General features: G+C 35.1%; 5 protein-coding genes and 1 long non-coding RNA gene across 8 annotated transcripts; 1 reads left to right on the top strand and 5 right to left on the bottom strand.

The window, feature by feature from the left end:
• Positions 1 to 49,673: 49,673 nt before the first annotated feature.
• LOC132268629 (histone-lysine N-methyltransferase ATXR6) lies at positions 49,674 to 52,445 on the bottom strand. Its single transcript, XM_059769453.1, has 6 exons — positions 52,087 to 52,445; positions 51,539 to 51,619; positions 51,207 to 51,436; positions 50,428 to 50,528; positions 50,110 to 50,322; positions 49,674 to 49,937 (listed from the first exon to the last, which is right to left on the bottom strand). The coding sequence occupies exons 1-6, from the start codon at positions 52,358 to 52,360 to the stop codon at positions 49,778 to 49,780; spliced, it is 1,059 nt and encodes a 352-aa protein (XP_059625436.1). The 5' UTR covers positions 52,361 to 52,445; the 3' UTR covers positions 49,674 to 49,777.
• Positions 52,446 to 53,527: 1,082 nt separating this feature from the next.
• LOC132271583 (uncharacterized) lies at positions 53,528 to 60,122 on the top strand. The gene is made up of 8 exons (XM_059773016.1): positions 53,528 to 53,956; positions 56,053 to 56,184; positions 56,353 to 56,476; positions 57,039 to 57,484; positions 57,698 to 57,774; positions 57,911 to 58,046; positions 58,423 to 58,626; positions 59,753 to 60,122. Exons 1-8 carry the CDS (start codon positions 53,561 to 53,563, stop codon positions 59,810 to 59,812), a joined length of 1,575 nt encoding a protein of 524 aa, XP_059628999.1. The 5' UTR covers positions 53,528 to 53,560; the 3' UTR covers positions 59,813 to 60,122.
• A 774-nt stretch (positions 60,123 to 60,896) lies between these two features.
• LOC132271581 (protein yippee-like At4g27745) lies at positions 60,897 to 63,879 on the bottom strand. Of its 3 annotated transcripts, XM_059773014.1 has the most exons (4): positions 63,745 to 63,879; positions 63,339 to 63,369; positions 63,061 to 63,186; positions 60,897 to 61,336 (listed from the first exon to the last, which is right to left on the bottom strand). In XM_059773014.1, exons 3-4 carry the CDS (start codon positions 63,151 to 63,153, stop codon positions 61,109 to 61,111), a joined length of 321 nt encoding a protein of 106 aa, XP_059628997.1. In that variant the 5' UTR covers positions 63,154 to 63,186; positions 63,339 to 63,369; positions 63,745 to 63,879; the 3' UTR covers positions 60,897 to 61,108. The 3 variants fall into 3 exon arrangements, with proteins under 3 accessions (XP_059628997.1, XP_059628996.1, XP_059628998.1); XM_059773013.1 differs by having other exon boundaries at positions 63,339 to 63,877; XM_059773015.1 differs by lacking the exons at positions 63,339 to 63,369; positions 63,745 to 63,879 and adding an exon at positions 63,300 to 63,324.
• Positions 63,880 to 90,809: 26,930 nt separating this feature from the next.
• Positions 90,810 to 93,372, bottom strand: LOC132270174 (protein yippee-like At4g27745). The gene is made up of 4 exons (XM_059771373.1): positions 92,949 to 93,372; positions 92,737 to 92,838; positions 91,299 to 91,499; positions 90,810 to 90,929 (listed from the first exon to the last, which is right to left on the bottom strand). The coding sequence occupies exons 1-4, from the start codon at positions 92,970 to 92,972 to the stop codon at positions 90,810 to 90,812; spliced, it is 447 nt and encodes a 148-aa protein (XP_059627356.1). The 5' UTR covers positions 92,973 to 93,372.
• A 12,854-nt stretch (positions 93,373 to 106,226) lies between these two features.
• LOC132271580 (uncharacterized) lies at positions 106,227 to 108,565 on the bottom strand. The gene is made up of 2 exons (XR_009469740.1): positions 107,628 to 108,565; positions 106,227 to 107,517 (listed from the first exon to the last, which is right to left on the bottom strand). It is a non-coding gene; the product is annotated as an uncharacterized LOC132271580 (long non-coding RNA).
• Positions 108,566 to 123,344: 14,779 nt separating this feature from the next.
• On the bottom strand, positions 123,345 to 132,338 carry LOC132271579 (protein yippee-like At4g27745). Its single transcript, XM_059773012.1, has 3 exons — positions 132,197 to 132,338; positions 131,950 to 132,045; positions 123,345 to 123,706 (listed from the first exon to the last, which is right to left on the bottom strand). The coding sequence occupies exons 2-3, from the start codon at positions 132,040 to 132,042 to the stop codon at positions 123,482 to 123,484; spliced, it is 318 nt and encodes a 105-aa protein (XP_059628995.1). The 5' UTR covers positions 132,043 to 132,045; positions 132,197 to 132,338; the 3' UTR covers positions 123,345 to 123,481.
• Positions 132,339 to 144,179: the final 11,841 nt, after the last annotated feature.

Here is a 144,179-nt window from a genome sequence, read left to right as displayed (position 1 = left end):
TGCGGTTAAATATAAGAGACTACCAATCATACTTCTATATTTTTTTAATATCTACATTGGTGCCCTTTTCATCTTTGTCAAGTTTCAAAGATGAGCTCATTGGAGTATTGGCATGTTTGACTTCCTCCAAGCCAAATTTCTTTAGCAAATCTTTAACATACTTAGATTGGCAAACAAAAATGTCATTAAGTGTTTGTTTGATTTGCAACCCTAGGAAGAAGGTTAGTTCACCCATCATGCTCATTTCAAATTCATTTTGCATACTAGAGGCAAACTTTTCACATAGTACACTATTGGTTGATCCAAAGATAATATCATCAACGTAAATTTGAATAACCAACAAGTTGCAATCAATGGTTTTAGTGAAAAGAGTATTGTCATTTTTTCCTCGACTGAACCCTTTAGCAAGCAGAAAACCACTAAGTCTTTCATACCAAGCTCTTGGAGCTTGTTTCAAACCATACAATGCTTTTGTCAATTTTAAAACATGGTTTGGACAATTATAGCTTTCAAAGCCAGGTGGTTGTTCAACATACACTTCTTCTTTAATGAAGCCATTTAAGAAAGCACTTTTTACATCCATTTGATATAACTTAAAGTTTTTATGAGATGCAAATGCAAGGAGCATTCTTATAGCTTCAAGTCGAGCTACGAGGGCAAAGGTTTCCTCATAATCAATTCCTTCTTCTTGATTATAACCTCTAGCAACAAGTCTTGCCTTATTTCTCACAATTGTTCCCGATTCATCCTTTTTATTTCTAAACATCCACTTTGTGCCAATGACAGTTTTATCTTTAGGTCTTGGAACCAAATGCCAAACTTCATTTCTTTCAAATTGATTAAGTTCTTCTTGCATGGCCAAGAGCCAAGATTCATCATTTTCGGCTTCAAGAATATTTTTTGGTTCAAGTTGGGAAACAAAAGCTACATAGTTGCAAACATTACTTATTTGAGATCTAGTGCTTACTCCTTTAGATGGACCGCCAATAATTTGATTTATTGGATGATTAGACACTTGCTTCCAAGCCTTAGAAAGAGTATCTTCATGAGAGTGACTATCTTTTGGAACAACTTTGTAGTGATCTTCAATAGACGAACCATTTAAATCAAGATTTTTAATGTTCTTTTCAATCTCAATCACATCTTCATTATCATCCAATGAGCACCTAAGAGGGGGTAATGATGATTCATCAAATACAACGTGTATGGATTCCACAACCACTAGTGTTCTTTTGTTGAACACTCTAAATGCTTTACTACGAGATGAATATCCTAGAAAAATACCTTCATCCGATTTAGGTTCAAATTTTCCTAGACTATCTTTGTCATTCAACACGAAGCATTTACACCGAAAAACTTTAAAGTATCCAATATTTGGCTTCCTTTTGTTCCAAATTTCATAAGGAGTTTTATTAAGAAGTTTTCTAATGATGACTCTATTTATGACATAGCATGAGGTACTAACGGCTTCGGCCCATAAAGTTCTAGGAAATTTATGTTCATTTAACATAGTCCTAGCTATTTCTTGGAGAGACCTATTTTTCCTTTCAACAACTCCATTTTGTTGAGGAGTTCTAGGAGCCGAAAGATTTTGATTGCATCAATTTTCATCACAAAATCTTTCTACATCTTGGTTATCAAACTCTCTTCCTCTATCACTTCTAATGGACTTAATCTTACACTCTTTCTCGTTCTCGACTCTCTTACAAAATTTAGTAAAAATACCCAAGAGAATCTAGAGTAATCATCAACAATGACAAATGCATAGAGTTTTCCACCAAGACTAGCAATTCTCTCCGGATCGAATAAGTCCATATGAATTAATTCAAGAGGTCTTGTAGTTGTTATGTCCTTTTTCCTTTTAAATGATGTCTTGATTTGCTTGCCTATTTGGCATGCGCTACAAGTTTTATCTTTAGAAAAATTAGTCTTTGGGAGGCCTTTGACTTATTCATTTCTAGATAGTTTTGAAATCAAATCCATACTAGCATGACCTAGCCTTCTATGCCACAACTAACAATTTTCATTTGAGGATACAAGGCACTTGACATCTTGATCATGTAATTCACACAAAAGCAAAGTGTACACATTACCATTTCTTAGAGCATGAAAAACTTCATTATTATCCTTTTTGACAATGTATTTATCCGATTTAAACAAAACATCATATCCTTTATCACATAGTTGGCTAATACTAAATAAGTTGTGTTTCAAGCCTTTAACAAGTAAAACGTCATCAATAGATAAGGAAGAGGAGATACCAATAGTTCCAATGCCAATAACCTTGCCTTTTGAATTGTCGCCGAATGTAACATTTCCTCCTTTGTGAGGATTGATGGAGAGAAATTTTGATTGATCTCCCGTCATATGTCTTGAGCATCCACTATCAAGGAACCATTTGTCCTTGGATGAATATGAAGACTTCACGTAAACCTACAAAATGAATTTGAGTAATCTTCTTTTGGTACCCACATTCTTTTGGGTCTATGAGAGTTAGGAAGAAGCACATAAGTCCCTTTAACAACCCAAACTTCTTTTATCCTACATGGCCTAATAGGACAGTGATTGATCTTGTGTCCTACCTTTTTACAATAATTACATGTTGGACTAAAGGAGGAATTTTTAACAAAGTAATTGTTCAAGGGTTTTCTCTTTTTCAATAAACAAGAGTCTTTGTTATGAGGATCAAATCCAAGCCCATCCTTAGCATAAGCATTTCGTTACTTTCCAAGAATGATGCCTAAATTCTCTCTACCTTTTGTAAATTTGGCTAAGGTTTCAACTTGATCCTCAATAATGACTTTCAATGATTCATTTTCAGAAATTAACTCAATTGAGGCCGCTTCTTTAGCTAATTCTTTTTCCTTTTTCAAAGTTTCATTTTCAAGTTGAGATTTTTCAAGGTTTTGAGAGATGATAAGCTTTTCTCTTCTAAGGGTAGCACATTTTTGAACCATTTCTTTTGAAGTTGTTACTCTTTTGGAACTTTTTCATTTGAAGGACTCTTCTCACGGTCTTGGTAATGAGAGCAACTTCTTCTTCTTCATCATCATTGGAAGCTTTATCAATTGTAACTTCTTTGGTAGTAGGTTGAAGAGCTATATTCTTCTTTTGAGCTTCTTTGTCTTTATCTCTATCATTCATCTCTAATTCATAGGCCATTAATGAACCAATGAGTTCATCTATGGGGAGTGTATTGAGATCTTTGGCCTCTTGGATGGCATTTTTCTTAGCTTCCCAATTTTTAGGCAAAGACCTAAGAATTTTTCTCACATTGTCGGATGATGTATATGATCTTCCAAGAGCCTTTAAAGGATTCACAATGTTAGTAAAACGAGAATACATTTCACTAATAGTTTCTCTATTGCTCATGGTGAAAAGTTCATATTTATGGACAAGCATATTCATTTTGGATTCCTTAATATGACTAGTCCCTACATAGGTAACTTCAAGTTTATCCCAAATTTCTTTGGCTGTCTCACAATCCGAAATTCTATTGAATTCGTCTTTGTTTAAGGCACAATAGAGATTAGTGATAGCCTTGACATTACATTGTACAAGCCTACGGTCATTGAGGGTCTATTCAATATCAGGTGTTGGAACAGTTTCACCATTTACTATTTTGGTTAGAACATTGTCTCCTTTTTCTGTGGCTTTCCAGACATCTATATCAACAACTCTTAGGAATGCTCTCATTTTGATCTTCCAATAGTTATAGTCATTTCCATCAAACCAAGGAGGTCTATTATTAGATTGACCTTCTTGATGAAAATTTGTATTGGCCATGGTCGTTCTCTAAGATGGTTAAATCTTTTTCTAGATATTAGGCTCTGATACCAATTGTTAGTCACTAATTGACTCTAGAGGGGGGGTGAATAGAGTCAATGGCCAATTTTTTCAATTTATAAAATATTAAATCTAACAAACTGTTAAGCACAGAAGAATTGAAACATTCAAGCAGTATATGGCACAAGTATAAGAGAGATAGAGATGAGAGATTACAAACAATGACTCGGCGATTTAGCGAGGTTCGGAAAGTCCTACTCCTCGGCTCAAGGTCCCCCTTGAGACTTCCCAAATTCACTAGAGCTTCTCCTTAATGGTGGAGAACAAACCTTCAATTTGAAGCAAAACCTTGCTTCTTCTTCCTTGCTAGGAGAACACCTTTCTCCTAGGCTTCTTTTGGGTCACACCAACCCTTACAAGATTGTAGCAAAGTTTGTCAATGAAATACAAGATTGAATCTCTCTCAATAGATGTACAAATGTAAGCTCACAATTAGAGTTAATAAGAATATTAATGAAGCTCAAGTTCTAGGATGAGAGAATGTAGAGATAGATGAATGAAAGCTCAGAGAAAGAATTTATGGCTATTGAATGCTCTTGTTGAATGTTCTTTCAAGTGGTGTATATCAAGTTCAGCAGAGAAGCCCTCTGTATTTAAAGAAATCCGTAACTCAATATATCTGTTAGAAGTGGTTGGAGGAATTAAATGCAGAAATTGCCGTTAGAATTTCAGATCTCTCAAAGGAGCTGGCTCTTTGTAAAAGTGGAGGAGGCTCCAATATTGAGTAGAGGAGGCTCCAATATTGAGTAGAGGAGGCTCCAATATTTGTAGAGCAGGCTCCAATATTTGGGAGGCGGTTCTTTCCAAGAAAAAAATTGTTCTACGAGCCAATTTAAGCTACTAAAGTGAAGAGAGCAGACTCTACCTTGAGTGGAGCCGGCTCCAATACTGTGCAAGACTAAAAATAAAATTAACCGAGTCCTGTGCACTTCCTATTGATATGTAGCTTGCATATATAAGGTTCAGGAATAGATTTTAGGTATTTTAAAAACTGAATTTAGAATGAGTATGCATGAACCTAAAATCTTAAGCTTCAAAATATATTCAAATAAACTTTAACATTAAGTCTAAAGCTCTCACCATCCTATCTCCCCTTTTATTAATTTCTTGAACATGATTGATTAGGCTTGATGAAGACTTGCTGTCTTCCTTTGAAATGCTTGAGTGATATTTGAAGCCCAAGATTTTCTTTGATTTCTTGCAACTTTGAAGCTTCTTTGAATCCATAGCTTGAGTACTTGAAATGCTTGAATTGATCTTTTAGCTTATCAGTGAGGATTGGATATTAATCATCTATACATCACTCAATGAAAATATTAGTTCTTAAACATCATTAATGGTTTGTAATCAACAAAACATAAGATTAACCTTTAGATAAAATCCTTAGGCCAACAGTTACAAGATGAATCTCTCAAAGCCGTACTTGGAAACACCAAGTTAAATCAAAATTCCTTAATTTTTGATCCACAACCAATCATCGGAACTACGATTCCTCAAAACCATGCCTAGTCATAACTAGGACGACAAACTCCATAACAAGCCATATCCAACAGCAATCTTCTAAAACTTTTCCTAAAAGTTAACCACATCCAGGTCTCCAAAACGAAAACAAGTCTCCAAAAGACATTCTCAAAAGAGCATCGAGCTCACCTCACAATTAAACAAATCCTCAATGATATGGATACAAGTCCCCACAAAATGATCTCACACCAATCAACTCATTCTGAGCACTACAACTCTGTCAACAACTATGGCAGAAACTCCCCAAGGGAAGACACAAAAGAAATGGAACCACCAGTCCTAAAAAAGACAACACCTCGACTCTGTCTCTGAAATGAAAGACAACAAGGTCAAAGACTTCACCCCCTACATGGAAGTAAGCCAACCAAAATACATCAAATCCTCACCAAGGACTCAAGACAACAACGATAATTCTCATGGACCAACCAACCCCAAAATAGTGCACAACATAACGGAAAGAAGAGACTCACTCCTTGTGAAGTCCCTAACACAAACCAACACAGAACCCTTGTGGAAACCCGCATATACACTACGTGCGACCGAGGGAAACGAATGGGAAAACCAAACCTGGAAGTCATGCATATGACAAGGAATGCAACTACCAGAAAGAAAATCTACTCACATTACATGTAACACGTCTCCACGTAAGCACAAAAGCATCTCACAAAAGTACAGTAACAACATGGCATCTCTAAGCATATAAAGAAGGCATGCTAATGCCACACAACAAGAAGGCAAATGTGGATACACCTCCACCTACTTATGCATCACAACATCATAAATAAAACTACTAGCATGGTAGTAAACGAAACTGCATAAGACAAAATGATACAATAATGAACCTTATAGACATCGTGTCCTAGAGTGTCTAGGTAAAAAGAAGGACAATTCCTAGCCATAAGTTGTCTCCAAAACCAATGCGACAACAACCTGTCTCCAAACAAACGTGAGCCCTTACCACAATGGTAAGACTCAAACAATCCATCTCCGAATCTAAAGGTGACACTACAAGTGACACTAAAAGTGCAGTGCTCTCACTATCCGTAACATCAATCAATCGACTTGATTCCAAAAGTGTCATCACGCATGAACTCCTCAAGGAAAATAACAACTATAGCCATACTAATAACAACCAAATCAATCACTATGACTGATCTCTAAAACAACCATCATCATCATCAATCAAAAGGACAACACCTATCAAAACAAAACCAATATTGATTCCATCCGAACTGTACTTGTAGCTCACCAGCACGGTAGCATGATAATGCCATGCACCCGCCCACAAACGTACCCGCCCACTAAAAAACGCAAGTTCCAGAGGAATCATCTTGAATAATCAAGGATCCTAAGAGGTCCATAACCTTATCATGGCCCAAAACCAACAAATCCACCACTACGGTAACGCCAAATGACTCATCTCACTAGAGCCTAAACAAAAGGTGACCATCCACCTACCTCAAAACCAATGCTAGGTCGACAATAACCTATACCACAACGAGACTGTAACTACAATCACCATCAACCTCAACTCGTGCCTCAATGACCAACCCCGTGTCATGCCAAATATGCAACACAATTATGCAAATATAATTCTAATCTAGCATACGTCACATGTCATGCTCTTTATATTAGAATAAAATAATGCTAAACAAAAGGCATACAACATGTAGCACGTAAACACATAAACATGTTATCATAAAGTATATAAATAGATAGATCATGGCAACAAACGCATGATATGCACCCAAAACCCGTCGTCTTAAGGTTTTTGAACCTAGGAGCTCTGATACCACTTGTGACGGCCCAAGTTTTCCAACCCGGTGCGTCAGTGATGAACTGAAAGATGACCCGATAACGGATCCAAAATGCGAAAGCAAAAGACAAAACAAAGGTCTCTAGAGATACAACATGGCTCTAAGACACCATTATGACCCTCAACGAGGTCACAGAACCCAAAGGAATCAAATGCGGAAGCAACGTTTCAAAAACGAACAAGAATGAACCTAGGGGCAAAATCATCATTTCCAGCTTAAAAGTGGGTACCACCATGCACACCATTAGAAAGATAACAAAAAATTAATAAATTTAGACTCAAGAATCACTTGATTCGGAATCCGGATGAAAAAGATATGGCTAACGGAAGAAGAAGGGGTAAAACAGTCCAAAAGAGGCAACCTATGAACATCTAACCAGTTAGATGGCCTATCTAACCTGTTAGAAGGCCAAAAACAGTAACAAAAATGCTGCCCACACTCATCTAACCGGTTACGAAACCCCTCGTAACCGTTTAGATGTGAAGGGGCAGTAAGAGTGCGACCCAAAAACCTGGCAGCAGGGGTTTTTTTGGGAAAAAAATGGAAATTTGAGGGCCTAGATGACATTTTCAGGAAAAACACAAAGGAGAAACCCCCCTCAAAATTGAGTTTTCTAATTAACCATATGGAGAACGGAATTTATTTCCCAAATAAAATTCCCAAAATACCCTTAGGTCAGAATATGCAACAAAAGTGTAAAATGAGTCCGTAAGAGGCTCATTTCACCAAAGAAGAAGTATTGCTCGGAAACGACCATGCACACAAACGTAACTTACCTAATAAGATGTGCTACAATGGTCCATGGCCCAAAAATATGGCCGAAGCAAAATATGATCCCCCAACGGCCAAAATGCCAAAAATGAAGTTTGGAACGAAAACTTGGAATTTAAAATCATGAGATGGTTTCAAAATGCCGTTTGGCCCTTGGCCATACTTCATACATGATTAATGAATGCTAATGGAAGAATCAAAATGGAATTCCCACACCCAATGCGAACATGGTGAAGCAAAAACTCAATATTTTTCAATACTTTCATAATACTCCATGAAGTCAAAAATTACATAGGATACAAATTGCATGTCATTGGCCTCCGGCCTCATCTCATACATGTCAAATACATCGTAAAGAGTGTACTCATGTACATATGACATATATGGAATCAAATGTACACATGTTGACATATAAGACTACAATTGGCATTCCAAGCCAACCTTCACCAAAAATGGAAGTCTCCAAGTCCACAAACCATCCAAGCATAATGAAGACCTCAACTTTGATTTTTGTACCTGAAATATGCCCCAGTATCGTAGGGGTGAGTAACATAAAGCTACTCGTAGGAAATGAGCATGCATCGACCTACATTTTACAAGTTTGCATGATTTAATTATTGTGGTTCATTCCACCTAACGTCTATGTCAAAGGTGAGACTCAAGGAGCATCCTAGCTACCTAAGATCATTTCTAGTATCAATCACATCATTCATGCAATTTTAGCAACATAGGTTCATGCTTACACAAAGCAACAATATAGGAGCACGCTTACACAAAGCAACAACATAGGAGCATGCTTACACAAAGTAACAACATATAGATTCTTAAGGTTATCAACTTGGAGTCTAAAATGCAACATCAACTAAATATAAAAATTTAGCATAATTAGAATATCTAATACCACACATCAAGACATAGATTCTCTAGGTTATCAACTAGAAATCTAAAAGTGTGAAATCAACTAAATATATCAATTTAGTATGGATGTACTTAACAACATCAAAATCACCAATAGCCAAAACCACAAGTCAACAAGGTAAACATGATTGTCAACTTGGAATTGAATGCGAAAACAAATAGTGGAAGACTTGGACATCATGTCTCAGATTTCCGCCAAGAACAAAATGGTTGTTCCGGGCACTAACCCGCAAGGAAAACCACCCTAAGTGCGCATTATCTCAATTGGGGAGAACTCATACCTCCCGCACTAAAGCCGAACTTTAGCCATATCACATGTAACAACAATGTTCCAAGACTCCAAAATAAACCAAATAAGTTCATAACTTATACACATTACAACTATATAGAACAAGTTAGCAATATAACTCTCAATTGTGCATAATAAGCATTTCATATCCATAATGCTACGAAATCACAAGCCAACAATATATTCATATGAAAACATACTCTCATGAATATAAATTTAACAACAATGCTCTTCAATGCATATAACACAATCAAGTGAATACTTCACAAGTCTAAATCCATGCTCTTAAAATAGAAACAACTTCTAAAACATGATTAGATCCATGGATACACAAGATAGAATTTAATTACGTCAAAATAATTAAACTTTCTAGATTTCAAATCATTTCCAATTGGCCCCAATTTAATATATGTTAATAGACATATCATGGTCATTACATATATTCACACACACGAGCTTAATTAGGCCCATGAACTACCAAAATAGATTCTAATTAATTCTATTAATTAAAGTCTCTAGATTTCCAAACTCAACCAAATGCTCTCAAATTAAAGTATGTTAACAAACATGCCAAAACTTAATTTAGAAGCATAATACAACTCAATTCCATGCAAGGTATGGCCATGAACTTTAATCTTTCACAAAAGATAAATATTAATTAAAAAGAGAAATTCTTATTTAATTAATCCAAATTTAATATATGTTAACCAACATATTAAAACAAGATTTTCTACCATGCCACAATTCAAATCCAAGTTATATATCATCATGAATTTTAAATCTTATACAAAGAATTAAAAATTTCTAACTTTTTAGATTTGGTACAAGGCACATATATAAGTTATATAATCATGCTAAACACTCAATACAACACACACAAAAGTCTAAAACATTCCCTACCTCCATTTGAGATAAAATCTCAAATCCCCACCAAAATAAATCGGCTCCGAATCCGATGAAACTCCTAGGTTTTGTCGGGGACAACACCATGAACATGAATCCCAAGGAAGCCCCATCAAAAACACAACTTGACTTCAAACCCGAACTCAAGAAATGGCCAAAACGAGATTCCAATTGGTTGGAATCGAAGGCCTCGCCGAGGGGAACAATAAACACAAAGGCATCATCACTTTTTAATGAAGGGAAGAAGTCCAAAAGAGGAGAGAGAAGATGGCAGCCATGGATGTAGCTTGGACTGGCCATGAGAGAGGAGAGAGAGAGAAAAATCTAATTTTTCTTTCTAAGACCTCCTATTTATAGAAAAACTCAAAAAGTGCCTCGAACGGGCCTCGCCGGGTCCGGAAAAGTGGAATTCGCGCAGATGCGCTCAAATGGCAAAAATCCGTGAACAAAAAAGATTCAAAATGAGAAAATATGAACAACAGAAGAAACGGTGTCAAAAATCGAGTCCCGAGCAGAAAGTTATGTCCAAAACAAGTTTGGCACAAACTAGGGCCAGAAACCCTGAAACTGGAAAACATCGTCCAGGAGGAAATTCTAAGAGTCCACAACTCGACGAAATGTGAAAATGAATCCCATACGAGGTTCCAGGCTCAAAACAAAGCATTGTGCAATAACTTTCATTAATTGCACAATAGCCCCTCCAAAAAGTGAAAATTGCGAAACTGCCTCAGAATGAAAATATCTTCCAAAAGATATTTTCTTAGATACCTCTGAAATAAAATATCTTCAAAAGATATTTATGAAAAACACCCCAATAAAAGAAAAAGTTTCCAAAGAACTTTGCATTTATGCCCCTATGGACACCGGGAGCAACCAGAGTACTTTCTCAAGTAAAGATACATATCTCATAGAAATCATTGGGAACGAAGATACGTTAAGTCAGAAACCAACTCCGAACACAAGAAGTGTGGTTACACAAACAGAGTGACAAATAAGGAAAAGACGAAATAGGGAAAAAGACAAAAAGTGAATAGTGCCGAAAAATGAAAAATGTGGGAATGACTCGGTTCTCAAAGGAAGTTGTTAATCCACAGAAAAGAGTCTCGGAAATCACTCCAGAGCACTCGAGACGACACTAATCGACAAGAAACCAAACTTAGAAGGGAAAAGACAACGGAAAAAATTTATCCGAAAAATCTGGGTCATTACAATTCTCTTGTCGTGTTGTATGGATTTTTCTAAACTTTGCTTAATTGTATTGATAATGCAATTCATGTTGATCTATTTTCAAGCATCCTTCTTATCGTGTTCTTTGGATTATCCCAGCCTTGATTTGTTTCATATATGTGTATGTATCATAATTCTTGTTGATATTGCTCTATGGTAACTTAGGATGATCCCTGAGTCTCACCTTTGACATAGACGTTAGGTGGCATGACCCTTTTGAACCGTTTCGTGATAGTCTAAAAATCTATAAAGAAATCAAGTCGATGCATGCTCATTCTCTACGAGTAAACTTGTTTACTCACCCTGAAGTTACTGGAGGATTTATTCAAGTATGAAAACTTGATTCGTGATGCTTATCGTTCATTGGGATGGCTTGTAGCTTCAAGTTTCCATTTCATGCAAGTGTTAGCATGAAGTGCCATTGTTGTAGCCTTTTGTATCAAACTTGTGTTCTTTGATTCCATGTATGTAATATGTACATAAGTACACTCATTTTATTGTATTTAACATGTATAATATAAGGCCAAGGGCCAAGCATGTTTATATTTGTACTTGCACTTATTTGGTGCCACATTTTGTTTTGAAATGTATTTTTATCAACCATGGAGGTTTGGCATGTCAAATCTTGTAAATGGAATGTAATGAGGCCGTAAGCCATTGTAACATATTTAAAATGTCATATTATACTTGTGTGTATGTTCACATCATCACACATTAGCTTATAATGCAAATTAATTATGCCATGGGGGATTCCAATGAAACTTAGGAATTTTTTTCCTCATTTGGTGCATAGCAGGCCTGATTCTTAGTTTTTCGACCTGTTTCGGTCGATCGGTTCTCTGTTTCGGTCGACCGAAACTCATCTTTTTATCTCGAGCCTCAAACTGGTTGACCGGTTTGTCACTTCGGTTGACCGAACTGGGAGCTCTTTCTTCTCTTTTCTCCTGGCTCCTTTCGGCAGACCGATGCTCTATTTCGGTTGACCGAAATGGAGCTGCCTTGTGAGTTTGTTTGGTTTGTTGCCTAGACAGGTTAACCTTATTTCATTTGCTCCCACTTGACCTTGTTCATTTTGTTTAAGCCATTTAATGGCGTACGTGATCGAGTTTGAACTAGATCTTGTCCTCTTGGGTGTCATTGGCGCCATATGGTATCATTTAACCTTTTTATCCTTGTTTCCGCTTCCAGTTATTTCTTTGGGTTCCGTGACTTCATGGAAGGTCACATTTGTGTCTGAGAGATGATCTATATCTCGTGAGACTTGGTTTATCTTTTGCTTCCGCACCTACTTTCTTTGAGTTCCTTGACCTCATGGAAGGTCATCAAAGTGTCTTAAAGGCATGTAGTGCCTTGGGAGACCGTTGTCTTGTTTCTTGCTTCCACATCTGGATCCGTTATCGAGTCAATCTTCGGTTCATCACTGACCCATCGGGTTGAATCAACACTCGGGTCGTTACAGTATATGAACAAGTGGCAATCTTTTTACTCACTTTATCTCATAATCATAAGAATCATGTTGTAGCAGAGAGATTTCAACACTCCACTGAAACCATTTTCAGAAACTTCTATGTTGTGTTGCATGCAGTATGTCAGTTGGGCACCCATATTATTTCCCCTCCTGATTTTTTCATGTAATATATTTGTTGCTATTGTGGGCTTGTAATATATATATATGTAATATATATCATTTTTGTTGTTGCTATTACTGGCTATTATTTTGCTGTTATTATTACTGGCTGCTATTATTGTTAATATATTTTAACTTAAATGCTACCATTGCAGATATGAAGTGTGTTAATGCCCTCTTGAAGGTGACGTGTGCTGTTATGAAGATGGTGTATCGTTGCCATTGTCATCTACTTTATAAACATATTATCAATTTTTAGTGACAACTATGTATTGTTAATGTTTTGTTCCAAACATTTTATGTAGAACTTAAACTTGTTTAATTTGTTGGTTGAATATTTAAGTATTTGTAAATGGTATCCCCTCTATTCCACTTATGCTTGTAGTTGGGTTTGTTTTTATTTTTAACGTTATGTTGGACTATACAGGTGTGGAGGGAAAAATCCCCCTCCAATAAGAGTCGTCCACGTTATTGCAATACAAATTTATACTTTCGATCCTTTAATAGATTGCAGAAGCCCAATCCGGGTCGAGCCCAAATTAAGTCTCTATTTAGCCCAAGATCGCTGGTACTAAGCTTCCAGCCCATCAATTAAGCTCGGCTGGCCTAAGATGTATTTGGCCTAGACTATATGGGAGTAAATGAATCCTACTAAGCGAAGGATCCTACATGAAAGGAAGGTTCTTCAAAAGGATAAATCTGATATGGAGATAATTATAAAAGGCAATAACTTAATTAGTAAAGAATTGTATATGGAATAAATTGGAGGACAAGTAAGGCGAGTCATACCATAAGTCCACCACCTTTTTGTATATAAATAGAAACTTAGTCCTCCAATAAAGATCATTCAGCAATATATACTTTTCTTTGAGTAATTCTTGTTGCTTATTATTTTATCTTGATTGAGTTGTATTATTTCTTTTATAGAGAGAAATTTTGCACCTACACTTTGGCGCCGTCTGTGGGAAACATATAGAAATATACTCCCACAAGTGATTCAAATCTTTTATGTTACTACGATCTGGAATGTTAATCGAAGGATCCGCAGCAGCAGCTGATCAACAGGTGGAATTAATGCCAAAGATGCGAAAATAGTTTTTGCACCAATTCGAAACGTTTTGTCATGCAAATGAGGCTAGTACGGCCCAAATTGCGATGCTTTATCAGAGGAACGATGCCCTCCAAGCAGCTATGGCCCAAATAGCACCACAGCCACCACCATGTGATGCAGCAGCACCTCCCCTCAACCAAAACATTCCTCTGGTTAACGAACCTCAAGCCAATGAGGTTCAGCCTAACGAGGTTCGGCCTAACGAACTTTAGTAAGAGCAGAGGACAAGGACCGAAGTGGTCGCTTTGGACAACCATCCTCGTCGCATGTAGGACGAAGGGGCCGAGTCCAACCGTAAGCTTACGGTGTGGCCGTCTAATGGCATTCCGGATGGTGTTGGCGTCCAAGAGGCCTTTGATGAGAAGAGGCTCCTGAGGATTCAAAAGCCCGCCGAGATGGCCAGAGAGCACAAGAACTCTCTAGTAAAGACTTCATTCACCGATAATATATACTTTGTTAATAGACCTAAGAAGTTCCCCATACCTTCTTTCATTCAGTTTGATGGCACAGGAGATCCTTCTTGTCACATCGATCACTATTCACAGAAGATGGCTCTAGACAATCACAATGATGCATTCATGTGTAAGGTTTTTCCGACTAGTCTCACTGGAGCAGCATTAGAATGGTTCAAGAATAGGCTACACAAGTTCATTCCGAACTACGAAACTTTGTGCGCCATGTTCCTAGCACAGTACTACGGAAACAAGAAGTAGAAGAAGACCATCGCTAGCCTCTTCACTATAAGGCAAAATATAGGAGAAACGCTGTAGGATTTCCTGTCCAGATTTAATAAGGAGGCCTCAAAGATAGAAGATTGTCATCCAAAGACTGCTATAGAGACATTCAAGATCGGTATAATTCAAGGAACTAGTTCCATACCTCCCTAGTCAAATATTCTCCTCCAGACATGCAAACTCTCAATGGTAGGGCACAAGTTTACATTCGACTGGAAGAGAATGTGTCCTACCAAGCACAACATGCCACCCTCATCATAGTGGAAAATAAGCCTCAGGAAAAAGCTTCAAGTTCAAAAAGTCAAAGCCAGCTTGCCTCAGCGTTGGTCGCTCAGGTACCTGAGAAGAGGCAAAGGACAGAGGAGAGGTTCACACCTCTCCGTACAACCCTGGCTCGGCTATTCTAAGAAAATAAGATGAGATTCATAGCGCCTCAGCCAATGAGGCAACCCTTGAAGCAAAGGGACAAAAACAAACACTGTGCATACCATAGGGATTACGGGCATACAACCAATGATTATAGATCCCTTAGGCAACAAGTGGAAAACATGATAACCAGAGGTAAGTTGGCAGACTACCTCACACCAAAAGAGCATGTGAAGCCTCGGGAGGTCAATCCTGGAAAGTAAAAGGAAGTCAAGTGAAGGTTATTCATGCGATACATGGGAGGTCAGAAGACGACCAAGAGTCGGAAGAGGTGTACTGATCCAAGCTGAGGGCAGTCTACAAGCTAAGGAAGTTATCCTTAGTGAACACTATTGTTTCGGGCAATATTAGTATCGGGTTCGGCGATGGAAATTTATCCAGAATTCAACTTCCCTATGAGGATCCACTAGTCATCAGTCTTCTAGTGGCAAATTGCATGATCAAATGAGTTTTGGTAGACCCGGGTAGCAGCATCAATATTATAACGAAGGTGGTCTTTGAGTAACTGGAGATCCCATCATCATCAATTCGGCCCATCTCTAATCCTTTGATGGGGTTTGATGGCATTAAGGTGGACCCCATTAGGGTAATTGATTTATCTGTCACTGCGGCGAAAAGGACATTGAAGGAAAACTTTGCTCTGACAGAAATCCATCCTTCTTATAATCTCATTATGGGAAGGGGTTGGATCCACCGAAAGAATGGGGTCCTGTCTACCCTTCATCAGGTGATGCGATGCTTGTCTCCGGATGGTAAAGAGGTTATTAATCTTTGGGGAGATCAGGTCACTGTCATAGAATGCTACATGCTGACATTAAATAAGGCAAAGAAGAGAATCAAGCAGTCCTAGCCAGATGCAATCCCCGAAAGTACTTCCAAATAGCAATTACAGAGCCCTCTACCCAAGTATTTGAAAACAGAGGAGGAAGTCGAAGCTACAAAGCCTACCGAGGAGTCTCTCGAAACTGTTGAAGTTGTCCTCGGCAATCCTCAGAAAATCATTAATATAGGTTCTTCCCCCACAGCTGAAGAGAAGCAAGTGTTAATTGATGTCATCCGACGGAATACAGATGTGTTTGCCTGGGATCATTCAGACATGCTTGGGATTAACCCTTCGATCTCATGCCATAGCCTAAAGGTGGATCCGGCATTTAAGCTGGTTAAGTAAAGACAAAGAAGGTTCACTCCTGCGCGCAATCGAATCATTGCTGAAGAGGTAAGCAAGTTGCTTCAAGCAAGTTTCATCCGAGAAGTGCATTACCCACAATGGCTCTCGAACATGGTGGTAGTTCAAAAGAAGAATGAAAAATGGAGAGTTTGCATAGATTTTACCAATCTCAACAAGGTTTGCCCTAAGGATAGCTTTCCACTACCCAAGATAGATCAGATGGTTGATGCTACCACTGGTTATGAGAGATTCACGTTCCTCGATGCATATTCTGAATATAATCAGATCCCTATGAATCCAGAGGATGAAGAAAAAATCGCCTTCATTACAGAGAAGGGCATTTATTGTTATAGAGTTATGCCCTTCGGGCTTAAGAATGCTGGGGCAACTTACCAACGTCTCATTAACAAGATCTTCGATGAGATGCTGGGAAAAATGGTTGAAGCCTACATTGATGACATGGTGGTTAAAAGTGTGAAAAAGGAAGATCATCCCAAGCACCTTCAGGAAGTCTTTGACACTTTGAGAAAGTATAATATGAAGCTGAATCATTCCAAGTGTTCTTCTGTGGTCTCTTCAGGGCAATTCCTCGGCCATATTGTCAACAACAACAGGAAGCACTCAATCGGTTAAAGTATTACATGGCTAAACCACCAATTTTCTCTGTTCCGAAGCCTGGTGAAGTCCTCATCATGTACTTAGCAATCTCCAGTATAGCTATTAGTGCCGTACTAATCCGAGAAGAAGGAAAGAATCAGTATCCGATCTTTTACACAAGTAAGACAATGACAGATACTGAAACAAGATATAGCAAAGCAGAAAAGATCATACTAGCCTTGGTGTATGCAAAGAGAAAGCTTTGACACTATTTCGAGTCTCATCGTATCGTGGTCCTGACCAACTACCCCATGCGAGCTATTTTTTCCAAGCCAGACGTATCAGGAAGAATTACTAAGTGGGCAATTGAACTCAGTTGCTTCGATATAGCTTATGAGCCAAAGGTGTCGCATAAAGGACAGGCGTTAGCCGATTTTCTCTTAGAATATGAAGATAAACCAAACGAGCCTGAGCCTCCTGAACCACAATGGAAGCTTCGGGTAGATGGCTCCTCAAATCTAACTAGTGTAGGGGTTGGAATTGTTATTACAACCCCTGAAGGCACTATATTACAACAATTAATCCGTTTGACTTTTCCAACCACTAACAACGAAGCTGAGTATGAGGCCTTGCTTGCTGGGCTTTGGTTGGTAAACCAACTCCAGGTAAAGTGTCTAAAGGTTTTTATTGGCTCTCAACTTGTTGTGAATCAGGTGACAGACAAGTATCAACCCAAAGAAAGAAGAATGAAAGCATACAAGGAGGTTGTAGAGAGTGTTACATGTGGATTCGACCAAATCAAATTCCACCAAGTATCTCGAGAAGACAACTCTGAAACTGATCAATTGGCCATAGTGGTGTCTTCCTCAGACGAAGATTTAGTCCGGATAGTGCTAATCGACATCCTGTACGAACCTAGTATGAGTCCTCGGCAAGAGATAATGGTGATCCTGAACATTCCACGAGAACCATGCTGGATGGACCCGTTGGAAGCTTACCTCAAGCACGAAACTCTTCCTAACCAGAAAGCTGAGGCAAGGAAAGTAAGGTTCGCCGCAGCCAAATACTCTGTTATTAATAATCAACTGTACAGGAAATGATTCTCAGGTCTTTACCTGAAGCACTTAAGCCCCACTGAGGCCCTCATAGTATTAAATCAAATTCATGACGGAGATTATGGCAACCACTCCGGCAGCAGATCCCTCGCACATAAGGTTCTAACTTAAGGCTACTTCTGGCCATACCTGGCTCGGAACGCTGAAGAATATGCCAAGAGATGTGACAAGTGCCAGCGACATGGCTTAATGAAGCATCAGTCTGCTGAAGATTTGCATGTAATGGCAAATCCATGGCCATTTGTATAATGGGGGATCGATATGGTCAGACCCTTACCCAAAGCTATGGAGCAAAAGGAATACGTGTTACTAGCCACGGATTACTTCACAAAGTGGGTAGATGCAGAGGCTTACTCAAGTGTAACCCACGAGCAAGTAAAGAGTTTTTTATGGAACAATGTAATATGTCGATTTGGAGTACCGAAAGTTTTCATGATGGACAACGGTAAGAACTTGGATAACAAGAGTACAAGAAAATTCTTTGCCGAGCATGGAATTAGGCAGAAGTTTGCCATGGTTAGTTATCCACAAGGGAATGGGCAGGCTGAAATAAATAACCAAACCATCTTCAACTGTCTGAAGAAAAATTTGGAACAGCTCAAATCAAAATGATATGAGAATCTACCTAAGGTACTTTGGGCATACCGAACCACCCCACGACGGCCAATGAAGGAAAGTCACTTTGCAATGGCCTATGGGTCCGAAGCTGTCATCCCTATGGAATCGGCAATTCTAACTCTTTGGACATATTTGCTGCTCGAAGGAAACAATGATAAACAACTAGAGCATAGCTTTGACCTCTTGGAGGAAAAGAGGGAAGCCACAGTAATTCGGCTCGCTTCATACCAACAGCAGTTGCGTAACAGTTATAACAAGCGAGTCAGGTTCAGAAGCTTTATAGTAGGTGATTGGGTGCTAAAGCAATAAATGGCACATGTGAAGAAATTGCAACCCAAATAGATCGGACCCTACAGAATCACTGAAGTGGTAGGGAAAAGAGCTTACTGGTTAGCCGAAGCGGATGGGCGAATAATTGCACGCCCATAGAATGCAATACACCTTAAAAGGTATTATCATTAAGAAATTTGGTTTTTCTTTCTATCTTTCATGATGCAAATAAGGCTGCCAATGGCCCATTTAATATAATTACTTTTTACATCTTATATTGAAAGTATGTGGTAACCCAAGTGATAGAGGGCATAAAATTTTTTATCTTTACATCATAAGATTTCTAATTGACTGTAATACTCCTAATTTTAAAATGATAGTCTCGGCATTTTAATTATTGTTTATTGCATTTTCGTTGATTTTTTTTTTGCTTATTTGCCTAGTTGTATTGTTTATTTTTCTTTAATTGAATTAATTATTTTATTTATTTTATTTAATTGAAATTGTATGTAATTGAATTAATTGTGTTAATTGTTTAAATGGGTTATTTGTATTATGTATTGTATTTAAATGAATTAATTGGTTCATTTGATTAAATTAGTTTTATTAATTATTAATGCATAGTTAGGGTTTTATATGTTTAGGTAATCACGTATTGGGTTTAGCCGACTTAGTTATAGATTTAATTGTTTTTCTTTTCCTTCTCTGAACGTAATTAGAATTAGGGTTTGTGGTTTTCTTAAGCCTATAAATATATATGTATGTCTGTCTAGGGTTGGGAATACACTAGTCATGTACAAAGAGACTTGAAAGGAAAAACAGAGGGAAGCTTGAGAGAAAAACAGAGAGAGACTTGAGAGATAAATAGAGAGGCTAAAGGAGGAAGGAAGAGATTGCTTCTGGATTAAACCAAGAGCAACAAAGGTGTTGAATGGCAGTCGAGAATCAGTCAGAAAACTCAGAGACGATGGTTTAAGGTTTCAAAACTGAAATTGAAGGTAAGTTCCTATTTTAACTCCTTCCCTTAAACCTGTGTTTTGTGCATGCCTAGGCAGACTCCAGGGTTTAAATTAATTTTAAAATATATCTTTTAAGCATGTTTAAACTGTATTTAATCTCGTTGAATTAAACTGGTTTATGGTTAATTGAAGTTTCTAATTAAAGTCTTGCTGTCGTTGGTTTTAAGCTTGTGTTTAATTCATGTCGCTGATGCATAATAATGTCTTATAAATAACTGGGACTGGGATTGAACCCTAAGAATATAAATATAAGCAGTATAGAGGGTTTGCACATCGCCGGAGCGAAAAAGATGAATAGAATGGGTAAAACGGCTCTTAAGGAGAGAGAGACGGCTCTCTGAATGAGGGAGCCAGCTCCCTCAATGACAGAGCCAGCTCCTAGGAGTATGGAGCTGGCTCCCAGGCCTTTAGAGCTGACTCTCACATGTGGAGAGCCGGCTCCCATGTGTATAGAGCTGTCTCTCAACTTTTGAGAGCCTACTCTCGCCTTGGAACACGCAGAAATTGATTTTTAGGGCTCTGTTTGGCCGTCTGGGGTATTCTTAAGTTGTTTAAATTGCAATAAATGATTTAAATAACTGTTATGGACCTATAAAAAAATTTACAAGCAATCCTAGATTAATGTATTAAGGAATGGAGCAACATGAAGTTAAAGAAAAGCCTACATGTTGAGTATCGATTTATTGATTTATTTGCTTACTGAAATTTAGCAAATCTTCTGTATATGATTTAATAGTGTTTAATCATATTTCAATAGTGTTATAAGTATAGTGGATTATCTGAAAATAACTAATTGATATTTTAATTTATTGTAAATTGCATCAATTATTAGACTGTTTAGAGGATTTAAATGCTTAGTCTTATTCTAGCAATTTAAAGGACTGGAATATGATTTTTAAATCTGTATTGAATGCATAATAGGGGCATATACTTATTGGATTTTATTATGCTTATTCTAGACTTTAATTGATGAACCATTAAATATTGTTCTATTAATTACATGGATGTGATTCTGGACTTTAATTGATGAACCATTAAATACTGTTCTATCAATTACATGGATGTTATTCTGGATTTTGGTTGATGAACTATTAAATTATGTTTCTATCAACTATATGGATTATGTGGATTTTATTCGATGTATTGTTTTAAGTGTTGCATTATTTATGGATCATATGCATTATATGCACCGGTATGGGACGATGGCATATTAGGGATGGATTAGATCAAAACGCTAATTCCTACCTATTCATACATACGGAATGGATTAACTAAAACAGTTAAATCCTACATGGATTCATGTCTTGTCAACTAAAACAGTTGAACGACATATTGGATGTTTGTTTTATATTTTGTATTAGGAATGATTTATATATATACTTATGATACCGTGATATGAGCTTGAGTCTCAGGATCATGGTTAGGGTGCGTATATCGCCTAGGATGGATAACTGGACCTAATTGTTATTCCCTGGTAGGTCTAGGTATACATGCCCACCGTGATGTGCGATTTGTATGTTACCTTCTACTTAGGCTGAGACAGACCTGTGGGTTAGTGAGCATCCTATAGTGTGTATTTATACCTATATGGACTACTTTAGTTATTGCTAAGTTATCTAGGATGTATCTGTGTATCGGGTTTCTGTATGGATTGTAGTAGGATAGAACTTGCATGTAGGCCTGACCTACTCTTATTTTTCAGCTGTTCGTCAGTTCTAGGCTTAGAGCTTGATCGTACTAAGCAGATACAGTCACTCACTCCTCCGACTATGTAGGATTTTCTTCCATGTTTTAGTTTTGGATTTCATTTCTATACTTTACTTTTTGTTGGGATTTTTAGGGGTCCACTAGATGGATTCCCGAGTTGTACATTTATTGGAGGTTTTGGAAAGTTTGGATTATAAGTTTTATAACTTTTAAGTATTTAATATTTAGAATTCTTTCAACCTTAATTATTTATTTATTAATTCATTTTGTATTCCGTATTCATTTAAATATTAATTGTTTAGTATTCCCTCGGATTTGCGCTTGGGCTTGATCAACCCCTATCTCGGAGTCGAGGGGTATCACAGTTGGTATCAGAGCACTTCGGGTTCAAGTGTCTCTAGGGTATTTCATAGTAAGACTTTCGCGTAGCGTATTTTCTTGGTTAGAGCTTAAGTTTAGGATTCGTTGTATTCCTTTACGATTCGCTTAGAACGTACTGATGTCAATCTTATTCTGTAATTTCAGAATGTTTGGCACTAGGAAAAGGATGTGGTCCGCGCGATGAAAGCAAATAAGGACTCAAGGAAGAACAAGATTACTCCAACGATTCCCCTACGAAGGCAGTAATGGAGACCAAGGACTTATTTTCAATTAATGTTGTCTCGGAGTATAAGTCAAGGAAGGTTTCTTGTGTGCGGGATTGGCCACCATACTATGGACCCAACACAACTTCGGTGGTGCTCGAAACTGAGCCAAGTGGAGACCCAAAGAAGATCCGGATGGAGGAGATACCGGAGCATCCAGGATGGAGGGTACTGGAGTTCAAGAATGAATGCTCTTTTAAGAGTAATATAATTTTCATTACTTGTAGGAGTGGAAGTATTATTAAAGAATAGTACTGTTTAAATTCCATACACTGGACGATTATTCTTGTGGAAGTATATGATTTAAAAAAGTTCTTAATGAAGTGAACTAGTGGTTTTAGTTTTTCTCTTGTGTTTCATGAGAGCATTTTAGTGATAGTTACACAGATGGTTTTATTAAACTGTTTTGGAATGTGTGTTGTGGTGATAAAGGAATAACACAATGGAATGGTTGGTATTTGGTCAAGCAAACAAAATTTTGCTTATAACTATGCTATGTGGGTACGAGACAATTACCAAGGAGTTTATAAAAAAACTTGTGTAAATCAATATGGTAAGCTTGGTTTCGAAGGAAGAATTCTCAGGATAGAGCGATAATCTAAAAGTGAGTAGATTTCAGAGTATTCTGTATTAAGAAATTTTGAGTTTTTATAGTTTAGTTGGTGACACAAGTATGTGATAGATCTCAGGGTATATCTACACATTTAGGTGATACTGCCATTTTATATGAGAGTGATGGGCTTGTGACACTAGATATTGGTAAACTCAGATTTTTAATCAATCTAGTGGTCCTGGACATGCACACTTATGCTGTGTTACTTGGGATGGATTGGTTATCTCACTGTCATGCCCAAGTTAATTGTGTTGATAGATCTATTGTGTTCACCATACCTGGTTAGGATATGTACGTTGTTACTATCCCACGTTCTAATGGGGTTACTAGCATTTATTTGTTTTATGTAGAGGAGGAAAAGGAGGAGGAGATTACTGTGGCATTGGATAGCATACCAATTGTACTAGAATTTCCGGAATGTTTTTCAGGAGATTCCAAGGTTACCACCTAGTCGAGAAATAGACTTTGTGATTGACTTAGCTCCAGGCACTACGCCTATTGCTAAAACACCATATAGGATGGCACCAGTGGAGATGCGAGAGCTGAGGGATCAGATTCAACAACTACTCAGCCAGGGTTTTGTTCGTAGGAGTAATTCACACCTTAGGAGCACTAGTTCTGTTTATGAAGAAAAATGATGGTTCATTTCGCCTGTGTATAGATTACAGGGAGTTGAATAAGGTTACTATACGTAATAAGTATCATTTGCCCAGAATTGATGATCTTTTTGGATCAATTGAAGGAAGCTACGTATTTCTCTAAGATTGGTCTGCATTATGGATATCATCAATTTCAGGTTAGGGAGTAGGATGTTCCAAGGATAGCGTTTCTCACTAGATATGGTTCTTATAAGTTTCGTGTGATGCCTTTTGGACTGACTAACGCACCAGCAGTCTTTATGGATTTAATGAACAGAGTCTTCAAGGCTTATTTAGATCAGTTTGTCATTGTCTTCATTGGTGATATTTTGATTTATTCTAAGTCAGAGGATGATCATGCTAGACAACTTCGCATAGCGTTGCAAATGCTTCGTGAACACCAGTTATATGCCAAGTTCGAGAGGTGTGAATTTTGGCAGCAGGGAGTGAAGTTTCTGGGTCACGTGGTGACAGAAAGGGGAATAACGATAGATCCAGCTAAGGTTTCAACAGTGGTAGAGTGGGGACTACTTACTTCACCCACAGAGATTTGGATTTTTCTCTGCTTGGCAATATATTATCGTAGGTTTATCCAGGGGTTCTCGAAGATAGCGGGACCACTTACTCATTTGACTAAGAAGGGTGTAAGATAGCGGGACCACTTACTCATTTGACTAAAAAGGGTGTACGTTTCGTATGGGATGAACATTGTCAGGAAGCTTTTGATAAGCTCAAAAGTAAGTTGACTTCTGCACCGGTTCTGTCTACTCCACAAAGCGGGATAGAGTATCCTGTCTACATAGATGCTTCTTTGTAAGGTCTTAGATGTGCTCTGATGTAGGAGGAGCGATCGATTTCATATGGATCTCATAAGCTTAAGCCTCATGAGTTTAATTATCCAACACATGATTTGGAGTTGTCAGCTGTGGTCTTTGCTTTACGTATTTGGAGGCATTATCTGTTGGGAGAGTCCTTCAGATTATTTAGTGATCACAAGAGTCTGCAGTATTTGTTCACTCAGCGGGAGCCGAATATGAGACAGCGCAGATGATTAGAGTTTGTAAAAGACTATCATTTCTCAATATAGTACCATCCAGGGAAAACGAATGTAGTGGCAGATGCACTCAATCGTTGACCCTATACGAGTCTTTCTGCTCTATTCACTACTGAGTAAAATGCTTTGAAGACAGTTGATGAGTTGTCTAATTCTTTTATGGCTTGCATGGTAGTTACACCTTCTATCATTCACAAAGTTTTGAAGGCGCAACTTACAGATCAGTAGTGCATTGACAAAGTTACAGAGATAGCTTCTGAGGAGGTTCCATTTTACTATATTGGGACTGATGGAGGTTTGAGGTACAAAGGGTGGTTAGTAGTACCATCTGCTAATAATTTGAGGAAGGATATGATGACTGAGACTCATCATTCGGAGTTTTCTATTTATCCAGGAGGAGACAAATTGTATCAGGATATGAGCGGCAGTTTTGGTGGGCAGGTATGAAGAAAGACATTGCTATTTTTGTGTCTCGGTGTAATACTTGTCAGATGGTCAAGATTGATCATCAGAGGCCGCTAGGATCTCTACAACCACTACCTATACCAGAGTGGAAATGGGAGAGCATTTTTATAGATTTCGTGGAGAGATTGCCTAATTATTTTAAGGATTATAATTCTATTTGGGTCATCGTTGATAGATTGACTATATCAACTCATTTCTTGCCTATTCGCACTGACTTCACATCAGAGCAGTTGGCGAGACTTTACATTTCAGAGGTTGTGAAATTACTTGGCATTTCGTTATCTACTATATCGGACATGGATTCGAGCTTTGTGTCAGGATTTTGGAAGAGTTTTCAGCAGGCTTTGGGTACAGAGTTGCATCTTAGCACTGCTTATCACCTTCAGACTGATGGACAGACTTAGAGGGTTAATTAGATCATGGAGGATATGCTTCGTTTATGTGTTCTTGATTTCAAAGGCCACTGGGAGAATTATTTGTCACTTATGGAGTTTGCATATAACAATAGTTTCCAAAAAACTATTAGTATGGCACAATTTGAGGCATTATACTGTCGACTGTGTCGATTTCCTATTTGTTGGATGAAGGTTAGCAAAAGCAGATTTTTGGGTCCTGAGTTCATTAAGGATACTTCTGAGAAGATTGCTTTTATTAGAGATCGCATGCGCACTACCCAGAGTAGGCAGAAGAGTTATGCAGATCGTCGTACTCGTGCATTGGAGTTTCAGGTTGGGGATTAGGTTCTACTTAAGGTGTCTCCTATGAAGGGTGTAATGCGCTTTGGGAAGAAAGGGAAATTGTCGCCACGGTTTGACGGTCCATTCATGATTACAAATCGGGTTGGAGCGGTAGCTTATTGGTTGGCACTTCTGGATAATTTGGACCGCGTGCACAATGTGTTTCATGTTTCCATGTTACTGAAATTTCTGCGAGATGAGGATCAGTATCAACATATCGATGTTGGGGAGATTGAGTTATAGCTGGATGTAACATATTTGGAGCCATCGTGTCGTATTGTCAACCGTCGAGATCAAATGCTTCGTAATAAGGTTATCCCTTTAGTGCTTGTTTAGTGGAGTCACCACAATGAGGCTGAGTCTACTTGGGAATGGGAGGATGTTATTCACTCGCAGTTTCCTGAAATTTTGGAAGAATGTAAGAGTGAATTCCGAGGACCGAATTTCTTTTGTTAGAGGGGAAGAATGTAATACCCCTAATTTTAAAAGGATAGTTTTGACATTTTAATTATTGTTTATTGCATTTTCGTTAATTTTTTTGCTTATTTGCCTAGTTGTATTATTTATTTTTCTTTAATTGAATTAATTATTTTATTTTATTAAAATTGTATGTAATTGAATTAATTGTGTTAATTGTTTAAATGGGTTATTCGTATTATGTATTGTATTTAAATGAATTAATTGGTTCATTTGATTAAATTAGTTTTATTAATTATTAAAGCATAGTTAGGGTTTTATATGTTTAAGTAATCACGTATTGGGTTTAGCCGACTTAGTTATAGATTTAATTGTTTTTCTTTTCCTCCTCTGAGCGTAATTAGAATTAGGGTTTGTGGTTTTCTTAAGCCTATAAATATATATGTACGTCTGTCTAGGGTTGGGAATACACTAGTCACATACAAAGAGACTTGAGAGGAAAAACAGAGGGAAGCTTGAGAGAAAAACAGAGAGAGACTTGAGAGCTGAATAGAGAGGCTAAAGGAGGAAGGAAAGGATTGTTTCTGGATTGAACCAAGAGCAACGAAGGTGTTGAACGGCAGTCTAGAATCTGTCGAAAAACTCAGAGACGGTGGTTTAAGGTTTCAAAACTGAAATTAAAGGCAAGTTCATATTCTAACTCCTTCCCTTAAACCTGTGTTCTGTGCATGCCTAGGTAGACTCCAGGGTTTAAATTAATGTTAAAATATATCTTTTAAGCATGTTTGAACTGTATTTAATCGCGTTGAATTAAACTGGTTTGTGGTTGATTGAAGTTTCTAATTAAAGTCTTGCTGTCATTGGTTTTAAGCTTATGTTTAATTCATGTCGCTGATGCATAATAATGTCTTATAATTAATCTAGGACTGTGATTGAACCCTAAGAATATAAATATAAGCAGTACAGAGGGTTTGTACATCACCGAATGCGAAGAAGATGAACATAATAGGTAAGACGGCTCTTAGGGAGAGAGAGACTGCTCCCTGAGAGCTGGCTCTCACATGTGGGGAGCCGGCTCACATGTGTATAGAGCTGGCTCTCAACTTTTGAGAGCCTGCTCTCGCCCTGGAACGCGTAGAAATTGATTTTTAGGGCTTTGTTTGGCCGTCTGGGGTATTCTTAAGTTGTTTAAATTGCAATAAATGATTTAAATAACTGTTATGGACCTATAAAATTTTTTGGAAGCAATCCTAGATTAATGTAATACCCCTAGTTTTAAAAGGATATAATTGGTATTCTTTTTGTTATTTTATTTTATTAATTTTTGTTGTTTATGTGGCTACATGGTTAGATGCTTTTATGACCTATGTGTAATTGAATTAATTGTTTAATTTTGTGTGTGCTTAACTGTTGTGTTTACATTAGGTGTTGCACGAGATTATTTGTTATTTGATTGTGATCGATGTGATTTTTATTTTATTTCATTTTGTTTTATATTTTTGTAGTTTAACTTGATGGATTTGGGATCGTACTAATGGACCAACAGTGGGTCTCATGGACTACTTGAATAGAGGTTACAGATGGGTACGAGTAATTCCCATTTATGGTTGGTGGTGTATATATATATATATATATATATATATATATATATATATATATATATATTAATGTGAAATTATATGTATATAACTGGTTAAAACGTATAGGGCAGTCTATATAGATATAATTGTATTTTTATTTTATTTTTCTTTTCTTTTATTATTTAGCCGACTTAGTTAATTGGATTGGAGTTAGGGTTTTATTTAACTTATATAAATATATACGATGGTCTGCAATAGGGTTTTGAAAACCCTTATAGCAATAGTAAAGGACGGGAGAATACAGAGAGGTTTTTGAGAGAAACTGAAAGAGAAGAAGCTAGGGTTTTGGCCAACGAATTAGGCCGGACCAAGGAGGAAGGTTGAGGGATGATTGAGGGTTAGAACCGGAGCAGAGGAGTCCTTGATGATAATCAGAGGTCACCGGAAAATCTAGACAGAGGATGGTTAAGGTTTCAATTCGAAACTTAGAGGCAAGTCTATGTTCTACTCTTTCCCCTTAACCTGTGTTCTGTGCATACCTAGGTAGACTCCAGGTGTTTAATTAAGGTTAAAACAAGTCATTGATGCATGTTTTAACTATATGTAATTTTGTTGAATTAAATTGGATTACAAGTTCTTACCATTCTGTTAACTGATGTATGCTTTGTTTGAGTTTAAACTTACTTTAATTGCTGTTGTTGATGCATGTTAATGCTTTATACTTATTCTGGGACATTTATTGAACATTAAAACATGCATTAAAAGATTTACAGAGGCCTGGGTAAACTGAAATTGCTCTGTTGAATTAAACAGTTTTGAAAAATCTTAAACCATTTAATTGAGTTTGTTGATGCTTGTTGATGTCTTTAAGATGAACTGGGACACTGAATGAACATTAGAACAAGTTTTTTTAAAAAATACTGAGGGCTTGGGAATCATCGGAAGCAAGGAAAACGAAGCAGATAGGCGGAACAGCTTCAGGGATGGAGAGAACAGGCTCCCAAAAGGAGGGAGCCAGCTCCCTCATCAATGAAGCCGGCTCCAAGGGACATGGAGCCAGATCCATGCTACCTAGAGCAGGCTCCCTAAGTTAGGGAGCCGGCTCTCAATGCAAAGGAGCAAACTCTCAATTGTTTGGAGCCCGCTCTCACCCAGTTTTGCATACAAATGGTTTTAGGGTGTTGTTTGGGCTGTGCAGGGTAATTCTAGTTCATTTAAACTACTTGGAATGTTGTTTATGATTTTTATAAACCTGTAAAAATATAGGGGAAAAATAATTCATAAATGGATTAAGGAATGGACAGTGTAAAATTAGGAAAAAAATCCTACATGTTGCACTTTGATTGCTAATCAGCTTACACATTGGAACTTAGAGAATTGTTTATATGTGATTCAATATTGATTAATCATATTTAAATAGGGTTATAAGTATCATGGATTATTTGAAATTAACCATGCTTGTGTTGGAACAAATTGATATTTACCTTGCCTTTAACTGTATCAGTTTATGAATGGTTTGGAGAATGTAAATGCTTAGTTTTATTTTAGCAATTTACATTATTGGAATATGATTTTTAGGCTCTATAATGAATGCCTAATATTAATATATATATATATTAATTTATATTGATGCATATTTTAGGGAATGGTTGAATATATAGTGCTGTTTTATCAATTGTGCTAATTGGAGGATGGTATGCACCGGTATGGGACGGTGGCGTACTATGGATGGATTAGTTAAAAATACTAAGTCCTACCTATCTGGAAATAAGTTGGATTAACTATAAAAGTTAAGTCCTACTTATATATGTGTATATGCACCGGCATGGGACGGTGGCATATCAGGGATGGCTTAGTTCAAAACACTAAGACCTACCTATTCTGGGGATGGATTAGTTCAAACACTAAGTCCTACCTATTTTAGATGGAAGTATGGATTAACCATAAAGGTTAAGTCCTACCCATCGTAGAGTCATGTCAATAAAATAATTGAATGACCTACTGGATGGATTGTTTTACATATATCAAGCAATTATACCAGATGGATGATAATTTGTATTATGAGTATACGGATTTTATATATTTATGCTATGGTGCCATGGTATGAGCTTGAGTCTCAAGACCATGGTTAGGGTGCGTATATTACCTAGGATGGATAACTGAACATAGGTGTTGTTCCCTGGTAGGTCTAGGTACACATGATCACATTACGTGCGATTTGCATGGTATCTCTACTTAGGCTGAGACAGACCTATTGGACTAGTGAGCGTCCTATAGTGTATACTTATACATATATGGACTACTCTAGATATTGTTGAGCTATCTAGGATGTATCTGCGTATCGGGTTTCTGTTTGGATCGTAGTAGGATAGGACTTGCATGTGGGCCTGACCCACTTTCTTATTTTCAGGTGCTCGTTGGTTTCAGGGTTAGAGCTTGGTCGTGCAGAACAGATACAGACACTCATTCCTCCGACTACGTAGGACTACTTTCCATGTTTAGCTTGAGATTTTATTTCAATTATTTCAGTTTTAGTTTGGGATATTATTAGGGGTCCACGTAATGGATTCCCGAGTTGTATTTGTATTGGAGGTTTGGATGTACCAGAATGGTTTTATTAATAAAATGTATTCTAAGGAGTTCATTATTGGATTATCGTTTTAGTTTTCTTTTAGCAATTTTATTTATTTATATTTATCTTAATTGTATTCTGTATTCGGTTATTGCCTAATGGATTTGATATCCTCGGGTAATCGGGGGTAGGCCTGGCCAACCCGCATCCGGAAATCCAAGGGTATCACAATTAATGTATTAAGGAATGGAGCAACATGAAGTTAAAGAAAAGCCTACATGTTGATTATCGATTTGTTGATTTATTTGCTTGTTGAAATTTAAAAAATCTTCTGTATATGATTTAATAGTGTTTAATCATATTTCAACAGTGTTATAAGTGTAGTGGATTATCTAAAAATAACTATGCTTAGATTGGATTAATTGATGTTTTAATTTATTGTAAATTGCATTAATTATTGGACTGTTTGGAGTATTTAAATACTTAGTCTAATTCTAGCAATTGAAAGGACTGGAACATGATTTTTTAAATTTGTATTGGATGCATAATAGGGGCATATACTTATTGGATTTTATTATGCTTATTCTGGACTTTAATTGATGAACCATTAAATATTATTCTATCAATTACGTGGATGTGATTCTGGACTTTAATTGATGAACCATTAAATACTGTTTTATTAATTATAGGGATGTTATTCTGGATTTTGGTTGATGAACTATTAAATTATGTTTCTATCAACTATATGGATTATGTGGATTTTATTTGATGTACTGTTTTAAGTGTTGCATCATTTATTGAACATATGCATTATATGCACCGGTATGGGACGATGGCATATTAGGGATGGATTAGATCAAAACGCTAATTCCTACCTATTCATACATATGGAATGTATTAACTAAAACAGTTAAATCCTACATGGATTCATGTCTTGTCAACTAAAACAGTTGAACGACATATTAGATGTTTGTTTTATATTCTGTATTAGGAAGGATTTATATATATACTTATGGTACCGTGATATGAGCTTGAGTCTCAGGATCATGGTTAGGGTACGTATATCGCCTAGGATGAACCTAGTTGCTGTTCTCTGGTAAGTCTAGGTATACATGCCTACCGTGATGTGCGATTTGCATATTACCTTCTACTCAAGCTGAGACAGACCTGGGGGCTAGTGAGCATCCTATAGTGTGTATTTATACCTATATAGACTACTTTAGTTATTGCTAAGTTATCTAGGATGTATCTGCATATCGGGTTTCTGTACGGATTATAGTAGGATAGAACTTGCATGTGGGTTTGACCCACTCTTATTTTTCAGGTGTTCGTCAGTTCCAAGCTTAGAGCTTGATCGTGCTGAGCAGATATAGTCACTCACTCCTCCGACTATGTAGGATTTTCTTCTATGTTTTAGTTTTGGATTTCATTTCCATACTTTACTTTTTGTTGGGATTTTTAGGGGTACACTAGATGGATTCCCAAGTTGTACGTTTATTTGAGGTTCTGGAAAGTTTGGATTATTGGATAATGTTATTTTTATAACTTTTAAGTATTTAATATTTAGAATTCTTTCAGCCTTAATTATTTATTTATTAATTCATTTTGTATTTCGTGTTCATTTAAATATTAATTGTTTTGTATTCCCTCAAGTTTGGGCATGGGCCTGATCAACCTCTTTCACGGAGTCGAGGGGTATCACATTGACTATGTCCTCTTAACATTCACGGTCTTCACTACACTAGCAAATGGCCAATCCTCATAAGTGCGATAGATATTTGTGGTCGCTTTTTGTACACACATATTAACACTCATGACTAGTCTTTATTTTTTAAAGGATGCTGGGTCACTTGCATATTCTTTATCTTTTCCTTTCTTTCGTAAGAGGGGGCAAGACTAGTACCCTAATAGGGGTTTACAAAAGCACTGTGTTTTTGTTCCACATCTTTTTACGAAATGAAAGAGACACAAGTATTGGTTGTTTTTCATCACACTTCCAATAAAGGTTTACAAAAGTTATTGTGTTTTTGTCCCACATCGGTAAAAGGATGTATGAGTAACCCTCTTTAAATTGGAAAATATTTAAATCATATAAACAGTTGCAAAGGAAGCCTACTGGATATTGGGGTGGCTCACGAGCTCTTATCAAGTCGTATGTCTAGCGGGCATTCTTTGCGATTATTCATCGTGCTTTTTACACAAAACCCAATATTTGGTCCTAAGTCCATACCCATCTTTCTCCCACATCGAATAAAAATAAGGAGTGGGGATGGTTAATTTAATTAGACTGTACTAAAAGAAAATGCCAAGGTAGGGGTGACCGTGAAATAAAGGATCCCAACCAAATGCTTGGGAATCCGGTTAAGTCACTGTCACTCTTTTCCTTGGCATTCTCTCACTTTTAAATCCTCGGACCCACGAGTCCGAAGGTATCAACAAAATTCCTCTCGGGCTCATAGCCGAGGAACTACATGCTTCGAACCCCAAGAGTCTGGTACGATTCAATTCCTCTCAGGCTCATAACCGAGGAACTACATGCTTTGGACCTTAAGAGTCCAGTATAATTTAATTCCTCTTAGGCTCATAGCCGAGGAACTATATGCTTCGGACCCCAAGAGTCCGGTACGATTCAATTTCTCTCAAGCTCATAGCCGAGGAACTACATGCTTTGGATCCCAAGAGTCCGGTACGATTCAATTCCTCTCAGGCTCATAGCCGAGGAACTACATGCTTCGGATCTCAAGAGTCTGGTACGATTCAATTCCTCTCAGCCTCATAGCCGAGGAACTACATGTTTCGGACCCTGAATGTCCGGTACAAATTAACAATTCCTTTCAGGCTCATAGCCGAGGAACTACATGCTTCAGACACCAAGAGTTTGATATGAGACAATTCCTCTCAGGCTCATAGCCAAGGAATTACATGCTTCGGACCCTAAGTGTCCGGTACAAATCAACAATTCCTCTCAGGCTCATAGCCGAGGAACTACACGCTTCAGACCCTAAGTGTCCGGAGTCATTAAAGTATTCCTCAATGGCATACTCAACTACCAAGGAACTAGTAACTTCAGACGTGAAGAGTCCGAAGTTATGTCAATGGATCTAAACCCAAGTGGGAGCAAACATTATTTATGGATGTCACACTCACAGGCCCCCATACTGGGCCAATAAGGTAAGGCACATTAGAAGTTTTATCCCACATCGAAAAAAAATGAAAAACAAGAATGTTATATATGGTGCAATACCACAGTTGTTGATCGCCAAGAAAGGTGCCCCTTGATAAACAGGTCTTCAAGCGAAATCGCTCGATCAGAGACCCACATATCAAGGGACTCTCTTTATTGAGCATATCCTTTTCAAAATCCTCAGATCATGATGATATGTTGAGAATTCAAAGGCATCAATAAGATTCCTCCAAGGCACATGTAGAGGCCGATGAGACACACACTCCGGACCTCAGGAGTTTGAGGAAACCAGTCAACCACATACCTTAAATCTCAAGAGTCCGAAAACATCAAAACATTCCTCTAAGACAAGGAACTTCACACTTCAGACACTAGGAGTCAGAATACAAACAAATTGGGCCAAAACCCAGATGAACAAGCCAAAACCTAGACAGAGGTTGATATATTCTTTGACATTTTATTCTCAAATCAATGAATTTGATTAAGACAGTTACTAAGTCAAATAAGTAATTTGTCCCACATCGAAATTAAACTAGGAAAAACAAGTGTTGATATACTTGTTTCACACAAGGTCAAAGGCAAGAAGGGTACAACCATCTTTAGCTAATAGCTGAATTGTCATAGGAGTTCCCTTCTTACTATCATCCCTATTTTTGCTTCGGACCATGAGGAGTTAGAAGCTTTAAATAAATAAACAAAACAAGACAAATTTTTCTCAAATACATGAAAACTGCTCAGCACAAATATACAATTTTGAAGTATTAGAAAATATGCATATTTTCTAAAAAGTTAAATATCAAAGTTATTATAAACATTGTTCGCATAAGCAAAATAAATACATCAGGCCGAAGCAAGTACATAGGTTCACTTCCTTTTTGGGTCAAAAGAAGCAGAGTCAAAAGCATCACTACGTTTGGGCTTGAATCTGGAGGTATTAAAGAGCTTGGAGCTGATGGAACTGAAGAGTTTAGTGCTGGAGGATCCCCTAGATGAGACTTCACCATCTTAGCAAACAACACTTCAGTTTCTTGGGCTTCGGACTCTCATCATAAGGGAAGGACACCCCCATATCAGCATCAAAAGCCTCAAGGTCCTTTTGTTTATCGCTTGAACCCTGGTTGAAGCCGAACTGGAAGGCCTTTGCACTTGACAAGCGCACCAAGGAAGAGTAGTGTTCCTGCATCTGCTTTCCAGCAGTTGCGCAAGTATTGACCGCATCCCTCCACCGTAGGTTCTCCGCCTCCAGCTCTTTCACCTTAACCTCAGTAGATGCGAGTTGGCTTTTATATGCGTCTCTGGTATCATAAGCCATCTTGACATCCAAGAGCGCATGAGAGAGTTTCTTCCCAACAATCCCCAGCTCCTTCTCTATTTTTTGGATATAGATCAATTGAGCTTCAGCAATGGTGCACAGGGCCATGGTATGGTACATATTTTACACAATCAGCAATAGTGTAAATAATGTGAAAGGAAAGTTAAGTGAATATCAAAGCTGAAGGAAAGTACAAACCTCCATAGCTCGAACGGGGGCAGAAGGAAGCAATTGGACCAGCCCCATGTTTACAATGATTTCTTCATCTTTGGGTAGCCACATCCCCTGAGCTACCGCCAAAACAGCAAAGGGATCAGTGACTACCGAGTCCCTAGAATGAAGAACTGATTTATCAGCTCTTGAGAAGATGGGTCTCCAAGGTTCTCCAGCCTCTGCTAGGACATAAGCCCTAACCTCCTCTTCAGGGTCAGCTTCTCCAGCTTTTTTCCCTCTGCTTTTGGAGGCGTTCTTGCCCTTGCTGTTTGAAGGAGGATTTTGTCTTGTCTTTTTCAAAGGAGGTTCATCAACCTCCTTCTCATGTTCGGTAGAGCGGATAACAGCAAGGGGTTAATCCTCTGTTGCCTTCTTCTTAAGAGCTTCAGCTCTTTTCTTCTCCTCGTCAGTAAGAGGGAAGCTATCGAAGGAAGGAAGTGCCAAATCCATAAGATCAACAGCTGTAGCACTGGAAGCGATTTCCTTAAGATTGGATAACGAGAGCAAATCCTCAACAGATGGAGGATCACTCTAAACTTGTCCTTCGAGGAAAGTGAGCCTCTTCTTAGCTGTAGAGGAGGGGAATGTTGCTGAAAAAACACCAAGAAATTCATAAGTATGACGAAAGAGTAAAACTTGACATAGGAAACAACCAAAGCACTTGTCATGAAGGGAGGGAAAGCGTTCTATACCTAACTTCCCAAACCTACATGGGATTGGAAGTTTACTCGATTGAAACACAGCTCAATTCCCTTTAACAAATATCATCCTCTCTTTCTATCTCTTATCGGAGGTAGGGAGGTCCGTACAAATCCTCTGTTGAAGAGAGGAAGTGAAATAAAAATGGCCAGGCTTGATCCCATGCCTAGAAATGGTGTAGGTAATTAATAGTCGGCAATAGTCAAATCAAGACTCTCTGGCCTTCGGCGTACAAGAAGAGCCAAGACTATTCGAAGAAAGTAAGGGTTTACTTGAAGAGGAGAAAGACCAAACTTATTGAAGACCAAGTGATAGAAGGGGTGAAGAAGAAATCAAAGAGCATTAAGGTGCCCAACTGATAAAAGCAATTCATTATCCTCGACGCCTTCGCCTGAACTAAAGTCAGCCTTTTTTGGGTATTCAGTAATTTGAAGGGATTTCAAATTCCTCCAGTACAGACTCCATGGTGAATTTGAGATACCGGACAGACAAAATCATTCTTTTCTCTTCTTTGGTGAAAATGTTATCTGACCTGGAAGTGGATACTTCAGCTTGAGGAAGGGAATCGTCCATTGACTGACTGAATCGTTCGCAGATTTAGGGGAGTCAGAAACCCTAAAGGGAGGAACCCTAATGAGGATAGGGGAAGACGAAGGTGTGGACTCGAAATCTATAATTTCCATGTGGTCGTGAGTAGGTGAGGTGCTCATGATATGAGATCAAAGAAGTAAATGAGAGACTAACCCGATTTCATGACGTAGCAAAGAATTCAATGAAAGCAGTAAGGGCAAAAACAAGTCTTGTAGAAGCTCTTGGGACAGAATGGCAATGGACACTCCTTGAGCCACCTCTTGCAAAATTGGCAACCGCGCAACTTCAATTTCCTTTTAATTAAGAGCCGTAGTCCAATTAAAGAGGGAATTTGGGGCAAAAAGTGAAGGGAAAAATCCCCCTCCAATAAGAGTCGTCCACGTCATTGCAATATAAATTTATACTTTCAATCCTTTAATAGATTGCAAAAACCCAATCCGGGTCGAGCCCAAATTAAGTCTCCATTTAGCCCAAGATCGCTGGTACTAAGCTTCCAGCCCATTAATCAAGGTCAGCTGGCCCAAGATGTATTTGGCCTAGACTATATGGGAGTACATGAATCCTACTAAGCGAAGGATCCTACATGAAAAGAAAGTTCTTCAAAAGGATAAATCTGATATAGAGATAATTATAAAATGCAATAACTTATGTAATACCCCCAACATTTTTCACGCATAAGTTGATCAGGCTTATACACGAAAAACGAGGGATATCAAAAACAATTGGCAATATACAAGCATGGAATACAAAATGATGATAATAAAAGAATTTAGACAGGAAAGGAACACTAAATAATACAACATCCATCCATCCTTTATTTAATACAGTACTCCATTACAACTTGGAAATCCTATGTTAAGGATCCCTAAATATAACCCTGAGAGTTCAACGTCAAAAGTAAATAAAAACTGAAACTGAAGTAATACATAAAACTTCTACCCTGAACTGGATCGTAAGAGTAGATGAGTTCGGATGGTGGTCTCTCACTGCTAACCTCAATCTTGGAACGGGTACTAACCGTATCCTGAAATAACAACAATGGTGGGTCAACCCCACGAGCAAGTCCTCTCTACTATGACCCAAATCAGAGAATCAAATAAATTAATCATTATGAATCGGACGAGTACTATATCTGTATACATCCTAAGGGAGCTATCCAATGTATAACATGACCTCAACCAGAATAGACAGTGATCACTTAGACTCACACTAGGTGGTTAAGTGTCGCCTTTCCCTACCTGGGAAATCAGCTATTATACATGGTGCACGGTACTGATAACATAGACTACAACGAACTACACAGTGATAACACCTCTCAAAGTACTGATGAATATACTGAGCATATAAATTAGGCAACACATGCCAATAATATTACTAAATATACTGAGCATGTCAGTTAGGCAACACATGCCAATAATATTAAACCACATACCCCGACAGCCACACATCTGTCTATAGCAACGAATGCATAAGGTATAAATGAGTCAAAACTTATTAGCCAACTCACGTGGTTCTATAGAGCAACACATCCATATAATATAAATGCGACATAATTAAAATAGTCCATTTATTCTCTGAAATGCACACAGCATAATAATCATGGTTTATATATGCTTAACAGTATAAACATCCCATAATATAAAATGGATAATTTATATGACTAAAACCATGGCATTATTTAATTTCAAAGCAATGATTAATACCATTTAATAAAATAATAACACCATCTATATTTAACAATGTCGTTAAATAAATCACATTAATATCCGTACTGTAAACGAGCCAATAAATGCTTAGAAAAGACTAATCGGCCATAAGAATAATTAACGGGTATTAAAATAATAATTCCGTGGCCCGTTAAACCCGTAAATACCAACCCAGTACCTAAAAATCCAAGTTTAAAGTTCTGGAATTTACAAAACAGGCCCTAGGGGTATTCTGGTAATTTCCAGCAGCTAACAGGGCCCTTCACGTGCCCCCACGCGCCGCCCTAAGCTCCCCCACGCGCAGCCCTATGTTTTCCACTCTATCACGCGCGCACACGCGCCTCCACGCTCATCTGGCATCAGCCAAGCGCGCGCGCACTCGCTCCCACGCGCGCACCATGGCTTCCTGCAGACGTGTCACTTCCTGGTTGGTTGGCTGCATCCGGACTCTGTACTCGCGTCACACCGGATCAATCTTAATGAGCCTAATTAATCCTACGGCCAATGATTCGCGCGCACCATCATATGGTGTTCCGCGCTACGCCGTATTAATCTAAGGATCCACAACCCATCTAACGGCTGCTGATCCATGCGCATGCTTGTTACAATACGCCGCAACACACCAGATAACTCCGGTCACCTTCCTCACTGCCGGTGGCCGGAAACCTCGCCGGAAATTGCAGAAAAGCCCCGGAAAAATCTAGAAATTTTTAGAAAAATCCCTAAAGCCTTATTTAATTATTTTCAGCCATTATTAATTTCATAGGATATTAAATAAATATATACCGTCCTATATAATTAAAATTTCATTAATTGAATAAACTAAAATTAATAATTTATTAACCTCCTAACCTGGTCTCTTTGCATAAAAATAAACTAAGCAATTAATTTATTAATTTAAAGGGGAAAAGTAGATAATAACTTGCCTTTTTGGATTTAAAATAAATCCGCCGGTTGCGCGTAGTCGGGTAAATTTCTCCTACACCGGTCCAAGCTCCTTTCTTTCTCTCTTTTCATTTCCACACTTTTACAATGGCTCACTAAAAGTTATAACTTTTTCTAACTCCCTTCCATTCCTTCTAAGGTAGGCTAGCTAATTTATATACAATTTATATAATATAAATATTACAAATATCTAATTTTGCATTTAACTAACCACATTCCCAACCATATGGCTTCAAGTCTTACCCATAAACATTAATGAAATCCTATCATAATCTCTAATTTCATCATGACTTATGATTTAATACTATTATTATTATTACTATTATATTATTATTATTATTATTATTATTAATAATAAACTATTATAATTATTATTATTATATTATTATTATTATTACTATTATTATTATTATTATTATTATTATTATTACATAAGAATACATTATATCATCATAATACTTTATAACACAAATATAATACTTTAATTAACTAATGATGCTTAATTAAACATAATCAACAAATAAAATTATTAATAATAATACATGCACCATTAAATGAACTCAATATAAGAATGGTAAAGAAATCTACACATTAATTAATTCAAATAAACTAAACTCTTTAATAAAATACGGGGTATTACATTCTCCCCCCCTAATAAAGGAATTTCGTCCCCGAAATTCACTACATACCTGTAGTAAAAAGCTCTAGATACTTGGCACGGATAATATCTTCCCGTTCCCAAGTAGACTCTGTAGCACTATGATGACTCCACTGTACACGTACTAATGGAATAGTCTTCGTGCGCAGTATCTGATTCCTACGATCGAGAATACAGTAAGGTTGTTCCAAATAGGTTGCATCGGGTTGCAACTCAATTTCACCCACATCAATGTGTTCATATCGATCTTCGTCCCGTAGAAATTTTCGCAGCATAGATACATGAAAAACATTATGTACCCTATGAAGATTATCTGGTAGAGCCAGACGATAAGCTACTGCCCCAATCCGATCTGTAATCATAAAATGACCCACAAAACGAGGCGATAACTTACCCTTGGACCCAAACCGCATTACTCCCTTCATGGGAGAAACCTTAAGCAAAACCTGATCACCAACCTTAAACTCCAAAACACGAGTTCGACGGTCAGCATAACTTTTTTGTCTGCTTTGAGCTGTACGCATCCGATCCCTAATGATAGCGATCTTTTCTGACGTGTCCTTAATAAATTCAAGACCCAAAAAGCTGCTCTCACCAACTCCAAGCCAACAGACAGGAGACCTACACGGTCTACCGTACAAAGCCTCAAATGGTGCCATACCAATAATTTTCTGATAACTATTGTTATAAGCAAACTCTGAAAGCGGCAAATATTCCTCCCAATTGCCCTTAAAATCAAGAACACATGCCCGCAACATGTCTTCTAAAATCTGATTAACTCGCTCAGTCTGTCCATCTGTCTGAGGATGATAGGCAGTGCTAAGATAAAGTTTTGTACCCAAAGCCTGCTGAAAGCTCCTCCAAAATCCTGATACAAAATTCGGATCTCTATCTGATACGATGGACAATGGTACGCCATGAAGTTTCACCATTTCTGCAATATACAGCTTAGCATACTGTTCTGACGTAAAGTTTGAACGAACAGGCAGAAACTGAGCGGACTTGGTTAATCTATCAACAATGACCCAAATAGAGTTATGATTATGATGCGAAGTAGGTAATCCCTCTATAAAGTCCATAGAAATACTCTCCCATTTCCACTCTGGTATGGGAAGTGGCTGTAACGATCCTGGCGGTCTCTGATGATCAATCTTAATCATCTAACAGGTGCTACATTTAGAGACAAAGATAGCTATATCTCTCTTCATGCCGGCCCACCAAAACTGGCGTTTCATGTCCTAATATATCTTGTCTCCCCCTGGATGTACAGAGAACTGAGAAGTGTATGTCTCTCTCATCACAACATTTCTCAAATTGTCAGCTGAAGGCACAATTAAACGTCCCTTGTACCTCAATCCTCCATCAATCCCTATAGAATAAAAAGGAACATCTCCGGAGGCTAACTCTGAAACCCGATCAATACACTGTTGATCTTAGAGTTGCGCTTGAATGACCTGATGAATGATAGAAGGAGTTACTACCACACATGCCATAAAAGCGTCTGCTAACTCATCGACAGTCTTCAAAGCATCCCACTCTGTTGCAAACAAAGCTGAAAGGCTGACATAGGGTCGGCGGCTGAGTGCGTCTGCTACAACATTTGCTTTCCCTGGATGATACTGTATAGAGAAATGATAGTCTTTCACGAACTCCAACCATCTGCGCTGTCTCATATTCAGTTCCCTCTGTGTGAACAAATACTGTAGACTCTTATGATCGCTAAACAATCGAAAAGTCTCCCCCAAAAGATAATGCCTCCAAATACGCAAGGCAAAAACCACTGCTGCGAGCTCTAGATCGTGAGTCGGGTAATTAAGCTCATGAGGCTTAAGCTTCCTAGACCCATAAGAAACTGGTCGCTCTTCTTGCATCAACACACAACCCAAACCCTTCAGAGAAGCGTCGGTAAATACTAAATACTCGATTCCACTCTGAGGTGTGGCTAGGACAGGTGCAGAAGTTAACTTACTCTTCAATTCAGCAAAAGCAGTCTGACAAGAATCATCCCATACAAATGGTACATTCTTCTTAGTCAGATGAGTAAGTGGACCCGCAATTTTGGAAAATCCCTGGATGAACCTGCGATAATACCCCGCCAATCCCAGAAAACTGCGAATCTCTGTCGGTGAGGTGGGCTGTCCCCACTCCATAACGGCCGCAACCTTAGCTGGATCTACTGCTAACCCTTCTTCTGACACTACATGACCCAGAAATTTGACCTCTTTCTGCCAAAATTCACACTTCTCAAACTTCGCAAACAACTGATATTCTCGAAGCGTCCATAATACTGTGCGTAAATGTCTGGCATGGTCCTTCTCCGACTTAGAGTAAACCAGAATATCATCAATGAAAACAATGACAAACTGATCTAAGTACTCTCTGAATACTCTATTCATCAAGTCCATAAAGACAGCTGGAGCGTTCGTTAAACCGAAAGGCATAACACGAAACTCATAAGATCCGTACCTTGTGAGAAATGCTGTCTTTGGAACATCTTGTTCTCTGACCGTAGCTGACGATAACCAGACCTCAAATCGATCTTTGAAAAGTAAGTAGCTCCCTTCAACTGATCAAACAGGTCATCAATTCTGGGTAACGGGTACTTGTTGCGAATAGTGACCTTGTTCAGTTCTCTGTAATCAATACAAAGACGAAGAGATCCATCCTTCTTCTTAACAAACAGTACTGGTGCTCCCCATGGTGAAGTACTCCTGCGAATAAATCCCTGGCTGAGCAATTTCTGAATTTGATCTTTCAACTCTCGCATCTCCACTGGTGCCATTATGTACGGCGCCTTAGCAATAGGCGTAGTGCCTAGAGCTAAATCAATGACGAAGTCTATCTCTTGACTCGGTGGCAAGTCTGGAATTTCCTGGAATACATCCTGGAATTCCTGTACTACCGGGATGCTGTCAAGAGATACCGCAGTCGCTTCCTGTGAGTCTTCTTCAAGAACGAATAAATAAGTGCTAGGTCCTCTATCAGGTTGTGGTACAACAAGAAGATACATCTCATGTCCTGGTATAGCAAATACAATAGACTTTTCGTAACAGTTAACCTGAGCATGGTACTGAGATAACCAGTCCATCCCAAGTATAACATCATACGAATGCATATCTAACACTAACAAATTTGTAAGAAATCGAAGCCGGCCCATATCTATAAGGATATCACCGCTACACTCTCGTAAAATTGCGCCAATTCCCAATGGTGTATAAATATTAAGAGGTTGGTCACATAACTGAGTCGTCATACCAGATAAGATAACAAAAGATCTAGACACAAAAGAATGTGATGCACCAGTGTCAAACAGTATACGAGCAGTTCTACCATGTATAGAAAACATACCCTCAATAGCCTGAGGAGCCTGCGTATTATGTGGCATGAAGTTATAAACTCTGCCATGATGCAACTGCTGTGGAGGTTGTCCCGGAGGAAATGGTGGTGCTGGAAGTACCGGAAAATTCTGAACTTGCCCACGTGGCATCGGTGGGGCCGGTAGAGGTAATGGCTGATTAGGTCTCGGCTGCCCATACTGTCCCTGCTTAGCTTTGGGACACATCTTGGCCGGATGCCCAATTTCTCTATAGTGATAACAACGTCCCGTAAAAAGACCTGCCTACCTTCTCTGTTGATTTCCCGACCACTGTTCCTGTCCGGTCTGAGGTACCCCACCTTGTCTACCCTGATTAGGGACTCCATCCCTCTGCACATCTGGGTTTCCTTTGTTTTTCTTCCAAGGTTGATGTCCTTGAAATCTGCCCCGATCATTGGACTTGGTACCACTGCTGCTTCCTTTCTCCACTGTCTGGTAGTCTCGGTTAGCCCGCTTATCTCCCTTGGACTTCCGGTAATCACTCCTCATCTGGCAGTGCTGTAAAGCGGCATTAACCACCTGGATATAAGTAGTATATGCAGGACTCCCTATGATCACCACTTTAATCGGCCATATCAACCCCTTCACAAAGCGGTCTCTCTTCTTTTCTTCCGTATTGACCTCCTCTGGTATAAATAATGACAAATTAATGAAATTCTGTTCATACTCAGCCACAGTCATATCCTCCTGTTGCAGATCCAGAAATTCAGTCTTCATCGCTGATCTTACTGACATAGGAAAATACTTGTCATCAAAGCGAGTCTGAAATTCAGCATAAGTCAATCTGGTCCTCTCTTCGACAGTAGTAATAGACTCCCACCACTGTAATGCATTGCCTATCAGCATAAACGTAGCTAGCATCTGTTTCTGCACTTCGGTACAGATTACCATCCGAAGATGACGCTCGCTCTCTTGTTTCCACTGATATGCTAACAAGACATCTGTGGACCCCGCAAACGATGGTGGATTCCCTCTGATAAACGAGTGACGAGTTTTGTCCCATGACATTGGCTGTGCCACTGGTTCAGGAACAGGTACTATCGGAGGAGGTTGCTGGTTTCGTAGAGTAGATGCTACTCCTGCTGCTACAGCTCGTGCAATGATATCAGCAACTTGAGGGGAAAATTCCTGATTCTCATTTTGAGTTGGGGAAATACTGCGATGCTGGTTCGCATTCCTTATCCCACGCCGAGACATCCTTCTTTTGAATTCAGAAAAATCTAACGTTAGTACATTATAATGGACCGACTAAAAGAATACAAAGAACCCTAATACTTAGGCGCTAATTATCAGAATACACAACGCGGAAGTATAGTAATCAAAGATCCCTAAGACACTCGAACCTGGAATGCTCTGATACCAACTGTAACACCCCCAACATTTTTCACGCATAAGTTGATCAGGCTTATACACGAAAAACGAGGGATATCAAAAACAATTGGCAATATACAAGCATGGAATACAAAATGATGATAATAAAAGAATTTAGACAGGAAAGGAACACTAAATAATACAACATCCATCCATCCTTTATTTAATACAGTACTCCATTACAACTTGGAAATCCTATGTCAAGGATCCCTAACTATAACCCTAAGAGTTCAACGTCAAAAGTAAATAAAAACTGAAACTAAAGTAATACATAAAACTTCTACCCTGAACTGGATCGTAAGAGTAGATGAGTTCGGATGGTGGTCCCTCACTGCTAACCTCAATCTTGGAACGGGTACTGACCGTATCCTGAAATAACAACAATGGTGGGTCAACCCCACGAGCAAGTCCTCTCTACTATGACCCAAATCAGAGAATCAAATAAATTAATCATTATGAATCGAACGAGTACTATATCTGTATACATCCTAAAGGAGCTATCCAATGTATAACATGACCTCAACCAGAATAGACAGTGATCACTTAGACTCACACTAGGTGGTTAAGTGTCGCCTTTTCCTACCCGAAAAATCAGCTATTATACATGGTGCACGGTACTGACGACACAGACTACAACGAACTACACAGTGATAACACCTCTCAAAGTACTGATGAATATACTAAGCATATAAATTACGCAACACATGCCAATAATATTACTAAATATACTGAGCATGTCAGTTAGGCAACACATGCCAATAATATTAAACCACATACCCCGACAGCCACACATCTGTCTATAGCAACGAATGCATAAGGTATAAATGAGTCGAAACTTATTAGCCAGTTCACGGGGTTCTATAGGGCAACACATCCATATAATTTAAAATGCGACATAATTAAAATAGTCCATTTATTCTCTGAAATGCACACAGCATAATAATCATGGTTTATATATGCTTAACAGTATAAACATCCCATAATATAAAATAGATAATTTATATGACTAAAACCATGGCATTATTTAATTTCAAAGCAATGATTAATACCATTTAATAAAATAATAACACCATCTATATTTAACAATGTCGTTAAATAAATCACATTAATATCCATACTGTAAACGAGCCAATAAATGCTTAGAAAAGACTAATCGGCCATAAGAATAATTAACGGGTATTAAAATAATAATTTCGTGGCCCGTTAAACCCGTAAATACCAACCCAGTACCTAAAAATCCAAGTTTAAGGTTCTGGAATTTACAAAACAGGCCCTAGGGGTATTCTGGTAATTTCCAGCAGCTGACAGGGCCCTTCACGCGCCGCCCTAAGCTCCCCCACGCGCAGCCCTATGTTTTCCACTCTCTCACGCGCGCGCACGCGCCTCAATGCGCGTCTGGCATCAGCCACGCGCGCGCACGCCCTCCCACGCGCGCACCATGGCTTCCTGCAGACGTGTCACTTCCTGGTTGGTTGGCTGCATCCGGACTCTGTACTCGCGTCACACCGGATCAATCTTAATGAGCCTAATTAATCCTACGGCCATTGATTCGTGCGCACCATCATATTCCGCGCTATGCCGTATTAATCTAAGGATCCACAACCCATCTAACGGCTGCTGATCCATGCGCATGCTTGTTACAATACGCCACAACACACCAGATAACTCCGGTCACCTTCCTCACTGCCGGTGGCCGGAAACCTCGCCGGAGGCTCGCCGGAAATTGCAGAAAAGCCCCGGAAAAATCTAGAAATTTTTAGAAAAATCCCTAAAGCCTTATTTAATTATTTTCAGCCATTATTAATTTCATAGGATATTAAATAAATATATACCGTCCTATATAATTAAAATTTCATTAATTGAATAAACTAAAATTAATAATTTATTAACCTCCTAACCTGGTCTCTTTGCATAAAAATAAACTAAGCAATTAATTTATTAATTCAAAGGGGAAAAGTAGATAATAACTTGCCTTTTTGGATTTAAAATAAATCCGCCGGTTACGCGTAGTCGGGTAAATTTCTCCTATACCGGTCCAAGCTCCTTTCTTTCTCTCTCTTCATTTCCACACTTTTACAATGGCTCACTAAAAGTTATAACTTTTTCTAACTCCCTTCCATTCCTTCTAAGGTAGGCTAGCTAATTTATATACAATTTATATAATATAAATATTACAAATATCTAATTTTGCATTTAACTAATCACATTCCCAACCATATGGCTTCAAGTCTTACCCATAAACATTAATGAAATCCTATCATAATCTCTAATTTCATCATGACTTATGATTTAATACTATTATTATTATTACTATTATATTATTATTATTATTATTATTATTATTATTATTATTAATAAACTATTATAATTATTATTATTATTATATTATTATTATTACTCTTATTATTATTATTATATTATTATTATTATTATTATTATTACATAAGAATACATTATATCATCATAATACTTTATAACACAAATATAATACTTTAATTAACTAATAATGCTTAATTAAACATAATCAACAAATAAAATTATTAATAATAATACATGCACCATTAAATGAACTCAATATAAGAATGGTAAATTCAAATAAACTAAACTCTTTAATAAAATACAGGGTATTACAACTTAATTAGTAAAGAATTGTATATGGAATAAATTGGAGGACAAGTAAGGCGAGTCCTACCATAATTCCACTACCTTTTTGTATATAAATAGAGACTTAGTCCTCCAATAAAGATCATCGAGCAATATACGCTTTTCTCTGAGTAATTCTTGTTGCTTATTAATTTATCTTGAATGAGTTGTATTATTTCTTTTAATTTCTTTTATAGAGAGAAAATTTATACCTACAATAGGTAACAGGATAATAAAATTGAAGTAGGTTATTGCAAACAACTTGTAAATAGGTTATTGCAAAAAAAATTTAAGGCTTTTATAGCCACTTATAATATAGTTATATATGAAAAAATATTGATAATATTTGAATTATTAAAATGTACTTTCTATACATTTTTGTAAATAAATTATAAAATTTAATGACTATTTATATAAATTTATCATTTCATAAAATGTGACATTGAGTTCAAGTTTGGACAAAAAAAGTTACAATGTTGACTCTCATGTAGTTTAGTAATGAGAACTATTATAGGCCAAAAATAAATAAATAAATATATATATAGATGACTATTCACCTACTCACTGATGTGCAAGGAATTTATACACGAATTAAATCATCACCGTTGGATATAAAAACATAAACTACCTTTTTAACTGCCAAATTGAATCTAATGGTTAATACTTCAGGTGTGCATGCATTTTCTTGCACACCAGGGAGTAAGAGAACAATTCTGTATATATATATATATATATATATATTTGTGTGTTTAAATTTCACCATATCTATTAAAAATATGATGACTATTTATATAGAAATAAATTTATAAATATACTTAAAATTTAAAAAAAAAAAAAAAAAAAAAAAAAAACAAATTAAAAACAATGATAAGCAAACATGTTTTTTGTTTCTGTTTTATTTTTTTTGGTAACTGACCAAACATGTTTTGCTTTCAAAATTCTTGAAACGCCTACCAAACATGTTTTGCATATTTCTGTTTCCGACATTTTCAGAGCAAAACATCGTTTTCAAAAGTGCTCAATTTTTTTTTTCCAAAGCACTCATACAGTAAAAATACTGTTTCTGTTTTAGCCAAAAATAAAACGCCTAAAACAAAGCGAATGCCAAAACGGGCCCTTATTTATTTATTTTTCTATGTTTTTGGCAATCAAACAACAAAGAAAAGTTTATTTGTTTCCTCTGCTCCTTTAGGGGTCTTGAAAATCAAAATCCGTTATATAAAGAAACAACTTATCACAATTTCCATTAATAAACAAACAAAAATAAATTATAAATAATAATATAAAACATTAAAAATCCCAAAACCTCTCACAGTCCATTAATCTCAAAAATTAAAATGAACCAAGTTTGAACTGGGCTGGGCTGTGTATCACCCCTTGTGGGTTAGATATTTTTGTAATCACTTAGCTGGTTCATTAGTGGGCTTGTCCAGTGTGGCCAACAGCTTAGTGGTTGAGCCCAAGAACTCTATGTAAATATTACTTAGACAATCAATCTTAAGTCCCCAAACAAACGTCTTGAAGCCTTGTGGTTGGGTTGCTCCAGAGAGTCCGATTTTAATCTTTCACACCATTAAATTTAATCTAACATTCTTGCTACGGATAAAAATAATCTTTAACTCCCAAAAAAAAAAAAAATAAATAAATAAAAAATAATGTAAATTCCACTTGCCTCTCTATGCTTGTCAAGAATGAAGTTGGACGGTCGACAATCCTCGGAGAAATTATTTGCTCAAAAACAAACAAAAATTAATATCAAAACACTTCTGACTCCAATGTCCTCATCTTGAATGCTGTCATGCAAAGGCGGGATCCAGGTAGGTGAAGGTGGGCTGAAATATATATATATATATATATATATATATATAGTAATAGTAGCTCACCCCAAATTAGCCCAAAATTAGTTCACCCCATTCAAAAATACTGCCATGCCAAAAATGTCATTGGAGTATTTACTTTTGATTCCCAAGACCATAAAAAACACAAATCTCTCAATTTAAAGCACTCTTCTTTCTACAATATACCCTTTCACCAGTTTATTTATTTAGTTATTTATTTATTTATTATTATTGACTTCTGTATCCCAATTTGATACTTTACGTCCTCATGTTCTACTTTAGTAAAACATAACTATTGTAACAACCACAAATTATTGCATATGATGTTATTATGATTATAATTATAATTTTTGAGCGTGTTCTCAAATAAATAAATAAACCCATAGAATTAGAGGATTGTTGTCCCATAACTCATAGCTCATTGACCTGCTATACTTAATTGAACTATGTCACTCAAAAAAGCTATTCAAGAGAGATAATTATAAATTTAAAAAATGAACAAATAAATACTATGGGAATATCATACAATTCTGGAGTGTCTGCCATCCAGTCTCCATTTTGAAAAATGTAAGCTTTAATTCTCTCAAAATTTCAACAAAGTTGTACATTAGCCATTTCCCCATTTTTTTTTTTTTTAAACAAGCTTTAGATTAGATAGCACTAATTTTGAGAACATTCAACCAAACACTTCCATTTTCTGTTCAAAGAATTGTTGTTCTTGTACATCTGAAAAGCTAAAGTAAACTTCAGATAATGGATTAGAAAGTGTGTATAAAGTTAGCACTTAGTGTTTCCAATAACTTGACCTCAGTTTTGGAGGGATCAGAGACATTAAGGTTAGACAAAATGCTCAGTTGGGTATTCATGTTCATATCCATTGTAATCATAATACAATCTCTCTCCCTTTGGTATATCTCTATTTGCAATCAGCAAAACTCGACACTCCCCATCGACGTCAAATCTCACACATTTTAAGTTCTGCTTCTTCTTCCCGTCCCTGCATCATAAGAAAGGATCTATAACCAAATTGAACCATAAATAATTCTCGGGTTTTCATATTCAAAAACAAAGTACTGAGGCATGATTAGCTGTTAAGTATTCAATGACCATCAAAAAGAATGCATAGTTCATGAGAGAAAACAAGGTCTTCAAGGAAGGATGAAACTTACAGTGTGTGATTATTGATGCCATTAATGAAACGAGCAATGTTACTACGCTTGTCAGGGCAAATGACAAGGCTTTTTGAAGGATTAGCGGCAGAAATGAGTGTCATCATGCTGTCTCCATCATCATTTTCACGATTCTTCAAGTAATCAACATCTCCAACATATTCTGTGATTATTGTTAAGTCCTTTATGAATCTATCTGCCTCTACAGTGAAGCTGTTACAATCAGATAAGCACACCAAATTAAAATTAGACGGAAAACTAAAGCTAAAAGAATATCATCCTTTGAGGGGAGAAGCAATCCTAAAATATTCTACCTACCCTTCTAGAGGGTCAAATACAACCATAAGCGGTGGCCATTCTCCTCTCTCCATCATGTTCTTGCACAAATTTAAGGTTTCTGCATCTTCTTTTGGTAAAACCTGAAATGCAATATTCTTGACATCTTAGTAAAATAGTACTATCAACTAACGCATTATAAATGTTACAAAAGAATTTAGCAGATTAAAAGTGGAATTGTCCACGACTTAATTTCAATTACAGATTGAACATTAGTCCTATATAATACACTATTTCTTAGTGCACTGAGTGTGAAGTTTTGTTGATATGTGCAGGCTGCCAAAATGCTAAGCCTAATTCATATGCAACAATAGGCCATTAGACAAAGAAAACTTCAACAGTCCCAATTAAATTCAAATGTTTCCCATATCTAAAAGTCTAGCAACTAAGCACTTTTCTTGCTTGGTTCAGTTTTCTGGAAACAATTCTCAAAAGTTGAAAAGACAGAACTATAAAAGAAAGTTATTTGAAAACAGAAAACACTGAAACCAAACAAGCCCTAAAAGTCTCACTTAAGTGTGTAACTCAACTCAACAAAGTCTTATCCAACTATACATAATTGACATGAAACCTATTTATCAATTCCACTGTATGTAAGACCATAGTATTAGTTAAATGCACTTGCTATCATATCTTTCCTTACTTTCTCAGCAATTTGTTTGCTAAGTAAATCAACATCGCGCATTTGTAAAGACTTCCACACCAATTTTATTGAGTTTTATGTGACACATACACAACATATTGTGTTATTTCTCATTTACCTGCATTCCACCATGCTCCAGTGCTGCACAATTTGCTGACCTCGGGGCCATGCCCGGCCTGAACGTGAGCTCATTACTGAACTCTGCCTGGGTTGCCATCAATGCCGTGGCCAATGATGCCATTTGTTCTAATCTTCTTGTAGGATCCTCACTTGGATTGAAAGGTAACAACTTCCTCCTCTTCTTTGACACCAATAAGCTACTTGTTCGCTTTCGCCTCTTTCGATTATCTAATAAATAAAAACATAAAAATACCCATAATAAATTATAACCCTATCAAGAAATAATTTGGGGACAAAAGGGTTAACCATTAACACCCAAATGCCCTTTACCTTGACTAAGCTTCTGGATTGATTCCGAAGACCTTTGAATGCGAAAGAAATCGACGATTTTGGTTTGAACCATAGGAAAATCTGAAGATTAGAAACATGTTTTCTTGTGAGATTGATACAACCAAACCCAAAAATTAGGTAATAAGATTCATTAATCATAACATACCCACAATTAATTAATGACATATATACAAAGAGCAAGACAGGTATAGATGAAATGAATTGATTTAGCCTCCGATTTCTATGAAATTTTGTAGAAGGATAAAATTGAAAAATGCATGTATCATGACATAAATCAATGAAATGTGAAAAATTAGAAGAAAATCATTAACCTACCTTTGAGTTTTGATAAATCAAGAAATGTGAAAATTTTAGAAAAGACCCATGAACCTAATTTCTATAAATCAATGGGATGTGAAAAATTTAAAGAAACCCATAAACCTAATTTTGATAAATCAATGAAATGTGAAAAATTAGAAGAAACCCCATTAACCTAATTTCGATAAATCAATTAAATGTGGAAAATTGGAAGAGACCCATGAACATACTTTTGAGTTTGTGGTGGTTGGAGCAAGAGGAGCAGAACCAAGAGCCTTTGGGGACGGAAACGAGGATGGGTCTGATGCAGAATAGATGAAACCCTCGGTCACATTTGTCGCACAACAGAAGCTCGTCGGCGAAGTCGCCGGACCCGCATCTCTCGCAGCAGGTGTCAGTGTAATCTCGCTTTGATCTGGAGGTGGTGCTCGTCAGTGGAGTTTCGGAGGAGAGAGGCTTTGGAGCTTGAGTTCTGCGTCTGTGTACCACTGTTGTAGAAACCATTGCGTTAGAGTGTGTGTGTGTGTGTGTGAGTGAGAAAGAAAGAGAGTTCTTGTTGTGTGAGTATACGAATACGGATGTGTGTATGTTGTGTCTATGGGGATGATGGTAAATAAGATTTGCCGAAATTAACGAGCGAAGGAGGGAGGCTTTCGCGCGTTTATTTGGTTAATTTGGTTTCGCGGGAAATGAATTTTTGGCGCCAAAGCGTGTTGTTGTGTCACGTGTCTCAGCTTCGTGCGTAATCGGCGGATCTATCCACTCCTCCAGGCCCATTAGTGATTATAGAATTGGGCTTCACTGGTACTAGACTCAACCTATAACCTTCTACTTGAAGTGAACACAGTTTTATTTATTCTAAGCCAAAAAAATTACCTAAATCGATCCAGATTGTATATAAATAGTTTGGCGCGAGGCTCCGCCCACCTGGGGCACGTGCCACCTTGCCCCCCTACTATAATATATATATATATTAAATTTATATTTTTTTTCGTGTATATATAAAAAAATTCATATATTGCCCCTCTAAAATTTTTATTTTCTAAAATTATCTCTTAAATGTTTATTTCTTTCCTCTTTTACTTTTTAATTTAATTTAATTTTCTTAAAACAGTTATTATTATTATTATTATTATTTTTAATCAAACTCTAATTATTTTTCCCATTCAAATTTCTTTCATTTTTTATTTTTATTTTTTTCAACTACTTATCTTTTTGCAATGATTTTTTCTTCTTTGCCCTTGATTTGAATAATCTATATTTGTAATTACGTTTATTGAGTTTTTGGATTTTTATTTTTATTTTTCCACTGTGCCCCCTTTGGATTTAATTTCTAGCTCCGCCCTGATTGAGCCTGAAATATAATGCGTTTGATATAAGGAAACAACCACTTTATACGTAGATAAAATAGTTTACATCTAATCCTACCCAGAAGCCCAAATTCTGCAATGACATTAAGACTCGTGCATTAGACTAGCTCTTTAAAATGTACATGTAAGAATTTATCACGATTGAAAAACAGCAAAATAGAAACAAAAAGAAAATACATGCACCATTGTTATCAAATACTATTTGAATCCTCTTTGATAGTATTCTACCATTTGACAAATATCAAGCCCAACACTGGGCCCAAGCAACAGATGGCCTAAAACTATAAATTTGCCAATTTTGGTACTGGAGGGCGCAGTACACTGCACTTTCATAATGGAACCCGAAGATCAAAAACCACTCACTATTTACTTGGTCTCCTCCACGGACTCGCCCGAGTTCACTCACCTGAGTTGGGCACTGAGTCGTTCCTCGGTCATCGCACTGGACGCCGAGTGGAAGCCCATCCGAGGCCGCAACTCCACCTTCCCTTCCGTCTCGCTCCTCCAAATCGCTTGCCGACTCGCCGGCGACGATTCGACTCACCAGCAGGACGAGTCGCTTGTGTTTCTACTCGACCTGTTAGCGATTCATCTACCTTCAGTCTACGAGCTGTTGAGGGACGTGTTTGTCTCGCCTAATATACTGAAACTAGGGTTTCGATTCAAGCAAGATCTTGTGTATTTGTCTTCTACTTTCTGCTCTCAAGGCTGCGATCCTGGCTTCGATCGGGTGAGTCGTTATTTGTTTGGTTTCTTAGGAAAAAAAAAAAAAAAAAAAAAAAATCTGGGATTTGTAATCTTAAACTTCATTTTATAGGAGCCCTTAAAACTATATATATATATTACAAATCCCAAACAAATCCCAGATTTTTTTTTTTGGACCTGAATTATTGTTATTTTTTTGGTAGGTATTGTACATGAACTGTGTTAGTTACATTAATGATAATATTTCATTGCAAGTTTACACATATTTGAATAGAAATTGACATGTTCATACATTTTATACTTTAAACTGTATCAATGTGGTTTTGATAATGGATGGAATTTAATTCTTCATCAATCATGAAGAAGCTTTATTTGTCCATTTGACTGAGAGAAGGATATCAATGTTGTTCATTACAAGACCCACCTGAAACTTTATGGATAAAGTGTAATCTTTCATTTTACTGCATTCAGCAAGTGTGGTTTATCTTGTTATTGTTGTTGATTTTTAAAGCGTGGAGAGAAATGAATGTAAATTTGCTTACTGGCGTGCTGAAATTGTTAAAAAAAAAAAAAAAAAAAAAAAAAAAAAACAAAAACAAAAAAACAAAAAAGCAAAAAAGAAAAAAAAACACAAAAAATTAAAAACAGAAGCTAACACGACACATTAGATAATGGAAACTAAGACACTAACAGGGTTTGGATTTTGTCATATGGAAGGATAGAAATTGAGAGGGTAAAAGAGACATTTTTTTCTCCATTTCCTTTCAAGATGTTCTTATCATGCATTGAAAGGATGGTTTTCTAAGGCAGCCTTTTGTGATGGTAGGAGGCTCCAAAATGAAAAAGGGGTTCGAGCCTCCACACCATTAGATCAAACCACTGTAAAGTGAGCTTAATTGCTAGTACTCAAGTATCAAACAGAGTTACTTATATAAACTTATGAAACTCTTTTTTTTTTTCTCCCCCTAGTTAAAAGGTGACTCGTTTAACATAGCAGTGAGTGAATTAACCTTTATGCTTTGAGTAATAAACACCTCATTTCTAAATTAAGTGCTTTTACTTTTTACATTTCCTAGTTTTGACCTATTTAATGTTGTGTGATTGTCCATGTAATACATAACATGTATTATGTACTCTTCTAAATGAGTGAAGTACTATCTATATGACACATGACATCTGGATATGGTTAATGGCTATGAGCCCAATATGTCTGATTGGATATCCACCTGGCAAGCAATTGTCCAAGTTTGCTATGTAATTGTTCAGAAAACTCTATTATCATGTTCCCTTCATTACATTATTATTTCTAAATGAGTGGTGTGTCAATATTGATTATTATGTCACATGGAAAACCATTATCATAGAGAAAAATAAATAAATAATAAATAAATAAATAAATAAAACTAAAAACTAAAAAATTATCAAATTTTAGTCATGTTCTTGTGTCCTTATGTTTGGAGATCTGATAAACCAATTCTTAGACATACACACAACCAACATATGTTCCCAAGTCAAAGTAAGGTAAACTACACATCCATTTGATCAATTTCATATGAAGATATTCTTGGAGAGCTACATATTTGTTGTCATATAAGTTTAATAGTTATTTATGATAGAATTTATATATAAAGCAATCAAATTATATAATGGACATACAATTGTACTAAATCTTTGGAGTTGAATGTCAATAAAGAATCTGTAACTATTTGAAGCTGTTGCAATTTGAGGCTTTGTTGAGTTGGTTTTTTCTTCCCCGATGGGTAAAATAACTTATTCATGAAATGTAATCAGGGTTAAATCAACAGTGAACTTGTAATAAATGAAGCTCACCATGTCGCAATACTTGTTCATTATTCAATTTATGCCCCTTTAAATGAGATACCCAGCAACAGAAACAAAGTATGGACATCGGATACCGTGGGTAAAATTTATAAACCATAAATACCGTGGGAAAAATTTGTTGAGCTGTAGTTGTAATTACATGAATCTGGTTTATTGAACCAATTATTTATCTTGATTTATTTAATGTATCCATCTGTAAGCTGGATTACTGTTGGAGATATATTGTACTTATTTCAGCAATAACATCATAGTTTATTTTTGCTGAAAAATGGTATATAGGTGGAACCCTTTTTAGACATTACAAGCATATACAATTTTCTACAACAGAAACCACCGGGAAGAAAGATACCAAAGGAAACAAAGAGCTTGGCAACTATTTGTGAGGAAGTGTTGGGCATTTTTCTTTCAAAGGTTCAGTTCATTAACACCCATATATTGTGTTTCCGAAGAGTTTAACCTGAGTTTGAGTCTATCTTTTGGAGACATGTTTCTTGGATTCTGGTTGTTTTACTGAGACTAAATTGTAGTTTTAAAAATACCCTGTTATAAAAAATTTAACATAATTATATATTCTTTTAGGATCTTCAATGTAGTGATTGGTCACTTCGTCCTCTTACAGAAGATCAAAAAACATATGCAGCAGCAGATGCACAATGTTTGCTTGAAATATTTAATGTCTTCCAGGTCAAAGTTATAAAAGAAGGTTTGTGATGCTTAACATTTTAAACTGTTTAAACTTATTTGAATTTGGGCATTGGCTAAGGTTTCGAGTCTGGATTTGGCATTAGCACCTCTTAGTGAGTCGTACCATTAAGAGGATTGAGCAGAATTGCAATGGCTGGCTTAAGAATTTGTTTAGTCTTACATTCATATCAAGTATTTTTGATTAGTCGTCATCCCTTGAACCACCTGCATTTTATTGTGGCGCCCTTGTAATATGATGGAAAAATATTCCCACCTTACAATCCTTGTAATTTTCACTTGCACAATTTAATTTCCAAATAATTATGAGCAGTCCAAATTTATGTTGTTCCCCTATAAATATTGCCCTGCATTGGGGGTATGATGCCAAGAAAGCTAACAAATCAAGTAAATTGTCAAACATAGAACCAATAGCTCAGTGCAGACCATGCTTGACCTTGAAATTCCATCTTTTTTTTTTCCCTCTGTTTGGTTTTTATTTTTTTATTTTTTTTCCTGTCTTGTCTAGTTCTATTATAGTGTTCCAGTTGAGCATTTAAATTTTCTTGGATTGTTCATTTCAGGGAAATCTTTTCACAACAACAGTAAACTCCATTTCTCTAATTTGGATCATGGGTTGAAAGAGATTTTTGAGAAGCCTAGTAGTTGTAACCAAATTTTGAGAACCAAATTTGGTGATGCTTTGGAGATAGTCCGAGCTACTACTACTTCTGAATTTTCCCTAAGAATTCCAATTGTGGATGGAGTTGTTTCCAGGGTGTCATGCATGTATACCATACCCATGGATGATTCTCTCTTTCAGATCATTAGGAAATATGGTGATAAAATTATACTAAAGGATTCTGACAGAAAGCCTAAAACATCCAAAAAGAAAGGGAAAAGACAATCATCTGTGGGGTTGATATGCAAAGAAAAGCGATTGGAGAATGTTGACGATTGGCAAGGGCCCCCACCATGGGATTTGTCATTGGGTGGTGATGGATGCCCAAAGTTTTTATGCGATGTGATGGTAAGTGGTGGCATTTGATGTGATCATATGTTATCGTATTTATGAATACACTACTTTCTTTGAAATTATCAGTTTAGGTTTTTGGGAAGGCTGGTTCTCATATCAATGTCTTATGATAAAATATTTTCTCTATCTATGTGATCGTTAATGAATAGTAGGACTTAAAAGATTGTGTTCTATTATTAGTGCTAGGCTCATGAAATATCCACTCAGGTTGAAGGCTTGGCAAAACATTTACGATGTGTTGGACTCAATGCTGCAGTTCCAAATGTAAAAAAGCCTCAAACAAGGTGTGGTTCTTCTTATTAATTTCAATGAATTATTATTTTGTTAATGTGATTAAAATAAGTTAAAATCATGTAAATTTAAAGTATATTTTCTACTAGAACTGTAACTTCGTCCTTTATTTGTTTTCATTGTGATTAGGGATTTAATCGACCAAGCACAGAAAGAGAAGAGGGTGCTCCTCACACGAGATGCCAAGCTTCTGAGACATGAATATCTGATAAAAAATCAAATATATAGGGTGAAGAGTCTTCTAAAAAATGAACAGCTACTTGAGGTATGCATTCAATATTTATTGGTACACATCTGACATGCAACTGTTGCCTAATCCCCCCACCCTCATGTCCCCAACACGCACCCCCCACATACACCAAGAAAGATGAAAGGGAAAAATTGTAGGTCATCATTAAATTAAGGAATTACATGATCCTGCAAGTAATTTATTGCATAGAAGATTTCTGTGGTTGGGGCAATTAATATAAATCTTCCGTCCAACATTTGCATATATGCTTCCTACATATGGTGGATTTAACAGTTTATACTTTTCAAAGTCTTTGGTAAATTAATTATTGTTTGTTCAAAATATACCTTTCCATCTTGTCGATCAAAGTGATCCAATATTGTGGTAGCTGAAAATTTAGGAATTCTTGCAGGTAATTGAAACTTTCCAACTGAAAATTTGTGAGGATCAGCTAATGTCGAGGTGCACGAAATGCAATGGGAGATTCATTCAAAAACCACTAACAACTGATGAGGCTGTTGAAGCAGCAAAGGGATTCCAAGTGATTCCCAACTGTTTATTTGACAAGAATTTAGAGTTTTGGCAGTGCATGGACTGCAACCAACTTTACTGGGAGGTACCATATTAAAAATCAATATCTTCATGACGTTTTGTTAACTTATTTCTAAATTAAGATCATTACTTTTATGCCATCGCACTCTATACATATTCTTGAGGAGCTGAGGACTGTGGACCTGTGGCCATACGAACCTAGGCATTTCAGGCATAAAATTGCAGAAGATCCCATATAAATTTCTCTCTTACGGAGTTGTTATGTTAGAAGGGATTTTCTGGTGTTTTACATGTTGGAGAATGACAAGTTTGCCACGTGTAACCACCTAATTAAAGGTATGTATATGACCAAATAGATTTACTGGCCTGTGATTTTGGAGTAGAGGTCCAAGGGGCATTAATGGTGTTTACAAGCTTCAAGAAGAGATGGGTAGTGTAACTGTGAAATTTTGTTTGATGGCGTAAAATTAAAATATAAGTGAATAGCAGCATTGATGCTAAAGGCATTAGGGCCCGTGACTTGATGTTTGTTAAGCTGACTTCATAATGATATGCTGTCCATAGAGTAAAAAGTGTACAAATATGAATGTTTGTGTATGCAAGAACTTTGTGGTACTTTCTGACATGATTCTATGTGCCCTAATTTCCTTGAAAACGGCCATGCTTTGTTCTTCGCCAGAAGAGCTGTAGTCCCCGCATCTTTCACTTGTCATGGCTTCCATCATTTGCAATGGAGAAATCATACTGTTGGATTGTGACGATTGTCTACCTTAGTTATGGGGTTGTACCGACTTGTGTCAGCGGTTATCCTAAATTCTTGGGAGTATACAATCTGATTAGAACACTATCATCCAATCCTCTCCTTGATGGTCTATTTCCTGCTTTATTATTGGATGGGTATAATCTTCCATCACATGATGGGATGAGGTAGTGCCTACAGTTGGACATCTCATATACGGACTACACGAGCCCTCCATAGTTGCCTGCATGGTCGCCTTCTGGATATATCGGTTGAAACCAACCTGCAACATGTATCATAGTATTCAATATACCGCATGTAATTTAAATACTGTAGTATATGCTAAGCCGAATTAGTCCTCACTTATTTAGTTTTATTCTATTATTCAGTTAGATTATGTGTAAGATAGGAATCACTCCTAACTCGTATTTTCTGCAAAATATTGTTACAGGGAACCCAATATCACAATGCAGTGCAAAAATTCATCGATGTATGTAAGCTGAAGGAGTGAGTTGAAGGCCAAAATGATTTATGGTAGTAGTCAAGCAGCATCATGCTTCTTATGGGAAGTTTTACCCTTTTCAACTTCGGTTTTTATACTGCATTTGTTTCTTTTGAAGAATTATTTTCAGTTTATTTACCATAGTGGCTCATCTGCAACAAGTGAAGGGCAAGCCACCCTTTTTTATTGTTTTTTGACAATGATGTATATTCGATATTATCAATGGTGTTCAACATCCTTTGCTGTTGAAATCATATTTCGGACTCGTCTGTCTATAAAGATAACTGAGGGTAGAATTATTCTCTGTGCTTCTTGTTTAGGTTGTAAGTTGAAAAACAAATTGTCCATGTAGCTGAATCACTGATGTTGGGTACCTATCCTGGAGGCTGTTTTATCCATGGCAATGTTGTTTTGGTTGGAATCGGATAGCATCAAAAACCATATTATGTTTTCAAATTTGTATGCTTTTGAAGGAGGGAGGAGGTGTGATTTAGCTTGAAAAACAGATGATTACTGACGGGAATGGGATGCACAAAATTCATTATGGATTTGCATTGAAGAGAAGAGATTAGTCTCTCTATCATGTTGGAACAGGAATGATATGTAGTTTGCTAGCCTGTTATATCAAACATTGCTGAATCAGGATGAGATCCTCTCCTCTACAAAGCCTTGTGCTGTGCTTTCCTGTACAAATCGAAGGGATAATATCCTGCCACCCTATCATCACTAATCAAGCGGTTCTTTTTTCTCGACTGATGGTGATAACTTGGAGAAATGGTCCATGCAATAATATTTTTTTTAAAATATTAAAAAAAATAAATCCATACTTACTGTAAATAAATCCATACTTACTGTAATAATATTTTTAAAGAGTTTTCGAATCTTAAAATGACCTTTTACGAGTAAATAAATCCATACTTACTGTAAGAAGCACCCTGATGACACCACTCGAAGGAATTTATTCTCTTCATGTTTTCTGAAGTCCGCGATTGTTTGCATAACAACCTGTATGGCTTCGAGAACTATGCTACCATGCATCAAATAAAAAAACCCTTAAAAACCAGAAGATAACTATCAAATAAGGTATTGGAGATGAGAATAATATCACAATTTTATTAACAAAGGAATTATTAGTCCTGTACACTTCCAGACATAGAAGATGGTAAGAGTGCAAAGATCAGAGCAATGGCAAATATTTGTTTTTGTGTGACTGATTTCTGTTCAAGGCGGGTAATTAGGAAGAATCAAGACACTTATACAACGTTGAGATTTTGTTACGGATTGAATAGGGGCTTTGATATGAGGCTACCAGTTTTCCTTAACAATTTTTGCTTTCTCGAGTATGAACTTCCCCTCCTTGTACTTCTGCGCTGCCTCATAAGCTCGTTCATACTTCCAACCCAACACCTCTCGGCAGTCACCACAGTAGGTATCGGCAACTGTATGAAGACCAGTTAAGAGATGCCTGTCCTCTTTGGGTCCAGTAACAACGTTCATTGCGTGGGAGAACAGAAATGCTCGGCCATTTTTCCCCTATTATCAACATTATGGAAGAAGGTTGAACACAAACATGCCCAAAACTTCTATCAAAGTCAAAACTCAGATAAAACAATTGCACACATGCTATTAAAAAAGATGCAAAAAATAAATAACAATAATAATTTAAAAATAAAAATAAAAATGTAATAATAAATAAAGCTTTAAAACTATTGAAACATTTCAGATATAAGAAAACAAAGCTCCCTCCCTCCTTATGATATGAATTCAGAAAATCTTAAAAACATATAGTTCAAACATCGGTTTACATAAGTTGCAACATCATTTTCAAGAAGGGTAGGTTTCTCTCTAGTTTTATTTTGTGAGTTCCCGATCTGAATATCCCCATTCAGTGTTCCGACATCTACGTGTCTATGAATTGAAGAGTCGAAGTCAAGATATTAAGAGCCTATTTGGCTGAGCTTTCTGATAGCTTCAAACGGGCTTCCCCAAGCCTATGAAGCCCTTTTACAAAAAAGTATTGAGTGTTTGCTTAACTAAGATAAAAGGAATTCCAACAAACGTCAAAGTCCTAAAAAGTCCATTCAAGCAAAGCTCGAAAAACTCGCTTTTGGAACTGATTTCTAGGAAAGTCATATGCTAATTTTAAGTAACAATTTTTATACAATTTTATCCTAAATTTAAAAGGAAAGAACACAAGACGTGGAGGATTTGCAAAAAAAATTTCCTATTGATTAATCAAGGAGCAAAAGAGTTATAAAGATATCTGAACTCTCATCCAAAAATCCAAAAAAGTTCAACTCTCCATAGAATTTTGAACAACGTTTCTAACTCTCAATATATATATATATATAATAGATTTTCAGTTAGGGTTTTAATATAACTAGAAATAAGAATGAAAGTCAGTTTGAATAATTATGCTAAACTGCTACAATTTGTCTTGCCGTTTTATTTTTTTCCCTTCAACTTCTATCGATATGTATACGTTGATCTTCACTTTGTCAGTAATGGTGATCTGCAATGTATCTATAATAAAAGTATGACAACATTGATGTGCCAATTAATTATTGCTCTATCATCTCTGATTTTCACTCCATTACTCTAATTATATATATATATATATATAGATATATATATATATATATATTTTTCCTTGCTAAATCTCGATTAATTCAACTATGCTATCAAGTTTGTACTATTCATGATAATTAAGGATAAAATTGTCAAGTTAAATTGTGTTTAGTCAAAAGAATTTTTTTAAAAATACATCCACCAAACAACTTTTTTTCTTTAAATTCCTTCCATTAAAATGCATTTTGCAAAGCCCATTAAGTGGAACGATTTTGAAAATAAAGAAGCTCGCCAAACAGAGCCTAAATCATTTAGTTGAAACATCATTTTCAAGAAGGGTTGGTTTCTCTCGAATTGCTTTTCTTTTTGTATCACTCCGCTCACAGTTTTCTGTGAGTTTCGGGAATATCCCATTCATAGGTCTGAGATCTACGTCTATGAATTGAACGGTCCATATGATCAACTCTATTAGGTCCATATTATCAACTATATTTTCAAACAAGAAAAGTGTAATCCAATGGCAAACGCTTCTCAATCCAATGATTAAGTACAAGTCTACACTAAATTAACAACACACTATCTAATTTCACAAAACCGAAAACAAACCACTAAAATGCTGAGAAAGAGGCACTACAATCATTTGTATCCTAAGAATTCAACAATGGTGTGCACAGATTAGAGTGTTTCACCTGAAAAGCCTTAGAAATTATATCGTCGTGAAGCGAAACATGATTTCGACATTTATAGCAGCTGTACAACCGAGGCCCAACCAATTCCGCCATTGAAAAGCAACAATTCGTGCACCAAACACCTCACTGGTCAAACAAGAGTACCATAACAACTTCAATCACAAACAAAGCAGCAAAAAATTTCGAACACCCAAGTCTCACAGTAGTAATTAATAAGAAAAACTGAAAAATTTACAAACCAGAAGCCAAATGAAGAAAGAGAGCATTAAATTTCTTACCCACAACAAAGTCGGTGAAAGGCCAAATACTCTGCACCAAAAGATAAGCACACAGAGAATGTTGGCGTGCAAGATTAGACCAAATTGGAGAGCAAGAATAAGTGGTGGGGTTGATTAAGACATGATTGGTATAAAGAGTAAAGAACAAGAACATCAAATATATATATATATATATATATATAAAGACACTGTATAATGAAAAGAACACAACCAATGAGAAGGTAAAGTTTTGAAATAAAATCTACAGTATATTAAAGAGAAGAAGAGAACCCATCAATTATAGTAAAGTTGGATGAGGATCTGAGCTGTATAATCAAACCCTTTTATAGGATTAAAAGAAACAAATTGAAAAAAAGATGAAAAATGATGGCGTAGAAAAGTTTATTCTTTGCTTTGAGTCACCTACCACCATGAGAATTAAAGATGTGGATAAAGGTGAATTATGGTTGGAGTTTCCTTCTGAATACAACCTAATCTGGCCATTGCGCCCTAAGTTTCTCAGTTGGCCATTATTGATTTTAGAGAGAGAGAAAGAGGATTTTCGGCCGCTTTTTAGTGTAGGTGAGTGTTGTTGGGTGAATGGATATTAGTTTCACGCGCGCACATAGCGAGTGGTCTACACGTTTCTACAGCAGAAAAAGTGGCGCGTACCGTTTTTGGCGGGTGTTACCGGTACAACCCATTGAAGTAAATGACGTCGTGGCGATAAAATATTACTCCGTAACATAAAAATTGATTAGTGGTAAAATCTACTAAAAGTAAACGGTTTTTTTTTTTTTTTTTTTTTTTTTTAATTTTATAATAATTAATGATAAAGTGTCATCAATTGAATTTGTACACTTGAATCATATAATAATGTAGCTGAATCTGCATTGTGCTGTGCGAAGTTCAAGAGAAAGGTTTGACTAGAAATTTAATTATTCAATATATTTTTGTGTATTGTGTATTTTAGAGTGCAATTAAACTCATGATGTAATAATAATACGTACTCAATGCTGTGATGTTGAATTGTGATGTAATATATTATATGAATGTGTTGCATGAATATTTGCCTTATCAATTTAAATCGCACCTAATAGAAGAAACCACAAAAATATACGACTCATTGTATTTATTAAGAGAGGAAGTCTCATTTTTTTTTTTTTTTAAAACAAACACACTTTCATTAAATTTTGTCCTTAGTATGAACTTTCAATCTCCAGATGTTGGTTCTCTCTCTCAAAAAAAAAAAAAAAAAAAAAGGAAAAAGAAGAGTAAAGTAGTTGATTGATTTTTGTTACCCCATCAAGGAGCCGTACTAAATACGGGCTTGATTTTGTAATGGTTAACCCGGATGTCTAGTGACTTGGTATAACAAGGGTCATTTGTCCCACATCGGAATCGGATGGGAAAGTGATTAGGTATAAATGGGTGGGTATGCAGCATTATCTAATAGTTCGAGCTTTTAGGTAAATGGGTAAGCGCCCACCGGTTACAGTTGGTATCAGAGCCAGACCCAGTCCTTGATCTGGTGCCACGCCAAGCGCCCGGCCCGAAAGGCGTCCGGGTGAGCCATCCCGGGTAGGCAGGGTGGCCTGACCGCAACGCCCTCGTTGCGAGTTCGGGTGGGGGAGAATGTTACAAGGGGAAACTTGTCCCACATCGGATCCGGATGGGAAGTGGCATGGGTATAAATGGGTGGGTATGCAGCACTACCCAATAGTTCGAGCTTTTGGATAAATTGGCAAGCGCCCACCCGTTTCAGTTGGTATCAGACCCAGTCCTTGATCCGGTGTCACGCCAAGCACCCGACCCGGAAGGCGTCCGGGCTAACATTCCGGGTAGGCAGGGTGGCCCGAATCGCAACGAGGGCGTTGCGAGTTTGGGTGGGGGAGAATGTAACAGGGGTCATTTGTCCCACATCGAAATCGGATGGGAAAGTGATTGGGTATAAATGGGTGGGTATGCAGCACTACCCAATAGTTCGAGCTTTTGGGTAAATGGGTAAGTGCCCACCCGTTACACTTAGACATAACCTTGATTGTGAATTTTTATTACCCCATCAAAGAGCCGTATCTCTTCACTCTAATTAATTAGTGTGAAATTTTAAGAATCCTAATTAATTAAAAGTGTGATTGTGCAAGGAAAGTCGCGTGCAATCAGCAACAAGGTGGTTTGCACATCACCAAAATTAGTTGTAATGATCAAAATGCTCATTAAAAAGTCACTATTAGAGTTAGATTGCTATCAAATATTTTTTTTTTTAAATGCCGTATTTGCATGGAAAAAAATACCCTTCTTTCTCTTCACTTCTCTCTCCACCTATCACTGATTAAAGGACAATAGGGTAATTTGACATATCTAGAATTTTATTATTTTAACAATAAAAATAATCGTGATAAAAGGGTAAAATTACCAAAAAGTTAACTAAGCGTCAGAGAAGTTCATCAGTGTAATATTACCTCACTATTTATTGATGTCTGTTTTCCTCGGTCTATTGGGATGGTTGATTGTTGAATTAATGGTTTAGGACTTCAGATACTTTTGGCCCTTTTAGTCACGGAGGTACGGAGTAGGTATTAGATGTGTTGTGGCCATTATATTATTAAGTATATTTATTTAATTAAATACATAGTATAATATTTTACTTCCTTATCATATTTACATTTATTTTACTGCAATTTACTTCTTTTGACTAGATCTCACAAAATATCACTTTTTCCTGGTTATTTACATGTATGCCATATGAAATAAGAGGACTATTTGAAGTCTGAAGTCTGAACAATAATATTTGAAATAATGTTCAATTCTTCCACAAAAATATTTATGGTTTCATGTGATTGAATTTCTATAATTTTAATTTTCAACAAAAAAAAAAAAAAAAAAAAATTTCTAGAATGTAAGATTTTTAAAAGTAAAAATAGGAAAACATGTTTTATAAAATGTTGCATGAAAAAAGGGCCGCCTATATTTACTGCAATGCGAAAATATTAAGAAATATCAACTTTTTGTTTCATATTAGCCTATTAGGGTCTCTTTTCGAGGTACAATTCAAAATGTGTTGCGATCTTTTTACCTTGGGTTAATTTTATTGACACCCCCATCAAGTTTGATCAAATATCATCTTGAAATAACTTTCGAAAATTATTGTCACTTATGCTACAAACATTTGTTCCGTTTTTCACTTACACCCCAACTATTATCTTTAGATATCTGATACTATACATAATGAATTAAATACCCTTTGACTTTGTCAAAAAAAACTTTAACCTAAAGAAATATACTAAAAGTCTAAACTTTCCCTAAATGTTTTGCAAATATACAATAATATTGTATATTTGCAAAACATTTAGGGAAAGTTTAGACTTTTAGTATATTTCTTTAGGTTAAAGTTTTTTTTGACAAAGTCAAAGGGTATTTAAATATGTATAGTGTATATATATATAGCAAAAGTGCTAAATACCATCACGGTTATCGTCAATCATGGTGCCTTGAATTTATCGTCGTGAATCACATTGTTGGCAAACAGCTGCTGCCATGAACACACCACTGCCGCCATGCTCTAACCTGAGAGAAAATGAAAAAATAAAGGAAAAAAAACAAGAAACAACCAAGAAAATTGATGAAAAATATCAACAATTTGGGATTTGAATTTTGAGTTTTACTGTGGGTGTTTAAGGATTGTGAAGGAACAAATGATTATGGGGTTTCGGATTAGGGTTTTGAGAGATACTGTATGTGTGTGTCTGTGTCTGTGTAGAGATTGAACTGATCTGGAAGCGGCTTCCTAGCCTTCATCAAAAAGGTGAAAGCCCAGAAGTTCTTAGAGCGAACAAATTGACTTCTTGATCTCGGCAAAGGTCATCTCTCCGTTGACGTTCTTGGAGACAAGAACTCAGTGGTTCGCCGGCATTGGGGATCCCGGTGAAGTTGTGGTAATTGAGGGGTTGTTTGAGGGTATGGTAGAGGAGGAGGGACACGACAATGCAAGGTGAACTTGGCGGTGGCGAAGGAGAAATATCCCCCTTCAAGTTTATTATTTCTCTATCATTCTTGGAGTTTAATCCTGCTACTGTTCTTAACTATGAATCTATAAATTTTTCTTTCAATTGTCTGTTTTTCTCTATCATTCTTATTTATTATGTAGTCTGGTTTTGATTAATGGGTTTCTCTTCTTTTTCTAAGATGTATTTGATTAATCTATGTGAATTGTTGGTTATTGTATATTATGTTGTGTTGATTTGATTTTTTCTTAATAGTTATTCTAATTTGATTAGATTAGCTGAAAGTTTGACTCATCTGGCAATGGAAGAGAGGATGTGTGAGTGAGGGTGAGGATAAGGATGATGGGGGTAATTTTGTCCTTATAGGTTTTAAAATAAAAAGCATTAAAAAATGAGGGTAAAAATGTTATTCCACACACATTTTAACAGTGTTAGTAACGGAAAAGTGATTTGGGGTGTAAGTGATAATATTTTTTGAAAAATATTTCAAGGTGATATTTGGCCAAACCTAAGGGGGTGTCAGTGAAATTAACCATTTTATCTTCGTTACACCACACAATATGACAACATTAAACACTGCAACAAAAATAGCTTCGAAACATGCCCATATTTAGATATTGGATAACTTATAGAACTGAATTTTTAAGCGTGAAGTTTTTAGCAATTATTATAAATAGTAGTGCTATTGCGAGAGCGCTCTCGCAAAAAGTATAAAGAGCTCGAGCTTATAAATCACACGATTATGATTTTTAGGGATTTGGGGGAGAGAATAAATTAACTCTCGTAAAAAGTATAAACAGCTTGAGCTTATAAGCCACACGATTCCTATATTTAAGGATTTGGGAGAGAGAATTAATTAAGATAGAATCATTTACAAGTAAGAAAACAAATCAAGATTTTTTTCTCTCTTTTCTCTCCATGTTCTCTCTCTCTCGGTTAACCCTCAACCAATCTGTCTCTTTCTCTCAAGTAGTTAACCCTATGTTTTTCAATCAAAGAGTTTCCCACCTGCATTAAACAGATTGATGAAGGAGGGCTAAAGGGGTGGAATGGTGTTTGAATTGTCTTCTTGGGAAATTACTATCTAAAAATGTTATCAACACTAATGCCCCGCATAATATAATGAGTAAGATTTGAGGCTACTCTTCAAGAAAGGGTGGCAAGGATTGAAGAGAAGATTTTTCAATTCAAGTTTGAACACAATTGATTCAAGCTCATGGAGTTTTGATAGTCAATTGTTGGTATTGGTTCTTTGTGGTAAGATAAGCAAATTAAAGATCAAATCTTTAATTAGGAGAAAACAAAAAATCCAATCTTCAATATGTGATACCCCTCGATTCTAGAGCCACGGGTGATCAAGTCCGAGCACAGATCCGAGGGATACCAAACAATTAATATGTAAATAAGTAAGAAAAAAACCTGAATTAAGAATAAATTAATAATACGCTGAAAGAAATTTAAAATAAAAATCCTCAAACTTTAAATAATAAATTAATATCATTTAAATCCTTCAAATCAGTACAACTCGGGAATCCATCTAGTAGACCCCTAATAATTCCAACTGATAAAACGTTTACAAAATTAAAAATCCAAAACTAAAGTAAGAAAGAAAATCCTATGTAGTCGAAAGAGTGAGAGTCTGTATCTGCATCAACACGATCAAGCTCTAGGCTTGGTACTGAAGAACACTTGAAAAATAAGAATGGGTCAGGGCCATATGCAAGTTCCAATCTATTACAATCCGTACATAAACCCGATACGCAGATACATTCTAGATAGCTCAACAATAGCTAAAGTAGTCCATATAGATATAAATACACACTGTAAGACAATCACCAGCCCACATAATCTGTCTTAACCCGAGTAGAACAACAAGGGAAACATCATTAGGCCTAGTTATCCATCCTAGGCGATATACGCACCCTAACCGTGATCAGGAGACTCAAGCTCGTATCACGACATCATAAGTATATATTTAAATCCTTCATAATACAGAAAAGTAAAGCAACCATCCGTTATGTCGTTCAACTATTTTAGTTGACAGGACATGCATCCATGTAGGAGTTAACTGTTTTAGTTAATCCATTCCGTATGTATGAAGGGGTAGGACTTAGCTTTTTGATCTAATCCATCCTTGATATGTCACCGTCCCGTACCGGTACATATAATGCAAATGCTCCAATAAATGATGAACACACATTTGGACATCAAATCCATCCAGAAATAAACATAATAGAAATCTGATATATGTAAGGTTATATTACACATCCAGTATAATCATAAGTCTTCCTTTTTAATTGTTAAAATAATAATGAACAATTTAAACCATCCGTATCCATATAATTGACAAATCAGAAATTATAATCGTTTATCAATTAAAATCCATCCAATAATATAATGAAAATCAGAATATGTAACTTGGAACACATTATACCAAATCCCCAAACTTCTTTCATCCTCTTCCATTTAATCTGCTCAAACATATTTAACAATTTAAGCTTTCACCATCCTTGACAGCATGCAATCTATTATGTAAATTTCATGATGTCCCTCTAATCCTCCATTATAAATCCAGAGCTTTGTATAATAAATACTCAGAAGTATAAGCTACGCATAATAAATGAAATCCCAAAAGCATTTAGTTTGCTAACATAATAACTAGCAGTTACCACTTCCATACTCCCTGACGGCATTCACTTTAGTATCCATGTTTCATGATATCTATGACTATAGCAGAAGATAACATCCCTGGGATTTCCATACGTTATATATTTCATTTATATAACATCACAAAAACAACTTTTATTTTAGTCCGTTTAATTTACTAGTACAACACTAGAAATTAACCCTTCCACCCTCCTTGACTGCATGCTTAATTAATATTTAAAAGTCATGACACCCACTCCCATAGCCTAAACCAATAATTCTAGGTCTTTAATAAATTAAATACATCATTTTAAAACCTCTCCATTAAATTTGCTTAAATATCACGACAAACAATTTAATTTTTTCCAAGCCGTAAACCACATGTGAATTTAATTTTAAATCCCATGTTGATCAAGTTCCTAACATGAATTAATCATTCTTGGGTATAATTAATCATTCTTGGGTATAATCCTACTTAATTACAACATTTAAATCCATCCAACCAAGTTTAAACAAATACTGGAGCCCTGAAATCTCAAAAAGGCCAAAGAAATACGCTTACAGTGTATTTGCAAAAGAGGAGCCGGCTCCAATTTTAGGTTGAGCCGGCTCCACCCACATTGGAGCTGCCTCAATACTTTGTGGAGCCGGCTCCACTTCAATGAAGCCACCTCCATTGAAGGGTGGAGCCGCCTCCACTTCCCCAGCCTCCGTTTTTCCTTCTTTACTTCCTCTGTGTTGCCTTCTTCGCATCCAGCAAAGTCTCAGTCCTCTGTCCCACCTTTGTTAAAGATTTTTAAGTTTCAATTTAAGTCCTAACAAGCCTAGAAATTTCTCCAATTCTAGTATGAATTACTCATCAAAAGCTTAAACCATGATCGCAACAGTTTATGTTTTCTTCGTTTGCCTTCTTCGCTTCCGACGAAGTTCCATATTTCTGTCCCAATTGTTTTTAAACTTCTTAGGGTCCAATTGACATCCAATTAATCCTACAAAATCTTCCCATCCCAATATGAATTAACTTACAAAAATTAAAAAAACATACTTAACACAGTGCATGCAAGAAACCAATTCCAGTTATTAATTATAAAACAAATTACAGTCCGTTAAAAACATGCATCAACCATCAGTTTTAAAAGTTGAATTTAATTCCTGGAGACTATAAAGGATGCACAGAACACAAGTTTACAGGAAGGAGATAAAATGAAACTTGCCTTAAGATTCCAGTTTGAAATCTTCACCGCCGTTTATGGAGTTTCTGACGATCGGACGACTACCGGCAACCTTCCTACTGCTCCAGTTCTATTCCACCATCAACCTCTTCCTTCCTCTGTAGCACACCTTCAGTCTATAGCTGAAAGCTCTCTATTTTTCCCCTCAAACCTCTCTATTTCTCTCTTCCTTAGTTTTCCTCTATTTTTCTTCTCAAGATAGTATGTCGTGAATAGGGTTTGTAACCTAACAGACCATACTGTCTTATATATATATAGGTTCTTTCTAAACCCTAATCCTAATCCCAGCCCATTAATACGTCGGCTACCCTATTATACATAAATTAAACCCTAAACTTACATACAACGCACATAAATTATATAAGTTACCAAAAATTACACATCAATTAAGTCATGAATAATCAAATAATAAAAAATAAAAAACAATTATAATTAATTTAAACAACACCATTACCAATTAAGCAAATAAAACCATTAAACACATATCCAGATAAACATATTTAAATGCACACAAATCAAATAATCAAATAATCAATTAAAATGTATATAAAATAAATAAATAAATTTCAGTTATATCCTTTTGAGAATTAGGGGTATTACATTCTTTCCCCCTAACAAAAGGAATTCCGTCCTCGGAATTCATGAAATTCAGAATTCTTTTATTTTAAATTCATTTCCATTCCATTGTGGACTTTGCCTCTGTTTATGGGCTCCCCTGAATTCCCAATCCTTTAAGAAATTTATGGTTTCATTAGTTAAGAAAACACCACTAACTACACATAGGTTGTTTTGCACAACAAATTATCCTTACCCAATATCTATACCAGGATACCAATCCATAATCCTCCAAGTGCCATAGAATATACGCACAAAATTCTTAGGCATACAGCGCCTAACAAATCAGTAATGGTAAACTATAGGCTACTGCCTAAACTAAGAAACAAAAACCGTGAAAAGTCAATTTAATATTTAAAACTGACCTTCCTCCAAATAGCACATTGCTTCCTACACGGAAGACATTCCAACCAACCATTTCCTGATAAAACTCTACTGCACGAGTTCAACTATTTACAAAATCCGACTACCGCTTCCAAACCGTGCACAGTCCTTTATAAAAGAGAGTATTTCTCTCCGATGTATCCTTTAAATAAAGTCAAGGTCTTATTATATAACCTTGCTTCCATTTCAGACCAACAAGTGAGAGAGCTGCACTACGTAGCATCCAAAACCCCAAACGTGGTTACACTAACCTCCTTGTGCCAATACTAGCACAGATAATAACTGAAAAACGAAGTAACACTTTCAATTTCCCATTCACACTTAAGAGAAATATCCGAAACATATCCTCTATGATCAACGATAATATTTTGATCAAAGTTCCCGTCTAGAAATGCGAAGCATAGTTGTTGCTCCAACATCTTCAGAAAATTCCTATAACATAGCACCTTTTATCTACTATAATGAGTAACCACATGCTATGACTCCGTTATCAGTGCAATGTAGAACTGATAAGAAATTTCCAAGTAAATAGTACTAGAAGTAATATCCACCAGCGAACTTACTCTATCCACCATACTGAATCCATAGAGAATTAAAATTCCAACCAATGTTGGTAATTTCGACCAACCATCCACTCTTTCTGAGTCCTACTCCCATTTTGACATAGGAAGTAGCTAAAACCTCCAATCACATCCAAGTATCAATCTTTCATCTTGCTAACCAGGGTCAGCTCCAACACACCAAGTTGACCTTTCCAATTTCCTTAGTAATAGCAAGCGTTATGCTCACACATGCTAAAACTCAACTAATTTCGCACTAATCGCCGAAGGTTCAATTACCAAATCGGTTGATAAGATTATCATCCTCCCAATAACTTCCACCAGACAAAACTTAATGCAAAGTGTGAATCACCACATCCATCCATCTAAGCCGTCTTGTGAGCCGTGTTATTTGTATGAACTGATATCTTACCAGTTCCAAATAGACAAAAAGAAACTGATATAATTTTATCAGTCAACCTATATCCCAACCAGAATCCCAACCCTTGCGTAGAATCAGTAATCTCTCATCTAGATCCGTGGAAACTACTCTGTCAGTCCCGCTCTAGCATGAGAATTGCCCCAAGGATCTAATGATTTCTGATGGTCCCTCTAGATTAACTACTAGATATCAGACAGTGAGACAAATCACTATGTCCCTCTTCCTACCTGTCGTCCCAACATCTGTTTCCTTTTGCGAAGCATCATGTTTCTACCAAGCCCCATGAGGAACTAAGAGTTGTGAACCTCAATCCTTATACCTTCCTTCCAATTTGTCTAACTTCAAACGCATATGGACTCTTTTCATCCTCCAATTAGTCAACAGTTTTCGAGTAACAACTATTTGTTGCGAACTGTGACCTAAAAAAAAATAAATTCCACATTATTTATGCCAATGAAGAAACTTTGCTTCATCCTCAATGTGTAACTCCGGTAACTCCTTCTAACAATACTCCCTCATGAACCAAATTCTTGACTAAGGATAAACCGATGAGTAGTTAATCCGTCTACTATCCTCAGTCAGTGGCGGTCCAATAAATACCTAAACCATTACAAGATCCTCCTGCTGACTTGGGAATACCTTTTAAAATTCCCGAGAAGCTATTCAGCAAAGTCAGTTCCTCCGATAAATCATCGTGGCTTTACAGTTTATCAAATGAATTTATATCATTTGACTCGAACTACTGGTCTACTTACCCCATCCTAAAAACATACCATAACCACGTATGTCTAGGTTCATTAGATTGGCTTAAGGTAGGTATACTTACCAAATCCTATGACCACGAGCTCAAAATCCTAGCGTAACTAACGCTATTCCTCCAAAACGATAGTTGGCTGATTATGCACTTGTGTCTCCAACTAAACCGCATTCCCGATCCTGAATAATTTACGAAAAATGAAACACATAATGCACACACAATAAAACACAATAGAACCCTACGTAAAACATCATTCCTCCTAGCAAAGAAAATTTCTTTTAGAAATCAACTTTACCCGATTGGTTCACAATCTCCTTTTCCAGTTCCAGAGGTAATCATCCAACCTCGAAATCTAAGCTCAAACCATAGCTCAAAACAACATCCATTTGCCTCAGAAAATTCCAAAGGCTTAACCGTCAACCTCCCACGGAATGCAACCCGTCAATGTAGCTGTATAAAGCAACTTAGATCGTCACAACCTAATCCCTCTACTCCCCGGAACGTGCTATATAATCTTTGCTGCGTTTCGATAAGAACTCCATCCGATCCTAAACTCCTGAAGAGTTCTCTTTCTCTACCTCATTTAAAGGTAATACGGAAGGTTAACTATATGTAGGTCAATCCCTACCAACTCTACCAACATCAGTCACTTTTCTGTTAGTGAACACAAGTGATCAATACGCGATCCCTGATTATAAAAATTAAATACCCTCTTTCTCGGGTATGTTGAAAACTCCTCCACTAGAATCCTCTTCGGACTCCTATTCCTTGGTTGTTTCCTTTAGGAGAACAACTGAAATCGTGTTGGTCCCTTTATACGGTGACCTAAAACACACTCCTACATTCTTCCTTAGCTTATACTTCTAAAATTAGTGCCAACCAGAACTAAACCTTCGATTCCAAGTTCTGCTTCTGATAAAGAACTCAATAACGTATTCCTCTACTCCGTCGGGTCTAATTCGCTGTCGCCGCGGACCATCTTTCTTCTAGTGTCAACCATTCCATAATTTTAATAAACCGTAAAAGAGTACTATGAATCCTAATATGGCTCTAAGTTTGTTTAAGAGATGCAACGCGGAAGACTTCTAACGAAAGACACTCCTAAGGACACTAGAACCTGGAGTGCTCTGATACCAACTGTGATACCCCTCGATTCTAGAGCCACGGGTGATCAAGTCCGAGCACAGATCTGAGGGATACCAAACAATTAATATGTAAACAAGTAGGAATAAAAACTGAATTAAGAATAAATTAATAATACGCTGAAAGAAATCTAAAATAAAAATTCTCAAACTTTAAATAATAAATTAATATCATTTAAATCCTTCAAATCTGTACAACTCGAGAATCCATCTAGTGGACCCCTAATAATTCCAACTGATAAAACGTTTACAAAATTAAAAATCCAAAACTAAAGTAAGAAAGAAAATGCTATGTAGTCGGAAGAGTGAGAGTCTGTATCTGCATCAACACGATCAAGCTCTAAGCTTGGTACTGACGAACACCTGAAAAATAAGAGTGGGTCAGGCCCACATGCAAGTTCCAATCTATTACAATCCGTACATAAACCTGATACGCAGATACATCCTAGATAGCTCAACAATAGCTAAAGTAGTCCATATAGATATAAATACACACTATAAGACATTCACCAGCCCACATAATCCGTCTCAACCCGAGTAAAACAACCAGGGAAACATCATTAGGCCTAGTTATCCATCCTAGGCGATATACGCACCCTAACCGTGATCAGGAGACTCAAGCTCGTATCACAGCATCATAAGTATATATTTAAATCCTTCCTAATACAGAAAAGTAAAATAACCATCCGTTATGTCGTTCAACTATTTTAGTTGACATGACATGTATCCATGTAGGAGTTAACTGTTTTAGTTAATCTATTCCGTATGTATGAAGGGGTAGGACTTAGCTTTTTGATCTAATACATCCCTGATATGTCACCGTCCTATACCGGTACATATAATGCAAATGCTCCAATAAATGATGAACACACATTTGGACATCAAATCCATCCAGAAATAAATATAATAGAAATCTGATATATGTAAGGTTATATTACACATCCAGTATAATCATAAGTCATCCTTTTAAATTGTTTAAGTAATAATGAACAATTTAAACCATCCGTATCCATATAATTGACAAATCAGAAATTATAATCGTTTATCAATTAAAATCTATCCAATAATATAACGAAAATCAGAATATATAACTTGAACACATTATACCAAATCCCTAAACTTCTTTCATCCTTTTCCATTTAATCTGCTCAAACATATTTAGCAATTTAAGCTTTCTCCATTGTAATACCCCTAATTTTAAAAAGATAGTCTCGGTATTTATTTATTTGTTTTAATTGTATTTTTAATTATTTAATTGATTATTTAACTAATTGCTTATGTGTTTAATTGAATTAGGTATTACTTGATTATTTGATTATGTGTATATGTATTATTTGTATTTGTTTATGTGTTAATTGTTTAATTAGATTATGTGCTTAAATGGTGTTTTGAGTAATTGTAAATTAAATGTTTTCTTTTCTTTTATTATTTTATTTTATTTTTCTTTTATGGTTGTGGTTAATAGTAATGGGCCAATCAATTAGGTCCCATGGACTACTTGGATAGGAGGTTAGATGTGTATGGATTATTACCCATGGATAGTTGTGTATGTATATATATAGATATATATTATATACATATATAAAAAGGAAAGTAATTTATTAATTACTTTTATGGTAACTTGGGTAGTAATATTTAATCTGATGTATATGTTTTATATTTAAATAACAAAAAGATACATAGATTTGATACGTGTTATGTTTTAAGTTACTTTATAATATTATGGTAACTTAAGTATTATTGGATAATCCATTAATAAATAATGGAATGTGTATAATTTATTTATTTAATAAACATATACATAAATTATATACGTAACATATTTTACTTACCTTTTTAATATATATAAAAGGGAAAATAATTTATTAATTACTTTTATGGTAACTTGTGTAGTAATATTTAATCTGATGTATATGTTTTATATTTAAATAGTAAAAATATACATAGATTTGATACGTGTTATGTTTTAAGTTACTTTATAATATTATGGTAACTTAAGTATTACTGGATAATCCATTAATAAATAATGGGATGTGTATAATTTATTTATTTAATAAAGATATACATAAATTATATACGTAACATATTTTACTTACCTTTTTTAATATTTTAATATATATATATATTTTTAAGTTGACTTGGATTGAGAAAAGGGTTAGGGTTATTTTATTTAGCCTATAAATATATAGCTATAGGTTGTAAAAGGGAGTTAGAAATATTCACGTGATATATTCTAGAAAGAGAGAGAAAGTTAGAGAGGGAAGGAGGAAAAAAAGACCCTGTAGAGAGAAGATCAAGGAAACAAAAGTTTAACTTTCGATCCGAAAGTTTAAGGCAAGTTCTTCTTCTATCTCTTTCCCTTTGATTTGTGTTTCTATGCATGCCTAGGAAATTCCAGGATTCATTAAACACATAAAATTAAATAATTATGCATGTTTTATTAGATTAGAACATAGGTTTAATGAAATTGGTTCATATCTGTTCTTGTGTTATGAATTGATAAATGCATGATTTTGATTTGATTTCCGGTGTGAATTTTTATATGTTTACATTATGTATTTTTCATATATGTGGAATGATGGAACGTAGAAACATGCCTAGGATTCCTGAACATTAAATAGGAACTAGGTTTAGGTTTAAATAAATTTAAATAGACTTAATCATAATGATGCTTGCTATTTGAATGTTTTAAACAAACAAATAGATTTAATTTTTTAAAATGTTTTAGCAATTGAGATTAAATGTGTAGATGAATTGGATATGGAGAATACTTATTTGACGGTATAATAAAATATCATCATGTATAAGATTCAGTTTGTATAGGACATATGATATAGGAAGCTTAAATAAATAATAAGTTATTCCTGTTTTGTGATAACTTGATATCATATTGTCATAGTTATTTCTGGATTGTTTGATGTATTTCCTTAATCGTTACATTAATTGCTGGATTGTGTGGTTTAATGCACCGGTATGAGACGATGGCATTCTAGGGACGGATTAACTTATCAGTTAAGTCCTACCTATTCTATATAAGGGAATGGATTAACTAAAATATTAAGTCCTACTTATATTCAAGTCAGGTCAGCTGAACAAGTTGAATGACTTATGGAGGGTTAATTTATTATATAAGGGAATGGATTAACTAAAATGTTAAGTCCTACTTATATTCAAGTCAGGTCAGCTGAACAAGTTGAATGACTTATGGAGGATTAATTTATACTGAATAGGATAGTTACTAGATTATATATATATAAGTATGGTGCCATGATATGAACTTGAGTCTCAGGATCAGTGGTTAGGGTGCGAATATCGCCAGGGATGTGTAGCTAGATATAGTGCAGTTGTGTACCCTGGTAGGTCTAGGTACTCATGCCCACTATATGTGCGTTTTGCATGTTGCCTACTATTCAAGTTGAGACAACCCTATAATCTAGTGAGGTTCCTTTAGTGTGTGTATATATATATACGGACTACTAGTTACTGTTGGATTGACTAGGATGTATACGCGTATCGGATCTCTATTTGGACTGTAGTAGAGTAGAACTTGTTGTGGGCCTGACCCACCATTATTTTTCAGGTGTTCGTCAGGAGTAGAGATTGTTTGTGCTGAGCGGGGATCAGTCTACTTCATTCTTCCGATGCTACATATGAGTTCTTTTATGATTCAATTTCCTGATTTAGACAGTTATTGCTGTCATTTGTTTAGTTTGGATTTTTCTAGGGGTCCACACAGTATGGATTCCCAAGTTGTATTTTGGAGGATCAGTTGTATCAGAAGAGTTTATTAATTAATGGAAATACATTCTGAGGTTTATTATTATATTATTATTTTAGTTTCTTGTCAGCATTTTATTTATTCTTCTTTTTTCTTGTGTTCGTGTATTATCAATTTGTTTTGATATCCTCAGGTATTCGGGCGTAGGCCTGGCCAACCCGCATTCGAAAATCCGAGGGTATCACAACCATCCTTGACAGCATGCAATCTATTATGTAAATTTCATGATGTCCCTCTGATCCTCCATTATAAATCCAGAGCTTTATATAACGAATACTCAGAAGTATAAGCTACGCATAGTAAATGAAATCCCAAAAGCATATAGTTTGCTAACATAATAACTAGCAGTTACCACTTCCATACTCCCTGACGGCATTCACTTTAGTATCCATGTTTCATGATATCAATGACTATAGCTGAAGACAACATCCCTGAGATTTCCATACGTTATATATTTCATTTATATAACATCACAAAAACAACTTTTATTTCAGTCCGTTTAATTTACTAGTACAGCACTAGAAATTAACCCTTCCACCTCATTGACTTAATGCTTAATTAATATTTAAAAGTCATGACACCCACTCCCATAGCCTAAACCAATAATTCTAGGTCTGTGAATGCCCAAGTTTTTCAACCCAGTGCGTCAATGCTGAACCGAAAGATGACCCGAAAACGGATCCAAAATGCGGAAGCAAAAGATAAAACAATGGTCTCTAGAGATACAACATGACTCTGAGACACCAATGTGACACTCAAGGAGGTCACGGAACCCAAAGGAATCAAATGCAGAAGCAACGTTTCAAAAATGAACAAGAATGAACCTAGGGGGAAAAACATCATTTCCAGCTTAAAAGTAGGTGCTACTGAGCACACCATTGGAAAGATAACGAAAAATCAATGAACTTAGACTCAAAAATCACTTGATTTGGAGTTCGGATGAAGAAGATATGGCTAACGGAAGAAGAAGGGGCAAAACGGTCAAAAAGGTGACAACCAAGAACATCTAAACGGTTAGGAGACCTTCCTAACCGGTTAGGAGGCCAAAAATCACGACATATACACTGCCCACACTCATCTAACCGGTTACGAAATCCCTCGTAACCATTTAGATGTGAAGGCAGCAGAATGGGCAGCAAGAAACCCTGGCAGCAGGGGTTTTTCCGGGAAAAATGAAAATTTGAGGGCCAAGATGACATTTTCTGGAAAAACACAAAAAAAAAAACCCCCTCAAAATCGAGTTTTCTACATAATTTTATGGAAAATTGAAAAATACGCACTTTAAAATGCCCAAAATGCCCCTCCATGAAATCTGGTCATGGAGGTCCAAAAAGCTGCTAAATTTAAAAACTGAGAGCTGAACTTCGGAAATGGTTTTCGATGCCAAGACGACATTTTCTGGAAAAACACGAAGAACCCCTAAAATCACATTTTCTATTCAATCATGTAAAGAACGGAATTTATTTCTCAAAGAAAATTCCCAAAATACCCTTAGGTCAGAATATGCAACAAAAGTGTAAAATGAATCTGTAGGAGGCTCATTTCACCAAAGAAGAAGCTTTGCCCGGAAACGACCATGCACACAAACGTAACTTACCTAATAAGATGTGCTACAATGGTCCATGGCTCAAAAATATGGTCGATACAAAATATGACCCCCCAACGGCCAAAATGCCAAAAACGAAGTTTGGAACGAAAACTTGGAATTTAAAATCATGAGATAGTATCAAAATGTCGTTTGGCCCTTGGCCACACTTCATACATGGTGAATGAATGCTAATGGAAGAATCAAAATGGAATTCCCATACCCAATGCAAACATGGTGAAGCAAAAACTCAATATTTTTCAATACTTTCATAATATTCCATGAAGTCAAAATTTACATAGGATACAAATTACATGTCATTGGCCTCCGGCCTCATCTCATACATGTCAAATACATTATAAAGAGTGTACTCATGTACACATTACATATAAGGAATCAAATGTACACATGTTGACATATAAGACTACAATTGGCATTCCAAGCTAACCTTCACGAAAATGGAAGTCTCCAAGTCCACAAACCATCCAAGCATAATGAAGATCTCAACTTTGATTCTTGTACCTGAAATATACCCCAGTATCGTAGGGGTGAGTAACATAAAGCTACTCGTAGGAAATAAGCATGCATCGACCTACGTTTTACAAGTTTGCATGATTTAATTATTGTGGTTCATTCCACCTAACGTCTATGTCAAAGGTGAGACTCAAGGAGCATCCTAGCTACCTAAGATCATTTCTAGCATCAATCACCTCATTCATACAATTTTAGCAACATAGGGTCATGTTTACACAAAACAACAACATAGGAGCATGCTTACACAAAGCAACAACATATAGATTCTCAAGGTAATCAACTTGAAGTCTAAAATGCAACATCAACTAAATATAACAATTTAGCATAATTAGAATATCTAATACCACACATCAAGACATAGATTCTCTAGGTTATCAACTAGAAATCTAAAAGTGTGAAATCAACTAAATATAGCAATTTAGTATGGATGTACTTAACAACATCAAAATCGCCAATAGCCAAAACCACAAGTCAACAAGGTAAACATGATTGTCAACTTGGAATTGAATGCGAAAATAAATAGTGGAATACTTGGACATCACGCTCGGAATTCTACCGAGACCTCAATGGTTATTCCGGGCACTAACCCGCAGGGAAGACCACCCTAAGTGCGCACTATCTCAATGACTTAGAGGACTCACGTCCCCGTACTAGAGCCAAACCCTAGCCATCTCAACTCAACAATGTTCCAAGATTCCAAAATAAGCCAAATAAGTTCATAACTTATACATATTACTACTACATAGTAACAAGTTAGCAATATAACTCTCAATTGTGCATAATAAGCATGTCATATCCATAATGCTACGAAATCACAAGCCAACAATATATTCATATAGAAACATACTCTCATAAATATAAATTTAACAACAATGCCCTTCAATGCATATAACACAATTAAGTGAATACTTCACAAGTCTAAATTCATTATCTTAAAATAGAAACACCTTCTAAAATATGATTAAATCCATGGATAAACAAGATAGAATCTAATTACATCGAAATAATTAAACTCTCTAGATTTCAAATCATTTCCAATTGGCCCCAATTTAATATATGTTAATACACATATCATGGTCATTACATATATTCCCACAAAAGCTTAATTAGGCCCATGAAACCACAAAATTAGATTTTAATTAATTCTCTTAATTAAAGTTTCTAAATTTTCAAACTCAACCAAATGCTCTCAAATTAAAGTATGTTAACAAACATGCCAAAACTTAATTTAGAAGCATAATACAACTCAATTTCATGCAAGGTACGGCCATGAACTTTAATCTTTCACAAAAGATAAATATTAATTAAAAAGAGAAATTCTTATTTAATTAATCCAAATTTAATATATGTTAACCAACATATAAAAACAAGATTTTCTACTATGCCACAATTCAAATCAAAATTATATATCATCATGAATTTTAAATCTTATACAAAAAACTAAAAATTACTAACTTTCTAGATTTGCTATAAGGCACATATATAAGTTGTATAATCATGCTAAACACTCAATATAACACACACAAAAGCCTAAAACATTCCCTCCCTCCATTTGAGATGAAATCTCAAATCCCCACCAAAATAAATCGGCTCTGAATCCAACAAAACTCTTAGGTTTTGTCGGGGACAATACCACGAACATGAATCCCAAGGAAGCCCCTTCAAAAACACAACTTGACTTCAAACCCGAACTCAAGAAATGGCCAAAACGAGATTCCAATCGGTTGGAATCGAAAGCCGCGCCGAGGGGAACAATAAACACTAAGGCATTAAGGTATTTCATTAAAGGGAAGAAACTCAAAAGAAGAGAGAGAAGATGGCAGCCATGGCTGCCTCTAGATTCGGCCAAGAGAGAGGAGAGAGAGAGAGCAAAAATTTGATTTTTCACTTAAAGGCCCCCTATTTATAGAAAAACTCAAAAAGTGTCCCGAACGGGCCCTGCCGGGTCCGAAAAAGTGAAATCTAAGCAGACAAGCTCAAACGGCAAAACTCTGTGAACAAAAAAGATTCCAAATGAGAAAATATGAACAACGGAAGAAACAACGTCAAAACTGAGTCCCAAGCAAAAAGTTATGCCCAAAACAAGTTTAGCGCAAACCGAGGCCAGAAACCCTGAAACTGGAAAATATCGTTCAGGAGGAAATTCTAAGAGTCCATGACTCGACGAAATGTGAAAATGAATCCCATACGAGAATCCAGGCTCAAAATAAGGCATTGAGTAATAACTTTCATTAATTGCACAATGGCCCCTCCAAAAAGTGAAAACTGCGAAATTACCCCAAAATGAAAATATCTTCCCATAGATATCACTGAAATAAAATATCTTCAAAAGATATTTATGAAAAACACCCCAAGAAAAGAAAAAGTTTTCAAAGAACTTTGCTTTTATGCCCCTATGGGCACTGGGAGCAACTAGAGTACTTTCTCACGAAAGTAAAGATACGTATCTCATAGAAATCATCGAGAATAAAGATACGTGAAGTCAGAAACCAACTCCGAACACAAGAAGTATGGTTACGCAAACAAAGTGCTAAACGGGAAAAAGACAAAATAGGGAAAAGGACGAAAAGTGAATAGTGTCGAAAAACGAAAAATATGAAAACGACTCGGTCCTCAAAGAAAGTTGTCAATTCATATAAAAAAGTCTCGGAAATCACTCCAGAGCACTTGAGACGATACTAATCGACAAGAAACCAAACTCAGAAGGAAAAAGACAACGGAAAAAATTTATCCAAAAAAAATTCGGGTCATTACAACCTTCCCACTTTAAAGGAATTTCATCCCCGAAATCCAACCCAAATAACAAAAAGCAAAACCAGGACAACTACGGAGTACATCTCCGATTACCCCACACAACACGCCACGCCAGCAACCTCAAAGCTGAAAGGAACACCCAAACCAGGGTCATCTGCACCCACGTGCTCATAACAAGACAACCTCTCAAAGGAAAAGTGACCACATGGCCACACGACAAGTCTAAACTCACACAGAGAACCCAAGGTTAGACAAAAGAACGAAAACCAATAACCGTAAGCGTCCCTCCTAACAAACCATCATAAGGAACCAAAAACAACTACCAAAAGAACTCCAAGATAACCACATATCAAATCAGAGTACAGAACAAACGCAACGTGGCAGTACGAATGATAACCAAAACCCGCCCACGACGTACTCAAATGTGTGGTAGCAATGACAGTACCTAGTGCCCGCCCACACTTACTCGTCAGTAAGGTAGCATCGACGGCAACTAGTACTCGCCCACAACACACAACTTTGTACGGTAGCATGACAGTATAAGACACTAGTTCATAACCTGTCCCCCACTAGGTCTACCCAGGAAACCTCTCGATACCAATAACATCAACGTCAAAAATGATCATTGCCAAAAGCACTACGAGGACCAACATTTTGTAAGAGTTGAGATATGGTCCAAAGATGTCCGACCAGAACATCCTGGCCAATCCTAAAACTCTGACAACAATGTTATAGGTACCGCTATGCTTAAGGCCCTAAATCCTCAATACAGCAAAACCAACATCTCCAATGTCTCAAAATACCCCTATTAACAACATTAATCAGGAATCCAAAACTTAACAAGCAAATCAATGCCTACAGAAATCAAAACGAACCTCACAATTAGACATTTCATCGAAGGTCCTTCATATCTCCCTGAAACAGATCAACTACAAGACTATACCGTAATCAAACATCATATCTGCATCCCTATCATGGATGACTAAATCCTCAAAATACAAATCCACCAAGTGGCACACACATCAAAATACCAACAACCAAGGTCACAAATGAGTCTTTCAAAACCGTACTTGGAAACACCAAGTTAAATCAAAATTCCTCAATCTTTGATCCATAACCAATCATCAGAACTACGATTCCTCAAAACTATGCCTAGTCATAACTAGGACGAGAAACTCCACAACAAGCCATATCCAAAAGCAATCCTCCAAAACTTTTCCTAAAAGTTAACCACATCCAGGTCTTCAAAACGGAAACAAGTCTCCAAAAAACATTCTCGAAAGAGCATCGAGCTCACCTCACAATCAAACAAATCCTCAATGATATGGACACAAGTCCCTATAAAATGATCTCACACAAATCAACTCACTCTAAGCACTACAGCCGTCAACAACCGCGGCAGAAACTCCTCAAGGGAAGACACGAAAGAAAGGGAACCACCAGTCCTAAAAAGGACAACACCAAGACTCCATCTCTGAAATGAAAGATAACAAGGTTAAAGACTTCACCCCCTACATGGAAGTAAGTCGACCAAAATCCATCAAATCCTCACCAAGGACTCAAGACAATGATAGTGATCCTCACGGACCAACAAACCCCAAAACTGTGCACAATGCAACGAAGAGAAGAGACTCACTCCTTGTGAAGTCCCTAACACGAACCAACACAAAACCCTTTTGGAAACCCGCATACACGCTACGTGCGACCGAGGGAAAACAAAAGGGAAAAACCAAACCTGGAAGTTATGCATATGATAAGGAATGCAACTACCAGAAAGAAAATCTACTCGCATAGGTAAAAACCAAAGATACATGCGGCATGTCTCCACGTAAGCACAAAAATCATGTCAGTAAAGTACAGTAACAACATGGCATCTCTAAGCATATAAAGAAGGCATGCTAATGCCATACAACAAGAAAGCAAATGTGGATAGACCTCCACCTACTCATGCATCACAATAACATAAATCTTACTACTAACATGGTAGTAAACGAAACTGTATAAGACAACATGATGCAACAATGAACCCTATGGACATCGTGTCATAGAGTATCTAAGAAAAGAAAGGACAATTCCTAGTCATAAACTGTCTCCAAAACTAATGCGACAACAACCTGTCTCAAAGCAAACGTGAGCCCTTACTACAACGGTAAGACTCTAACAATCCATCTTCGAATCCAGAGGTGACACTACAAGTAACACTAACAGTGCAGCGCTCTTACTATCCGTAACATCAATCAATCGACTTGATCCCAAAAGCGTCATCATGCAAGAACTCCTCAAGGAAAATGGTAACTATGGCCATACCAATAACAACCAAATCAATCACTATGACTGATCTCCAAAACAACCATCATCATCATCGATCAAAAGGACAACGCCTATCAAAACAAAACCAACATTGATTCTATCCGAACTGTACTTGTAGCTCGCCAGTACGGCAGCATGATAGTGCCATGCACCCGCCCACAAACGTACCCGCCCACGAAAAAAACGCAAGTTCCAAAGGAATCATTCTGAACAATCAAGGATCCTAAGAGATCCATAACCTCATCATGGCCCAAAGCCAACAAATCCAGCACTATAGCAACGCTAAATGACCCACCTCACGAGAGCCTAAACAAAAGGTGACCACCACCTACTTCAAAACTAATGCTAGGTCGATAACAACCTATACCACAACGAGACTGTGACTACAATCACCATCAACCTTAACTCGTGCCTCAATGACCAATCCCGTGTCATGCCAAATATACAACACAATTATGCATATACAATTCTAATCTAGCATACATCACATGTCATGCTTTTTACATTAGAATAAAACAATGCTAAACAAATGGCATACAACATGTAGCACGTAAGCACATAAACATGTTATTATAAAGCATATAAACACATAGAGCATGGTAACAAAAACATGATATGCACCCAAAACCCGTCATCTTAAGGTTTTCAAACCAAGGAGCTCTGATACCACTTGTGACGGCCTAAGATTTTCAACCCGGTGCATCAATGATGAACCGAAAGATAACCCGAAAACGGATCCGAAATGCCGAAGTAAAAGATAAAACAACGGTCTCTAAAGATACAACATGACTCTGAGACACCAATGTGACACTCAAGGAGGTCACAGAACCCAAAGGAAGTTGTCAATTCACAGAAAAGAGTCTCGGAAATCCTTCAGAACACTCAAGACGACACTAATAGATAAGAAACCAAACTCAGAAGGGAAAAGACAACGGAAAAAATTTATCCAAAAAAAATCCGGGTCATTACAAGGTCTTTAATAAATTAAATACATTATTTTAAAACCTCTCCATTAAATTTGCTTAAACATCACGACAAGCAATTTAATTTCTTCCAAGCTGCAAACCGCATGTGAATTTAATTTTAAATCCCATATTGATCAAGTTCCTAACATGAATTAATCATTCTTAGGTAAAATTAATCATTCTTGGGTATAATCCTACTTAATTACAACATTTAAATCCATCCAACCAAGTTTAAACAAACACTGGAGCCCTGAAATCTCAAAAAGGCCAAAGAAATACGCTTACAGTGTATTTGCAAAAGAGAAGCCGGCTCCAATTTTAGGTTAAGCCGGCTCCACCCACATTGGAGCCACCTCAACACTTTGTGGAGCCGGCTCCACTTCAATGGAGCCGCCTCCACTTCCCCAGCCTCCGTTTTTCCTTCTCTACTTCCTCTATGTTGCCTTCTTCGCTTCCGGCAAAGTCTCAGTCCTCTGTCCCACCTTTGTTAAAGATTTTTAAGGTTCAATTTAAGTCCTAACAAGCCTAGAAACGTCTCCAATTCTAGTATGAATTACTTATCAAAAGCTTAAACCATGATCGCATCAGTTTATGTTTTCTCCATTTGCCTTCTTCGCTTCCGGCGAAGTTCCATATTTCTGTCCGAATTGTTTTTAAACTTCTTAGGGTCCAATTGACATCCAATTAATCCTACAAACTCTTCCCATCCTAATATGAATTAACTTACAAAAATTAAAAAAACATACTTAACACAGTGCATGCAAGAAACCAATTCCAGTTATTAATTGTAAAACAAATTACAGTCCGTTAAAAACATGCATCAACCATCAGTTTTAAAAGTTGAATTTAATTCCTGGAGACTATAAATGATGCACAGAACACAAGTTTACAGGAAGGAGATAGAATGAAACTTGCAATAAGATTCCGGTTTGAAATCTTCACCGTCGTCTATGGAGTTTCAGACGAACGGACGACTACCGGCAACCTTCCTACTGCTCCAGTTCTATTCCACCATCAACCTTTTCCTTCCTCTGTGGCACACCTTCAGTCTATAGCTGAAAGCTCTCTATTTTTCCCCTCAAACCTCTCTATTTCTCTTTTCCCTAGTTTTCCTCTATTTTTCTTCTCAAGATACTATGTCGTAAATAGGGTTTGTAACCTAGTAGACCATACTGTCTTATATATATATAGGTTCCTTCTAAACCCTAATCCTAATCCCAGCCCATTAATACATCGGCTACCCTATTATACATAAATTAAACCCTAAACTTACATACAACACACATAAATTATATAAGCTACCAAAAATTACACATCAATTAAGTCACGAATAATTAAATAATAAAAAAAAATAATTACAATTAATTTAAACAACACCATTACCAATTAAGCAAATAAAACAATTAAACACATAACCAGATAAACATATTTAAATGCACACAAATCAAATAATCAATTAATCAATTAAAATGCATATAAAATAAATAAATAAATTTCAGTTATATCCTTTTGAGAATTAGGGGTATTACACAATACAACAAGTTTTTAAGTGCAGTTAGAGAAATACCCGTGGGGATTAAAGTTGGTAATAGATTTTTAAACTTTGATTGTATTGAAATTTGGTACAGAAAATTAGAAGAAGAGCATTTCTTGTGAATCAGGAGAACGTACGCGATTGATACTCATTCCAAAAATGCAAACCCAACTTATTGACATTAGTAACCCAAGTTTTTTTAAAAAAGGGTAAATTATAGAGACACCCCCTGAGGTTAGGTCATTTTTCAGCAAGATGAAGATTTTGGTTTTAACTTTCACTTACACCCCAAATTACTTTTTGGACTCTGACACATGCGAAATGACTCATTTACCCCCATTTGTTTAAATATAATTTAATATAAAATATCTATAACATTAATTTCCAAAAATACTCTTACAACAAAACCTACCAAATCATACTATTTTCCTCTTCTCTCTCAATCAAAAGTCATCTGCCAAATCCATTACACAGTAATAAAACCGTCATCGATTCCGGCTATTACAGTGCCACCTTAAAACCGCCACCATCATCCCTATGGCAAGTGAAAAAATTCATAAATAAGTTCCTAATCTAATGTATAACACCATGTACACAAGGTGGGATATGGGGTTATATGGTTGTTGACTAGAGGTGGCGGTAGCGGGGCGAGGTAGAGAGGGGGTTGTAGTCGAAGACTGAGCAGGTGGCGCCGGATACTAGCGTTGATAGCGAGGATCTAGGCCATGGTGAGGACCGTGGCGGTACCGGCTTGGAGCTCCGTCGTGAGGGTGGTGTTCCGTCGGCCATTGCGCGTCACCTTAACGCATCACTGTTTCAGCAAGAATCACCATCGGAGTCGCAGCAGACAAAAGTACACCATCACCAACGGCTTCTTCTCTTAGACCATGGTGGAGTGCAGATCTACTTACACCAATATTAAGGGCGCGTTACGTTCACGCGTCGCCGGTGGAGCTGCAAATTATGGTCTCGCTCTGGTTAGATCCTGAAGTGCCAGCACTTTCTCTATCTCATATTGCCAACGTAATTGTGGTTTCTCACAGTGCCGCCACCACCGTAAACCTCCATAAGCCGTCGCCGCTTCAACCACCGTTCCGAGAGATAAAACAGAGAGGATCAGGAGTTTTAATTGGTATCGAAATCTCACCGCAGTACCAGTGGCCAAACTCAGCTTGGGTAGGAACAATGAAGGCGTTGAAACAAATTGGACAACAGTTGTCGGAAGGAGGAGTGTTGGAGTCTCTGTAACTAGGATAGGGTTTGGATCGGAACTTCTCATTCTCTCACCTCATTGTTTCTCTCAGTAGATCGTCCCTCCAGCCCACTCAATTCATCCACCACCTCGCTCTTTCTCTCTTTAAAAATGAATTTTTTTTAAACAAGAACAAGAAAGAAATAAAGGATCTGATAAACCCATCACAATTTTAGTTTGGCACCCCTGACTGTTTTGTATGTGTGTGTATATATATCTATATACATATATGTGTGTAATTCTGTATATATATATATATATATATATATATATATATATATATATGTTTGGCTGTTTTCTATATCTGTATAGATATATATGCATGGAGTTGGGTTTTGTGCGGTGGTGGTGGTGGCGAATACGGTGATTGGGGATGATGATGGTATGATGAGGAAGAGGAATAGGAAGAGTAAGAGGAAATTGTATGTGGGGTAGTTTGGTCACAAAAATAGTCAACGGAAGGTCAAAGGGTAACATAGTCATTTAACACCTCAAAGTACTACAGCCCTACCAAAAATTGACATTTGGGGTCTAAGTGAAATGTTAAATCACTACTTCAAATATAAGTGAAATCTAAAACCAAAATGTTAATCTAGCTGTAAAATGACCTAACCTCAAAGGTTTGAGTGTAATTTACCCTAAAAAAAAAATTGTAAATGTTAAGCATCATAAGTGAATTTATTGTCACTTAAAATCTTACATTATTTTAACTTTTAATTACAGTATATTTTTAAGTAGCACTAAAAATATATTATCAAACACATTTAATCAATTAAAAAAATAAGTACTAAAATTGTGTTATCAAACAACACCTAAAAAGAGAATTTATATATACTGAAGATACCTAGGCCCACACATGTTACAAGCATATGGTTTTATTGTACAAGAAATACGTTATTTAGTTATTTTACATGATCCAACACACTTACATATATGTTACACAAAATAAGGTGGAAGCTATATATACATATATATATATATATATATATATATATATATATGAGTTTGTGATGATTGAATTAAAATCCCTTCAATATCTTAGCAGTCTCAAAAATGAAGTTGCCTTCCTTGAATCGTTGCCTCGCATCATAACTGTAACGACCCACTCCACCACATGGTATGATATTGTCCGCTTTGAGCCTGAGCCCGCACGGTTTTACTCTTGGGCTTCACCCCAAAATGCCTCATACTAATTGGAGATGATGCACTTTCATATAAGCACTTCACCTTTCCTCTACCCAGGCGATGTGGGACTTGTGCACCCGTAGCTCGCCAGTGTGGTAGCCTGACAGTGTCTCTTGCACCCGCCTACGGCACACCCGCCCACAGGGTCATCACAATCCATCCCCCTTGGAGGCCCGACGTCCTCGTCGGCACACTTTCGGCTGGGTCAGGCTCTAATACCAAATTGTCACACCCCAAATTTTAACACAAAGACTCTTTGTCTTTTATTTTATAATGGATGTATGTTGAGAATTAGTGGAAGTTATACATCAGATTTTACATACAAGACAAAGAGTCTTTGTGTTAAAATTTGGGGTGTGACAATAACTATAAGCTCGAACGTATTTCCAACCCAACAACTCACCACAATTGCTACAGAAAATATCCGCAACACTAAAAACACAAGTCATCAGCTGTTTGTCTTCTTTGTGTCCCACAACAATGTTCATCGCATGAGAGAACATATAGGCTTGTCCAGATTTTGCCTGATCATCAAAAACCAATGTAACATGGAGGAGCTTGGAGTTAACAAAAACTACACCACAACCACACACATTTTGATATATATATATATATATATATATACATGCATGTGTGCATATATGTTTATATCCAATGAGTATGCATAGTGAGCAAGGTATACCACGTCATTAGTTCGTCCAACTAATGAAAATTTGACAAATGAGTTTATGCAGAGTAGTTTTTTTTTCAAGTGTTGAGACCTGTAACAATTAATGACATAGTATGCCGAGCTCACCAAATATATTCTCCAATCCAAGATGCTCTCATTGAGCTACCATCAAGGGTTGCAGCACAATATTGTCAATACAATCTCACAAAATGAAAGAGGGAGCGCTCAACTTTCAAAATAAATGTAATTTACACTACAAAATGGGGCAATGTGCAAGCAAAATCCTTGGTGGTTAAGGGTCCTTATCCACTAAAGAATTAGTGCAATGGGGGTACATAGATGTTAAATTTTTATAATTCATGTTTTATATATATATATTTCTTAGACAAACTAATACTCCAGATTTACAAGAATATCTCTAGGTATAAACTTGTCGGATTACTTTTTAGCCTGAAAAAGAGAAACTTTTCAAACTCGCATAGTTGCTTGAGGATTTTCAAGGGGGGAGTCGTAAACTCGGACGACGATGATTAGAAGGGTTTTGGTGTCCATAAACTAATAATTATAAAAAAAATAAAAACTTTCAGAAACCGACCGAATTGACTAGAGCCGAGTAGAGAGAAGCCCTATCTCGACTCCGGATAAGGATCTTCTCCATTCCTGGAGAGGGTCTGCACACCCACCAACCATTCATATGGCATCATTATTAGTGGGAGAATCCAATCCAATGGTTAATGGATGTGCAGGACCTCTTCTTTCCTAGACAGATCCTTGTCCCCCGACTCCACCGTGTTAGTCTTTGTTTGGCTAAGGGGAAAGAGCCAATTCGGTGACCTTGACTTTACAAGACAGTCTTGCAACTCTCATTCTATAATGGATCAAATTACTTCATTTCCACAAAAAGTCCTTGTTACTAAAATCAACTCAATTAATGGACTGATGATTAGTATAACATGAACTAATTATTTATTGAATCAACAAACCCCAAGTTTCAACTAATGCATCAGGCTATCAGATCACACACGTATGTAGTGTGTGTGTGTGTGTGTATGTAGAGGGAGAGATCTAGAGGATCAGAAATGTTTAATCACCCGAAATTTTTTAGAAATAAGGTCGTCATGGAGGGCAACCGGATTCCGGCAACTGTTGCAGCTATAAGTGGGATGACCGGTGAATTTTTTTTCCGCCATGAACTGAAAGTTTAGTACCACGTACATGCAAAAAATGAAATAGAAATAAGTTAAAAGGAAACAAATTTGGAGGAAAAAATAGAAATTACAAGAAGTTAATTAAACTCTCTCACCTCTGACTGTAAAGGATTATCCATGGAATGGAAGATATGAGGAGATGACCAGAGGACAAACTAGGTAAGATATATAAGGTAATATTGGTGGAATTGACTTGTTTAATTTACGTGATAGACAAGATAATATTGGAATTGTTTAGCCAATGTTGCTGATAAAGACAAGGTTTTTTGGTGGGACCTACTGTCCTATTTGGGACTAGAAAAAGCTACTCATATAATTGAGCTTTTATTATGTCACTCCAATCACAGACAGAGGAGTTGTGTTTTTTATTTTATTTTTTTATTTTTTATTTTTGGACCTCTTATCACAAGGCCTTGGTCAGAGAAATGGTTGTTAACTTGCCTTTAGAGAAAATAAAATATATTTAATTATATAATGCTTGGAAATAGTGAATACTTAAAAATTGAATTTAAAGGAAGTGATTATTGATAAAGGAAATAAAATTTAATTATATTGTGTTTGGGAGTATTAAATTAATTTTTTAAAATTAGAATTTTAAAAAATTTAATTGAGGCTTACAAATATAAATTTTATTAACATTACATTTAAAATAAATTACACATTCAATTTTAAAAAATTTAATTGAGGCTTACAAATATAAATTTTACTAACGCTACATTTAAAATAAATTACACATTCGGTGAAATTTTCGGTCCTTTTTTTAGACTTGTCAAAAATGATAATTTATTTAACAAAAATAACAATTTTTTGTGATATCGTAAAACAGATAATCAACAAAGATACTTTTTTTTTAGGGTCTTTTTTTAAAAATTTTATTTATAACTTTTGTTTTGAGAGGAAGAGATCAACCATATCCATATGTAGAAAGGTAGTTGTGTAATTTGAAAAAAAAGAATAACTATTTTTAAAATGTTACAAATTTTTTCTTTTTTAAATGAGAGTGCAAATGTATATTAAAAAATATTAAAAAGCGCAAAATTAGTGATTTCTTTTGTCTTGGGCTAATCGAGATTGTAACCATGTTGCTCACCATCTAGCGAAGATGGCTCAGTTGTAAGCAAGGTGATGGTGATTGGAATGTGTTACATGGCTGCTCAATGTCATTGCTGTTGACCTTCATTCAGTTTCTCTATAAATGTTCTTCCTCTGTTTGTTAAATAATAAAAAAATAATAAATAAAAAAAGAGAGGAAAAAAAAAATTTATTGTGAAAGTTTGCACAAAATTGTCTCAAGCTTCAAGCCACATGTTTCAGAAATTGGAAATTTGGAAGTGGATATAGAGCCAGTTTGGAATTGAATGTTAAAAGCGCTTTTAATAATAGAGCTGTTGTAAAAGTGTTGTCAGTAAAACGCAGTTAAACGTTTGATGACACATTGTATAAAGCACTTTTTATACTTGAAGCACTTTTAAAATTGTTTGGTAATAATATTACTTAAAGCACTTTTTTTATTAATTTTATTATATTACCCTTACATTAAACATATGATAATTCCCTAATATTAAATATTATAAAATTTCATTGAGTTTAATGATTTATAAAGATGAACTTGTATTTTTTTTTATTTTTAAATATCACATATTTTGTTTATGATATCGAACTTGTATTGAGCACTAAAATATAAATGAGTTAAACATATTTTAATGATGATTATTTTGTATCTGATTTTGGATTCTTCAGTAATAAAATAAGCAAATTTGCTCATATGCTATCTAATAATGAAATCTAATAATATATTGTTTTCCAATATAGATAACATTTTATAAAATAAGACTAAACACTTTAACCACAATTAATAATCTTATTACTTTTCATTTAAGATAATAGCATAAATGTATTATGGTTATTTTAAAAACAAATTACAAGTCATAATTTATTAAAAATTAAACATCTAACAATTATACAATTAACAAGTTAAACGGTCACGATAACCCCCATCTCATTGTCATCGCCAGTGTACCTTTCATGTGGGTGTTCATCATTGTCATTCCCTTCTTCATCAGGCACTAAATCCAAATTATCATCATATCTTTGAAATTCCTCATCAATAATAGCTGTTCGCCGTGTAAAATTATGAATCGTCATGAATGCAATAACAATTGCAACTTGTTTTGAAAAACTAAAACTAGGCATTCATGATAGAATTCGCCATTTTGCTTTCTAAACACCAAAGGTTCTTTCATTCTCAAATATGAAAGAACTTATGAGGGCTCCTTGGATGACTTCCACGACGAAATATGAGTGAGCATGATTGAAGAACTTATGAGGGCCCCTTGGCTGACTTCCACGACGAAATTCTGCAAAATGGTATCCCTCTCCCTTGTAAGGCGCTAAATATCCTTTCATATTAGGATATCTGTGACAGCCCAAGTTTTTCAACCCGGTGCGTCAATGATGAACCGAAAGATGACCCGATAACGGATCCGAAATGCAGAAGCAAAAGTCAAAACAACAGTTTCTAGAGATACAACATGGCTCTAAGACACCATTATGACCCTCAACGAGGTCACGGAACCCAAAGGAATCAAATATGAAAGCAACGTTTTCAAAAAAGAACAAGAATGAACCTAGGGGCAAAAACGTCATTTCTATCTTAAAGTGGGTGCCACCGAGCACACCATTGGAAAGACGACAAAAAATTAATAAATTTAGACTCAAAAATCACTTGATTCGTAGTACGGATGAAGAAGATATGGCTAACGAAAGAAAAAGGGGTAAAACGGTCAAAAAGTCAACCCAAGACCATCTAACCGGTTAGAAAGCAAAAAAAATAGTGACCAACTCACTACCCATGCTCATCTAAACGGTTACAAGATTTACCACCCGTACACTTGACCAGTACATTTATACTACAACTCAGCAAAAACATGGCAGCAGGAGTTTTTTCAGAAAAAATGGGATTTTGAAGCCCTAGATGACATTTTCTGGAAAAACACAAAGAAGATACCCCCCTCAAAATTGAGTTTTCTACTAAACTTGAGAAAAAAAATTGAAAAATACTCACTGTAAAATGCCCAAAATACCCTCCAAAGAAATCTGGTCCAGAGGGTCGAAAAAACTGCTAAATGGAAAACAAAAGGCTGAACTTTGCGATCGATTTCCGATACCAAGATGGCATTTTCTGAAAAAACACAAAGAAGAAACCCCCCCTAAAATCACATTTTCTAAGTGACTATGTGGAGAACAGAAATTATTTCCAAAAGAAAATTCTCAAAATGCCCTTAAGCAAAATTATGTAACAAAAGTGTAAAATGAGTCTGTAGGAGGCTCATTTCACCAAAGAAGAAGCTTTGCCCGGAAACGACCATGCACGCAAACTTAACTTACCTAATAAGATGTGCTACAATGGTCCATGGCTTAAAAATATGGCCAATACAAAATATGACCCCCCAACAGCCAAAATGCCAAAATCGAAGTTTGGAATGAAAACTTGGAATTCAAAATCATGAAATGGTTTCAAAATGCCGTTTGGCCCTTGGCCACACTTCATACATGATGAATGAATGCTAATGGACAAATTTTTATATACAATGCACACTCCGGCGCAAAATAGCATACTAAAACGCATGAATTTCATATAATCTCATTAAAGGCAAAAATCAACATCCATGACATAAATGTGATTCTAAAAGAAGTTTGACCCTTGGCCTCATGTCATATACATAAAATGAGAATCAAAAGTGTGCTTAGGCACACATTACAAGTTTAGAATCAAATATGCACATTTGACAAATAAGATTACAATTGGCATTCCGAGCCAACCTTCACAAAAATGGAAGTCTTCAAGTCCACATGTCATCCAAGCATAATGGGAGTCTCAACTTTAATTCTAGTACCTGAAATATGCCCCAATATCGTAGAGGTGAGTAACATAAAGCTACTCGTAGGAAATGAGCATGCATCGACCTACGTTTTATAAGTTTGCATGATTTAATTATTGCGGTTCATTCCACCTAACGTCTATGTCAAAGGTGAGACTCAAGGAGCATCCTAGCTACCTAAGATCTTTTCTAGCATCAATCACCTCATTCATGCAATTTTAGCAACATAGGATCATGCTTACACAAAGCAACAACTTAGGAGCATGCGTACACAAAGCAACAACATAGTAGCATGCTTACACAAAGCAACAACATATAGATTCTTAAGGTTATCAACTTGAAGTCTAAAATGCAACATCAACTAAATATAACAATTTAGCATAATTAGAATATCTAATACCACACATTAAGACATAGATTCTCTAGGTTATTAACTAGAAATCTAAAAGTGTGAAATCAACTAAATATAGCAATTTAGTATGGATGTACTTAACAACATCAAAATCGCCAATAGCTAAAACCACAAGTCAACAAGGTAAACATGATTGTCAACTTGGAATTGAATGCGAAAACAAATAGTGGAAAACTTGGACATCACGTCTCGGATTTCCGCCGAGAACAAAATGGTTGTTCCGGGCACTAACCCGCAGTGAAAACCACCCTAAGTGCACACTATCTCAATTGATGAGAACTCATACCTCCCGCACTAAAGCCGAACTTTAGCCATATCACATATAACAACAATGTCCCAAGACTCCAAAATAAACCAAATAAGTTCATAACTTATCCATATTACTACTACATAGTAACAAGTTAGCAACATAACTCTCAATTGTGCATAATAAGCATTTCATATCCATAATGCTATGAAATCACAAGCCAACAATATATTTATATTAGAAACATACTCTCATGAATATAAATTTAACAACAATGATTTTCAATGCATGTAACACAATCAAGTGAATACATCACAAGCCTAAATCCATACTCTTAAAATAGAAACAACTTCTAAAATATGATTAGATCCACGGATAAACAAGATAGAATTTAATTATATCAAAATAATAAAACTCTTTATATTTCAAATCATTTCCAAATGGCCTCAATTTAATATATGATAGAAGACATATCATGGTCATTACATATATTCACACAAAAGCTTAATTAGGCCTATGAAACCACAAAATAGATTTTAATTAATTCTCTTAATTAAAGCCTCTAGATTTTCAAACTCAACCAAATGCTCTCAAATTAAAGTATGTTAACAAACATGCCAAAATTTAATTTAGAAGCATAATACAACTCAATTTCATGTAAGGTACGGCCATGAACTTTAATCTTTCACAAAAGATAAATATTAAATAAAAAGTACAATTCTTATTTAATTAATCCAAATTTAATATATGTTAACCAACACATTAAAACAAGATTTTCTAACATGCCACAATTCAAATTCAAGTTACACATCATCATGAATTTTAAATCTTATACAAAGAAATAAAAATTACTAACTTTCTAGATTTGATACAAGGCATACATATATGTTATATAATCATGAAAAACACACAATACAACACACAAATAATCCTAAAACATTCCATACCTCCATTTGAGATGAAATCTCAAATCCCCACCAAAATAAATCGACTCCGAATCCAACGAAACTCCTACGTTTTGTCAGAGACAACACCACGAACATGAATCCCAAGGAAGCCCCATCAAAAACACAACTTGACTTCAAACCCGAACTCAAGAAATGGCCATAACGAGATTCCAATCGGTTGGAATCGAAGGCCTCGCCGAGGGGAACAATAAACATAAAGGCATCACCACTTTTTAGTGAGGGGAGGAAGCTCAAAGAAGAAAGAGAAGATGGCAGCCATGGCTGTCATGAGATCCAGTCAAGAGAGGAGAGAGAGAGAGTGAAATCTGATTTTTCACTTAAAGACCTCTTATTTATAGAAAAACTCAAAAAGTGCCCCGAACGGGCCCCACAAGGTCCGAAAAAGTGAAATTCGAGCAGACGCGCTCAAACGGAAAAAATTCGTGAATGAAAAAGATTTCAAATGAGAAAATATGAATAACAAAAGAAACGGCGTCGAAAACTGAGTTTCGAGCAGAAAGTTATGTCCAAAACAAGTTTGGCGCAAACCGAGGCCAGAAACCCTGAAATTGGAAAACATCGATTAGGAGGAAATTCTAAGAGTCCACGACTTGACGAAATGTGAAAATGAATCCCGTACGAGGATTCAGGCTCAAAACAAGGCATTAAGCAATAACTTTCATTAATTGCACAATGGCCCCTCCAAAAAGTGAAAACTGCGAAACTGCCCCAGAATGAAAATATCTTCCAAAAGATATTTTCTTAGATACCCCTGAAATAAAATATCTTCAAAAGATATTTATGAAAAACACCCCAAGAAAAGAAAAAGTTTCCAAAGAACTTTGCATTTATGCCCCTATGGACACCGGGAGCAACCAGAGTACTTTTTCACGAAGGTAAAGATACGTATCTCATAGAAATCATTGAGAATGAAGATACGTGAAGTCAGAAACCAACTCCGAAAATAAGAAGTGAGGTTATGCCAACAAAGTGACAAACGGGGAAAAGACAAAATAGGGAAAAGGACGAAATAGGGAAAAGGACGAAAAATGAATAGTGCCGAAAAACGAAAAATGTGGAAATAACTCGGTCCTCAAAGGAAGTTGTCAATCCAAAGAAAAGATTCTCGAAAATCACTCCAGAGCACTCGAGACGACACTAATCGACAAGAAATCAAACTCAGAAGGGAAAAGACAACGGAAAAAAATTTATCCAAAAAATCCGGGTCATTACAATATCCACCATCAACTAGATAATATTTACCTACGAAAGTAAAATTTTAGAAGACAATATATCGTACAAAACTAAATAATTAATGAAATAGTATATTTTTTAATAATAGAAAGAATAACTTAGATATAATTCATTTATGAATGAACCTTTTGGGGGTTTCGGAAAATTCAAGTTTATTCTCTCAATTGCCTCCAAAAGAATGCGAGTGTCATGAGTTGTTCCCTCCCAACCGGCCCAAGAAAATGTAAATAGTATATTAAAGTCACACACAGCCATTACATTTTGAGTACAATACCCTTTCCTTCCTATGTATGGAACTTTCTTATTTTCAGGGATAACAGCTGCAATATGTGTCTCATCAATTGCTCCGATACAATCATAACAATCAATAAATAGTAAAATTTTATATAATTAATAATATTAAATTAAAATAACAAAATTATTTAAAGAATTACCTTCAATTGTGGCCAGTACTTTCGATTCTCGCAAATGTATTTAGGTACTTCTTTAAATTCACGATCAAGAGGTTTTATAAAATCCATAGACATCATTATGACAGCAACTAACACATCTGTAAAATGTCGACTTACAGTTTCACCGGAATGCTGAAAACGTTCTTGAAGCATTTGGTTACTTACATCGTGTCCTATGGTCATTAAAAACGTAGCTACTTGTTCATGCACAGTAATTTCTCGACTACTTTTCAATTCATACTTTTGCTCCAAAATTTCACAAAGTTTTTTGAAAACAAGCTTTTCCATTCTAAATTGTTCATAGCATCGTCTATCATGACCGGTAAGAATTTCCATCAAAAACTTTGAACCTAATTGTTCAGAAGTTCTACATGGTTCCTTAGAAATAAAATTATTAAAATATGTGATAGCGGTAGCGAAACCTGCTACCACAAGAACATAGAACTCTGTATCTTCCTTTTCGATTTCCTCCAATGAATCCATGCGATAACTGTAAAATGACCTACAAATTAGCAAAATCTAAACCACAATCATATATCATCTAATGCAACAAACAATTTTTGAATAAATAAAAATAATATTCAATATCTAAAATACATTCATGTCCATAAACAATTGAAAACTAATAAAAATGGAATAATAATTAAGGGGATACATGAATTCAAATTTAAAATAATATTATTAATTAAGAAAAAAACCAATAGGTCCAAATGCAAGAAAAAATAAATAAACACTAAATTAACAAGTAAAAACTAAATAAAGAGATAACAAATTATTATCCTAAAAGTCCTTGAAAAAAGGGTGGGTTAATTAGTTCTCTAACTTGTTCTTGCTTAAGCCACACAATTTGTGTTTTAATATCCTTAAGTGCCATGAATATCTCCCTATTTTCTTTTTTGGTAAACAGCCTTATTGCAAGCATGAAAAGTTCACCCCCTCGAGGAATTTATGGAATTGCAGACATCATTTCCATTACTTCTTGAATGCTACATCCTACTGGGCAAGTCGCGAATACATAGTAGAACTTCTATTCTTTACAGCATCACATATTCGATCAAGTTGTTTAGACAACTTTGTTGCAGACAAAACTTTATTTGAACGTCTTTCTTGTGTTGGTTTTGATGTGTTTGTTTTCTTTCTTTGTTGATCAATACTCCCAACATCAATGTCAGCATCAATATTTTCAAATCCTTCAAACTGGTTACCATCTCTATCTGAATCATCATCTTGAAAATCTTTATCATTAAACTAGGTAATACACCAGATGATGGTGCCCAAGATCTATCTCATGTTGCCACCACATCCATAAATAACGCATCTAACTTAAAACAATGCTCCAATCCCTTTTCACGAAATTTTGCAGCTTCTGGAATAACTTAAACATATAAAATAAGAGGTATTGACAAAATTATTAGCACTTTTTTTTTTATAAAAGAGAGAGAGAGAGAGATAAAATGCAATTTACTACACACCTGTAGTTTGTCTTTCCACCATTCGTCCGTTGCCATAATCGTTTTTTTAATAGGATCCCAACCGATTCATGTATCATAGCTCACCAACTTGCTCCAAATTTGCCACTCTTTTCTCATAGCATCCCACTTATCTTTTAGTTGTTTTTGGTCATATCTTCTTCCAGTTTTTTTGGAAAAAATTTCTATCACATTCTTCCAACCAACCTTATTAAAATGCGTACTTGGCCTATTACCAACTCAAACTTCCTCTACACAAATATCTATGAAATCCTCATATGCCATAGAATTCCAAATTGCCTTCAAGAACTTTTCATTTGAGGTAACTTGGTTGGAATTTCCATCACTCTCCATCTAACAATCATATAAAATTTATCAGATGCTTGAGAATATAGTTGTGTTGTTCTAGAAGAATAATTAAATAAATAAAATAAGTGTGTGAACTAGCTTGAAGAAGACCAAAGCTTATAAAAAACCTAATGAGCCTAAAACATTGCAAGTTTTCCAAATTGACCAAATCCAAGTAAATAAGACTAGAGATAGCATAAGAGAAGCAATGAAGTCCTCGGAGGCAAAAGATACAATAATATTTGAAATAATGTTCAATTCTTCCACAAAAATATTTATGGTTTCATGTGATTGAATTTCTGTAATTTTAATTTTCAACAAAAAAAAAAATATAAATAAATTTCTAGAATTTTTGGGAGGAGACTTAGACGTAAGGGATATTCAATGAGCTATACTTTTTTTTTTTTTTTTTTTTCTTTTGCAACAATCAAACTTCCATATAAAATATGTTTTCTCTCACATACTTGGATCTTCTATTTTGAACTCAAATTTCCAAAATTTTACGTAGTGTCATCGTTGTCGTCTTTATTTAAAAAAATATTTTTGCCAAAAAATAAAAAGTCGTAAGCTTCAAGACCTCGACACCACAAAATTCCACCCTACTTTGTCTAAAGTTCTAAACACGCCTAGTTTTCAGTATTTTACATCCATGGTTCTGCAAAGTTTCCAACTAACTTTTAGTTAGTCGGTGAGTCCAGTGTATCAATTATTTTATATATATATATATATATAATGATATAGAGTCGTGACTAAAACTATGTAAGTAAAACGTTTTAATGATATCATTATATTTAATGACGTCGCGATGATGTTATCTCCGATTCATATAAAATATTCGTATACTTCCGACTACTCAAACTCAAGAAATATATACATATACTTTGACTTTGTTAACCGAAAATTTGAACAGAATTCCACAATTATCATTTTCAAAACAAAACAGGCGCGTTAATTTGGCAATAATTTTCGTTTTGGGTTTATCTTCTAGCTCAAAATATAAACAAAATTTTTGTTGTGGAGTGTGTTTGTTTGTGACTAAAAACATGTTTGGTAACATAGCATATGTTGTAAGATTTTCAAAAGTAAAAATATGAAAACATGTTTTATAAAATGTTGCATAAAAAAAGGGCCACCTCTATTTACTGCAATGCGAAAATATTAAGAAATTTCAGCTTTTTGTTTCCGATTAGCCTATTAAGGTCTCTTTTCGAGGTACAATTCAAAACATGTTGTGATCTTTTTATCATGGGTTAATTTCATTGACACCCCTTCAGGTTAGGCTAAATATCACCTTGAAATAATTTTTGAAAATTACTATCACTTATACTACAAACGTTTGTTCCATTTCTCACTCACACCACAACTGTTATCTTTAGATATCTGACACCATATAAAATGACTTAAATGCCCTTTGACTTTGTCAAAAAAAACTTTAACCTAAAGAAATATACTAAAAGACTAAACTATCCCTAAATGTTTTGCAAATATACAATTATATATATATATGAGTATTATATAGTGTATATATATATTACAAAAGTGTTAAATACCATCGTGGTTGTCGTTAACCATGGGGCCTTGAATTTGTCGTCGTGAATCACGCTCTTGGCAAACAGCTATTGCCATGAACACACCACTGCCGCTGTGCTCTAACCCTGAGAGAAAATGAAAAAATAAAGGAAAAATAAGAAACAACCAAGAAAATTGATGAAAAATATCAACAATTTGGGATTTGAATTTTGAGTTTTACTGTGGGTGTTCAAGGGTTGTGAAGGAACAAAGGATTATGGGGTTTCGGATTAAGGATTTGAGATATTCTCTCTCTGTGTGTGAATTGGGTTTCATTTATGGTTCCTTTTGGTTCAATTAGGTTCATCGTGGGTCGGATTGGGTGGTGATTATGGTGGTAGAAGTGGTGATGGTGATATATATGTGTGTGGGTGTGTGTATGTGTGTGTACAGAGATTGAACTGATTTGGAAACGGCTTCCTTTATCAAAAAGGTGAAAGCCCAGAAGTTCTTAGAGCAAACAAATCGACTTCTTGGTCTCAGCAAAGGTCATCTCTTCATTGACGTTCTTGGAGACAAAAACTCAATAGTTCCCCGGCATTGGGGATCCCGATGAGGTTGTGGTAATTAAGGGGTTGTTTGAGGGTGTGGTAGAAGAGGAGGGACACGGCGGCGCAAGGTGAACTTCGTAATGGCGAAGAAGAAATATCTCCCTTCAAGTTGATTATTTCTCTATCATTCTTGGAGTTTAATCTTGCTACTATTCTTAACTATGAATCTGTAAATTTTGCTTTCAATCGTTTGTTTCTCTCTATCATTCTTATTTATTATGTAATATGGTTTTGATTAATTGGTTTCTCTTCTTTTTCTAAGATGTATTTGATTAATCTGTGTGAATTGTTGGTTATTGTATACTCTGTTGTGTTGATTTGATTTTTTCTTAATAGTTATGCTAATTTGATTAGATTAGCTAAAAGTTTGACTCATCTGGCAATGGAAGAGAGGATGTGTGAATGAGGGTGAGGATGAGGATGATGGGGGTAATTTTGACCTTATAGGTTTTAAAATAAAAAGTATTAAAAAAATAAGGGTAAAAATGTTATTCCAAACCCATTTTAACGGTGTTAGTAACGGAAAAGTGATATGGGTTGTAAGTGATAATATTTTTCGAAAGATGTTTCTAGGTGATATTTAGTCAAACCTAAGGGGGTGTCAGTGAAATTAACCATTTTATCTTCGTTACACCACACAACATGACAACAATAAACACTGCAACAAAAAGTAGTGCTATTGCGAGAAGTTTTTAGCCATTATAAAGAGTAGTGTTATTGCGAGAGCGCTCTCGCAAAAAATATAAAGAGTTCGAGCTTATATGCCACACGATTCCTATTTTTAGGGATTTGGGAGAGAGAATTAATTAAGAAAGAATCATTTACAAGTAAGAAAACAAATTAAGTTTTTTTCTCTCTTCTTTCCATGTTCTCTATTTCTCTCTCTTGATTAACCCTCAATCAATCTGTCTCTTTCTCTCTCATAGTTAACCATTTGTCTTTCAATCAAAGAGTCTCTCCACCTACATTAAACAGATTGATGAAGGAGGGTTGGAGGGGGGGAATGGTGTTTGAATTGTCTTCTTGGGAAATTACTGTCTAAAAATGTTATCAACACTAATGCCCCGCATAATATAATGAGTAAGATTTGGAGCTACCCTTCAAGAAAGGGTGGCAAGGATTGAAGAGAAGATTTTTCAATTCAAGTTTGAACACAATTGAATCAAGCTCATGGAGTTTTGATAGTCAATTGTTGGTATTGGTTCTTTGTGGTAAGATAGGCAGATTAAAGATCAAATCTTTAATTAGGAGAAAACAAAAAATTCAATCTTCAATACATCAAGTTTTTGGGTGCAGTTAGAGAAATAACCGCGAGGACTAAAGTTGGTAATAGATTTTAAAACTTTGATTGTATTGAAATTCGATACAAAAAATTAGAAGGAGGGCATTTCTTGTGAATCAGGAGAACGTACGCAACTGATACCGATTCCAAAAAAGCAAACCCAACGTATTAACATTAGTAACCCAAGTTATTAAAAAATAGTGTAAGTGTTAAGCATTGTAAGTGAATTTATTGTCACTTAAAATCTTGCATCATTTTAACTGTCAATTACAGTATATTTTTAAGTAGCACTAAAAATACATTATCAAACACATTTAATCAATAAAAAAAATAAGTATTAAAATTGTGTTATCAAACAACACCTAAAAAGAGAATTTATATATACCTGAAGATACCTAGGCCAACACATTTTATAAGCATATGGTTTTATTGTACAAGAGATGCGTTATTTAGTTATTTTCCATGATCCAACACACTTACATATATCATATATGTTACACAGAATAAGGTGGAAGCTATATATATATATATATGAGTTTGTGATGATCGAATTAAAATCCCTTCAATATCTTAGCAGTCTCAATAATGAAGTTGCCTGCCTTGAATCGTTGCCACGCATCATAACTATAAGCTCGAACGTATTTCCAACCCAACAACTCACCACAATTGCTGCAGAAAATATCCGCAACACTAAAAACACCAGTCATCAGCTGTTTGTCTTCTTTGTGTCCCACAACAATGTTCATCGCATGAGAGAACATATAGGCTTTTCCAGATTTTGCCTGATCATCAGAAACCAATGTAACATGGAGGAGCTTGGAGTAAACAAAAACTACTCCACAACCACACACATTTTGATATATATATATATATATATATATACACATACATGCATGTGTGTATATATGTTTATATCCAAAGAGTATGCATAGTGAGCAAGGTATACCACGTCATTAGTACGTTCAGCTAATGAAAAATTGACAAATGAGTTTCTGCAGAGTAGTTTTTTTTCAGCTAATGAAAAATTGACAAATGAGTTTATGCAAAGTAGTTTTTTTTCAAGTGTTGAGACCTGTAGCAATTAATAACATAGTATGCCGAGCTCACCAAATATCTTCTCCAATCCAAGATGCTCTCATTGAGCTACCATCAAGAGTTGTAGCACAATATTGTCAATACAATCTCACAAAATGAAAGAGGGAGCGTTCAACTTTCAAAATAAATGTAATTTACATTACAAAATGAGGCAATGTGCAAGCAAAATCCTTGGTAATTAAGGGCCCTTATATACTAAAGAATTAGTGCAGTGGGGATACATATATGTTAAATTTTTATAATTCATGTTTTATATATATATATTTCTTAGACAAACTAATACTCCATATTTACAAGAATGTCTCTAGGTATAAACTTGTAGGATTACTTTTTAGCCTGAAAAAGAGAAACTTTTCGAACTCACATAGTTGCTTAAGGAGTTTCAAGGGGAGAGTCATAAACTCGGACGACGATGATTAGAAGGGTTTTGGTGTCCATAAACTAATAATTATAAAAAAATAAAAAAATTCAGAAACCGACCGAATCGACTCGAGCTGAGTAGAGAGACTATCTCGACTCCGGATAAGGATCCTCTCCATTCTTGGAGAGGGTCTGCACACTCACCAACCATTGATATGGCATCATTATTAGTGGGGGTATCCAATCCAATACTTAGTAGTTGTGCAGGACCTCTCCTTTTCTAAAAAGATCATTATCCCTCCACAAACTAATACTCAATTAATGATTAGTGGGTGTGCAAAATGTACCTCCTTTTCCAGAGAAGGTCCTTGGCCTCGACTCCACCGTGTTAGTCTTTGTTTGGCTAAGGGGAAAGAGCCAATTCAGTGACCTTGACTTTACAAGACAGTCTTGCAACTCATATTCTATAATGGATCAAATTACTTCATTTCCACAAAAAGTCCTTGTTACTAAAATCAACTCAATTAATGGACTGATGATTAATATAACATGAACTAATTATATAAAGTTGAATCAACAAACCCCAAGTTTCAACTAATGCATCAGGCTATCAGATCACACACGTATGTAGTGTGTGTGTGTGTGTATATATATATGTAGAGGGAGAGATCTAGAGGATCAGAAATGTTTAATCACCCAAAATTTTTTAGAATTAAGGTCGTCATGGAGGGCAACCGGATTCCGGCAACTGTTGCAGCTATAAGTGGGATGACCGGTGAATTTTTTTCCGCCATGAACTGAAAGTTTAGTACCACGTACATGCAAAAAATGAAATAGAAATAAGTTAAAAGGAAACAAATTTGGAGGAAAAAATAGAGATTATAAGAAGTTAATTAAACTCTCTCACCTCTGATTGTAAAGGATTACCCATGGAATGGAAGATATGAGGAGATGACCAGAGGACAAACTAGATAAGATATATAAGATAATATTGGTGGAATTGACTTGTTGGGCCTGTGTAACATAAATAATTCATGATTTCTACTTTCAATTCTTAAAATTGAGAATCAAAAATAAAAATCTTGTTTAATAAAATACTTTCACTTTTAAAACTTTAAAAAAATACTTTCTAATTTTAGAAAGAAAAGAGAAAATAAAAAATCCTTACTTTCTTGGTTTTTATACTGTTCACGAAAATTACTTCCTATACTGTAACACTGTTTAAAAAAAAAAAAAAAAAATTTCTAACCATCTCCTCCACCCACCGCCGCCTCCTCCCACCACAGCCCCTGCCACAACCAGATCTCTCCTCTCATACACGCCAAAACCTATCACCATAGCCCCTGCCACGACCATCTTGAATGGTGAAGACTTCAATTGGGGGGGTGATTTGGGGTGGTCTGGACCTTGATGGTTCGATCGGTGGAGTAGTGGTGGCGGAGAGTGGTGGGGAAAGTGAGGAACCAGGTTTAGGGGTCTTGTGGGGTGAGGTGAGAGAGAGACGAAGAGGAGGGTGATGAGAGAGACTGAGATGGGGTTGGGGTGAGGTGGGTTTGTGGATGAGTGGGGTTGCGTTGGGGTTTAGTTGGAGTGTTGGGTCTGATTCTTTGGAAAATTTTCTTTTGCAGAGTGATGATATATATATATATATATACACACACTGCTGCAATTGACGCCGGAATAGACCGCCACCAGCCACAAAGAGATTGGGATGAAAATAATAAAATTCCAGATCTGCCTTCTGGAATGAGAGAGTGCACTGTATAGGTATATATATATGAAGAATCACTGCTGCAATTCCGCCACCAGCCACAAAGAGATTGGAATGAAAATAATAAAATTCCATATCTGCCTTCTGGAATGAGAGAGTGCACTATATATATATATATATATATATATATATATAAGTTTAATAATTATAATTTTAATTTTGGTATCAATTTGACAATCAATGTTATATTTTCTCTATCTCTCTTTCTATATATATATATATATATATATATATATATATATATATATATAGAAAGAGAGATAGAGAAAATATAACATTGATTGTCAAATTGATACCAAAATTAAAATTATAATTATTAAACTTGCTTTCTAATTTTTTGTTTTAAAAATATTTAAAGCATAAAAAATTAATAAACATAATTTTATTTTATATTTTAATTTTAAAAATGAGAAGTATGATTTTATTTTTGAAAAAAGTAAAAATAAAAAAATAAAAACGTTAATAAGCAGATCCTAATTTACGTGCTAGACAAGAAAATATAGGAATTATTTAGCCAATGATTATTATTATTTTTTTTTGGTGGGACCTACTGTCCTATTTGGGACTAGAAAAAGCTACTCATATAATTGAACTTTTATTGTGCCCCTCCAATCACAGAACAGAGGAGTGGCTGTTTTTGTTTTTTTTTTTTTTTTGTCATTGGCAGGAGACTTATACACACCATTCATGCTAAGGGTGGTTACAGATTGGTCCGATTTGCTCCAAACAAATTGGAAAATTTTGAATTCGTCACCAATTCGTTATCTCACGGATCGAATCCATTGAATGATGGATCAGATCGGACTAAATCCGCGAATTAGAATTTTTTCTAAATATTTCATATTATTTATTTTTTAACCATAATCCAATAGATAAAATTTTAATTTATCACCATTAATTCATATATTTAAATGATCAATAACTAATTAAATTAACTAATATATTATTTTAATATATATATCCGCACAGATCGGATCGAATCGAACTCACGGATTATTTGTCAACTCCTAACTCACACACCCATTTCGCTTCTTTGAAGATTCGAACCCTCACCATCAGTGACGGACCCAGAAAATTTTGTGAGAGGAGCGGTCTTTTAATTTGTGGGGGGCAAATTTATATAGTGGGTCCATTTTTGTAATTTCAATGGAGTTTTTTTAGAAAATTTAAAGTAAAAAAAAAAAAAAAAAAAAAAAAAAAAAAAAAAAAAAAAAAAATCAGTGGTGTCAAATTGTAATATTAGTGAGCATCTTCAAAAATTTGAAGTATAAAATGCAAAAAAAAATAATTCAGTGGGGGCAAATTATAATTTTAGTGGGGGCATGTTCAAATATTCTAAAAAATTTAAGGTATAAAATAAAAATATAAAAAATCCAATGGGGACATCCACCCCCACTGGTCCTATGCTAGGCCCGTGTCTGCTCACTATCCACTTTGAGAGATAGAAGAGATACCACTTGTCATAAGGCCCTTGGTCAAAGGATCTTAACTTGTGGTTAGAGAAAATAAAATATATTTAATTATATAACGTTTCGGAATAGTTACAAAATGTTACTCATGATCGTGAAAGTTTGTACAACTCCAATTTAAAAAAATAAAATAACTATTTTGAAAATGTTACAAAATGTTACTCATGATCGTGAAAGTTTGTACAAAAATGATTCAGAAATTGGGAATTTAGGAATGGATATAGTCGCACATTTGCGCCTATATCAAAATAGTCAAAGGTCCAGTAATAGAGAGGTAGACTTGAAAGTTGAAACCCGTGGCACTACAAAATTTCCACCTTGTCTAAAACTCTGGACAAGTTTTATGTATAGCACCCTAAAGTCAAATGAAATGAAGGGAAAGCAACAAAGAATTCAGGAGTAAAAGTGCGAAAACGTTAAAATTATTTATTGTTTATATACATATAAGTATATATTATATTGGATGTGGTGTGATAGCCTAGTGGTAGGGCATGTATTGCTTGTGGCCAAAGGCCCAAGTTCAAATCCCCACTCCATCAATAAATTAGAGAAAGTATATAATAAGTTATTAAATTATTTTGTTATTTATTCAATGACAAATTTATTATTTATATATATATAAGTATATATTATACTGGATGTGGTGTGATAGCCCAGTGGTAGGGCATGTGTTACATGTGGCCAAATGCCTAAGTTCGAATCCCAATCCATCAATAAATTAAAAAAAGAAAGTATATAATAAGTTATTAAATTATTTTGTTATTTATTCAACGGCAAATTTATTGTTTATATACATATAAGTATATATTCTATTGGATGTGGTGTGATAGCCCAGTGGTAGGGCATGTATTGCTTGTGGCCAAAGGACCAAGTTCGAATCCCCACTCCATCAATAAATTAAAAAAAGAAAGTATATAATAAGTTATTAAATTATTTTGTTATTTATTCAATGACAAATTTATTATATATATATATATATATATATAAGTATATATTATATTGGATGTGGTGTGATAGCCCAGTGGTAGGGCATGTGTTACTTGTGGCCAAAGGCCTAAATTCGAATCTCCACTCCATCTATAATAAGTTATTAAATTATTTTGTTATTTATTCAATGGCAAATTTATTGTTTATATACATATAAGTATATATTATATTGGATGTGGTGTGATAGCCCAGTGGTAGGGCATGTATTGCTTGTGGCCAAAGGACCAAGTTCAAATCCCCACTCCATCAATAAATTAGAGAAAGTATATAATAAGTTATTAAATTATTTTGTTATTTATTCAACGGCAAATTTATTGTTTATATACATATAAGTATATATTCTATTGGATGTGGTGTGATAGCTCAGTGGTAGGGCATGTATTGCTTGTGGCCAAAGGCCCAAGTTCAAATCCCCACTCCATCAATAAATTAGAGAAAGTATATAATAAGTTATTAAATTATTTTGTTATTTATTCAATGACAAATTTATTATATATATATATATATATATAAGTATATAATATATTGGATGTGGTGTGATAGCCCAGTGGTAGGGCATGTATTGCTTGTGGCCAAAGGCCCAAGTTCGAATCCCCACTCCATCAATAAATTAGAGAAAGTATATAATAAGTTATTAAATTATTTTGTTATTTATTCAATGACAAATTTATTTTATATATATATAAAAATATATATTCTATTGGATGTGGTGTGATAGCTCAGTGGTAGGGCTTGTATTGCTTGTGGCCAAAGGCCCAAGTTCAAATCCCCACTCCATCAATAAATTAGAGAAAGTATATAATAAGTTATTTTGTTATTTATTCAATAACAAATTTATTATATATATATATATAAGTATATATTATATTGGATGTGGTGTGATAGCCCAGTGGTAGGGCATGTATTGCTTGTGGCCAAAGGACCAAGTTCAAATCCCCACTCCATCAATAAATTAGAGAAAGTATATAATAAGTTATTAAATTATTTTGTTATTTATTCAACGGCAAATTTATTGTTTATATACATATAAGTATATATTCTATTGGATGTGGTGTGATAGCTCAGTGGTAGGGCATGTATTGCTTGTGGCCAAAGGCCCAAGTTCAAATCCCCACTCCATCAATAAATTAGAGAAAGTATATAATAATTTATTAAATTATTTTGTTATTTATTCAATGGCAAATTTATTGTTTATATACATATAAGTATATAAACAATAAATTATATGTGAAAATTTATATCCTCATTGCCCTAAGCACTAATCTTTCTCAAAATTATATGTTAAAATTAAGTAGTGATAAATGGATTACCTCCTTTTTTTACGGGCTCTTCCTTCTCGGACAGAATCAGTTCAATATGGCAGGGAGATGACATATATGCTGCCAAAATAAATAATACGTTCCGCCAATCTTTAAAACACAGAAGAAATGCACAAGACAGTATAAAAGAAAGCAAGAAATCATCAATCAAAATTAAAAAAACACTGTTCCTTATAATACTTTAAATAACTAAACTTTAAACATGAATACCCACTGACGAGTACTTTCAGCATGAGTGATTGAACTCCAGCAAGCAATGCATGAAATCACTCTCTTTACTACAAAAACTGAACCAAAAAGTTGGATTGACCCAAGTGCACAAGCAATTACAAAATGAATCCATTGAAGAGAAAAACTCAATCCAAGCTTCAATCAAACAACGTTTCAGAAGGAAAAGACGAGGTCATTATCTCCTGATGGCAAAGTGTGAGTTTCAACTTCCTAATACTGGAATGATTGTAAACTGATTGAAAAAGCATGGAAAAAGTTGCAAGATTCAATGAATCGCTCTGTTTAGAGATGCAAACTTGGAGTTTCACCCATTACTCATGTTGTGACAAAATTTCTAAGCAGAGCGTGAGTTAAGTCCATAGAAAAGGGTCCTCCTTTACAGTTTACAAAAACTAATTTAGTCCACTCAAAATGACACACTAGTCAAAATATAAAAGAAAAGTCTCAAAGGGGCATGGAAACAAATAAGAACTCTTGAATTGAAATGGAAATGGAAAAGAAATACAACTCCAATTTAAAAAAATAAAATAACTATTTTGAAAATGTTACAAAATGTTACTCATGATCGTGAAAGTTTGTACAAAAATGATTCAGAAATTGGGAATTTAGGAATGGATATAGTCGCACATTTGCGCCTATATCAAAATAGTCAAAGGTCCAGTAATAGAGAGGTAGACTTGAAAGTTGAAACCCGTGGCACTACAAAATTTCCACCTTGTCTAAAACTCTGGACAAGTTTTATGTATAGCACCCTAAAGTCAAATGAAATGAAGGGAAAGCAACAAAGAATTCAGGAGTAAAAGTGCGAAAACGTTAAAATTATTTATTGTTTATATACATATAAGTATATATTATATTGGATGTGGTGTGATAGCCCAGTGGTAGGGCATGTATTGCTTGTGGCCAAAGGCCAAGTTCGAATCCCCACTCCATCAATAAATTAGAGAAAGTATATAATAAGTTATTAAATTATTTTGTTATTTATTCAATGACAAATTTATTATTTATATATATATAAGTATATATTATATTGGATGTGGTGTGATAGCCCAGTGGTAGGGCATGTGTTACATGTGGCCAAATGCCTAAGTTCGAATCCCACTCCATCAATAAATTAAAAAAAGAAAGTATATAATAAGTTATTAAATTATTTTGTTATTTATTCAACGGCAAATTTATTGTTTATATACATATAAGTATATATTCTATTGGATGTGGTGTGATAGCCCAGTGGTAGGGCATGTATTGCTTGTGGCCAAAGGCCCAAGTTCGAATCCCCACTCCATCAATAAATTAAAAAAAGAAAGTATATAATAAGTTATTAAATTATTTTGTTATTTATTCAATGACAAATTTATTATATATATATATATATATATATAAGTATATATTATATTGGATGTGGTGTGATAGCCCAGTGGTAGGGCATGTGTTACTTGTGGCCAAAGGCCTAAATTCGAATCTCCACTCCATCAATAAATTAAAAAAAGAAAGTATATAATAAGTTATTAAATTATTTTGTTATTTATTCAATGGCAAATTTATTGTTTATATACATATAAGTATATATTATATTGGATGTGGTGTGATAGCCCAGTGGTAGGGCATGTATTGCTTGTGGCCAAAGGCCCAAGTTCGAATCCCCACTCCATCAATAAATTAGAGAAAGTATATAATAAGTTATTAAATTATTTTGTTATTTATTCAATGACAAATTTATTATTTATATACATATAAGTATATATTATATTGGATGTGGTGTGATAGCCCAGTGGTAGGGCATGTGTTACTTGTGGCCAAAGGCCTAAGTTCGAATCCCCACTCCATCAATAAATTAAAAAAAGAAAGTATATAATAATTTATTAAATTATTTTGTTATTTATTCAATGGCAAATTTATTGTTTATATACATATAAGTATATATTCTATTGGATGTGGTGTGATAGCTCAGTGGTAAGGCATGTATTGCTTGTGGCCAAAGGCCCAAGTTCAAATCCCCACTCCATCAATAAATTAGAGAAAGTATATAATAAGTTATTTTGTTATTTATTCAATGACAAATTTATTATATATATATATATAAGTATATATTATATTGGATGTGGTGTGATAGCCCAGTGGTAGGGCATGTATTGCTTGTGGCCAAAGGCCCAAGTTCAAATCCCCACTCCATCAATAAATTAGAGAAAGTATATAATAAGTTATTAAATTATTTTGTTATTTATTCAACGGCAAATTTATTGTTTATATACATATAAGAATATATTCTATTGGATGTGGTGTGATAGCTCAGTGGTAGGGCATGTATTGCTTGTGGCCAAAGGCCCAAGTTCAAATCCCCACTCCATCAATAAATTAGAGAAAGTATATAATAATTTATTAAATTATTTTGTTATTTATTCAATGGCAAATTTATTGTTTATATACATATAAGTATATATTCTATTGGATGTGGTGTGATAGCTCAGTGGTAGGGCATGTATTGCTTGTGGCCAAAGGCCCAAGTTCAAATCCCCACTCCATCAATAAATTAGAGAAAGTATATAATAATTTATTAAATTATTTTGTTATTTATTCAATGGCAAATTTATTATATATATATATATAAGTATATATTCTATTGGATGTGGTGTGATAGCTCAGTGGTCGGGTTTGTATTGCTTGTGGCCAAAGGCCCAACTTCAAATCCCCACTCCACCAGCCACAAAGAGATTGGAATGAAAATAATAAAATTCCATATCTGCCTTCTGGAATGAGAGAGTGCACTATATATATATATATATATATATATATAGAAAGAGAGATAGAGAAAATATAACATTGATTGTCAAATTGATACCAAAATCAAAATTATAATTATTAAACTTGCTTTCTAATTTTTTGTTTTAAAAATATTTAAAGCATAAAAAATTAATAAACATAATTTTATTTTATATTTTAATTTTAAAAATGAGAAGTATGATTTTATTTTTGAAAAAAGTAAAAATAAAAAAATAAAAACGTTAATAAGCAGATCCTAATTTACGTGCTAGACAAGAAAATATAGGAATTATATAGCCAATGATTATTATTATTTTTTTTTGGTGGGACCTACTGTCCTATTTGGGACTAGAAAAAGCTACTCATATAATTGAACTTTTATTGTGCCCCTCCAATCACAGAACAGAGGAGTGGCTGTTTTTGTTTTTATTTTTTTTTTGTCATTGGCAGGAGACTTATACACACCATTCATGCTAAGGGTGGTTACAGATTGGTCCGATTTGCTCCAAACAAATTGGAAAATTTTGAATTCGTCACCAATTCGTTATCTCGCGGATCGAATCTGTTGAATGATGGATCAGATCGGACTAAATCCGCGAATTAGAATTTTTTCTAAATATTTCATATTATTTATTTTTTAACCATAATCCAATAGATAAAATTTTAATTTATCACCATTAATTCATATATTTAAATGATCAATAACTAATTAAATTAACTAATATATTATTTTAATATATATATCCGCACAGATCGGATCGAATCGAACTCACGGATTATTTGTCAACTCCTAACTCACACACCCATTTCGCTTCTTTGAAGATTCGAACCCTCACCATCAGTGACGGACCCAGAAAATTTTGTGAGAGGAGCGGTCTTTTAATTTGTGGGGGGCAAATTTATATAGTGGGTCCATTTTTGTAATTTCAATGGAATTTTTTTAGAAAATTTAAAGTAAAATGCAAAAAAAAAAAAAAAAAAAAAAAAAAAAAAAAAAATCAGTGGTGTCAAATTGTAATATTAGTGAGCATCTTCAAAAATTTGAAGTATAAAATGCAAAAAAAAATAATTCAGTGGGGGCAAATTATAATTTTAGTGGGGGCATGTTCAAATATTCTAAAAAATTTAAGGTATAAAATAAAAATATAAAAAATCCAATGGGAACATCCACCCCCACTGGTCCTATGCTAGGTCCGTGTCTGCTCACTATCCACTTTGAGAGATAGAAGAGATACCACTTGCCATAAGGCCCTTGGTCAAAGGATCTTAACTTGTGGTTAGAGAAAATAAAATATATTTAATTATATAACGTTTCGGAATAGTGAATACTTTAAAATTGAAATTAAAGGAAGTGATTATTGATAAATGAAATAAATTTAATTATATTGTGTTAGGGAGCATTAAACTAATTCTTTAAAATAAGAATTTAAAAAAAAAAATATTAATTGAGGCTTACAAATATAAATTTATTAAATTTTATTTAATCACATTTGGAATAAATCATACATTCAGTGAAATTTTCGGTCTTTTTTTTGGACTTGTCAAAAATGATAATTTATTTAACAAAAATAACATTTTTTGGGATATCGTAAAACAGATAATCAACAAAGATACTTTTTTTTAGTGTCTTTTTTTAAATTTATTTATTTATTTATTTATTATTTTTTTTTTTGAAAGGAGGAGATCAACCATATGTAGAAGGTAGTTGTGTAATTTAAAAAAATAAAACAACTATTTTGAAAATGTTACAAAATGTTACTCATGATCGTGAAAGTTTGTACAAAAATGATTCAGAAATTGGGAATTTAGGAATGGATATAGTCGCACATTTGCGCCTATATCAAAATAGTCAAAGGTCCAGTAATAGAGAGGTAGACTTGAAAGTTGAAACCCGTGGCACTACAAAATTTCCACCTTGTCTAAAACTGTGGACAAGTTTTATGTATAGCACCCTAAAGTCAAATGAAATGAAGGGAAAGCAACAAAGAATTCAGGAGTAAAAGTGCGAAAACGTTAAAATTATTTATTGTTTATATACATATAAGTATATATTATATTAGATGTGGTGTGATAGCCCAGTGGTAGGGCATGTATTGCTTGTGGCCAAAGGCCCAAGTTCGAATCCCCACTCCATCAATAAATTAGAGAAAGTATATAATAAGTTATTAAATTATTTTGTTATTTATTCAATGACAAATTTATTATTTATATATATATAAGTATATATTATATTGGATGTGGTGTGATAGCCCAGTGGTAGGGCATGTGTTACATGTGGCCAAATGCCTAAGTTCGAATCCCACTCCATCAATAAATTAAAAAAAGAAAGTATATAATAAGTTATTAAATTATTTTGTTATTTATTCAACGGCAAATTTATTGTTTATATACATATAAGTATATATTCTATTGGATGTGGTGTGATAGCCCAGTGCTAGGGCATGTATTGCTTGTGGCCAAAGGCCCAAGTTCGAATCCCCACTCCATCAATAAATTAAAAAAAGAAAGTATATAATAAGTTATTAAATTATTTTGTTATTTATTCAATGACAAATTTATTATATATATATATATATATATATATATAAGTATATATTATATTGGATGTGGTGTGATAGCCCAGTGGTAGGGCATGTGTTACTTGTGGCCAAAGGCCTAAATTCGAATCTCCACTCCATCAATAAATTAAAAAAAGAAAGTATATAATAAGTTATTAAATTATTTTGTTATTTATTCAATGGCAAATTTATTGTTTATATACATATAAGTATATATTATATTGGATGTGGTGTGATAGCCCAGTGGTAGGGCATGTATTGCTTGTGGCCAAAGGCCCAAGTTCGAATCCCCACTCCATCAATAAATTAGAGAAAGTATATAATAAGTTATTAAATTATTTTGTTATTTATTCAATGACAAATTTATTATTTATATACATATAAGTATATATTATATTGGATGTGGTGTGATAGCCCAGTGGTAGGGCATGTGTTACTTGTGGCCAAAGGCCTAAGTTCGAATCCCCACTCCATCAATAAATTAAAAAAAGAAAGTATATAATAATTTAAAAATAAAAAAAAGAAAGTATATAATAATTTGTTAAATTATTTTGTTATTTATTCAATGGCAAATTTATTGTTTATATACATATAAGTATATATTCTATTGGATGTGGTGATAGCTCAGTGGTAAGGCATGTATTGCTTGTGGCCAAAGGCCCAAGTTCAAATCCCCACTCCATCAATAAATTAGAGAAAGTATATAATAAGTTATTTTGTTATTTATTCAATGACAAATTTATTATATATATATATATATAAGTATATATTATATTGGATGTGGTGTGATAGCCCAGTGGTAGGGCATGTATTGCTTGTGGCCAAAGGCCCAAGTTCAAATCCCCACTCTTTCAATAAATTAGAGAAAGTATATAATAAGTTATTAAATTATTTTGTTATTTATTCAATGGCAAATTTATTGTTTATATACATATAAGTATATATTCTATTGGATGTGGTGTGATAGCTCAGTGGTAGGGCATGTATTGCTTGTGGCCAAAGGCCCTAGTTCAAATCCCCACTCCATCAATAAATTAGAGAAAGTATATAATAAGTTATTTTGTTATTTATTCAATGACAAATTTATTATATATATATATATATATATAAGTATATATTATATTGGATGTGGTGTGATAGCTCAGTGGTAGGGCTTGTATTGCTTGTGGCCAAAGGCCCAAGTTCAAATCCCCACTCCATCAATAAATTAGAGAAAGTATATAATAAGTTATTTTGTTATTTATTCAATGACAAATTTATTATATATATATATATAAGTATATATTATATTGGATGTGGTGTGATAGCCCAGTGGTAGGGCATGTATTGCTTGTGGCCAAAGCCCAAGTTCAAATCCCCACTCCATCAATAAATTAGAGAAAGTATATAATAAGTTATTAAATTATTTTGTTATTTATTCAACGGCAAATTTATTGTTTATATACATATAAATATATATTCTATTGGATGAGGTGTGATAGCCCAGTGGTAGGGCATGTATTTCTTGTGGCCAAAGGCCCAAGTTCAAATCCCCACTCCATCAATAAATTAAAAAAAGAAAGTATATAATAAGTTATTAAATTATTTTGTTATTTATTCAACGGCAAATTTATTGTTTATATACATATACGTATATATTCTATTGGATGTGGTGTGATAGCTCAGTGGTAGGGCATGTATTGCTTGTGGCCAAATGCCCAAGTTCAAATCCCCACTCCATCAATAAATTAGAGAAAGTATATAATAAGTTATTAAATTATTTTGTTATTTATTCAATGACAAATTTATTATATATATATATATATATAAGTATATAATATATTGGATGTGGTGTGATAGCCCAGTGGTAGGGCATGTATTGCTTGTGGCCAAAGGCCCAAGTTCGAATCCCCACTCCATCAATAAATTAGAGAAAGTATATAATAAGTTATTAAATTATTTTGTTATTTATTCAATGACAAATTTATTTTATATATATATAAAAATATATATTCTATTGGATGTGGTGTGATAGCTCAGTGGTAGGGCTTGTATTGTTTGTGGCCAAAGGCCCAAGTTCAAATCCCCACTCCATCAATAAATTAGAGAAAGTATATAATAAGTTATTTTGTTATTTATTCAATGACAAATTTATTATATATATATATATAAGTATATATTATATTGGATGTGGTGTGATAGCCCAGTGGTAGGGCATGTATTGCTTGTGGCCAAAGGCCCAAGTTCAAATCCCCACTCCATCAATAAATTAGAGAAAGTATATAATAAGTTATTAAATTATTTTGTTATTTATTCAACGGCAAATTTATTGTTTATATACATATAAGTATATATTCTATTGGATGTGGTGTGATAGCTCAGTGGTAGGGCATGTATTGCTTGTGGCCAAAGGCCCAAGTTCAAATCCCCACTCCATCAATAAATTAGAGAAAGTATATAATAATTTATTAAATTATTTTGTTATTTATTCAATGGCAAATTTATTGTTTATATACATATAAGTATATATTCTATTGGATGTGGTGTGATAGCTCAGTGGTAGGGCATTTATTGCTTGTGGCCAAAGGCCCAAGTTCAAATCCCCACTCCATCAATAAATTAGAGAAAGTATATAATAAGTTATTTTGTTATTTATTCAATGACAAATTTATTATATATATATATATAAGTATATATTTTATTGGATGTGGTGTGATAGCTCAGTGGTAGGGTTTGTATTGCTTGTGGCCAAAGGCCCAAGTTCAAATCCCCACTCCATCAGCCACAAAAAGATTGGAATGAAAATAATAAAATTCCATATCTGCCTTCTGGAATGAGGGAGTGCACTATATATATATATATATATATATATATAGAAAGAGAGATAGAGAAAATATAACATTGATTGTCAAATTGATACCAAAATCAAAATTATAATTATTAAACTTGCTTTCTAATTTTTTTGTTTTAAAAATATTTAAAGCATAAAAAATTAATAAACATAATTTTATTTTATATTTTAATTTTAAAAATGAGAAGTATGATTTTATTTTTGAAAAAAGTAAAAATAAAAAAATAAAAACGTTAATAAGCAGATCCTAATTTACGTGCTAGACAAGAAAATATAGGAATTATTTAGCCAATGATTATTATTATTTTTTTTTGGTGGGACCTACTGTCCTATTTGGGACTAGAAAAAGCTACTCATATAATTGAACTTTTATTGTGCCCCTCCAATCACAGAACAGAGGAGTGGCTGTTTTTGTTTTTATTTTTTTTTTGTCATTGGCAGGAGACTTATACACACCATTCACGCTAAGGGTGGTTACAGATTGGTCCGATTTGCTCCAAACAAATTAGAAAATTTTGAATTCGCCACCAATTCGTTATCTCACGGATCGAATCCGTTGAATGATGGATCAGATCGGACTAAATCCGCGAATTAAAATTTTTCCTAAATATTTCATATTATTTATTTTTTAACCATAATCCAATAGATAAAATTTTAATTTATCACCATTAATTCATATATTTAAATGATCAATAACTAATTAAATTAACTAATATATTATTTTAATATATATATCCGCACAGATCGGATCGAATCGAACTCACGGATTATTTGTCAACTCCTAACTCACACACCCATTTCGCTTCTTTGAAGATTCGAACCCTCACCATCAGTGACGGACCCAGAAAATTTTGTGAGAGGAGCGGTCTTTTAATTTGTGGGGGGCAAATTTATATAGTGGATCCATTTTTGTAATTTCAATGGAGTTTTTTTAGAAAATTTAAAGTAAAATGCAAAAAAAAAAAAAAAAAAAAAAAAAAAAAAAAAAAAAAAAATCAGTGGTGTCAAATTGTAATATTAGTGAGCATCTTCAAAAATTCTCAAAAATTTGAAGTATAAAATGCAAAAAAAAATAATTCAGTGGGGGCAAATTATAATTTTAGTGGGGGCATGTTCAAATATTCTAAAAAATTTAAGGTATAAAATAAAAATATAAAAATTCCAATGGGGACATCCACCCCCACGGGTCCTATGCTAGGTCCGTGTCTGCTCACTATCCACTTTGAGAGATAGAAGAGATACCACTTGCCATAAGGCCCTTGGTCAAAGGATCTTAACTTGTGGTTAGAGAAAATAAAATATATTTAATTATATAACGTTTCGGAATAGTGAATACTTTAAAATTGAAATTAAAGGAAGTGATTATTGATAAATGAAATAAATTTAATTATATTGTGTTAGGGAGCATTAAACTAATTCTTTAAAATAAGAATTTAAAAAATATATATATTAATTGAGGCTTACAAATATAAATTTATTAAATTTTATTTAATCACATTTGGAATAAATCATACATTCAGTGAAATTTTCGGTCTTTTTTTTGGACTTGTCAAAAATGATAATTTATTTAACAAAAATAACATTTTTTGGGATATCGTAAAACAGATAATCAACAAAGATACTTTTTTTTAGTGTCTTTTTTTAAATTTATTTATTTATTTATTTTTTATTTATTTTTTTTTGAAAGGAGGAGATCAACCATATGTAGAAGGTAGTTGTGTAATTTAAAAAAATAAAATAACTATTTTGAAAATGTTACAAAATGTTACTCATGATCGTGAAAGTTTGTACAAAAATGATTCAGAAACTGGGAATTTAGGAATGGATATAGTCGCACATTTGCGCCTATATCAAAATAGTCAAAGGTCCAGTAATAGAGAGGTAGACTTGAAAGTTGAAACCCTTGGCACTACAAAATTTCCACCTTGTCTAAAACTGTGGACAAGTTTTATGTATAGCACCCTAAAGTCAAATGAAATGAAGGGAAAGCAACAAAGAATTCAGGAGTAAAAGTGCGAAAACGTTAAAATTAAGTCATAAATAATAAAAATAGAAATGAGAGTTGCTTGGAGCGTAAGAGTGACACCGATTGAAATGAATTGTGTAACTTATATTTATACCGAAAGCAAGAACGAATTCGAAAATAGGAGTGCAAAAATGATAAAATTAAGTCACAAATAGTGAGAATAGAGACGAATGTTGCGCGGAGTGTATAAGTGACACCGGTTAAGAAGGATGGTGTAACTTAGATTTACACCCAACTTTTATAAAATGATATCAATTATTACCACTAATATATATATATATATATATATAATGTTTTAGCACATATGCATTCGTATATAAATAGTGTATTTATAAAATTATATGAACTGTGGTACTCGAGCTGAGGAAATACACTTCCTCAGCTGAAAATCAAATTTATATCCAATAGGATTCCACAATTATCATGTCCCAAACAAAACACACAGGTGGTGTTTGATAAATTTAAAAATTAAAGTATCTTAAACTTTTAAGTGGTAATTATAAATTGAGATATAATTTTTTTTTTTTTTCCCTGTGCCAAGAAAATCACACCCATGTGTTCTTTTTGGAACTTGAATTTCTGACTTTTTATTTTAAAATGTGAGAATTACAGCCTATGTAGTTACATGTATACGCGATCTATTAGTAGCGTATGGTATTATTGCAACCAGAGGTACATTAGAAATAGATTATTATTACCATCCAACACAATTTTCGTTTTAGACATACATATACATATCATCAAGTTTGGAATAATAAATAACCTTAAAAAGCAATTAATGATCCGACATGAGTTTGTGATGGAATTAAATTAATATTCCTTATATATCTGAGCTAACTCAATAATGAAGTTCCCTTCCTTGTATGTTTGGCTTGCATTATAAGCTCGCACGTATTTCCAACCCAACAACTCGCCACAACTGCTGCAATACACATCCGCAACACTAAAAACACCAGTTATGAGTTGTCTGTCCTCTTTCTGCCCCACTACAATGTTCATCGCATGAGAGAACATGTAGGCTTGCCCGGATTTTGCCTATAATTAACAAAAACAAGACACATTTTGATATCTGTATATATATATATATATATGAAAATTTGTAGTCCGAGAGATGCTCACATCATAATTCGCCATATCGGTCGATACGCGACATATCACTCAATTCGTAACTCTTTTTCAAGGATTCGATACTATTACATATCTGCATAAACTGGTCGGTTTATACCACGACTACGAACCATGACTCACATAGAGGTAAGTGATAGTCTCTTTAATCTCCCAAAATGAAAGATCCAAATTCAACTTTCAAAATGTATGTTACACTACAAAATGGGGATAACGTACGAGAAAAACTTAATTGCACCATAATAGTACAAATGCCCTTACATGTAGTGTATGAACAGTTGAATGCTCCTGTTGCAACTGGCACAATAAAATTTTGTCGTATTATACAATATTTTCTAGTTTATGGTGTTTTCTCTAGGTAACTTTGTCCTAATAGTTTTTAGTCTCAAAACAAAAACTATTCAGAAACCAAATCGGTTTGCGCTGAGTAGAGAAAAGCCCTACATGGAGTCCACCATGTTGTCTCTATTTGGCTTTAGTCAATTTCGGCCTAGAAAGCACACACTGAAACCTGAAAACTGCCCAGGAGGAAAGAGCAAGGCTACGTTTAGTAACGAGAAATGTTTCTTATTTTCTTTTGTCAACCCCTAAAAAGACAAAACGAAAATAAAAATCTCGTTCAATAATATGTTTTTGTTTTTCTATAACAGAAAACGTTTTCAATTTTTGTGAAGAATAGAGAATCATAAAAAAGATGTTTCTTATATTTTTGGCACTGTAACACAAACTTTTGTACTATTATTACTACACAGACAATATTCATTTTAATAAAATTCATATTATTTGTGTTATATATTAAGTTGCATATTAAATGTTAATAAAAATATATTTTTTTAATATAGAATATATTAAATATTGTACATTATTTTTTATTTGATAAAAATATATTTTAAAATATAATATATTAAATAATAACGTAAATTATTTTTTGTGACAAAATAATTTTTGATATAAAATATAATGTTATTAAATTATTATGTAGTAGATATTTTATATTATTATATACTATATCTATATTATATTATATGTAAATATTAAATTATAATTAATTTACAATATTATAACACAGTATATATTTTATTACATATAAGATCGATATATTATTTAATAGTTTTTATTCATAATAAATTATCATATGCTAAATATTTTATATATCACATAATAAATGTATACATCATGCATATAAATGTATTTATATACATAATTGGTAGAAGTATTTTTGTCTTAGTATATCTAATTTTGTACTTATGATGTATTGGGTATTATTAAGATTTGTAATTTTAAATTGGATTTTATAGATTTATGGCTTTTTAATACTAATGGAAGCAAGCACCGTGCCTGAGTGGTTGGGTTGCTCCATGTGTCCGAGAGTCTGTGTTCAAGTCATCTCTCCTCACCCTCCCCTCTAATCACTAACTCCTAAAATTCTTGCCATGAAAAAAATATATATATACAAAAACGAATAAACTAAAAAATTAAAATAAAATAATTAAAGAATATTATGTACATTTTGTAACAAATATGCATTACTAAACACTTTTATTGTTTTATGTGTTGGAGTTGCTCTGCACAATCAACCGGATTTGATACCACTTGTTGTGGCGAAAACGCAAAATAAACAACACTGTTTAAGGAATAAACAAGTAATCACGAAGAATAAAAAAAAATCACACACAAGAACACAAGATATACATGGTTCACCCAAATCTTAGGGCTACATCTATGGAGCACACCGAACAAATTCACTATGAAAAAGATGAAGAACTACAATGGAGAATTTTCTTTCAATCTCTCTCAATTGTTCTCTCTTGTATTGGCACAAATTTATCTCTAACTCTCACCCTCTAAAATCTTATTAGAGTTGATATTTATAGAGTCCAAAATTTGTCCTACAAGAACTTACCTTTTGTAGAATTCAAAACCAATAAGGAAGTTAAATCAGATCAAGAAACTGAATTTTCCTTAAACCAATAAAGAAGTTAAATCAGATCAGGAAACTGAATTTTCCTTAAACCAATAAGGAAGTAAAAACAAATCAGGAAACTGAATTTTTCATAAAATTCAGTAGTGTTGGAGTTTCCATATAATTAAACATTCTTAAAAATTAATCAAACTCCACAAAACCATAACAATCTCCCACTTGGAGGCTGGAGCACTTGTAAACCAATTACATATTCTTCTCATGCATGTCCCATACAGGTCGATACGCTTCTTTCTGTCTTAAAGCTAGAAAACCAATTGAATCTGCGCACAGCTTCAGTTTTTCCATGGTCACTGTCTTGGTCAACATGTCAGCCGGATTCTTAGTGCCAAGTATTTTCTCAAGTGTCAACACCCCATCTTCTAACAAAGATCTGATAAAGTGATACTGAAGTCCTATATACTTAGTCCTTGAATGAAATGTTGAATTCTTTGCCAGATGTATTGCACTCTGACTATCACTGTGCAAAACATTATTCACCTGCTCGAATCCCAACTCTGTCAACAAACCTTGTAACCAAATCATCTCCTTACTGGCCTCTGTCATCGCCACATACTCTGCCTCTGTAGTAGATAACCCTATAATCCTCTGTATTTGCGAAACTCAACTAACTGCAGTTGTACCCACCATGAACACATACCCAGTAGTACTTCTTCTGTGGTCCACCTCACCAGCAAAGTCTAAATTTACATAACCATGTAGCTTCACCTCACCCCTTCTGAAACATAGGCATCTGTCTGTGGTACCCCATAGATATCTCAATATCTACTTTACTGCTTCCTAGTGTAGCTTGCCCAGATCCTTCATGAACCTGCTTACTGCTCTCACTGCATATGCAATGTCTGGCCTTGTGCACACCATGGCATACATCAAACTTCCAATGGCTGAGGCATATGGAATTTTAACTATGAAGTTTTTCTCATCTTCTGTCTTTGGACACTGATCTTGAGATAATCGAAAGTGATTAGCTAAGGGAATACTCACCGCCTTAGCATTATTCATGTTAAACTTCTTCAGAACCCGTTCAACGTACTCAGCCTGAGACAACTGCAAAGTACCTTTCTGTTTGTCTCTGCTAATCCTCATCCCAAGAATCTGATTCGCTGCACTAAGATCCTTCATCTCGAATTCATTAGATAACTGCTTCTTCAATTTCCTGATTTCTTCAAAATTAGAACCTTCCACTAACATGTCATCAACATATAGTAGAAGGATAATGAAACTTGACTTAAACATCTTGAAGTAACAGCAATGGACAGCGTTGCACTTGTTGTAGCCATGTCGCTTCATAAAATCATCAAACTTCTTGTACCACTGCCTTAGGGCTTGCTTCAAACCATATAAGATTTTCTTCAACTTGCACACTAGTTTCTCTTTCCCTTTGACTGAGAAACCATCCGGCTGTTGCATGTAAATCTCCTCATATAGGTCACCATGGAGAAAAGCAGTTTTAACATCTAACTGCTCAAGGTACAACCCCTCTGCTGCAACAATGCTAAGAACTAAGTGAATGGTGCTCAGTTTCACAACCGGAGAAAAAATGTCTGTGTAGTCAATGCCTTGCTTTTGCTGAAAGCCTTTAACCACCATTCTCGCCTTGTATCTCTTGGAATCATCATGTTCCTCTTTCACCCTGTACACCCAGTTGTTGTGAAGAGCTTTCTTTCCCATGGGCAACTTGGCTAGTTCCCATGTTTTGTTGGAGATAAGGGACTTCATCTCATCTTCTATTGCAAACTCCCATTTGCTAGCATCTTCAACCTGACATGCTTCATCATAACATTCAGGCTCACCATCATCTGTGAGTAACATATAATCCAAATATTTCTTATTCGGTACATGAGGTCGCGTAGACCTTTTGGGTGCAGGCATAGGAGTTAGAATCTGCGATGAACTATGCTATGTGGGTTCTGGCAAAGAACCCTCATCTGTCTGCTCCGCGTCAATGCTCTCTGAATCATCATCTAACTCAACAAACTCAGGCTTACACTGTACAAGACTAGTTAACTGCGCTGCATCTTTATCCTTGTACATCACCTTCTCATTAAAAATCACATATATACTTCTGATGATTTTCTTGTTCTGATTATCCAAAAATCGATAACCAAACTCATCTCCGCCATACCCAATGAAGATGCATTTTAGTGACTTGGGGTCGAACTTTACCCTAGCATGATCACTATTATGCGCATATGCAATACAACCAAAAACTTTCAACCATGAAAGATTTACCTCTTTGCCACTCCATACCTCTTCTGATATTCGATACTCCAAAGGCACCAATGATCCACGATTAATTAGGTAGGATGCTGTATTGATCGTTTCTCCCCAAAACTGCTTAGGTAGACCCGAATGTATGTGCATGCTTCTGGCTCTCTCTGTTAATGTTTTGTTTATCCGCTATGCCACTCCATTCTGCTGTGGGGTTCCTTGCACAATTCTCTCTAATTTAATCCCATTATCAAAACAGAACTTCTTGAACCCAGTGTCTTCATACTCACCACCATTGTCTGACCTCAACCTCTTGATCTTCAAACCTGTCTCATTCTCCACCATATCCTTCCACTTCTTGAACACATCAAATACCTCAGATTTGTGCTTCAAAAAATAAACCCATACCTTTCTCATGTGATCATCAATGAAAGTCACAAAGTAGGATTTTCCGCGAATGGATGAAACAGTGGCTGCCCCCAGACATCTGTGTGAACTAGCTCAAGTTTCTCCTTTCTGAGATCTCTGCCACTCTTCTTGAAACTGACCCTCTTCTACTTTCCCATCACGCAACTCTCACAGAAATCATCAATCGCCCATATGCCTGGTAGTTTCCCTTTAAGTGCATAATCTTGAGCCCCCTTTCACTCATGTGACCTAGTCTCTGGTGACAAAGGTTGTGATCTTCTCTGCTTTCTGCAACTACTATAGACCCACAAGCACTTGTAGTTGTGTAAAGAGTGCCTGATTTCTTACCACGTGCAATGATCATAGCACCTCTGGAAACTTTCCATAAGTCTCCATTGAAGGTTGTAACAAAACTTCCTCTAATAATTGTCCCATCGAAATCAGATTCTTCCTTAAGTCAGGGATGTGTCTCACATCCTTCAACTTCCAAGCTGACCCATTCAACTTGATTTGCACTTCACCATTGCCAATGACACTGCAAGGCTGATCATCACCAAGATATACCTTGTCAAGGTTACCCGGTTCATAGCTATTAAATAGCTCTTTGCTTGAGGTGCCATGAAACAATGCGCCGGAATCTAAAACCCATGACTCCACCTTACTCTCCAAAGAGCATATCAATGCATCATTTGATACTTCCGAGACAACGTTTGCTTCAGTTTTTCTTTCGGTTCCCTTCTTTGGAATTCAGCAATCAATACGGTAATGTCCCTTCTTTACACAATTCCAACACTCAACATCACTGAGATCTGTGGAATTCCTGAAATTTTGAGATTATGTCCTTCCATTCCTTGACTTGGATCTATCTCTGTTTCTATTACCGTTACCCTTCTTCTTGTTTGAACTATTGCCTCTACTTTCAACATTCAATGCCGAACCACTGGTGGAAATCCCTGCTGTTTGCCTTCTGATTTCTTCAGTCAGAATCATGCTCACAACTTCATCAAACTTCAACTTGGTCTTCCCTGCAGAGCTACTGATCGCTGTAACTATGCCACTCCAACTCTCGGGTAACTATCCTAGAATTAGCAGTGCTCGGACCTCTTCTTTGAAGTCGATATCAACAGACTCTAATTGCCCAACTATCTCGTTGAACGCATTTAGATTATCATTGAACTTACCACCTTCGACCATCTTCATGTTGAACAACTTCTTGATCAAGTGCACCTTGTTCGCTGCAGAAGGCTGTTCATACATACTAGAAAGGGCTGCCATGAAAGACATCGTCGTCTTCTCATTCTTGATGTTGAAGGCGACTGACTTTGACAACGTCAATCTGACGATGCCAAAAGCCTTCCTATCAAGTAATTCCCAATCTGCATCCTTTGTATCCTTTGGCTTCTCTCCCAAAGGTTGATACAGATTTTTCTGAAACAAGGGGTCTGCTATTTGCATCTTCCAGAAACCGAAACTTGTGCCATCGAACTTCTCGATCATGGATGTGGAAGTCTTATCTTCTGATGCCATTACTCTTACTTGAATGGACAAATCTGATCGAAAGACTTTCGGAATTTCGTCAAACACCTTCTGTACCCTAGGTTCTCAACCAAAGGCTCTGATACTAGTTGTTGGAGTTGCTCTGCACGATCAACCGGATTTGATACTAGTTGTTGTGGCAGAAACGCAAAATAAACAACACTGTTCAAGGAATAAATAAGTAATCACGAAGAATAAAAAAAATCACACACAAGAACACAAGATATACATGATTCACCCAAATCTTAGGGCTACGTTCATGAAGCACACCGAATAAATTCACTATGAAAAAGATGAAAAATTACAATGAAGAATATTCTCTCAATATCTCTCAATTTTTCTCTCTTATATTGGCACAAATTTATCTCTAACTCTCACTCTCTAAAATCTTATTATAGTTGATATTTATAGAGTCTCAAACTTGTCCTACAAAAACTTACCTTTTGTAAAATCCAAAACCAATAAGGAAGTTAAATCAGATCAGGAAACTGAATTTTCTTTAAAATTCAGCAGTATTGGAGTTTCCATATAATTAAACATTCTTAAAAATTAATCAGATCCCACAAAACCATAACATTATGTTAGAGTAATGATAGTCTGTCTGATCAAATTGGCCTACTACTAGTCTGAATCCTAAACCTAAATCCTTGATATTTTATTGGAAAATGATTTATGCACCGAATAGTTGCGGTGAATTGTTAGACCTATTATTTTAATTGATCAATTATGCAACAAATAAGGAAGTGAAACCCTTTAATTAGTTGTATTTGGTATAAATTGCTAATTAAAATTTATTCAATTAGACAATTTACTGCAACTGTTCGGTGTGAGTATCACTACTCTATTTTATTTGCTCACTAAAGATACCAAAAATAAATATGAAAAGAAACTGGTTTTGACGTTTTTAATTGACTATTTATACCACATACAACTAAATCTATTCCCCTCGTATGAATTTCTAGATCCGTTCCAGATTACGCATAACATATGTATATATATTACATATAATATAGCAAATTAAAGAAACAAAAACGTTTCAAAAAAAATTTAAAGAAACAAAATATATTCAAAAACATTTTCTGTCATCCATTATTAACTCATACATGTGGAACCAAGCATACAATTCTTCTCAAAAAAGAAAGAAAAAACAGTACAAAGATGTCAAAGTCAGCTTCTTGGCCCGCCTGTAATTGCCGATTTACATCCTTATGTCATTCTGATATGGATATATATATATATATATATATAGAAGAATCCAGTCAAAGGAAGCTACATTACATTATAGATGCGTCCGTGAGAATAAAAGATAAGGCCATTGCTTTGATTTGAAATTTGAATAGGAGCGTTTTCAAGTGAATTAGGGCAATGAATAAGAAAAGCAGCGGAAGGAAGAAAATGAAGTAAAAAATCATGGAAGCAGCAAAACGAAAAAAAATGAATCGAGAAATCAGAGGGGTAGAGAGGAAGAAATTGAATTAGTGCATCAAATGTCAAATGGTTCAAATCATTTAATAATTTTTGACAGGGTAGTCAAAACCTCTTTTTTTTTTTCATATTTATTTTTGATATTTTTAACGCGCAAATAATATATTAACTATTTAGGTAATTACGTGATAGTTATATATAGAATTTGGACTAAAAATAGGCCAATTAGATCGAATAAAGTATCACTACTCTTTATGTTATCAAATTTGTGATAACATCAAGTGTTAAATAAATATTTTTTTATTTTTAGACAATAAAGTAAAATCATATTTCAACTTTATTAGGACTGCAAAAACAAAAAACCAATTTTTTACTAAAGCACCCCAATTCAGTGACCTTGACTTCACAAGGCAGAGTCTTGCAACTCAATTCATTGACATATGATTTATAACATGAACTAATTATATTTGACTCAACAAACCCCAAGCTTCAAAGAGTGGATCAGGCTATCAGATCGATCATACATATATATACATATATATATACACACACACACACACATAGAGAGAGAGGATCAGAAATATATAATCACCAGAAATTTTTTAGAAAGAAGGTCATCGCGGAGGGCAACCGGATTCCGGCAATTGCTGCAGCTATAAGTTGAAAGACCGGTGAATTTCGCCATGAACTGAAAGTTTGGTACCAAAAAATGCAAATTTCTGGTTAATTAAGAATGTTGAGTTATGATCAATATCCAAGGAATCAACGTTTGAGGAAGAATTAACATACATATATATATATATATATAGAAATTGTAAGAAGTTCATTAAACTCATCACCTGTGATTGTGAATGATGATCCAATTAAGTTCCTGATCCAAAAGCTAAGAAACAGTAGGATAATATGAGAATTGTTTTAGTTTAGGCAATGTTTCTTATAAAGACAAGGACGACAAAGTCTTTTGGTGGGACCTACTGCTTGTTTGGCACCTACAAAGCTACTCTCCCACAATTCAACTCTTATTATGTCAGTCCAATCGTGGTTACTGCCTCGTCCCATAATAGTTGTGCAATTCAAAAAATTTAAATCATTGCCATTCTTTATTTTTTAGTCATTTAAAATTATTTTTAGTCATATTTATTTTTTATATTTGTATACAACTTATAACTCATATTAGATATCTATTTGGATAACTTTGAATCACAAAAATTGTAAGTTAAAATTTTTGATAGAAATAACTAATATGAGACGGAAGGAGTATTAAAATTTAGTCAGGTGGTTATTATAAAAGTAAATAAAATATTTAAGGGTAATGTACAATAAATCCGTCGATTATTCGAGTTTTGTAGATTAATTTTTTGTCAAAAAAATCATCTCCAACTATTTAAGAGGTAACATAGTCGATGAGAGAGTTGATGGAAAATATTTTTGAGACAAATATACCCTTAGGGCAAATTGTATAAAACCCCCTCTACTTTTAATTTTTGGCAATAAACCTCCACAAAGAAAAATAGTTTACATAAAACCATTTAACCATCCAATTTGTTGTAGAGTGATGTTATAATGAATAAAGTGTTCCTTAATATAAATTTAATAAAATGATGCTCCTTAATATTAAATTAAAATTAATACAAACTCATTTGGCATAGTGCTGTTATAAAAATTTTGATTTTTTTTTTAATGGTGAGCCTATAATAAAATGAAAATACCTTAAAACAATTTTCAAAATTTTCTTAATTTTTTATTTTTAAAACTAAAAAAGAAAAGAAATATTAAATGAAAATAAAAAATTTGAAAATTGTTTCAAGGTATTTTCATTTTTAGGCATAGAAAAGAAAAGCTAAATAAAGGTATTTTCTTTTTTCTTTAAAAAAAAATTAAGAAAATTTTGAAGATTGTTTCGATGTTCTTTCATTTTTAAAAAATAGAAAAAGAAAATAAAAGATAAATAAAGTTTTTTTTTTTTTTTTTTGAAAGTAAAAAATTAAGAAAAATTTGAAAATTGTTTCAATGTATTTTCATTTTCTTATAGACTCACCATTTTAAAAATATTAAAATTTTGTAACAAAACTATGCAAAACGAGTTTGTATTAATTTTAATTTAATATTAAGAAGCACCATTTTATTAAATGGGTAAAGTACATTGACACCATTTGAGGTTTGGCATAGGGACAACCAAATACAAGTTGGTCTATTTTTTGACAATGATACCCCCTCAAGTTTGATAAAGACACCCTAACAATGGTGAATTAACTTTATTACCCTTTGATATAAAATTGACAAATACAATTGACTTAAATATAATTGAATCAAATAGGTTTAAATGGGTTACTAGGTACAACCGATCTGAGAAACCCAAATTTTCTCTCTCCTCACTCTTTTCTTCTCTTTCCCTTCTCAACCTTAACCCAAACAAGCATAATAGAGTGAAAGGAAAAATCAATTAGAAGGAAAAAACCGATGATAATAAAGTTTTTCCTCCCTCTCTCTTTCTCTCTTTATATATATATATATATATATATATATATATATATATATATATATATATATATATATATCACCACCACAAATCAGCCCTGTTGCATGTACCGTCGCCACCACCGCTGCATCATCATCATCATCAATTCATCATCGTCATCAAATGAACTACGGTGATGAGTAAAGGAGACGGAACTGCCAAAAATGGACCGGTAAAAAGAGACCCAATTCGGTGAGCTTACCCAACGCCGGAGTACACAAGTTCTATAAAAGTACCACGCGTTGGGGTTAACGGCAGTGGTGAGTGCTCTCGTGGCTTGGTTCATTCTCTCTATCTTCGGCAATTACGTCAATGGAGCCCGATCTTGATCTAATCCATGATGGCGATCGAAATTGGAGCTCGATCTTGATCTAACCCACGACGATGGCAATGTAAGACTATGGCTTTAAGACAACAACGGCTGCTTCACGACAATGAGGGAGCCGTAACAGAGCCCCGAAGTGAGCGAAGCAGCGATTGCCACTGAAAATGACTCTGGGGACACCAATGGGGTCGAATGGGCTTGCGGTGGTAGGTAATCGAGAGATTCGGATCGAGTAGTTGTATTCCTCTGACTTTGGTCTCCACCGCGGAGGTGGTGGTGGAGCATAGTAATCCGATTCGCCTCCTACATGGGAGCTATGGTAACATGGGTGGGTTCCTTTTGGGCGTAATAAGAAGGTGGAAATGGTGGTGGCTCGTTTTGGGCACAATAAGAAGGTGGAGGTGATGGTGGGTTCTAGAAGTCAGGCAGTGGTTGTGACGACCCTGGTTTTTAGGCTAGCGTGTCCTGTGATGAACCGAAGATTTGACCCAATAACGGATCCGATATGCGGAAGTGAAAACAGAAAACAAGACTCTAAGAAGTCAAAGTGACCTTCCATGAGGTCATGGAACTCAATGAGAACTGATGCGGAAGCAAAAGGTCAAAATATGACAAATAAGCCTCTAGGGGCAAAATAGTCATTTTTAAAAAATGTGGATTCGGGTGCCACCGAGTACACCGCTGGAAGGACAACGAAAAACTAATCAAGATAGACTCAAGAATCGCATGATTCGGAGTCCGGACGAAGGAGAAACGGCATGACGACAAAAAACGGACACTTAAAGCTTTAAAGGCAAACTGGTAATTATCCAGGAAGAACCGGGTGCAACCGAGCACACCGTTGGAAAGACAGCGAAAAATTGGTCAAGTTAAAAAAAAAAATTCACTTTAATCGAAATCCAGACGAAGGAGAAAAGCCCAAAAGAAGAATTGACGTCGCGGCGGCCCGACGAGGGCCATGGCGCCCATACGCGAGCCCACCGGCGCCCAAAGACATGGCTAATGGCAGCCCTTGGCTGCTGCTACATTTTTTTTTTGATCTGCCTAGAACTGAGGCTTGAAACGGAGGTCAAGACGAATTTTTCTAGAAAAACATGAAGAAGAAACCCTCCCTAAAATCAAGTTTTCTACCCGACTTCATGAACGGAATCGAAAAAAACTCACTGTGAAATCCCCAAAATGCCCCTAGATCAGATTGAACAAGAAGGTCATAAAGCTGCAAAATGAAAACTGGAAGCTGAAACTTCACAAGGGATTTTCGTTACTAAGACGACATTTTCTGAAAAAACACGAAGAAGAAACCCCCCCTAAAATCATGTTTTCTATTCAACCATGTCAAAAGAAGAAAATAAAACTGATGTGAAAGGTCCATAATGCCCCTAGATCAGAATATGCAAAAAAAATGCGAAATGAATTCACAAGATGCTCAAAACACAAACGATAAGGTTTTGCCCGGAAACGACCATGCACGCAAACGTAACTTACCTATTTGGACGTGCTACAATGGTCCATGACTTAAAAATACCACCAATACAAAATCCGACCCCCCAACGGGCAAAAAGGCAAAAATGGAACTTGGAATGAAAACTCGGAATCCAAAAATACAAAATGGGATCAAATGACCATTTGGCCCTTGGCCACACTTCAAACATGATTTATGAGACCCTATAAAAGAATGAGAATGGAATTCCCACACCTGATGCAACCATGGTGAAGTAATGACTTGCGATTTTTCAAGATTTTCACAATATTTCATGAAGTTAAAAAGTACATAAAATACAATATAATGTTCATTGGCCTCCGGTCTCATCTCATACATATCAAATACATTGAAAGAAGTGTACTTAAGTACACATTACATACATGGAATCAAATATACATATTTTGACATATAAGTCTACAAAATGACATTTAATGCTAACATTCGCATGAAATGGAAACTTGAAAGCTACACGACATCCAAGGAATGCTAGGCGTCACGAACCAAGTCTTCGTACCTGAAATATACCCCAGTATCGTAAGGGTGAGTAACATAAAACTAGTCGTAGGAGATGAGCATGCATCGCCCTAGCATTTTACAAATTTATCACCTTAAGGTGAAACATGTTAAAGGGGTTCATGCCACCTAACGTCTATATCGAAATGAGACTCAAGGAGCATCCTAAGCTACCTTAGAGTGTTTCTAGCATAAATCACATCATCTTTGCCATTTAAACAATATGGAAGCACGTTATACAAAGCAACAAGATATAGGTTCTTAAAGGTATTAACTTGCAATCTCGAATATAGAAACAACTAAAGTGATCATGTCACCTAACGTCTATGTTCTAAATAAGTCTAAGGAATCATCCTAGGCCATGCTGAACAATCATAACGCAATTTACAACTTCAATGCAATCTAACCACATAAAAGCATATTATACAAGGCAACAAAATACAATTTCCTAAAGCTATCAGCTTGAAATCTAAAGCACGAAAACAACAGAAGTGGGTCATGCCACCTAACGTCTAAGTTATAAATGAATCAATATGATCAATCCTAAGCTTTGTTAGAACGTCAAAACACAATTTTCAATATCGATGCAATTTAACCAACATTGGAACTTCCAATACAACGCATAAAACACAATTTCGTAAAGTTAACATCATGTAACTTAAAATGGAACGACAAATAAGAAACAAAAAGTTACAACATCATCTAGTTATCAACTTGAAAATGAAATGCGAAATCAAACAAAGTGGATACTCGGACGTCACGCCGGATCAGACCGACAACATAATTACTTTAGGATTACTAGCCCATGGGTAACCTCCCTATGTGCGCACTAGACCATATAGAGGGACTATCCCCCGTACTATAACCACGTCCTAGCCATAATCAAACAACGACATCCCCAAGTTTCTAAAATCAACAAGTTGTGCAACAACGCATATATCAACAGGAATATGCAAGATAATCAACTATCTACTAAGTACAACCAAATTTGGAAACCTATACAATACATGCTTTAAATCCACAACTAATATGATCTTCAGTGTGCGATTCGTTACACGCTATACATGAAAGATGTTAAACACGAAGTGTACAAATCATTACACAAGGCAACAATATATTCAATAAGAAAAACATATTCTTATGAATACAAACATAGCAACTATGTTATCCAATGTTCAAAACATAACCAAATGAATATACAACAAGTCTAAGTACGTGATTTGAATATAGAAACCACTTCTAAAACACAACTAGATCATGGAGTAAATTGATAGAATTTAAATAAATAAACACAATTAAATTCTCTAGATTCCGATTCAATTCCAAATAATCTCAATTTAATACATGTTAAAGGACATAGCATGGTCATCACCTATATCCATTCTAAAACTCAATTAGGTTGTTGGAACAACAAAGTAGAACTTTAATTAAATCATGCTAATTTAATTACCAAGATTCTAAAACAACTTCTAATAGTCCCAAATTAGTATATACTAGTAAACAAGTCATGGCCAATATAAATATCAAGTTAAAACCTTAATTAAGCTAATGGGACCACAAAATAGATTTTAATTAATTCTTTTAATTAAAATCTCTTGATTTTCAAACTTAACCAAATGCTCTCAAATTAACCTATGTTGGAAAACATGTCAAGGACTAATGTAATATCACATTACAAGTTTATTTCATTCAATTTACGACCATGCGAATTAAATCTTCACTAAAGTTAAATATAAAACAAAAGTTGCAATTCTCATGCAATAAATCCCAATTTAATACATGTAAACAACCATACTAAAACTTAATTTTCTAGCATGCCACAATACAATTCCAAGTTGTATATCACCATGAGGATTAGATCTTAAACATGGAATTTAATTAAATAAAAGGTTTCAAAACATAACCGAATATTCTAAATCAAATATATGTGAAACTATACGGCATGTAAATCAAGAATATCAAGTCGGAATTTAAATAGAGTGAATAGTGCACTCGGGGCAAATTAATTAATAATTACTAATTTTCAAAAACACCTCCAATCACTTTCAAATACAACTATGTTGGAGAGCATGCTAAGGCCTAATTTAATATACTAACACATATTGATTTTAAGCTAGTTATGGCCATATGAATTAATCTTTCACCTAAGATAAATATTAAATAAAATCTTTAATACTTATTCAAATGTTCCAATTTTAATACACGACAATGAGCATATCAAGGGGTAATATAAAATCATGTTACATGTTTAAATCAAGTCATGAGCAACCGGGAAAATTAGATCCCGTACAAGAAAAATAAATAATAAAATCTCTAAATTTTATATTTAATCATGCAAACAAGTAGTATAAGTATCACAAGCATGCTATATAACAATAATTTAAACCTACAACATCTCCTACCTCAATTTGAGATGAAAATCCCAAAGGCCCACCAAAATAAAAGTGTTTCGAATTCGACGATACCGAGAGGTTTTGTCGGGGACAACACCGTGAACAAGAATCCACAAGAAGCCCCATGAAAATCTCAACTTGACTCCAAACCCGAACTTGAAAAATCGTCGGAAATGGATTCTAATAAGGGCAAAAGGTAGAGCACGTCGAGGGAAGTAATAAATGCTAAGGCCGAAGGATTTCTACCAAGGAAATCAAGTGGAGGAGAAGAAAGAGTGAAGACATCCCCTTGGGCTCCCATGGCTGCCAGCCAAGAGGAAGAAGAAGGTCTGAAAATCTGATTTTAAAAATTAGGGCAACTTATTTATAGAAATCTCAAAAAGTTCCTCGAAAGGGCCCCACTGGGTCCGGAAAAGTGGTTTTGAGCAAACGCGCTCAAACGGCAAAACTCCATGAACAAAAAAGATTTAAAATAAGAAAATATGAACAATGGAAGAAACACCGTCAAAAACCGAGTCCCAAGCAGAAAGTTATGCCCCGAACAAGTTCGGCGGCAACCGGGTCCAGAAACTCTGAAATTGGAGAAAAATGACCAGAAGGAAATTCTATGAATTTACGAGTCAACGAAAAGTGAAAATGAATCCCGTACGAGGATCCAGGCTCCAAACGAGACATTTTTGCAATAACTTTCGTTAATTGCACAATGGCCCCTACAAAAAGGATTAATTGCGAAATTGCCCCAGAATGAAAATATCTTCCAAAAGATATTTTCTTAGATGCCCCTGAAATAAAATATCTTCAAAATATATTTACGAAAAACACCCCAAGAAATGAAAAAGATTCTGAAGAATTGTGCATTTATGCCCCTGTGGACACCGGGAGCAACCAGAGTACTTTCTTGTAAAAGTAAAGATACGTATTTCGAGAAAACCACTCAAGATGAAGGCACGTAAAGTCAAAAACCAACTCCGAACATGAGAAGTGAGGTTGTGCCAAAAACTGACAAATGGAGATAAGACGAAATAGGGAAAATGACAGAATAGGGAAAAGACGAAATAGTGCATAGTGTCCGAAAAACGAAAAATGTGAAAATGACTCGATCCTCAAAGGAAGTTGTTAATTCACATGAAAGAGTCTCATAAACCAATTCCGAGCACTCGAGATGACACTAAGCGACGCGAAACAGAGCTCAGAAAAGAAAATTAAATGAAAAAAATTCATTCGTAAAATTTCAAGAAAAAGGAAATGAAGGCAAATGACCGGGTCGTTACAGTGGTGGTGGTCAAAAAGTGCGGAGGTGGTTGTCGTGTCCAGCCGGAGCTTTGGAGGCCGGTCTAGTTATATGGTGCTTTGGGGTTTGCACAATAATACAAATACAGATAGATATATACATATGCATATAAATATATATATATAGGTGTAATAAGTGTATAAGGGTAAAAGTATCATTTAAGAGTTTTGATATTTTATAATTTATTTATGAAAAAAAAGATGATATTTTATAATCTAAATTAATAAAATGTTAAAGGGCAATATTGACTTTTTAAAATTTTTAAGGGGCTGTTTGGATGCAATTTTTGACAAGGGAGTGTTATTGTTCAAAAAAAGACCAACTTATATCTAATTATCCTTGTGCCAAGCCTCAAGGGGTGTCATTGTACTTTACACTTATTAAATTTATATTAAGGGGCACTTTAGTTATTATAACATCACTTTGCACAAATTAGATAGTTACGGAGGGTTTTATGTGAGTCTTACCAAAAATTCAAAATATAGGGGTTTTTATGCAATTTTTCTTGTAAAATATGAATATGGACATTTTTGTCTTAAAAAAAAATTCTATCCACTCTCATCTACTATGTTACCTCCTTGGATAGTTAAGGAAGATGTTTTGGTAAAAAATTAGTCAAGGACTGCAAAAACAGGAAGAGTGAGAGGGAGTTTATTGCACTTTGTTCAATATTTAATTATATAGCTTTTGTGAAAACCAACTCATCGTTTGAATTCAGTACTTAGGAACATAAATATATTAAATTAAATTAATACATTGTTGCAATGATGGAATATGTGTTTATATCATATTTGATTAAAAAATGAATAAAGATGTTAAAAAAAGGTCGGCTTTTTATTATTATTAAAAAATGAATAAGTTTCTAATCCAAAAGCTAAGAAACACGGTAGGATAATACTCCATATGAGAATTGTTTAGGCAATGTTGCTAATAAAGTCTTTTGGTGGGACCTACTGCTTGTTTGCCACCCAGAAAGCTACTCCCCATAATTCAACTTTTAGAATGTCGATCTAATCGTGGTTATTACATTAGATAAAGTTTAGTCAAGTGGTTATTTTAAGAGTAAATAAAATATTTAAGGGCAAAGTGCAATAAACCTCCCTGATTTATTTAAATTTTGTAATAAATCTTTCTCGACTAATTTTTTGTCAAAAGATCCTCTCCAACTATTCAAGGGGGGATCTTTGGCCTGCTGAACTGGTTCAAGGGGGGATCTTTGGTTCGAGAATGAGCACACTGCCCATCTTGAACCGGTTCAGCCCCGCTGAACCGGTTCAAGTCCCCCAGTGCACTATTTTGCCTTATTTAGTTGTCAGCTTGGAACTCTTGACTTCGGACGGTCATAACTTATTCGTTCCGAACCCAAATAGGGTCATTCTTGAGTCCATTTTCAAGGATTTTGAGTTAGCTTTCCAATGAGACCAACATCATCCTCAAATTCCATTCATATTAAGAGTTATGGTCATTTTAGTGAGATAGTGTCGGAATTTCCTTTGAACCGTGTAAGGGCATTTTTTTGGGAATTCATAACCGATGGCTGTAGAACTTCACCGAGTATCATGGAATGACTAGAATGATTGTTTTAAACCTCATTTGACTAGTTTAAGGTCTTATCATCCTCTTATATCATGAAATAACCATTTTACCCCTGGTGTGTCCTCGGGTTTGCTGAAAGACCCAGTTAGCGATCCGGATCCCCAGTTTGGGTCGTTACAAAATGGTTTTTGGTAAAAAAAACTTGATGTAAAGTTTACGAAAACCCAGAAGCCCAGGAGGCGCCTAATGGTCCTTAGTGTTAATATAATCTAGATAGAGGTTGAGCTACCTAGGCCCAGACAATGCCATGGAGGTGCCATGTGGTCGGGGATTACTAGCCAACCCTCTCCTCATGACGCCATAGAGATGCTAGTGCATTAACGGTTTGGAATGATGAAACGGGAATGTTTTGGAAATGGGAAGTGACATTGCATGATATTGCATTCCATAGCACGGCATAGATTATTCATTACTTGGACGATTGATGTTGAAATTGTGGTTGTATTTCCTGGTATAACATGATCCCATTTTCCTTACTCCTATTCATTGTTGGATTCACGAGGTTTTAAGAGGTGTATCTTAGGCACCTCCTACTGAGCCATTGTGCTTATCCCTTTATTATTTAATATTTTTCAGGGCTCGGGAAAGAAGTGGCGGATGACGGTCCACCACAAGTCTAGTTCGAGGACTTGAAGTTTATTTTGCTACCTTTTTGCACATGAACCATTCTTTTGTAAAGCTTCAATTTCCAGAATGTATCAATTGTAAAGTATGGCCGTGTAATTTAATTATGATAATTGACTGTAGTTTAATGTAAATGTAGAACTATGTTGCCATTGTAATGACCCAGTCTTTTTCTTCCTTTCCTTTTTCCTCAAATTTTACGGATAAATTTAGTCCGTTGTCTTTTCTTTTCTGTGTTCGGTTTCTCGTCACTTAGTGTCATCTCGAGTGCTCAAAAATGGTTTATGAGACTTTTGCCCTTGGATTGACAACTTCCTTTGAGGATCGAGTCATTTCCACATTTTTCGTTTTTTCGTCACTATTCACTTTTTGTCTTTTCCCGATTTCCTTTTTCGTTACATAACCTCACTTTTTGCCCTCGGATTTGACTCCGGCTTCGCATGCATCCATGATATTTGACTTCCATGATATCTACATTTTCACTTTTGTAGAAAAGCATGTTAAATGTTTACTTTTCTTGTAAAAGGGTATGGATGCATAACTTTTTGGTAATTTTTCTAACTTTTGGGGTTTTAGTGTAATTATGTAAAGTAAATATTTTTCGTCTTAAGGACCCTTTTGTAATTTAATTTGAAAGATATTTTCAAAAAGGACCTTTTTACAATTTTGGAAAGTGTGACAAGTGTCACACTCTCATTGGTCCATTTGTTGATATTTGTGTGGAGATACTTTGATGCCTCGGATGATAACATGTGGAGGGTAGAGATTCACCCACTTGTTGACCTAGGATAGGTGCACTTGTTGTCTTGGATGGTTGACAAGTGTAGGCTTAGGGTTAAGCCTACAATGGATAGTTAGATGAGTGACAAATGTAGGCTCCAAATTTAGTCTTACATTGTGTGTGTGAGAGAGGTAGTGTAAGAGCACATAATGAGTGGAGGATTTCTATTTCCTCCACTCACACTTAATTATTTTATTTCATTCCCTTCCTCACCACAAACCCTAGCCACCATTAAAGAAGCTTGATGCTTAGGCCTTGACCTTGATTTTTTAGGCCCTTCCACTCACCTTTGACCATGAAGCTTGGAATACTTTTTATTCCCCTCATCCTTCTCTACATAACCCTTGAAGGGTTTGCCATTTTATGTTAATTTGCCTTGAATTCTAAAGAGACACTTCTCTAGTGAGGTAGGGGGTGTTATAATTTATTTTCTAAGTAATTTTACTTGCTAATGTATGAAATATAAGTGATATGCATGTCTTTTGTTAATTTGAGAAATTAATGATTTATCTTAACTTGCATATAAATCATTTTATACTTGGTATATGGTATGACCATGACTTAGTACTTGTTATATATTAATTTGGGACCATTTGAACACCTTTTGAAAATTAGAGATTTAATTAATTTAAATTAATTAAATTCTACATGATGATGTCTTGCTCATTTTGCTCTTTTGATTTAATATACGTAATGAACATGCTATATTGTTTAACATATAATAATTTGAGGTTATTTGAAATTGATTTAAAATCTAGAGAATTTAATTATTTTTGTTTAATTAAATTATATCTAATGGTTCCATGGATCTAATTGTGTTTTAAAAGTTGTTTCTATATTCAAATCATAAACTTGGACTTGTTGTATATTCACTTGGTTATGTTTTGAGTATAGGATAACATTGTTGTTATATTTATATTCATGAGAGTATGTTTTCTTTATGAGATATATTGTTGCCTTGTGTAATGAGTTACACACCTTACATTTAACATCTTTCATACCATAGTAGTTGTGGACTTAGAGCATGTATTGTATGTGTTTTCAAATTTGGTTGTGCGTGGTAGATAGTTGATTATCTTGTATATACATGTTGCTATATACGTTGTTGCACAACTTGTTGATTTTTGAAAATTGGGGATGTCGTTGTTTGGCTACGGTTAGGACATGGTTCTAGTACGGGGGAATGTCCTCCTATAGTCTAGTGCGCACATAGGGCGGTTACCCGTGGGCTAGTAACCCTAAAGTAACTATGGTGTCGATCTGATCCGGCGTGATGTCCAAGTATCCACCTTGTTTGA

Source organism: Cornus florida, unplaced genomic scaffold, assembly GCF_030987335.1.
Source record: "Cornus florida cultivar Cherokee Brave unplaced genomic scaffold, ASM3098733v1 CherokeeBrave_3.0.0_Hap2_Chr08, whole genome shotgun sequence".
Lineage (NCBI taxonomy): Eukaryota > Viridiplantae > Streptophyta > Magnoliopsida > Cornales > Cornaceae > Cornus > Cornus florida.
The sequence above is the reverse complement of the archived record's forward strand: the minus strand, read 5'-3'. Positions and strand labels throughout refer to the sequence as shown.

Bases quoted from the DNA above. Each gene is read 5' to 3' on its own strand.
- LOC132268629 (XM_059769453.1), bottom strand. From the start codon at position 52,360: ATGGTTTCTACAACAGTGGTACACAGACGCAGAACTCAAGCTCCAAAG. The intron at 51,437-51,538 runs GTAAAGGGCATT...TTTATTTATTAG, and splicing joins AATCCAGAAGCTTAGTCAAG to ATAATCGAAAGAGGCGAAAG. The intron at 50,323-50,427 runs GTAGGTAGAATA...TGATTGTAACAG, and splicing joins GTATTTGACCCTCTAGAAGG to CTTCACTGTAGAGGCAGATA.
- LOC132271583 (XM_059773016.1), top strand. From the start codon at position 53,561: ATGGAACCCGAAGATCAAAAACCACTCACTATTTACTTGGTCTCCTCC. The intron at 53,957-56,052 runs GTGAGTCGTTAT...AATGGTATATAG, and splicing joins GCGATCCTGGCTTCGATCGG to GTGGAACCCTTTTTAGACAT. The intron at 57,485-57,697 runs GTAAGTGGTGGC...ATATCCACTCAG, and splicing joins AGTTTTTATGCGATGTGATG to GTTGAAGGCTTGGCAAAACA.
- LOC132271581 (XM_059773014.1), bottom strand. From the start codon at position 63,153: ATGGCGGAATTGGTTGGGCCTCGGTTGTACAGCTGCTATAAATGTCGA. The intron at 61,337-63,060 runs GTGAAACACTCT...TGTTGATAATAG, and splicing joins TAATTTCTAAGGCTTTTCAG to GGGAAAAATGGCCGAGCATT.
- LOC132270174 (XM_059771373.1), bottom strand. From the start codon at position 92,972: ATGGATAATCCTTTACAGTCAGAG. The intron at 92,839-92,948 runs GTGAGAGAGTTT...CTAAACTTTCAG, and splicing joins ATAATCCTTTACAGTCAGAG to TTCATGGCGGAAAAAAAATT. The intron at 90,930-91,298 runs GTATGTAAAATC...TGCGGGCTCAGG, and splicing joins ACACAAAGACTCTTTGTCTT to CTCAAAGCGGACAATATCAT.
- LOC132271579 (XM_059773012.1), bottom strand. From the start codon at position 132,042: ATGGCGAAATTCACCGGTCTTTCAACTTATAGCTGCAGCAATTGCCGG. The intron at 123,707-131,949 runs GTGATTATATAT...TGTTAATTATAG, and splicing joins TTCTTTCTAAAAAATTTCTG to GCAAAATCCGGGCAAGCCTA.